Raw genomic sequence first — 121,227 nt, forward strand, 5'->3', positions numbered from 1 at the left:
AGCAGCAGTGTTACAGCTCTTATGACAGAGGCTCTCAGATGATGGACTAATTCCTGCACAACCTTTAATTCTGAACACCGCACATAAATACAGTTTTTTGGATGGCCAGTGTCTGACAGCAGCTACTTCCTATACACCTGTTTCTGTGACTGATCTGTCTTGAGTCTACATGACCTGTGGTCCCGTCTTCACCTGTGGAGGAGGAGTTTGGGGCATTGTCCTCTGTGACTGATCTGTCCTGAGCCTATGTAACCTGTGGTCATGTCCTCACCTGTGGAGAAGGGGCTTGGGGCACTGCTCTACGTGGCTGGTCTGTCTCAAACCTCTCTACAGGGGTTTGTGGGGGGCCGCAGCTAGTGAGGCCCTGATCTGGGAAGCTGGGAATGCTCCTGCCATCCCTTTAAGGGTCTCCCGAGGATTCGACCTGTCTCGACCAGGAATCGAAGCCTTTCACTGCCCGCCACCCCACAACCCACATGGTGGAAAGACAATTTCCACAAGCTGCCCTTTGGGTGAGCATTCCTCGAAAGAAATGATTTCCTTTGACACTGGACATTCTGGTTTCATTTCTGTTGCTGCTACAGAGTGCTCTGTCGAATAAGAACTTGAGGAGAAAGGTTTGTTTTAGTTCACAATTCAGGGTTACAGTCCATCACTGCAGAGGAGTGGGGCGGCGGGAAAGTCTTATCACATCACACCACAGTCAAGAGCAGAGACAGTGAATGCAATACGGAGTCCATTCAGCTGAATAATAGCAGGGCCTGTGGCCCATCTACCCGCTAGACACAGCATCAACCTGACTCCCAGTGACTTGTCCTTATTCCCATAGATTAATGCGTCTCTCAGCTGTCATCAGAGGCATTTGTATTGGCAGTGATTGGCAGGGGTACAGACAGCTATGTACAGAGGGACACTTTATGGACACCGGGACTTTATGAGGAAGGAGCTGGAAAGACAAACATCCTAACTCCATGCTCTTCCCACCCTTTGGTCACCGGCCAGTGCTTGCCACTACCAAACCTATGGACGAAGAACTCAGTAATGGGCCAGTGACATGGTTCAGTGAGCAAAGATGTTTGCTATTGAACCTGATGGCCTGGGTTTGATCCCCAGAACCAACTCTGGACCTCTGACCTCCACGTGTCTGCTGGGGCATGCATGCCCTACCTCCCAGGCTTAACAAATAAATGTAATTTGTAAAAGAACCTAAAAATAAAAAGAATTCCTTAGTATCATCCACTGCGGTCCACCTCGAAGTACCCAGGGGAGCCTGAGAGAGAGCTGAGGGTACGGAAGAAGCAGGGTCTCCTGTCCCAAATACGGGAAGTAATAGGTGAGAACCCTCCCAGCGCAGACCATAAAGGAGAAGATGGCCTCACTCAACACCACTACTACTGCAGAGCTACTGCAAAGCTAGGGAAAATTTTAGAGACCATGGACACATTTCCAGAAAGCATCACAAAGTTCTCTTAATTAATCAGAAAAAGATAAATAACCCACTCAAGAAGAAAAGAGAAAAAGAAGGTGAAAGACATGAATCAGCGTTACCCAGAACAGGAAATGCAAATGGCCAATAAACACAGGAAGAGATGCGCACCCAGTTAGTTACCAGGGAAATGAAAAACGTAAACCACAGGGAGATAACACTTCCCACCTACCCCACTGGCAGAAATCAAAAGTCAGATATTACATCTCAGTCCAGGATGTGAAGTAAAAGGAATTCTGATGCATCACCCGAGGGAATAAACTGGTAGTTTTGAAATGCAGGTCCTGGTAACACGCGTTTCGGGTACACACACCCAGAGGTTCAACCCAGTATACGCTTTGAAGGCCCACTGACCAGTTATGTCCTTGCCTTAAACAACTTCTTTTTTCTAACCATCTCTCCCCTCCATCCTCCTCCATGAGACAGTCACGTATCTGTCACGTAACTCATGCTGGCTTTGAACTTACTGCGTTATGTTAAATACTTGACACCTCCTCCTTCCATCTCCTAAATGTTGGGATTACAGGTATACACCATTATATCCCACTTAAAAATTAAATTTGTTATTTTATGTATATGAATATTTTTTTTGCCTGCATGTATGTCCATGCACCACATGTGTGTCTGGTAACTAAGAAGACCAGAAGAGAACATTGGAGTCCCAGACAGCCATGAGCCAACATGTGGGTGCTGGGAATTGAACCAGGGTCCTGTAGAAGAGCAGCCAGTGCTTCTCTTCTCAACCATCTCTTCGGCCACAAATAAAGTTTTTTTTTTAAATTTTATGGATGATTTTAGATTTAAACAGAATTATTCAAATAGAGTAGGATCCCCGCCTTTGTGACCTTCCCTCCCTGTGTGGTTTGTAGATACTGATTTTTTTTTTATACTTAACTAAAAGCCACACCTTAACCAGATTTCCTAAATCTATCTAATATTCTATTTGTACCAATCTTTTTGGATGCTGGGGATTACGTGCTTCTTGCACGTATATCATGGGCCACACACTCACAAACCTGCAACATTACACCTAATTACAGTGCATCGGAGAAGGTACGTTGGGGGCGGGGCTGCAGGGGAGGTTGAGCTTTCGAAGGTGTCAGTTCAGTTGATTAAAACAATTTATGTTGTTAAACAGCTGGGCCTCTCGGAATCGCTGGTTTATTGCATGAGAATGTTCTACTCATCTGGATATACTTAGTAGGGGCTAAGGAGCAGTTTGGTGAAGCTAGGACACAAATGGAGTCACTTTGGCCTGTCAACTGACAGACCACGAAGCCTGTCGACACCAAATGAGGTGATATGTGTCCTTCCTCATCCCAATGTGTCCATTGTGGATCTGACCTGCTGCCCGGAGAGAGCTGCCAAGTGTGATGACATCAAGGAGGCGGTGAAGCAGGCGTGTGGTGGGCCCGGAAGGGGATCCTGAACTATACTGAGGACCAGGCTGTCTCCCGTAACTTTAACAGAGGCACTCTTCTCTTCGTCCTTTCGTGATGGAACATTATCAAGCCCATTTCCTGATAGGGAATCCAGGGTTATGGACCTCATGCCTCCTTCAAGAAATAAGGAGCCATGGACCACCCACACCAGGAAGAGAGGGGCCCTCGGCTGCCGAGGAGTCCTTGCCTGGATTCAGCCTCCATCACACTGAGCATCCCCTCACAGTTCCATTCCAGATCCGCAGACAAGTTAGGAAGTCCCCTTGTCTCCAATGCCATCAGTCATGTTCACCGCCAGGAGCTGAAGAGATGGCTCAGCAGGTGAGAGCACCGGATGCTCATCCAGAAGACTCCGGTCCCACTTCCGGCATCCACATGGCATTTCACAGCAGTCCGTAGTCCAGGGGATCTGGTGCCCCCTTCTGGACTCTGTAGACACCTGGCATGCATGTCGCGCCCAGACATACAGGCGGACAACACATACAGATAAAAGAAAAAAAAATAGGCAAAATAAAATAATATGTAATATCAGAACATTTACATCTGTGACAAAACTTTAAAGAATAACAAAGAAACCATTTACTAGAAGGAGGGACTGGGATGTGGCTCCCTTGGTAGAATGCTTGTCTGGGGTGTACAAAGCTCTAGGCTGGATCCCCAGAACTGCATAAAACCACTGCAGTCCTGGCACATCAGAAGTAGGCGCAGAGGACCAGAAGCACAAAGTACTCCTCAACCACATTTTGAAATTGAATCCAGCCTCAAGACAGTGTCAAGACAGAGAGGTTCAGGGGCCAGGGGAGAAGAAAGGGATGGAAGGGAAAACACCAGTATCATGTCTCCTCTGGTAGGAGGGAATATGGTCACTGCGGTGAGGCAGGGAGTGCCCTCTGAGTTGAGGGATGGACACAGGGTTTTGCTGTTTTAGGTCATTGCCGTGAGCGCCGTTTTCCCTTGTACATGTGACTGGTTTCATAATGATCAGGTTGAAAATGCCCACGCCTGCTCTTTTCTATCCCTGGAAGGGTACTTTCCACCTAGTCCTCACCCCCACGCTGCTGGATTGAGGTGGGAGAAACCCGGAGCTGAAGCAAACAGGAACTTTTGTCTTGGAAGAAATTGGGTTTTGTCTCTTACCATCCTATTCAAAAACCCACCATACATCACGATGCTTCCCGTTTCTCAGATGTCTAGAAAGATGCTCGCACACCGTAAAGAGTGGAATCAGGGCAGCTTACAGGGTCCCCTAGAGCCCTCAGCATCTTTTGAATGGTAGGCTGGACTCTTAGCGGTGGTCTGGAATGAAGGCCAAATCTATGCTTCTAGGTGAGGAATGATCCCAAATGTGAAGACCCGTGAGCAGGGCGACTCTCCCTGCAAGAAGTGTCCCAGCTAGAAGCAGACCCAGGCTACTGGGCTCTGGGCACTGATGTTCTGCATCCACTTGTCACTGAAGAGCAGCTATTGCGGTACTAGCGGTGCACCTGTCCTGAGCGTTAGCCATGCCCCAGGGAGAAACACAGCTCTGCGATAGCTCATTGTCTCCAGTAGAGGGAGACAGTGAACACACATACGGAGCGGCTCTACAGCTTGGTAGAGTGAGTGCTGTGAAGGAGAGGCCGGTGGATGTAAAACAGCGAGTTCAGCGGGTGTTTCCCAAGGCTGGACAAACAGGATCATATTCTCTCTTGCTGAGGTCCAAGTCCAAAGCCTTTGCCAAGACGCCGATAATTTCCCGGGTCCTATGCTGCCAAGCTGATCACTAGGTCTCTCTCGATGCTGCTGCGTGCCTTGCTTTGTGGACCTCGTTAGCTGTTCAGGAGCTCTGGCTGTGTTCTGCGACCTAACAAAACGCAGACCTGTGTACCACGCTCATCAGCCGTCTCTTGGTCGTCTTTGAATTCAACCTGAGCACAAATACGCCTGTTCTTTTTATTTTACTTTGTTTGAGATTCATTATTTTTCTTTTACGTGTATAAGTGCCCGGCGCCCATGAAGGTCAGAAAGGATGCCCTGGAACCAGAGTTAGAGGTAGCTGTGAGCCAACATATGGGTGCTGGGAATCGAACCCAGGTACTCTACAAGAGCAACAAGACCTCTTTTTTTTTTTTTTTTTTTTTTTTCGGAGCTGGGGACCGAACCCAGGGCCTTGCGCTTCCTAGGTAAGCGCTCTACCACTGAGCTAAATCCCCAGCCCCGCAACAAGACCTCTTAACTGCTAAGGCATCTCTCCAGCCCCCTGTTCTTTTTTTTTTTTTTTTTTTTTTTTTTAAGTTTTTACATTTTTTTTGAGGCAGGATTTCCCTGTATAGTCCCAGCTGTCCTGGAACTCACGATGTATATCAGACTGGCCTCAAACCCAAAGATCTGCCTGCCTCTGCCTCCTGAGTGGTAGAATTAAAGGCGTGCACCACTGTGCCCAGCTTATTTAAAAAATATTTTATTGCTGGTCAATGGTGGCACATTTTTAATCCCAGTACTAGAGAGGCAGAGGCAGTCAAATCTGAGTTTGAGGTCAGCCTGGTTTACAGAGTGAGTTCAAGACAGTCAGACTTACAATGAGAATCCTTGTATTGAAAACAAAACAAAAAATTATATGTGTATATGTGTGTGCATGCATGTGTGAGTGTGTGCGCATATGTGCGTGCATGTGCATGTGCGTGTGTGCGTGTGCGTGTATGTTCATGTGGCTATGTGCCATGTGAGTGTATGTGCCCATGGTGGTCAGAAGAGGGCATGGAATCCCCTGGAACTGGAGTTTCAGGTGGTTGTGAGCAGAGTGTTGGGAACAGATCTCAGGTCCTCTGCAGTATAGTGAGTTATCTCTCTTTATATAAAATAAAGCTCCTGCACTTTATTTTATTTTACAGTCAGATTCTCACTATGTAACCTGTTCTATTTTGAGTCAAGGTGCCATTGGCCCCTAGACTGAGTGATCTTCCTGCCTTTGTCTCTCGAGCACCGGGGTTTCCAGGCATGTATCCCCAAGGTCACCTTTTGAAGTCTTAGAAAATTTTTCATCCTTAGAACTAAGAGCTCAGCTCACTATCTCCCTCTTGTGGCCGATCTGGGTATTTCTTCCCAAATTCCCACCAGTCGGGGAGCAAAAACTGGCTGCAAGCTGCTCAATGCTGTTCCTTCGCACTGTGGCTCAAGACGCTGAGGTGCTTCTGCTATCTTAGAAAAGAAGCCTGGGCTGAGGGAAGCCAAGTTCTGTGCTCTTTCCTGCAGCGCAGGCCAACTTATCGGAGTCGTTGGTGAGATCCAACACCGCCCCCTAGAGGCTGCTATGTTAATTTTCACCCCACCCCCACCCCCGTCGTTCCCACTTTAAATACCTTCAAATAGCTGGACTCCAGCCTTCCTTATCACCTCCCCAGAGTTCTGGGATCTACATCTGCCTTCTACAGAAGAGACCTTCTGCCAGTTTACATCAGCCCATGCCTAGCATCAGCGTGATCCAGATGCAGAAAGAAGGCAGGCACACACTCCTATCCATCAAAGAAATAATATTTTAAAGTGGGCAGAGAGTGGGGCAGGCGTGGTAGCACACATCTTTAATCTCAGCATTCAAAGAGACAGAGAAGGGTAGATCTCTGCGAGTTTGAGGGCAGCATGGTCTATACAGTGAGTTGCAAGTCAGCCAGGGTTACACAATGAGAGCCTGTCTCGATAAACAAACACAAGTAAATCACTTGCCATCGTCCTAATCCTCCAGCAGGAAGCAGTGGGAGTTCTGTGGAGAAGAGGTCGTCCTCTTCGGCCGTCTATCATCTTACACTGAAGACAGTCAAAGGCATTCTCCACCACTAGAGGGGGGACGGCGGAGACCGGGTGGCTCTTTCCAACCTGCCACTAGAGGGCAGCATGTCGGGACTTTAAGAACAACAGTAACAACACAGCACCAGGCTACTCTCCCTACTCCCAGCCCCCCTTTGTTCGAATCTCCCGTGCCTTTCACCTCCCAAACTTGTGAGGACACTGAACTCAGAGTTCCAAATACCAGATTTGTAGACAAGGAGTTGTTCATGGTGCCTCGGTTTAAAAAAGGGGGTTCTCTTGGCTCTTGGACACACATAAGGTAGGCACGTGCTAAACCTACTTAATAAAACGGGTGTCAATATCCTGGCTGGGCTTGGTGGCACATGCCTTTAGTCCCAGCATTCAGGAGGTGGAGGCAGGTGGATGTCTAACTTTGAGGCCAGTCTGGTAACAGAGTAAGTTCCGGGAGGGCCAGGGCTACACGGAGACACCCTGTCTCTAAAAATAAATAAATAAATAAATAAATAAATAAATAAATAAATAAATAAATAAATAAATGGTGGCGGTGTCCTAATGGAGGCAATACTTTTACAATATTAGTATCACGTGACCATATAAAATATGTATTTATGAGCCGGGAAGATGGTTCAGTCTATCAAGTGCATACATCACAATCATGGGACCTGAATAGAACACAAAACCTATTTGTAAAGCCGGTACGTACCTGTAATCCCAGTGTTGGATTGACAAAGACAGGTGGGTTCCTGGAGTGAGTTAGCTGGCCTCTAGCCCATCTGTGAGCTCTAAATACAGTGAAGAACCTTGTCTCAAAATATACGGTGTCCAGGAGGCTGGAGAAACGGTTCAGCTGTTAAGAGCACTGGCTGCTCTTCCAGAGGTCCTGAGTTCAATTCCCAGAAACCACATGGTGGCTCACAACCATCTGTAATGAGATCTGATGCCCTCTTCTGGTGTGTCTGAAGATAGAGACAGTGTACTCAAACACATAAAATAAAAATAAGTAAATCTAAAAGAAAAAAGTGTATTAAAAATATAGATATACGGTGTCAGACCAGAGGAATGGCTCAGTTGATAAAGGTGCTGCCAAGTTTGACAACCTGAGTTCAATTCCCTGTTTCCTTATGTGGAAGAGGAGAACCAATTCCAGCAAGCTGTTCTCTGACACACTCTCTCTCTCTCTCTCTCTCTCTCTCTCTCTCTCTCTCTCTCTCTCTCACACACACACACACACACACACACACACACACACACACACACGGGCAAACACGCACATAAGTAAATGAATTGTTATTTTGTTCTTCAAGACCAGGTTTCTTTGTGTAGCCCTGACTGTCTTGGAACTCACTCTGTAGACCAGGATGGTCTCAAGCTCAGAGATCCTCCTGCTTCAGCCCCCCAAGTGCTGAGATTAAAGGCATATATCACCATCACCTGGCTTTTTTTTTTTTTAAAGAAAATAATTTTTTTCACAAGATTTATTTATGCTCTATCTGCCTTTACACTTGCAGGCCAGAAGAGGGCATCAGATCACATTACAGATGATTGTGACCCACCACGTAGTTACTGGGAATTGAACTCAGGACCTCTGAAAGAGCAGGACCTTTTAACTGATGAACCATCTCTCCAACCCCTGGAAATAAATGCAATTTTTAAAATTAAAAAAAAATAAGGTAGAGATTAAGGAAGATGTTTTAACATCTGGTATCTGCACCTGTGTGTATATGTATTTGAACACACGCACACACACACACACACACACACACACACACACACACACACACCAGGCATGACGTTATACACACCTGTAATACCATCACTGGGAAACAGAGGCAGTTGGACCTGTGTGCCAGCCTGGTCTACAGACTGACATTAAGGCCAGCCAGTGCTACCCAGACATACTGTGTCAAAAGCACTTTTTTTTTTTTTTTTTTTTTTTTTTTTTTTGGAGCTGAGGACCGAACCAAGGGCCTTGCGCTTACTAGGCAAGCGCTCTACCACTGAGCTAAATCCCCAACCCCAAAAGCACTTTTTAAAATAAAGAGCTTGTGTATACCACTCATAGAGGTATACCTCAGTCCTTCCAGAAGTATCCATTAGCTGGGGTTCTGTGTGCTCTAGTCCTCCTGAGTGCTGAGTGCCTACTGTTTTGTTTGTTTCCTTGGAGGTTGCTTATTCGCTGCTAGCTGTTGTTACCTCTCTATTTTCTTCGCCCTGCCTATATTGGCATTATTTGAGAACTCTTGGTGTCCTATATAAATATCAATATTGCTCTCGGACAATATATACTTCCAGTATAGGTGACTACCGGTGTCCTTGGCTCTAGAAGGTAAGGCCCTCTACTGAAGACATCCTATACTTTGAACACCAGGCTCCAAGTCTTGGCGGTAGATATTATCTAAAAGCCTCTTCCCTGAGGTCTAGCCTTCATAGTACCAGAAGGCACCATGCAAACTTGCAACATTCCTACCCAGCTATGATGCCTATTGACCCCAATAACAGCCAGCACAGCATGGGACCCTCAGTGTGCAGTAGTAGCACACACACCTGTCTGTAACCAGCGGCTCTCCCGTCAGACTTAAGGCTTGATGCTAACTAAGCAAGAGGAAAATCATTCCCAGTACTGGTAACCTAGCAACTACCCTGGGCTAGTGTGGTCGTGGATCTTGGAAAGGAAGCCACAACCACCACTTTACTATACCAACATGACTCCTAACTATATCCTAAATATTTATCCTTACACCCACAGATAAGTGTAATCCTCATCCCTCGCCAAGGAAACTGTCTTTGCAGTAGATGGAGACCACTACAGATCAAATTTCGGAGTTGAAGAATGAAAGTCCCAACTGCCACCCCTGTAGCACAACTCCTCACCCAAGGCTCCGGATCATTGTGGAAGTGGGGGGTGGGGCGGGGGGTCTGTAAGAGCCAGAGAACAGGGAGTTTGCTGGTAGATTGTGTCCTAGAAATGCCAGAGATTCTGCACACATGAAGCCTTATCAATCGTTACCTAAACAAGACCGGAATAGGAAGATACCAAATAGACATGCCAATGTGGAACAGAGACGTATGAGGCCTCAATCCTAGACAAAGAGCTACAGGGGACTTAGGAGTGCAAGGTCAGCCCTGAAAACACCTACATAGAAATAACATTATGAGGGTTGGGGGTGGGTGGGTAGAGAGATGGCTCAGAGGTTAAGAGTACTGACTGCTCTTCCAGAGGTCCTAGTTCAATTCCCAGCAGCCACATGGTGGCTTCACAACCATCTGTGATGGGATCGGATGCCCTCTTCTGGTGTGTGTGAAGACAGTGACAGTGCACTCACATGAAATAAATGAATAAATTTTAAAAATAAAACAAAACAAAGGGCATTATATAAACTAAACAGGCTAGATTTATATATTGGGAATGCACACACACACACACACACACACATGCACGCACAAATGTAGCAACAATTAAAGAAAAAGAGGCTATGAATTTTACAAGAGAGTGGGGCTGTTGCCTGGAAGGGGTTGGGGGAAGGGAATAGGAAGAATGATGTAATTATAATCTCAAAAATATATACAATAAGAGAGAAAGCACGAGCATAATTGAGTTTTATTTTTTAAAGATTTATTTATTTATTTTGTATATGGGTACACTGTAGCTGTCTTCAGACACAGCCGTCTCTCCAGCCCCATAATTGAGTTTTGTAGGGTGGCGACACACACCTTTAACGGCAGCATATGTAGAGGCAGGGACTGGGATGCAAGTGGATCTCTGTGAGGTCCTGGTTGGCCTGGTCTATAACTATAGCAAGTTCCAGACCAATCAGAACGACATAGTGAGGTCCTGTCTCAAAAAGACAAAAAAGGGGCTGGGGATTTAGCTCAGTGGTAGAGCGCTTGCCTAGCAAGTGCAAGGCCCTGGGTTTGGTCCCCAGCTCCGAAAAAAAAAAAAAAAGACAATAAAAATAAACAAGTGGGTTTTCGTCAAGATGTCTTCCCAGCCGAGACATACTGACCGTTGTGATTTCTTCCTGTTTACCCACACACTCTCTAGTCTTTACTGCAAATCCCCATTTCCCGGCTGGTCCTTCCCTCTCTCACCACAAGCCTCCCTTCTCTCTCATGTCTTATCGTATGTTATTTATAAGTAGCCTTGGATAACTGTAAAGTTAGATCTACCGCTGAGAGAAAGTACAGCGTTTTATCTCTCCTTTCCCTTCCGTCACCATCTGTGTTTTCCTCCTTCACGTTCCTGTTCCGTGCCCGTGCCTGTGCACGTTTGAACCTGGGTTCCTCAAATGAGAGAAAGCATGCAATATTAGTCTGGGTCTGGCTTATTTTGCTCAACAAGATGATCTTCAGTTAAATCTATTTTCCTGGAAATAATGTAATTTTATTTGTTTGTTTGGTTTGGTTTTTAGGGACAGGGTTTCTCTATGTAGCTCTGGCTGTCCTGGAACTTGCTCTGTAGACCAGGCTGGCCTTGAACTCAGAGATTCGTCTGCCTCCCGACTGCTGGAAAATTTAATTCTTTATGGGGAAGCAAAACTGTTGTGTTGGGCCTGCATTCTCAGCATTTAGGAGGCCGAGGTTGGGCTAGCTTGGAGTACACAGGAAATTCCAGATCAACTAGACTACAGTGAGAAAGAGGCAGCGGCATGTTTTGTGTGTATACACAGTTTTGTTTTTTTTCTCTTTTTCCTGGTTTGTCTGTTGATGGACATCTTGCCTGGTCCCATATCTTGGCCGTCGTGAGCCATGCATCGGGGCCTGCCGAGTGCTGACTCAGGTTCCTTCCGTGTGTACAGGGCTGGTCCCACGAATCACATGGTAGTCTACTTTTAGTAATGAGGAACCTCTGTTATTTCCACAGCTGGCTGCCCCCGTTCACATTCTCACCCATAGTGATGAGGGTTCCCTTTTCCTCAGCTAGGTTTCCTCATCTCCCGCTCTTTCTACAGTAGCATTTTGTTGGATTGGGTTGGATATTTGCCTGTGGGAGTGGGGCGGAGGAGGGGGCAGCTGGGATCAGAGGCGCGTGATGCCTTGCTCTAAAAACCAACATTAAATGTATGACATAATGGGTTTTGATAGGGCACTTTCAAACATGTCTACGATGTACTTTGATGACATTGTCCCGTCTTGTCATCGCATACACTGAGAACAGCATCAAATACCTGCTGTTGTTTATTTGCAATGCTAAGGACCGGATCCAGGACCATGCGGCCAGTGGGCAACACTCCACCATCAGGCTGCGTTGCTGGCCCCCAAAATGTTAGTTTTGTTTTTCATCACGAAACATTCCTTATTTCATTTTTAACATCTATTTATTTTAAAACAAGGTCTAACATCTGCCTTCTGTGAAGAACTTTCTAGCCACACACTCAGAGATCCACCTGCCTCAGCCTCGAGAGTGCTAGGATTGAAGGCATTCACCGCCACCGCCACCGGTTAGTCACAAAGGCTCTATGTCAGCAGTTTAAAGACATGAATCGGAGAGCACTTGCTGACAAGCCTGAGTTCAAACCTCAGGATGCACACGATGGGAAGAGAGAACGTTGTGCTCTTACACACACACATGACTGCTGTGGCATGTGTGTCCACACAAACAAACAAGTGCTTTCAAAATAATGTAACTCGGAGACTGGGGAGATGGTTCCATCAGTAAAGTGCTTGCTCTATAAGCGCAAGGACCTGAGTGTGGATCCTCTCAGTGCCCAAAAAGGCCAAACAAAATGGCCGATACCTGTAAACCCAGAGCTAGTGAGGCAGGAATAACAGGGTTTCCGGGGCTTGCCAGCCAGCTCTCTCTAGCTAAAGCTCTCTCCTCTAGCCCTGGCTTCTAGGAGAGGTTCTGTCTCAAACCACCACCACCAAACCAAAATAAAATTGTGGAAACTGATACAGTAAGATACTCTGCCAACCCATGACCTCCACTCACATTGCCTATCTGTGTACCCAAACACAAATGTGCTCACACACACTAACATGGACACATGGACACAAATGTACGCACGCGCGCGCCCACACACACACACAAAATATAAAGATGTGACTCTCTTTGCTTCTAAGAGTGAGACTCACTTTCCAGATTTGACCCTTTAGTCACAAAGGGTCATTTTTTTCCAGAAGTGTTTGTGTGTTTGCAACAAAGTCTCATGTAGCCCAATCTGGCCTACAAACTTGCTTGGTGTTGTAGCAAAGGATAGCCCTTAAGTTTCTGATCTTCCTGTGATCACCTCCCAACTGCCAGGATTACAGGTGTACCACTTTGGTGGGTAGTGATTGTCAGCTTGACAGTGTGCACATACACACACACTAATGATAATAAATTACCTTACAGCAAAGTAATAGGCTTCCATATGGGATTTTCACATATGTTTCATTTGATCCTCTTCTACCCCTACATACACATACACCACCCCCCACACACGTATGTACCTATTGGCATATATACACATATAGACATATGTAACATATATATTACATGTACTCATTTAATAAATTGACTATTGTGCTTAAGAATATTTTATTGTATTTTAATTAATTAATTAAATTTTTATCTTGGAGACAGAGTCTACTATGCAGACCAGACCAGCCTCAAACCCATAAAGATCAGTCTACCTTTGCTTCCCAGGTGCTAGAATTAAAGGTGTGTGACTCATCAAATTGACTAATATCATTTTTTTTTTGAAACAAGATATCATGTAGCCCAGACTAACCTCCGACTTAACCTTGTAACGGAAATGACTTTAAAGCCCTGATCCTCCTGCCTTTACCTCCCAAGCTCTGGGATTGCCAGTGGAATCGCTGTGCCTGACTAGTTTTGCAAACATTCTTTGTGCATTCTAGACACAAATACTTTGGCAGGTATGCATTTATAAATATCTCCTCCCATTCTGTAGCCGCCTCCACAATTGAGTCAGCTGTTTGGCTTCCCTGCCACACTCTGCCCGGATTACATCCTACTGTGTGAGCTGTTGTCCCTCCACCCTGGTTCACCCCTCCTACATCCGCACCCTACTCTGATTATGGAAGAGTCCTCTCCTTCTCTCTGGTCTCATTGCAGCCCACTCTGCACGAAGCAGTCAGTGAGCTTCTTAAAGAGCACACCTCAGGCTGGAGAGATGACTCAGCAGTTAAGAGAACACGACTCTTGTAGGAGACCTGAGCTGGGATCCCAGGACCCATGAAACGCAGCCACAACCACTTGTAACTCCAGCTCCAGGAGGATCCAGTGTCTTCGGCCTCCACGGGCATTTGTGCTCATGTGTACATATTTATATACAAAACCGTGTATATGCACATAATTTTAAATAATAAAATATTAAAATAAAATATTAAAAGATAAAGGGAAAGCACATTGCAGCAATTCTCTCCTGCACACGGTATCCTTTCAAAGTCTTTGCATTCTTTTATGGTTTTGTTATTATTTTTAATTAAATTGTGTTTTTAGATTTTATTTTTATTTGTGTGTGTGTGTGTCTGTGTCTGTGCATATGAGTGCTGGTTCCAGAGGAGGCCAGAAAAGGACTTCAGATCCATCCCCTGGGGGTGGAGTTACAGGTGCTGTGACTTGAACTTCAGGCCTTTGCAAGAGCAGCCAGAATTCTTACCTATTGAACATCTCTCCATGTTGTTCTTTCAGTAAATTATCATTCATCATCATTGTCATCGTCGTCACCATCACCACACACCATCACCATCATCAATTAGTGTGTGTACATGCAATTCCTCCATATGGAGGTTGGAGGACAATTTTGTGCAGTCAGTCCTCTCCTCCCACCTTTGCATGGGTTCCTGGGATCAAACACAAGTTGCCAAGCTTGTGTGGGAAATGCCTTTACCTACTGATCCATCCATCTGATTCTACTGCTCACTTTGAGACAGGAATTTAACGAGGCTAGTTAAATGAGTCTCTAGGCTGGCCTGAGACTCATTATGTAGCCAAAGATAGACTTGAATTTCTGGGCCTCTACCTCCCAAGTACTGGGATTACAAACAGCCACCAGCATAGTAAATGTGTACAGTACTGACTAACAATCTGACAAGCCATACACAGTCCCCAGCACTCTTTGTTTTCTGAAACAGGGTCTTGCATAGCCCAGGCTAGCCTTAAACTTGCTGGGTAGCTGAAGTGGAAACTTCTAGTTCTTTGGAAAATTAGTTATGACAGATGATGCTTTGTTAGGACACCCAGGTGAAAGGACGTCTTGCTAAAGCAACCACATGAAAGACTGTTTTCCTGAAGCAGACACAGGTGAAAGGATGTTTGGATACAGCAGACACGTGAAAGGACCCTTGATAAAGGAGTATAAATACGACCCCACAGTGGGAGACTGGGCATTGGTTTGGTTTTTCTCTGTCTCACTATTCTTTGCTAAAGACACACATCTATCGTTTCACCTTACATAGCATTGTTGAGCTCACCTTGTGGTCATGCTACCACTGAGAGAAACTCGCCCAAGAACTGCTCCTGGGGTTCCTGAGTTTCCTGAGGTTCTTGCAGCAGCTTGCTGCTTCCACAGCCATGCCTCAGGCCAATTGATGAGCCTGGCAGTTTCTTCAAGATTGAACTACAGCTGCCTGGGTCTGCTTGCCTAGAGGACTGGTCTGAAGCTGCTGAATCATGTTGGTGTTTGCTATGGGATTGAACTGCTTGCTGCCCAAGAATATCGAGCTCACCCCCAAAGAACTATTGTTGAACAGGCCCACTTTCCCCCTATCCTAATAACTTTCTCTTCCACTGCCTCTCCTGGGTGGTGGACTAGAGGAGAGCTTGAACCCTTATTAAAAGTAAGTTGCAAAGAATTTATGCCTACAGGTAGCCAAGGATGATCTTACATTTCTATCAGAAATGCCTCCTGCCTCTGCTCCCTGAGTGCTGTGACTGACTATAGGTGGTGCCATCACATACAAGTAAGCCTTCCATTCCCTTGCCATAAAGCCTAGTGCTCAGGAATAGGTCCCAAGGCCCCACCTGGTCTGGGCCTGCTTACCTCGCTGGCTCGTTTTACCCATGTCCCCATGCCCTCCATGTAGCAACGGTGGTCTGGCTGTCACCCCAGGGCTTTGTACTGCCCATCCCTTCAGTTTGGAATGTTCTTCTGATGATCCTTCTGTCAGGGAGCTAAAAGGTCACCCTCCTCAGAGAGACATTCCTTAGACCCCAAATTTAAGGTGGCCTTCTTTATACTATCATATTATCTTATTGTTATAAATGTGTGACAGTTTTCTTGTCTGATAAATGACTAAACCTACCTGTGCTGGAAAATTAGTTTCAAGAACAGGGTTAAATAGATGGCCCAGTGGTAAAGAGGACTGACTGCTCTTCCAGAGGACCTGGGTTCAATTCCCAGCACCCACACAGTGGCTCACAACAGTCTACACCAGTGGTTCTCAACCTCCTGAATGCTGTGACCCCTCAATGCAGTTCCTCATGTTGACTCTTAACCATAAAGTTATTTTTGTTGCTACTTCACAACTGTAACTTTGTTACTGTTATGAATTAAAATGTCAACATCGGATATGCAGAATATTTGATACGTGACTTCTGTGAAAGGGTAGTTTGACTCCCACAGCAGTCTCTACCCACAGATTCAGAACCACTGATCTATAACTCCCATTTCTAGGAGATCCAATACCCTCTCTGATCTCCACAGATACCAGGTACACACATGGTACACAGACATACATGCAGACAAAACACATATACACATAAATTAAAGTTTTCATTGTTTTGTTTTTGGAGGCAGGGTTCCTCTGACTGTTCTGGAACTTGTTCTGTAGATCAGACCGGCCTTGAAGTCAGAGATCAGCCTGTCTCTGCCTCTGCCTCCAGCATTTAACTGTACCACCACTGCCCAGGTTAAGTCAATTTTTTAAAACACAGGCACACTGAGATCATAGCTCATTGACACCATGCCCACTTCATAAACTCTTGCTGAGCGGCTGGGCCCGTCACACACTTCTGCACCTGGCACCTGGCGGGGTAAATGTTTGTTCTCTGCGTTAATCACAGTATCCATCAGTCCCCATGCATGATCAGTAGCCTTCCCTGGGCTAGAAAAGATGAACGTGGGCTGGAGAGATGGCTCAGCGGTTAAGAGCACCCGACTACTCTTCCAGAGGTCCTGAGTTCAATTCCCAGCAACCACATGGTGGCTCACAACCATCTGTAATGGGATCTGATGCCCTATTCTGGTGTGTCTGATGACAGCTACAGTGTACTTATATATAATAAATGAATAAATCTTAAAAAAAAAAAAGAAAAGATGAACGTGCAGGAAACTAACAAGAGGAAAAAACCTGCAGGAAAGAATGAGAGGGGAGGGGCCGAGGGCACGGCTCAGTGGGCTCAAGTCCCCAGCACTAGACATAAAGAGTCAGACGTAGCTACAACTGTCTGTCACCCCAGCAGAGAGGGGCAGAAACAGTAATAGCCCAAGAGCTCCCTGGTCAGGTAGCCTAGCTGAACCGGCTGCTTTTGGTTCTTTTTTTTTTTTTTTTTCCTTCGGAGCTGGGGACCGAACCCAGGGCCTTGCACTTCCTAGGCAAGCACTCTACCACTGAGCTAAATCCCCAACCCTGCTTTTGGTTCTTATTGGAGAGAGCGACAGGGGAAAACACCAATGACCTCCTTGGGCCTCCACATGTGTACATTGCGCTCTTGTACACACACACACACACACACACACACACACACACACACACCAAATAACAAATACCATTTTTAAAAAAGAGCTAGAAGAGATCAGTTGATCCAGCGCATCCTGGAGGCTTTGTGACCCAATGACAATAACCCTGTCTTGGTGCAAGTCTGCTACCCCAGGGGTAGTCAAACATATGTTGACTGCTGGGGCTGTCAGGCCCATGTAGAATGCATGAAATCTGATGGTGAAGTTAACAACACAGCCCACAGGTTTCCTAGCCCTGTTTTTAATATTGTGGTTTATATGAGTGCATGTGTGCATCGTGCATATGTATGTATGTATGTATGCATGCATGCATGTATGTATATATGTATGTAAGTGGATATGTGCTCTTATGAGTGTGTCTAAACCTGTTTGTGCTTGTGATTTCCAGTACCACCTTCTATCTCCTCCCATCTTATTTATTTGTTTTAGAGACAGTGTATCTCACTGAACCTAGAGCTCACAGACTGGCTAGACTGGCTGGCCAGTGAGTCCCAGGTTCTACCCATCCCAGTTTCCCAGCACCAGGGCACAGGTGTGTCCAGGTTTTCTAATGGGTGCTGGGAACCTGAATCCAGTCCTTCCACTTGTACAATAGGCACGTTGCTCAATGAGCTGTCTTCCCGACTCTGTCTTCTCAGGACACTCAGGCTGGCCCAGAACTCTTAATCCTTCAGCCTCTACGTCCCAAGATAGGATGACTCTTGTCACCTTCCAAGTGCTGGGGTTACAGGTGTTCACCACATTCCTCCTCTTTCTCCTCTTCTTTTTCTTCCTCCTCCTCTTCTTCCTCCTCCACTTCTTCCTCCTATTCTTCCTCCGCCTCTACCTCCTCTTCCTTCTCCTCTTCTTGGTTTTTCAGGGCAGTATTTCTCTTTGTAGCTCTGGCTGTCCTGGGACTCGTTCTGTAGATCAGGCTGGTCTCAAACTCACAGAGATCTGTCTGCCTCTGCCTCTGCCTCTGCCTCTGCCTGCTAGGATTAAAGGTGTGCACCTCCACTACCTGGTATTCTTCTCTTTAGGCCTCCATAGGCCTAGCCCCTCAACTCGATCTGAAGCCTCTAAGTCCAGGGGGCTAGCTCAGGGGAACCACGGATGTGCTTGCATCCACTGACATGGACAAGGGCTCACCCTGTCATGCATATCTTCTTGGGGTCATGTGGACAATAAAAGGGTGGGAACCTTCATGAGAACTGTTGTTCCTTAGCAGTTACCTTAAAAAAAAAAAACCCATCTCCACCTTTGCCTGGGTCCTGGCCTTTCTGGCATCTGTTCAAAGGCCATTTAGCAGGAAGTAGATGCTGTTTACCAGGCTGCACCTGCCTATCTGCTTTAGCCAAAGTCCGCCTTCCATGCCTGCCCTTCACGCCAGCTTGGCAGCATTAGCCCCATGCCTTTTTCTCTTCTCTCACCCCCTAGACCTGCCTCCCAAAAAGGGGAAGCATAGTTCTCTAAAGTTGCCAATAGGGGGTGCTGTTGCAACAGGGGATGAAGTTCAGGGGTCTAAGGCGGGAGAGCTCAGGTAGACCTGAGGGCACTGTAGTTTTGCTGGACAACAGAGAGACTGTGGACCCATAAGCAAGCCCCACCCAGCAGCGGAGGCCACCTTCTTCTCCCTACCCTCTGCCATACCCACAGAGCCAGGGTGCAAAGGGCAAGACTGAGCAATCTTCAGGCATCACATTAGCCTCTAGCTGTGATCCCCAATTACTAGGGCATTCCTGGGACAAACTGAGACCTTTTGACCTCTTGCTCTACTCTCTAAGTCATGTCCCTGGATCCCCAGTCTTAGGCCTTGGCCAAGCTATGTCTGCCTGCACCCAGGGCAAGGTTCATGGGCTCTCTCATGGAACTTCTCCCAGAATGGGGAGGCGGTGCTCCTGCCTTTCCTACATCCCGACCACACTCAAATCCCCGTCTTCTGAATCCGATCGAGGTACCTCAAGCATTTGCAAACCCAAGACTTGCAGGGGCAGCAGATGAGATGGTCAGAAGATTAAATTGTCTTTGCCAGCCTGCCTGCCTGAGTTTGAACTCTAGCCCCGAGTGGTAGAAGGAGAGCGCCTACTCTGCTAAGTTGTCCTCTTAACTGGCACACATGCATGCAGGTGCCCTCCGCTCACCCTCAAATAAACATGTGGATGTGATTGGTTTTGGGGTTTTTTGTTTGTTTTAATAAAAAAGATAAAACAAACCAACAAACCAAGCCACATCCTTAACTCTCCAGGGAGGGTCACTTGAACTGTCTGCTGCTACCCATCCCACCTCTAGGGTGCAGTAAGGTCCTGAACTAGAGTGAGGCATCTAGAACAAACTTTTTTTTTTTTTTTTTTTATTCTTTTTTTCGGAGCTGGGGACCGAACCCAGGGCCTTGCGCTTGCTAGGCAAGCGCTCTACCACTGAGCTAAATCCCCAGCCCCTAGAACAAACTTTTAAGGAGGCACTAATTTTCAGGCACACCCAGATGCGGAGTTGGTCCCTGAGAATCGGTGCTTCCTTAAAAATGCTGATTCCCGGACTGCCTCTCCATGGAGGTCTGTTGAGCTGTGCTCTTCAGCACCCTTGGAGCATTTCCTGAGGCTCTGGTCAGGGACCCACTGGTAAGCATGACGAGCCATGCAGGAAAAGGCCTGCATTCCAGGCCTTTCTATGCTGTCCTCCCCAGGAAGGCCTCTTTTATCCCTTCGTCTGTGGACTTTGCCTCTTGCTTCAGGCCTGGTTTGACTGATACCGCCTTAGAGAAGCCATCTGTGAATACTGGCTGAGACACCTTGACCCTGTCCCCACCCCTTCTGCATCTCTCTCTCTATGCTTCATACTCCAGGTAGGGACAGCACATATACGCGTGTGCCTTCTGTGGGAGGTAGCCAAACTCCCTCTGCCTAACAGACAAGGCTAGTGATGGCTTCCTGAACAACACACCCCACGGACATCAGCCACATTAAGTCTCCAGCATCCTGGAGTCTCTGCTCTCCGAGAAGCTGCATAAGTCATTGACTGGCACCGCAGCCCACACGGCTGTGGGAGGCGTCCTGTTGTATTTCTGAGGAATCTTAAGACATGGGTTTTGTTTCCTGAGAATGATAGACAAGTCACTACAGGCCCCCTGGCTCGGAGCTGCTTCTCCCAGCATGCCATAGTTCATTCTGGCTTCACTGATAGAGCCCAGTTCTCCAGGACACTCCCTGTGCAGCACTGCCTGCTGGCTGGCTGACAAAATGACACTCACTTCACTGTGATCTGTCACTCATCCAGCTGGAGGTCAGCGGTCTTCCCGACTCTCAAGGCAGGGTGGCGGGCGGGGTCCTCTGACAGCCTCTCGCCTGCTGCCGGACAGGTGTTCTTTTTTATAAGAAGTGTATTAGAAGATTTGTAAACATGCGCACACAAACAGAAACAAGCAGCTTAAGGGACGGTGAGGAGAGTTCAGGCTCGGAAGGTAGAGTGGGAGTTCCTTCGTGTGGGTCTTAGAGAAAATGGGTAGGAGGTTTTAGAGCGGGAGCCTGGAGCAAGGCTGTCGAAGTGTCCTAGGTAGCAGGAGGCGGGGGTGGATTTCTGGGGAGGAAGCATCTCCACCAGTAGCTATCGGAAGACCCTAGGAGTCGGGCAACCTGAAAGGTGGAAAGCTTCCGAGGGGAAGTGAGAATGGCGCCTGGAGCCCCAGCCTGAGGGTGAGGGATTCTTTAACACCGGTCTGTTCGCAGTAGGGGGCTTTGTTATTTTCTTCACAGTAAACGGGCTGAGGCAGGTGGGCGTGGCCTGAGCAGCAGTCTGGTCTGCATCTTAACACTAGGGTGGGGAAAGACTGGAATCTCTCGCTTCGGTCTTAATTAGTCTTTCCTCAAGACAGTCCTTCCAGGGAAGGAAGAGAGTCACTTAGCATGAACCTAAAAGCCCTTGCCTTCTGTTCTTTCACCTTGACGGGAGTGGGGTGGGGCGGGGCGGGGCGGGTTGGGTGGCGGTGGTGGGAAAGCGAGCAGAGGTCCCGCTGGAGTGACAGCTGACTCAGGGAAGCCTCACTCTTCATTCCTTACTACTGGGGCAGTGCAAGTTTTTGTAGAGATTATTTTATTGTTAAGATTATCTCGGAAAATGTACATACTACTAAGACCAGCTGAGTTCATCATCTACTTGCGCTTGCACTGATCCGTTTATCCACCCACCATCCATCCATCCACCCACCCACTATCCATCCATCACCCACCCACCATCCATCCATCTACCTGTCTTTTCTCCTACTCATCCACCTGCCTATCGTCTACCCTCCATCCATCTTTCTGTTCATTCATCCGTCCTCTCACCCACCCTCCGTCCTACTCACCCACCCATTTACACAACGTCTACCCTATCCTTCTAAATACCCTCCCCCTCAAGCCATCCTTCACTACTTCCCTGCTTTATGCTGGCCCTTGAGGTTACAGTAGCAAGCAGGACGCACCTTCCTCTTGTCCTGTTTTTCTTCCACAAATGTGACCTCTGGTGAAACCCAGCACAGACACTTTTAGGCTCGCTCCCGGGTCTGCTTTATGAGCTAGGATCAGTGGGTTCTTTAACTCAGAAATACTGGGACTGAAGAGATGGCTCAGTGGTAAGAACACTTGCCCCTGTAGAGAATCCAGGTTAGAATCCCTGCACACAGCCTGAAACTCCACCTCCAGAGAATCTGGCACTCTCTTCTGATCTCCTTGCGCATTGTACACACATGTGCATGTGCATCTCTCTCACACACACACACACACACACACACACACACACACACACCCCAAGAGGGGAGAGAAGCAAGAAAATATATACTCATATAAAAATGGTCTTAAAAATTAAATCTGAGAAAACCAAAACTGCCAAAAGCATGCCACAAAAGGAGGTGCAATAACATATTCTCTCTGGGGCCTCTCTCAACTGCGGCCATGGCTGTCCATGGCTCATCTCCGGGGCAGGCCCTGGCATTGGGATTCCCAGGCTGAGTCACCAAGGACTGTGAACCTAGCACAAGCTCTACTCTTGCAGAATTTAGAGTTTCCCTAGCCCTCTTCCAGGCCATGGCAATCCTGAGCCTGGCTGGAAAAAGCAAGGGCCACGACTTGGCCTATCTGCCTGCCTCCCTCTTGGCAATCTGGTTGTCTTCAGGTGACCACCATTACTGCCTGCCTCGGCCCCAGCTCTTCTGCATCAGGATCGACTGAGTTTGATTCCTGTCTTTCCAAAAGCCATGGCCACAAAGAGGGAGATCCAAGAATTTAAGGAAGCATAAGCTCTGGGGTGACCCTGTCAACCTTGACCCCAGATTCTTCTTTGGACCGAAGACGCAAGGGAGGGAACTCTCCTCTGACTCCCCCAAAACACCATCCTGCCCTCTCCCTGCCAAGTTTCCTGGTTCAGATTCAAGCCCAGCCTACAGTCATCCTTGACTGCCGGGAGCTCCAGCCTCTAAGGACAGAAGGAAGTGGCCGACCTCACATTCCTCCGGGATGAGAACAGTCTGCTAGCTGCCCAAGGACCCATGGGAGGGCAGGGCTAATCACTCATGAAGGGGCTGAGGCCACTCCTGGAGAGGGACTCTTCTTTCATCTGCAGGACCTGACTGGGCTCCGGGCCAGGGGACTGAATCCAGAAGTCCCGCTCCACTCTATGCCTCCAACCCAGTCAGCCTCATGCTGTCACTGTGCCCACCTCTAAGTCTGGCTGTTCCTAGCCTTGAACTTGGCTGGACAGGACGAAGAGCTGTGTTCTTCTTGAGCATGTACAGAGAATTCTTCCCAATGATAAAGAAGAGTGGCCAGAGAGTGGATATGAACCAACACAGTTGCTGGTGCCGGTAACCCAGCTTTTAGAAGGTTGGAAGATGAGAAGATCCTGAGTTCCAGGCCAGCCTCAGCTACACAGGAACCTGAGGCCAGCCTGGGCTACTGGAAGCCCTAGCATGCATGAGCACACACGTGCAGGAGACAGATGATGGCGCTAAGTTACTAGGGTCTGCCTAGCCTGCATCAAACCCTGGGTTAGATCCCCGACACTGCAAAGACCAGGCAAAGCCACCCACATTTCAGAGGTGGAGGCAGGAGGATCAGAAGTTCAAGCTCGGGGTTGGGGATTTAGCTCAGTGGTATTGCGCTTGCCTAGGAAGCGCAAGGCCCTGGGTTCGGTCCCCAGCTCCGGAAAAAAAAGAACCAAAAAAAAAAAAAAAAAAAAAAGTTCAAGCTCATCCTCAGCTACATAGTGAGTGCAACAAGCATCCCGTATATGAGATCTTGTCTCCATGTAAAGACAAACAATAAAACTCTAAGACTCAGATGGGGACAGTCATTCCTCAGGTATCACTTGACTTTATGGTCCATCCTCAGCTGGTGAACCAACACCATTACACCCTGTTCGGTGACCGGTCTGCTGTTCTTCCCTGTGGTCCCCACCTTCTCTGGGAACAATATCCAGAAGAGAACTGGGCAGGTGTACTGAGGTGGGGCTTTTCCGGGGTTGGTTTTCCCCGGTTCCCACTGGAAGTTCCAGCGAGCTGCTGGCCAGGGACTCTGGACATGTGCCCGTCCCCACTGCCTGCCTTGGAGCAGAGCTCAGCTTGCTCTCCCTGAACGGTTCCGGGAAACTCCTCGATTTCCTCGTTGCCTCCACGTTGGCAAGAAAACGAAACCGAAGCCCCGCCCCTCCTGCCGGGCCACGGAACCCTGAGAGTGGGTGTTGGGAACTAGGGTTCCGAACCCCGGCTAGTTTACACACAGCCTACCGCTAGGGTACTGCGAGTTGTTATCTCGGCCAGGTTCTCAGGCTGCAATAGCTGGAGTGTTCTTGTGAGACATCCTTCCCCCAAACTCCCCCCCCCCCCCGCACTTCTGTGCGTCTGTCAACCCTGGGGAAAGGGAACGGAGAAGAGAGACAGGCGGAGGGGATTAAGAGCAGGAGCTCGGCAAGAGGCTTGCCAGCTTCAGCCATCCCAGGTGATTGACGGTCTGCACAGAGAAGTTTAGCACGTAGCCCCAGGCCACACAGCTTATAGATGCTGAGCTAGGTGCAAACTCCTGGCGGACGGGAAGGCTGGGTGGTGGGGAGAAAAACTGCTCTGCCTGTTGGCAGCTGACTGCCTGGCACGGGTGGGGTAGGCCTAGCGTGCAGGCGTGGGAGAATATAGGCGTAGGGTTAGACTGTAGGCAGCCACCTGGGCGGCCCAGCTGGGAGGCCCTGCGGTTCTCCGCTCGCCTGCTTCCCTCCCTTTCCAGGAAGCTAGCCAGAGCGGAGCCTGCAACTCACCCCCAAGTCGGGGCGGATCAGGAATGTGGAAGTTAGCCCAAAGGGCCCGGTTGCCCACTCTCCTCCAATCACGCACACCCGGCACCGGAGTGCATCACGTGGAGAAGAGGGGGTTCCACCTCAAGGCCAAGCTAGGCGAGGAAGCCTGGTGTAGAGTGGGGGTAGTGCCTCCACTACTCGCAGGACTCATCCTCAGGGGAGGGGAGCTGCTCCCATCTAGCCCTGCCCTGGGTCACGGCCTCTGGGCCTAGCCTCACAGTCTCCTCCGCTCGGCTCTCCAGGCCCCACAGGGCGGATGGGAACTGAGGCCTCTTTCCTTCCAACGCTGTGTTTATAAGAAATGAAACTCCGCAGCGGGCCCCAGTGGCAGCCCACACGGTCACACGGACTCTCCCGCGGGCGGGGGAGGGGCGCTGAGTTCCGGAGCGGCACTGACACCACCAGCAGCGAGCTGTGACTTAAGCGAGCTGTTGGGTCCCAGGGCAGGACCCTGTGCTTTCCCAGTCAGCTGCTGCGTCCCACTCTCCCCGTTTTGGATGTAAAACAAATACATAAATAAAAATAACGGTCCAAAGTTTATTCTGCTGTGTCATACAGTGCGAGTGCCAAAGCTGTGAGCAGGGAGGGGTTGATCTCGTGCCCGGGCAATTCCCCAGAATCAAACTTCGGACTAACTCTGAGCAGAAGCTTAATTCCCATTTATTGAATAAGTTAGGATTTCCTTTCTGCCCAGGCTCCGCAGTCACGGTGGTGGGACCTGGCCAAGCTTTAGGATGGTTTTGAATGCTTTGATGTCTTTATTTTGAGACAGGGTCTAGGTAGCCCAGGGTGACTCTGAGTGCCAATCCTTGAGCCTCTACATTTCCAGTGGTGGAATTACAAGTGGGCACGGCGTCTCCTCAGGTTTATGCTATACTGGGGATCTAACCTAGGATCATGCACGCTAGGCAAGCGCTCTACTAATTGAGATAGGTCGTCCTTGCAGTGAAAATAGAGTTTGGCTGGCTGCCAGGAGAGCCTTTGAGCATTTCAAGGAGACCTGCCTCTGGATCTGTCTGGAAGCCCTGCTGAGAGCTTGTCTGCTTTGGGGAGCAGTCAAAAACCTAATCCAAGTCTCACTGGGCCCCGTTAATACCTCGGATTTCTGAGAGCATTTCCGGTCCTACACCTGTCTATCAGCACAAACACAGGCTGCCAAGCAATGTCTGAATATAGAGAATGGTCATCAGATGAAGAAGCAGGAGGACACAGCCATCTAGCAAGGATTCGTAGTGCCTTCCAGGGACCAGGCATCTGCTGGAGAACATGAGGGCCACGGTGTGGCCTTAGTGCAGTTGTTTGTCTCCAATCTCTATAAATGGGTTGGGGTTCAAGATTGGCAGGGCTCCCACCTAGAAAATGGTTCTGAAATCATAACCAAGGAGGCAGAGAACAGGAGGGAGGTGGCAGGGGAAAAGATTGTGGTGCACCAGAAGAAAGGAAAGACGGTCCTACAGAGTATTTGTGGATAATTGTCACCAGCCCCACCTCCTGCACTCCAGGCTGGCCTGGATCTTACTATGTAGCCAAGGATGACTGTTAACTTCTGATTCTTCCGTCCTTGCTTCCACCACTGGGGGCTGGGATTAGAGGGATAAACCCACCATGCCTGGGTGGGGTTCATAGTGCTGGGATGGAACTAGAGCTTTGTGCAAGCTACCCAGGCACTCTGTCAACTGAGCTGCATCCCCAGGTCACACACCCCCCCCCCCCCCCCCCCCGCGAGCGCACATTATGATCACAAAGGTCACATTCAGGGAGAGCCTGCTAGTGCCTCTGCCAGTCCGAAGAACCTCGGGGTCCAGCACTGAGACACAGCACAGCATCTTACCCTAACTGAGCCAGGGCACTTTGGGGAGGCACCCTATGTGCTCCTGAGCAGGACGGGCAGCTATTCTCTTTAGCTGTCCAACTCCATGGGGTGTGAGGCACCTGCTAGACTCCTACAGAAAAATGCAGCCCCTGTTCACCGACTCAGGAGGCAATAGGAATAGGAGAGATAAGACACAGAGCTGAGGCCCAAGGGCAAAGGTGAAGGGGGAGGCATTCTGATTGGTTGCTTTGAAACTGGGCATTTGTTCTGAGTTTTTAAGGGGTAGAGAAGGAAGCCAAGTGTGGTGGAGCACTTCTGCAACTCCAGCACTTGGGAGGCGGAGGCTGGAAGATCAGGAATTTAACACCAGCCTAAAGGGGCTGGAAAATGCCTCAGCAGGTAAAAGCTCTTGCTCCCGACAAATCTGATCCTTGTTCTCTGGAGCCCATGTAAAAGCCACAGATGTAAGTGGAAGACCAATTCCCTGTGGCATGTACACCATCATATTTGAACACATACTACACACCCATACGTAGTAAGTTAATATATATTTTTAAAAGGACAACCTGGGTTACATGAGACCTTGTTTTTAAACAAAAAGAAGGGGCAGGTAGAAATGGAAGTTAGGGGAGAGGAAGAAGTATTCCTGAGTGTTGGGGAAATGGAGGAAAGGGGGGGGGGCAACAGAAAGAGAGAGGTGAGGAGAGGTTCAGAACACAGAAGCACAGGGAAGGACTGTCCTTACCTTTCAGTTGAGGAGTGTTTAATGGTTTGGGAAGGACTTTGATAGTCTACCTGATTTCACAGGAAAAAACTGCAAGAAATTTGATTATGAGTCTTACGGGCTATGGTTCATGAGTTAGGTATGATTCATGGATTAAAGTAAGCGCTCTTGCTGGGCAACAGCTAGATAGGTTCTGTGAGGACAGAAAGAAGGAAGCCAAACATCAGGAAAATAGCTGATTGGTTAACGCTAGGGTGGTTCAGGTGCAGAGGGGACTTCCTCACGTTAACTCATGGGGACTTAAACTCCTGTGTTTAGGAAACCTTGGTTTGGTTTAAGATCTGTGTGCTCCCTTAAAATTTCAATTAATAATGTAGCACTTGGCGTGAGTGACTCCATTTTGGTTCGGTCTGTTGGAGCCTAGTACGGGAGCTCAGTCCAAAATAGTGGCCTCTGATATTTTTTGTTTACAATTAGGAGGATACAAGTAGAGATTATGTCTGGTTTATAGCAAATTGAGGACTGGGGAGAATAATTTCTTTCCTTTAAAAAAAAAGATTTATTTTTAAGTGTGTGTGCACGAGTGAGTGTAGGTGCCCATGGAGGCCAGAAAAGGGCATCAGATTCCCAGGAGCTGAAATCACAGATGGTTTCGAGAAGCCCAATGTGGGTGCTAGAGTCCAAACTCAGGTCATCTGCAAGAGCAGCAAGATCTCTTCTCACCAGCTTTCCTCCAGCCCCAGGGGATCACCAAAAGCACAAGATTTCAGACTCAGCTCTCTCTATATTCTGTTTTCCACACTTTTCTAAGAACAACCGAAGGAGCAGGAAGTGGAGTGGGAAGACAGAGTTTGAGCTGAGGATGTAGCTCAGTTAGCATAGAGCTTGCCTGGCGTGTACAAAGCCTAGGTCCCACTCCCAGTGCCAGATAGTCTCAATGAAGTGGTGTGGACCCGCGTGCTCAGCGTTGGATAGGCTAAAAGCAAGTGCAGAATTTAAGGTCAGCCTGGGATATGGTGAGCTGTTTCAAAAAAAAAAATTTAGAAACTGACTGGGTGGTTGTGGTGGTGCATGCCTAGAATCCCAGCACTTGGGTGGTAGATACAGATAGCTCTCTATGAGTCTGAGAGTAGCCTGGTCTACAGAGGAAACTCTGTATGGCAGTCAAGGCTACATAGAGAAACCCTGCCTTGACCCTCCCCACCCCCACCCCCCAAAAATTGAAAACTCAATAAAGACTAAAACAACAACAAAACACACCCCCCCCAAAAAACACAGCCCTGCACCCAATCATAGGCAGACTCTTTATCGTTTAAAATCAAGTACCAGGCAAGCATGTCAGTATTGACTTGTAATCCCAGCACCTGGGAAAAGGAAGCAGAAAGATGAGTTGTTCAAGGCTAACCCAGGCTACAAGAGATCCTTTTCCAAAAAAATCAAAATAAATTAAAAAAAAGTCAAAGTGGGGGGAAAAGAAACCTCTCACAGAACATTTAAACGATGGAAATGCCAGTTTCACTGGTAAGTCCTAGCAGTGAGGGTGGGACCAAGGTGTCTGCTAAGGGGAAGATTGAGTGTTTGTGTGTGTGTGTGTGTGTGTGTGTGTGTGTGTGTGTGTGTGTGTGTGTGTGTAGAGACTTTGCTCACAGTGTTGTCTCTATAGAGGAAAAAGTGGAAATAACCTAAATGTCCTACAAGAGGGTATTTAGTGGGTAAATTTTTATTTATCCTTATGACAGAAAACAGGTACCCATCACTCACCAATGCTGCAGACGGACATTCCAGGACACAGGCTGACTTTCACTATGTATACCCACACAGGTATTTTAATGCAATTTGCAGTCTCCTGGTGCTTTCAATAGGGTCTCTGAGGGCTGCAAGAGTTAGTTACAAAGTTCCTCTCCCTAATCTCATTTTGAATTTTCCTTGGCTGTGTCAGAGTATCTCAACAGAGCAAGTATCCATCTGCTCTAAGGAGAGCAGGTGTCATGATTCTGAGTCATGCGTTCAGAAGTCCCCTCCCCCAACCCGGTCTCTAGCGATTCTCGTTTGCCACTTCAAAATACTCCAAATGCCACCTCCCTATTTATTCTAGAGTCTCGATACCTTCTTCCAAGATCCTCCTGCCATCTTGAATCTCTTAGCTCCCGAATCTCCTCTTCGAGGCAGTGACATTGAGATCATTCACTGATGTGTGTATTAGAGCTTGCAACATTAAACTGGGTGCTGTCCTAGACGGACAGCTAGGGCGAGGAAGGTGACACAGGAGAATGACACCATAGAGGGTTGATGTAAATGCTGTGGGGAAGTGAAGGAAGAAGCCCGAGGAGCCAGAGTTCGGCATGGAACATGTACACACTAGCCCAGCCGCTAGGAGAAAACAAACTGGCAAGGTTTACTCTTGCGCACTAGTTAACCCGCTGCCCTTGCCAACCCTCTGGGACCTGGGTCCCCGATTCTGGCCACAGTTTCCCTATGCTGCCCGGAACTTCTCCAGAGCCAGGCTTTGGGGACTCAGAAATGCCTTCAAGACTATCAGAGAGGAACTTTCTCCCAAAGGCTACAGAGAGGATGTAGAGCTGAAGCAGGAGTCCTAGAAGGAACCACAGTCACTTCTGAATTTTCTCCACTTTCAGGTAGTCCCAGAGATACAAGGGAGAAGGGTCACCTTGTTCACTGCTAGAACTTCGTGAGGCACAGGAAAGCACACACACCATCTCTCCCCATCAGGACGCGGTGTGTCTCCCTGAAACCCCCATCGCTGCAGACTAGTGAGTGGGCTATTGCCATTTTGAGGTTAAGGAAATTAAGAGTCCCTGCGTCCTTCAACAGCTGTGCCTGCAGAGTCCAGGCTGGGAGTTCCTACCGCCTTGCATTCTAAGTTAGGCCTTCTGCCTCAACTTCTCAAAGCAGCAAGTGGCCGTTAAGAGAGTTATCATCTAAAGCAGTATAGGGACCGAATCCCTCCCTTTTTGACACTTCATTACCAGACTGATTTTCAGGGTGATTCGGTCCGGGGGTCCCTTCTGGAGAAGGAAGCAGGTGTTCTGGAGACCTAGGGAGTTAGGTGTCTCCGGTGGAGGAGAAGGGGGAGACCGCCACATGAACCAGCAGGCTAGGAGCCTACAGGACGAGAGGGAGGGCCTCGGCTTTCCAAGACAGGCAAGGGGGCCGGGGGTGGAGTGGAGCACGGGGCGGGCCCGCGGGAGCCCCGGGGCGGTGGCGCGGGCCGAGGGGGTGGGGAGCGCAGCCGCCTTGTACTTCCCCTTCGCCGCTTAGCTCTACAACAGCCTGATTTCCCCGAAATGATGAGGCGAAGTGGGCCAATGGGCGCGCGCGAGCGGCCCGGCGGGGGCGTGGCCGAGTTCGGGCCGGGGAATCCCGCTAAGTGTTTAGATTTCTTCGCGGCGCCGCCGACTCGCCAGTGCGCACTACTCCTTCGTCGAGGTAGGACGAGCTCTCACTGTCTGAGCCAAACCGAACCGGGCCGAGCTGAGCCGAGGTCAGCGGTGGCCAGAGGAACCCAGCATCTCGGGCATCATTCGCTCCGTGCACGCATCGTGTACCTACACCGCAACTCCGTGCCTCATTCCCGGGTACCCTCTGTGACTCGCTCCTGCAGCAAAGGTAAGCCCGCCGGGGCTGCACGGGTACGGACGGGCGGCGTGAAACAAAAGGCGCCCGGGGCACCAGGAAGTGGGGGCCAGAGACACCCTGGGTCGGGGTGGCTCGCTGGCTGGGGAGGGCGCCGCGAGCGAGCGGCCGGGAGGCGGGCCGCGGCGTGCACCGCCCCCTGGCCGCGCTCGGCGGTCTGCGTGCGCGGAGCCGCTGCGGGGCCTCTCGGTAGCCCAGAGCGGCCATCGCGCGCACCCGCTAGCAGCGCCGGGGACTCGGATGTCCGCCCGCGCGCAGTTTTGGCGGTCGCAGCTTGACGCCTGGGCTGTAGGTTTCGAACGCGCAGTGTTCAGTGGCAGAGGTTGGCTCGCTGCCTTGACTGGCTGGACCCGGTCGTGAACTACAAGGCTTTCGGGAGGAGGTGCCACAGGTGTTGCTTGCGCCACTTCTCTTTGCAGCAGGGGAAACCAGGCCGGAAGGGGTTGTGCCCCGGGCTGTATGTTGTGGGCACTAGCTGTCAAGAGGGGATGTAGTCTGGATTGGGATGGGTGGGGGGAAGTGCCCTGGAGGGTGACTTGCTTGCCCAGCCTGGAAGGTGTAGAGCTGGGGGTGACAACAAGCAAAGCAGTCCCTTCCATCCTCCAAAGATTGAATTTTGAGAAAAAAAAGTTATGTGTCTTGCGCACCCCCACCCCCACTTTTTTTGTACATATATCCTGAAACCATTCAGACAGACTTGCTTGGTTGTTTCTTCCTGAGGCTGGCTGGGAGAGACCGAGATAATGGGCAGGTGGCTTTGCCTATGGTGCTGCCAAGTTTCATTCTACTGTAGGGTCCTTTCTCTATGACTGTGGGACCTGTTACCTGGTTGATGGCAGGAGAGTGGGGGAGGGTAACGACCTGGGTGAGGACAGGGGAAGGTAATTGAGTGATCGGCCTTGGGTGGAGCAGGGCAGTGCCCAGGATTGTTTAACAGACTCTAAACACAGGCCTTCTGTCTTCTCCCTCCAGCCACCATGCCTATCACTCGGATGCGAATGAGACCCTGGCTAGAGATGCAGATTAATTCCAACCAAATTCCAGGGCTGAGCTGGATCAATAAAGTGAGTGTTCTCCTGGGTATTTCTGCTGTTTTAACCCATGTTCTCTTGGGGGGACTCAAGCTCCATTATCGAACATGAGAGCAGGAAAATGTGTTTCCTAGTGGGTGCTGCATGCCAGAACGGCTAAGGTCTGACTTCTGCCGCTTGCTTCTTCCTTCCTGAAGCTGTGGCCAGTCCACCCTCCTAGTGGCAGGCACAGTCTCAGCACCAAGACTTCCCAGCATCTGCAGAGCCCGGGGTCTTCTCTTCCAAGAGAAATGCTGTATCCCTAACATTCCACATAGCTCCAGTTGGATAGACAGGAGACAGAAAAGCGGTCGATGCTGGTTAGGAACAGGGCTAGTTAAGTAGGAACCCAAGAAGTCACAGTTGGCACACCTGGCAGTAGAGCAGCAGTGACAGCATTGGTTATAATGATTATGTGCTTAGCACCGTTTAAATATGATACCAAGTTGCACATTTTAATTGTCATAGTAATCCTGAGAGGTGGGTCTCAGAGAAGGAAACTGAGGCACTTTAAGATAGATTACAAGGTGGTAAAAAGTGTGAAACCCAAACTTGGTTGAAAATGGATACGTTAGCCAGTAGTAACAAGAATGGTGGTAAGATCCTCATCTTAGGGCTGGCTCAGCAGATAAAGGCACCTTCCAGCAAGCCTGACAGCCTGACTTTGATCCCTAATCTCCTCATGGAAAAGGAGACTACGAACTCCTACAGGTTGTCCTTGGACCTGTACACGGGTGCCGCGGCTTGCGCGCACGTCCAACACGTACACACATAATACATGCATAAAAATTAAAAAATAAAAGCAAAACCTTATTCATTGTGGCTGTTGTCCCCACACATAGATAAACCTTTTCTCTTTGAGTTCTGTCTTATTTAAGGGGAGAGGAATAGGCCAGTACTATACAGGCAGTCCTCATCCAGGTCTGGCCCAGGGCTCCCTTGGGTGTATGAGCAGGACCCTATATAGGAGCCAATGTGCTTGGTGTCCTGAGGAGACTGCAGCTAGAAGTTTCCATGTTCCAATGCTCATTAGCCAGAGATAAACAAGCAGCCAACACCTGCCAGGCCAGGGCCGAGAGGGCACTGCTTAGGTTCTTGCTTACCCCAGGAGCTAAGGCAGGGGTGTCTTTGTTGACCTTCTAGTGCTGTGGCTCGTCAGAACCTAGACCCCCTTCCTAAAAGATGCAGAGCGCCTACCCGTTAAAGGCAGCTGGGATGGGTCAATCTAGGCCAGATGTCGGGGTGAAAAGGGGAAGTCAGCCTTTTCCCATACTTGGGGACCCGTGCATACTCAGCCGCACTCGGAGCTGACACAGTCTTCTATGTGCACTGTTCAGGAAGAGATGATCTTCCAGATCCCATGGAAGCATGCTGCCAAGCACGGTTGGGACATCAACAAGGATGCCTGTCTGTTCCGGAGCTGGGCCATTCACACAGGTGTGCAGGGTGGGGGAGGGGCAGAGGAGAGACAGAGGGGATACAGGCTACCATCCATGCTCTGGGTGGCCTCTCAGTTCCCCGACACAGCGTGCAGAATTATTGGAACCAGGGGATGAGGTGCACCTGTATTTTTAAGGCAAAAATGTTAGAAAGTATGTGTACTTTCAGGGGTCTGTCTAGACTGCAGTTGTCCCGTAGAAAAGACAGTTGTGCATCAGGGTACCCAGACACTTCTATCTTCCTTTCTCAAGGTCTTAACTAAAGGTCCTTGACCCAAGCCCCATCTGGTTGGTGGCCGGCCCCCCTTTCTTCTTTCAGGAATCAGGCACTTGATCCTATTCAGACCTGTTAGTAACTGTCCTTGTTGCCAGCTCTGTGCCCACTTGTACTTCACAAACATCAGATAAGCCTCAGTCCCAGAAGTCTCTGGCTGCTGAGAACGTAAGCAGGGAGACAGTTTCGGTCCAAGACAGTTAGCACATGTATGGGGGATAGAGACACTCAAGTGAGCCTATTTGAGCCCTTCCCATCCCTGCTGGATATCTGAGCCAACTCTGGGCATATGAGAACCCCCAGGACTTGTTGACAGTGGTTTTTGCTAGTTAACCCCTGTATGGATGTCTGGGGTGGGGTACCCTTGCCTTTCTTCTCCCAGCCCAGAGAGCGGCTGATGGATGAATTTATTCTCCTGGTCTGTAGGCCGATACAAAGCAGGGGAAAAAGAGCCAGATCCCAAGACTTGGAAGGCAAACTTCCGGTGTGCCATGAACTCCCTACCAGACATCGAGGAAGTGAAGGACCAGAGCAGGAACAAGGGCAGCTCTGCTGTACGCGTGTACCGGATGCTGCCACCCCTCACCAAGAACCAGAGGAAAGAGAGAAAGTCCAAGTCCAGCCGTGACACTAAGAGCAAAACCAAGAGGAAGGTGAGCTTGACTCTAAGCAGCCCAGCCTTAGGTAGGGGGGCAGTGGGTAAGTGCCACAGCAGGCCTAAGCTGTTTCCTCTCTGTAGCTGTGCGGAGATTCTAGCCCTGACACCTTATCTGACGGACTGAGCAGCTCTACTCTGCCTGATGACCACAGCAGTTACACAGCTCAGGGATACCTGGGTCAGGACTTGGACATGGACAGGGACATTACCCCAGGTGAGGTCGCCACTGTGGCAAGGGCGCTTTTAGGTTCCACCCAAGAGGCATCGTGGGAACAGAGAAGAGTGTGGGGCATAATCATGGGACTCTGTCAGGGAAGCGTGCAGGGTGGAGGGGCTCAGGTATTGCAAACTAAGAGAGCACGCCCGTCCTGACTTGCACCTTCTCCCAGCTCTGTCACCGTGCGTCGTCAGCAGCAGTCTCTCTGAGTGGCATATGCAGATGGACATCATGCCAGACAGCACCACTGATCTGTACAACTTGCAGGTGTCGCCCATGCCCTCCACCTCTGAAGGTTTGTACTCTTAGGGACTGGCCTGCCTCATGTGCGTCTTGAGGGGGAATAGAGTCTGCCTAGAAATCTATGTGCCAAGCTGGGCATTGGCACCCACCTTTAATTCCAGCATTAGGAGGCCAGCCTTGTCTACATAGTGAGTTCTAGAACAGCTAGGCCTTCACAGAGAAACCACTGTGGGGTGGAGGTGAAGAAACCTATGTGCCTTTGAGCCAATGGAGCCGGGCACTGCTTACCCTATCCCCATAGCAAGAAAGCAAGTTCCTGAGACACAAAACCGTTCAGAGCTTTCATGTGCTCAAGGCCAAGAGGGAGGGAATTGGGCCACATCTTGGTCAAAGGTGGCTAGTGCTCCTGGCTTCCCCGCACTCAGTTGTCTGAGGGTGAGGAAGGAAGTGAAGGGGTGGGATGCGGCCTTGCTCTGTAGTTGGGGAGGGTGAGTCATCAAGCCAGTGTCCTGTTCTGGAATCTCCAGGGCAGGCAGATGCTGGTTGGGAGGCTTGGGGAGGTGGCGGGGAGCTGCAGGGCAAACATTCATGGCCAACCTCTTGTCCCTCCTCACAGCTGCAACAGATGAGGATGAGGAAGGGAAGTTACCTGAGGACATCATGAAGGTAAATCCCTTTGCATATTGCATCCGGGAAGAGAAGGCAAGCTAGGGACAGCTTGCAAGTCACTTAGGGCAGGTGCTGTAATCTGGCTACCTATGCAGTTCCGCAAGTGCCCCTACTTCATGTGTTGGGGGAACTGTTGCCTCAGCAGGTGAGAAGCCTAGTCTCTAACAGGCCATGCTCCAGCAAGCCTCAGGGTCCCAGACAGCTCTGAGTCAGCACCCCCCTGAGCACTGTGTCCTCCGCCCCAGCATACCCAGCCCGTCAGGTTTGGGCAATGCACATCAGGTTTCAATAATCAGCTTTTGGGATCTGTACTAGGATGGCTTTAGGAAAAATAAATAAAACCCTCTGGTTTTTGTTTTTGTTTTTGTTTTTTTCTTAGCAAGTTCTAAATGGTGGTTTACTTTTTCAGCTGCAGTTTTCTAAGTGACCATTAAAGATTCTGAGGTAGTTTTAGCTCGAGTCTGGCCCTTGAGCACCGAACTTTGAGATGTGGATCCATCCAGGTCCTTGTCTCCGTCTTTCCTGGCTTGTTATGCTAACCTTTGCTTTAAGCTGCCTGCCAGTTGCCATGTCCTTCCCAGCAGAGGGAAATCATGCAGATTCTGTGCCAGAGGGTGGAGGCGAGATGAGAGGGATGGTGACACACAGGAGGGGCCAGCAGGGCCCAGGTAGCTTCGTGCTCCCTTACTCTTAGGCCTTGTCTTGACAGTTCTGCCTGTTGTTACCCATAAACAGTCAAAGTTGTGATCCTGCCTGGGAAGGGTTAGGTCCTCCGAGGGAAGGGAGGACCTCAGGGTGAGTCCACACTGGCAGGCAGCTGATGACTTCATGCTCTCTCCCTAGCTCTTTGAACAGTCTGAGTGGCAGCCGACGCACGTGGATGGCAAGGGATACTTGCTCAATGAACCAGGAGCCCAACTCTCTACTGTCTATGGAGACTTCAGCTGCAAGGAGGAACCAGAGATCGACAGCCCTGGAGGTAAGAGGCTTCCGGGTCCTTATGGGTTCTGGGAGAAGGCAGAAGCTGATGGAGGCTGGGAAATACTTGAGGCAGAGCCAGGTAAAGCATTCCTTTTAAACCAGGCCAGCAGGTACAGCATTGAGAGTTATCAGCTGTTTCTATGCTGGGGCTGGTCTGTAGATGAGTTGTGGTTGCTGCTGACTGTGGACAGCTGAGTGAGATTCACATCCCCTTCCTCATACAGCCCTTTTCTTTTGTCATCTTCTAGGGGACATCGAGATAGGCATACAGCGTGTCTTCACAGAGATGAAGAATATGGACCCCGTCATGTGGATGGACACCCTGCTGGGCAACTCTACCAGGCCGCCCTCCATTCAGGCTATTCCTTGTGCACCATAATTTGGGTCCCTGACCCGTTCTTGCCCTCCTGAGTGAGCTAGGTCCAGCATCATGGTGGCTGTGATACAACATAAAGCTAAACTTCCGTGGACCCCTTGATGTGGCAAAACATAATCCCATTGCCAAGCAGGGAAGGGACCAAACCATCCTCCTTGGGTCAGTGGACTGACTCTTCAGAGCTTAGGAGGCAGGGTCTAAGTTTTTCAAGCTGGTCCTGACTCCTAGGAAGATGGATTGGCGTTCTGAGGTTAGTGTGAGGCAGAGGACCTGGACGGAAGTTACCTTCTAGCTCTTTGAAAGCTTCATTGCTTAGAGAGGGTCTCACCACTGGGCTGGCCCTGGGGGAATAGACCAGCGCCCACAGAAGAGCATTGCACTGGCCTTAGGGCTGGCTCCACACTGGGAGACAATTGCACTAAGTCCTATTCCCAAAGAACTGCTGCCCTTCCCAACCGAGCCCTGGGATGGTTCTAGAGCCAGTGAAATGTGAAGGAAAAAATGGGGTCCTGTGAGGGTTGTCTCCCTTAGCCTCAGAGGGATTCTGCCTCACTCCCTGCTCCAGCTGTGGGGCTCAGGAAAAAAAAATGGCACTTTCTCTGTGGACTTTGCCACATTTCTGATCAGAAGTGTACACTAACATTTCTCCCCAAGTCTTGGCCTTTGCATTTATTTATATAGTGCCTTGCCCGGTGCCTGCTGTCTCTCCTCAGGCCTCAGCAGTCCTCAGCAGGCCCAGGGAGGGGGTTGTGAGCGCCTTGGCGTGACTCTGAACATTGGAAACGCCACCTAATTACTAAGTTGTGTCTGATCTCGTGTGGATCTGTGTAAATATGTATATTCATCTTTTTATAAAAACCTAAGTTGTTTACGAGGTGTGCGTGTGGCTCTTTACTTAGAAGTCGGAACTGGTTTTACTTTTTACGGAGAGCTCCCAATGGGAGTCTCTTGCTGGCTTTCTGCCTGAGCTTCAGCCCAGCACTGACATGCATCTGTCATGAATCTTTCCAGTTTTGGTCAGGAAAGAAGATGACGGGAGGAGGGGACATCACGCCACAGGGACATGCTCACTTACGTTTGCTGCGGGGGTGGGGGTGGGGTGGGATGGATGAGGTTGTTTTCATTTTATTTGTTTTTTTTGTTTTAATTTCTTTATTTCCAGTGTCTGAATGTATGTCTATGTAAGGGTGTCCGGATCTTCTAGAACTAGTTACAGACAGTTGTGAGCTGCCATGTGGTTGCTGGAAATTGAACCCGGATCCTCTGGGAGAGCAGCCAATGCTCAACTGCTGAGCATTGTTTGTTTTTTGAGACAGCATCCTCACTACCGTATCCTTGGCTTTCCTGGAACTTAACGATGTAGACCAGGCTGGCTTCAAACTCAAAGAAATCTGCCTGCCGAGTTTTTGTTTGTAGGTCAGAGGATAACACACAGAGTTTAAGTTTGTAGGTCATCAGGCTTGGGAGTTGATTTTGAAATCTTGGGGCCCAGTTATTGGTTAGTCTATGACACATTCAGAAGAATCCAAAGTCTATTGGTTCTGTTGTACAAACGGGTGCCATTTCAAACAATGAACAATTGGTATGACACTGACGATTAGAATAGACAGCAGTGCAGGCAATGTCCCCAAGACCTGCCATACCAGGTCTCACTTGATGGAAATAATTTCTACAAAATGCTGACACTAGTCAAGCCAAGGGACTAAGTACCTGAAATGTGTTCAATGATACTATCAGGAGCTTGATGTTCAGTTTTAGTTAAAATTCAGATAGCTACATATGACAGGTGACTATGGTTTGGACTCATTTGGAAACAGTTTAGGGCAGATCTGAATGAGTGAAGGACAGGAGTACTGATAGCTGGCTAGTTCAAGCCCACCTGATTATTTTAGTAGTTAACTCTGAGTGCTAAATACCAGCCGCACAGCATAACTGATCCGTTACACTTGCACATATGACCATTAGAGGGCAACTTTGGTGTCCACTCCTCAGGTACGTTATGTTTTTTGTTTGAGACAGGGTCTCTGGCCTGGACCTTCACCAAGTAGCCTGTTGTAACTGGCTGAGCTCCAGGGGTCCACTTCCCAGTCACTGGGAATTGCTGTCATCTGCACCACCACACCTGAGGTTTTATAAGGGTCCTGGAGTTTGAACTCAGGTCTGCACGCCAAAGCAAGTGCTTTACAGACAGCCAACATCCCCTCCACCCCCCTTCCCATCCCTTTGGGCTGAAGATGCTTCTTCGCTCCTGTCTTTCAGTATTGTGCGTGGGCAAATACATAGGCGTTCTCTGTGCAGGCGCTGGATTAAAAGTCTGAAAACCATAGTTAAGGAGCCATGTGTAACATAACAGCTCTTTAAGACAAAGCCTGACTCTTGTTAAGTATCTGAGGTGGAAGATCTGGAAACGGCTTTTAGTTTCCTTTTAAAAAGTATTTATTTTATGTATATGACTACACTATAGCTGTCTTCAGACACACCAGAAGAGGGAGGGCATCAGATTCCATTACAGATGGTTGTGAGTCACCACATGGTTGCCGGGAATTGAACTCAGGACCTCTGGGAGAGCAGTCAGTGCTCTTAGTCACTGAGCTATCCCTCCTGCCTCAGCTTTTAGGTTTCTTAAAAGAGCAGCAGGTGCCTCTGGCGATGCCTGAGGAACATGGTCATTGCTCTATGAAAGCTCCAGACACATCTTCCATATTTTCAGTCCCGGAAACCTCTGGGACTGGTGACTCGTCACTGGGTCCACGACTCTGGAGTGTGTACCCTGGTGAGAAGGGAAGATGAGGAGAATACTGGAAAATGGGCAAAGGTCGGCCTGGGGTCATCCTGAATTGTGAACACTGTGTAAATGGCAGATGGGTTCTTGCTGGGTGGCCATCCTGTTTGGGGATGGGGGTGAGGGTGGGGTGAGGTCCTTGACTGCTGGCCTTGCCCATCTGAAGATCCATGTGGGTTTTTCAAGAACAGCTTTACTGGGGACAAGGATGAAGAAGATGGATCTACCGCCTTCTTAGTTCTTTGAGGGCCCAGATGTTATCAAGAACTAGATTTGAGGTGGTTAAGCCTCATGTGGCATCTATGGGTGGCTTTCTAAGTAATGGTGGGTCGGAGTGCTGTGGAGCCAGCTGGTCTGGAGGAATGCGTTCTACCACAGACAGACCCACTCCTGACTTCCCTCTCCTTCAACCTGATCCCCAGTGGAGAGCAGGCAGTAGTGATAAATGAAGTCCCAAGCAGCAGGGGAGGTCTCATGCTCTAGTAAGCAAAGCTCATCACTAACACATTATCAGAAGCTCTGAGGCATTATGCTGTCAACCCCCAACCTCCAGGACCAAGATGGAGTCCACATCTCCTCCTGTAGATAGGATCAACCCCTTGGGATGTCTAGAGAGGGACCCCAAACCTCAGAGGGCAGAAAGGTCCTAGGGACCAAGCCTTGAGGACCTCCAAGATGAAGAATGGTCCTACTGTGGGCTTCAGTCCTTGCCTGGAAGACAGACACTGCTCAAATAAAGGCAGCAGCTAGTGTCTGGAATGGAGCAGCATGAGTATAAATTGAGCCCAATTTAGACCTATGATAATTCTAAGGACTTTACAGTGCTTCTCGGGGCCATTCCTAAGAGTTTCTGTCTAACCACTAATGGACACTCCTGGCTGAGCCACTGGAAGGCCATTGAAGGGCGAACTTCTTTGGGGCTATGATGAATGATATAGCTACCAAGGACCACTCTCCAAAAGGTGGGGGTTCATAGGAAAAGCCCCACTTTTGCCAGCTCAGGTGAGGCAGGTCTAGAGTCTATGCTGATTTTTTACATGGTTATGGTGGACCCTGCCCACCTTGCCATGGTGGCCTAAGTTCAGAGATATTTGGGGACATTTCTGGTGAATCACAGGGGTCTCCTCACCTTGTTCCAAAGGTGTTACTTTAATTGAGGTGGCTTGTTCATTCCCTTCTTGGAAGAAAGCCAGAGACCACAATGTATCTATCAGCTTCTAACCTCTCAGTATACAGTCTGCACCCTGGCTCAAAGGATAAGAGATTTCTCGGAATTCTGTCAAAGCCTCTGGTAAGGCCAGTAGCGTAGAGTTGAGATCCCGGGGAAAGCTTAGTAGCAGGTGGAGCCCCTTTCCTCTGGAAGCAAAGCACTCCTGTTGTTGGGGCCAGGTCCTGCCTACCACGTCGGATCCAAAACTCTATTCTTGCACAGGGAAAGGCAGTGTGCAAGGGCGTGAGTATGTCCAAACTGTTGTGTTAGAACACGCAGCAGGAAGCATTTGGCTTCTGTCAGATGCTATTTCTTATATTTTTGGTTGTGAGCCTAGCCTTTAACGGCTGAGCCATCTCTCCAGCCCCAGATGCTATTTCTTAACTCATATGAATTGGTCAGACCCCTGCCACGCTGTCCAGGAGGCAGGAGTCCTGGGTAGGAATGAGCTGGCACATACCTTTCCCAAGCGCTCTGTTGAGGGGCTGAATCTGAGGCCTCACGGGTTGGCCTTGTAGTTTCCTTAGCTCCAAAGAGCTCCCAAGAGACTCATTGCTGGTTTTACTTTATTTTAGGTTTCTCGGGTTTTTGTTTGTTTGGTTGGTTTTTTGAGACAGGGTCTCAGTTTTGGTCTGGCTATCCTAGAACTCACTATGTAGAATAGGCTGACCTCGAATGCACAGAGGTCTCTCTACCTGTCTCTGCCTCTCGAGTACTGGGATTAAAGACTGGGATTAAACTATGCCCAGCAGCTGCTGTCCATCTTGAGATTTCAGAAGCCCCTACTTCTGGGGGCTAGGCAGTGAGGTCTGTGATGTTGCCTTTCAGTTAGGGAGATGCTGGAATCATGGGGTAAAATCATGGATACCGAGTGGAAATGACAGAGGCAGACATCCACCTGCCAACCACCTCCCTGGAGAACAGGATCAGCAGCAAGGACTCAGATGGACTACACCTAGGTGGACATGACAACAGAGGCCAAGCTCCACATACATGGGCACACATGCACATACCTCCTCCCAACACCAACCTCTTGTTCACAGACCAGAAATCAACGTTCAACAAGGCTAAGTAAGGGGCTTGCCCAAGATGACTCAGCTAATCATTATGGAGGCTGGCTTCTAAGCTACATCTGTCCAGGCTCAGAACCCAGGCTGGTTCCACAATATCAAGGTTCCTGCAAGAAGGAAACTGAGAATAGCTGGGCACCCTATGCCAAGAAGGTATTTGGGACTCTGAGCTGTGCCTGCACCCTCCCGACACCTTGGAGTCTGGGGTCTAGACTGTTGGCTGTGCTTTCCTGGGGCCCCAGTAGGGTGAGCCTTGACCTTCAAGAGAAGCAATGCTCTACCTGTGCCCGGGAAGCTGCCTGATGTTTCAAGGGTTAGGGCCCCAGGGAGTTGAGACACAGACAAGGCTTGTAACTTGACCTTAGAGCAGGGAGCAGCTTGGCCATACCCGTTTGCTCCAGAGGACTCTGGCCTGCCAGAGCTTAGCTCCAGGGTTCAAAGAATACTTGTCAGCCATGTTTCTGTCTGAGCCAGGTGACCAAATCCACCTGGGAGGCAGAGGCAAGCAGATCTTTCTGAGTTCAAGGCCAGCCTGGTGTACATATTGAGTTCTAGGCCTGCCAATATGCCAGCCTGCCAGGGCTACAATAGAGAGACCATGTCTCAAAAAAAAAAAATTAAAACAACAACAAAATCTCACCATGAACGAGGCAACAGGTTCTGGCATGTTGACCGTATCAGACCAGTGTTAGGCTGTGGTTGGGAATGCAGACCCTGCCTGTTGGAGGTGAAAGGTCATTGTCATAGCTGGAGACCCAGGGTTCCCTTCCAACTGTTTTTACTAGCTTACTGGAATGCAGCGGGGAGCCACATGTTTTCGTGACAGGCAGAGCAAAGACTGGAGCCTGGCAGTTCTTTGCAGTGTGAGGAGGGCAGGAAGGAAGGCCTGAAGGGGTGGGCCAGTTTTCCATGGTCGTTCATCAGTGCTCTGGTGTTGGAGAGCAGTGAACAGCCGGACACAGATGCTGAGCCCAGGAGAGCACATGCACCCAGCTTGCAGAGTCAACCTTAGGTCACTTGGGAGGATCCCATTCCCAGTCTCTGCCCATTCTAAGAAGTGTAGTGTGGGTCCTCATAGACAAAGTGTCACCCTCTAGGTGTTAGCCCTCTCCCGTGTGCCTAGGTGGTTTGTGTATAGCTAAATTCTACTGGATTGGAAGCTCCCCAGGGGCAAATGTCTCCTCTTTGCATTCTCACAGTGTTTGGTCCCAACCTACACTTGAGTGCCCATGTCCTTGGCATGTGCTCTGCTGAGCTCACCTGGGCCCTGAGGTTCAAGAGAGCAGGCTTATGGGATCAGGGTACGTGTGAGTGACTAGGCCTGCTTCTGCAGTAGAGTCCTGACCAACCAGCAGTCAAAGGTTGGGACAAGGGCTACTGTGTGTATGACATGTAGCACAGTCTGTGTAGGACTGAAGTTGGAGAGCTGAGTCATTCATGATGTTTATTCTATTTTAAAAATAATGCAAGAACACCTGGTAGGATAGCCAAGTAGGGAAAGTCCCTTGCTGCCAAACCTGATGACCCAAATCTGATCCCCAGAACTCATGCTGTGGAAAAAAAAGAGAAGCAACTCCCATAGGTTGTCCCCTGACCTCCACACATGTGCTGTGGCATGTGTACTGAATAAATATGCATTAAAACACACATACTCAAGTGCTATCTAATTGCAAAGAAAGGGTGTGGGTGGGTGGGTGGGGAAGTGGTGAGGCTCTGTGAGAAGTTGGGGGAGAGGAAACAGTGAACAGAATATATTGTATGAAAAGAATCTATTTTCGATACGAAAATAAAAACACGGTTTAGTTGCACGAAGAGGAAGAGGTATGAGGAAATAAAAACATTTATTAAAGGCATCTGCAGAACAGCACCCGGAAGTGACCAGGGCGTTACACTTTCAGAAGTTCTGATGCAAGCACATTGTGTCATTCGCTCATGCGTGCAGCCAAGACTGCTGTGCCATTCAGGCACAGGTGGAAGATACCTCACTCCCAACCTCATCTTTCTAGCATTCTCGGCTCCAAAGGGCTGGTCATACAGGAAGCAGACGTGACTGAAGCAGACTTGGGGGTGCAAAAGAGACAGGACACTAAGGGTCTCAGTTTACTCAGAAATGGAGAGCTGGTCCCTGGGATTTGAGATTTCCAGTTCATCAGAGAAGGTCCTAGGGCCATCTCCTTACCCTCCTTGAGGGTAAGGCCTCATCTAGCCTTTCTTGCCTCTGCTCTCTCCCACTAAGGGGCCAACAGAGGCCTAGCTAGGATATCCAGCTCAGCCTATGACTCAAAGGACAGAAGAGGAAGGAATGAAGGCAAACAGGCTGTCATCCCCTGAGAAAGGGCTCAGGAGATTCTGGTTATCATGGAAGTCAGGGATATACAATGGAGCCTCTAATATCTTCCTGCTGCTCTATCAGGCCAGAGCTGCCTTCAGATTCTGCAGAACTCGGGCAAGGCACTGGCGGGCACCTCTGCAAAGTACAGGTATTTGGTAGGAAAGGCCAAGCCCTCTGGGCTCCCACAGCTGGGGTACATCTGACCCTGCCTTCCTCTCCCCAATCTGCACACTCCTTTTCCCATTGTCCAGCCCTACACTCTCCCTTCCAAGAACTGGGAACAGGAGGATGGGAGAGGAGCCCAGGACAGGCTGAGCTAAAGGAGGAGGAAGCAGGGGGGAGGGACTACACAATGACAGGCATATCCCACCTGTGGTCTGGCCTGGTCCACTGTCTGTGCTTGAGATGTTTGGAAAACCTGGAGGAGTGGCTGAATGTGGTAGGCAGAGTAACAGTCCATGGTGGAGTAAAGATACCCACATTCTAATGCACAGAACCCATGACTTCGCTATGTTCTGTGGCAACAAGGGATGGGGTTTGCTAATCAGTTTAATTTGAAATAGAGAGGCGTCTAGGTCTGGAAGTATGGGCCTGTAAACTCAATTATTCAAGAGACTAAAGGCTCAAGAGGATGTTAGAAAAAAACATTTAAATTATTTTTGTTGGGGGTGGGGTGGGGAGCTGTGCCACTGCATGTGTGTAGGCATCAAAGGACAACTTTGGTGTTGTTTCTCACCTCCCACTATGTGGGTCCTGGGGCCTAGAACTCAGGTCATCAGGCTTAAGTGCCTTTACCCATTGAAAGTCTGCATTCACCCTGCTCTGCGGTATCTTAAGGTCGAGATCTGCTAGGCTACACGGTGAGTTGAAGGCAGTGTGAGCTGACGTACAGCACCCTATCTCAAAACTTAAAGGTTTGAAGTTCCATTTATTTGTTTGTTTATCGAGACAGGGTCTCACTAGGTGGCTCTGGATGTCCTAAAACTCACTCTGTAGACAGGGCTGGCCTCGAACTTACAGAAATCCCCCTGCCTCTGACTCCTGAGTGCTGGGATTAAAGGCATACATCACTATACTCAGCTGCTTACAAGGGTTCTTCTAAGTGGGAAAGAGGAGATAAGAGTGATAGAATCAGAGACACGACATTAAGTAAAAGGACCATCTGTTGCTGGTTTTGAAGCTAGAAGACGGCACCACGGAACTAAGGAATGGAGGAAGCCTTTTAAAATTGGACCATGAAGGGGATTTAAAAAAATTTTTTTTTGAGGCAGGAACTCATTCTTCCATATATAGACCAGCCTGGCCTTCAACCTTAGAAAATCTCGCCTCAGTCTTTTGAGGGCTGGGATTACAGGTGTGTGTTGCCTTGCCCAGGGGCTGCTTCCTAGAGCCCCACGTTTGCTCTACACCCTCAGGATAGCCCTGGGAGACCTGTTTTGTACATTGGACCCTCAGAATCATAACTGTGTGCTAATCTAGGCCACGGAGTGCAAGGAGGACATCTCTTACAGTGGTAACAGGAAACTGACACTCAGAAGCTTCTAGAAGGGAGGTTGTGGCTGTACTAGGACCCAGACCTTGGCTGGAGTCAGAATCACAGGACAAACACGTTACCTCTCAAATGAACCCTGAGATGGCCAGGGAGAAGATCCTGCGTATCTCCGTACTGGGGTCCAGGGTGCTCGGGGATGCAGAGACTTAGTAAAACACCCCATCCCATCTGGGAAAATCGAAGCCTGAGATAGGCCAAGAAGGATATCATGAAACAGCACCTCTGAAGGACACGCCTATAGGAAACCACCGTCTCTTGGCCTCCCTGACCAAGCCCTCAGTGACTGGAAGTCCTGGCTCTTCATTGTCTTTGGGTGAGCACCCGTAAACTGAGGCCCTTAGGACAGACAGGCAGGCAGGCAGGCAGGCAGGCAGGCAGGCAGACAGACAGACAAACAGACAGACAGATAGACAGACAGACACACCTATAACCTGGCTAAGAACTCCCAGGATACAGCTTGTGGCCACACTTAACTGGTAATAAATTGTCTCCAGTGCTTAGCTGTCTTCCCTAGGGGGATCCATTTTGGCTCAAGGAAGGCACATAAAGGAAGTCACCTAGATACCAACCGGATCTGCATGAAGTCTTCTAACTAGCTGTGCGGCCTCACCCAGCCTACTGGCCCTGCTGGCAGCCTCAGAATCTTCATTCGTGAGGCAGAAGCGATGGTTGATCCTGGCTGTCAACCTGACACACCTAGGAAGAGAGAACGCACATTGTGATTAGTGCCATCGTCAGACTGGCCTGGGGTCAGGGCCAACAAGGAGAGCCAGGCTCAGAATGGTAGCCAATAAGCAGTGTTCCTGCCTCTGCTTCACGTCCTGGTCTGACCTCCCCTGACTGATGGCTGTAACCTGCAAGCCAAAGAGAACCTTTCCTCCCTAGGTTGTGGTCAGTGTTTTATCACAGCAGAAAGCCAACTGAACTATGTGGAGAACAGTGCCTGTCTCAGAGGCTCACAGAACTTGTGGGGTCTGTGAGAGAAACAAGGATCCGGGCAGATCCGACTGCTGATAGTCCACCTGCCTTCTGGTGTGTGTGTGTGGGGGGTGATCAGTGCATCCTGAGGGGAAGGAAGGGCAAGTGCAAAGTCATCGAAAGCTCTTCTTACCCTAGGCAGGAAGCTGTCGCCAGTCCATGAGAGTGGGACCTGGCCGAGGCACCCCACCTCTGCAGCTCACACAGGATGCGGATGCGAGAGCCACCCTTGTCCCCACAGGATGTCCTGCTGGCTAGAGCTCTGCACTATACTTGTTTATTTACCAACCTCCTAATAGGGTCTCACTATATTCCTCAGAACTGACTTTGAATTCACAGTAGTCCTCCTGCCTCCGCCTTCTGAATGATGGGATTGCTAGTGTGTGCTTCTAAGCCTGGTTCTTTTTTAGCCCCTTCCTCCTTTTAAGGAACGTTTTCTGTGCATGCATGAACTCTCCACAACATGGGTGCCTGCACAAGGCCTGCCTGCAAAGGCCACACCAGGCATCACTCACATACAGTCAGTGGAGGGGAGGGGAGTCTTTAGGAACAAGTGGTCATAAGGGGTCATACATTCACTGTATGTAGCTCGTGTATTCTGGAAGGGAGAGGGGGCTGCAAAGGAATTGGAGAGAGGCACGGAGGGTTAAAAGGATGAAGGTACAGTCAACTTGCATATAAAATTCTTAAATAAAAAAGAAAATACTGTTTTCTAGAGTTCTGCATTAAAATCAACACTTCCTGAGAAAACACATGACATTTCACAGGGTAAAGGAGGGACTTGGAACTGCTCAGTCAGCTGTAGTCTTAAGGGATACCGGATGGCCCAGGGATGGCATCAGCTATGGAAATGCAGCATGACAGTAGTGGCCATCACATCACCTCTGGGTGACGGGTTCTCTGTATTTGTTGGATTAACTTTTTCTGGAGCGATCAAAACAAATGCCTATTGACCCTGTTCCCAACATGGGGTCACAGTCAGGGCAGGAATTTCCTTCTGGGAGGTCCTAACTGGACTTGAGTTCTGTGAACTGGGTTCTGCCCTGGTATGGGCCCTAGCTCTGGCCTTGGCTTTGGTCCAGGCCTCGATAAGACGTTGGATCCTTCGAAGCTTTTTGCAGCATTTGCTTTGGTCCGTCCCAAGGCGCCCCCAGCTCAGCTTCCACCAGGGACTCATCCGAGACCAGAGAAAAGGGCAAAGCTCCTCCCTCGGGCCTTGATGCGTTTGATGTTGACGTCTGTTCCTTGGCTTGCATCTCCCAGACACAGTCTGGGAGTCTCTGCCTCTTGGCCTTGGCTTGCACTGCAGCCTGCCCTGCTCCCAGCCCTACCCTTCCTTGAAGAACAAAGCCTGGCATCGCCAAAGCTGGTGCAGCCTGCTGGCCTGCACTGACCTCTGCTTCCCCCCAAAATGTGTATAACAATAGCTGTCTCTGACTGTTCGCCTCAGGTCTGTCCACAAAGGTGCCCTCCTCCCAACTCAGTCACCAGACACTTCACAGACACAACCGTCAACAGCAGCCTACTCCCTTCAGATTCCTCAGTGAGGTGATTCTGTCCCATTTTCATATGCCTCTGAGGTGTAGACTGTTAACTTGATTTCACTGAGAACTGACACTCAGAAGTGTTAAGGAACTCACCCATGGTCACCCAGTGGGTTCGTGGCAGACTCAGGATTCCATCCCTAGAAAGCTGCTTTTATTCTCCCTCCACGGTTGCATCTAGCACCCCAAGACATGTGGGGTGCATTCAGAGGTGAACCCCCAGAGGGCACCAATGATGTCTGGCAGTTGATGTGTTCACCACAGTAGGTAAAATCAGGGATCATGGCGCCGTCGGCCAGTCTGCTTGAAGTGTCTGGGTGCTCTGGCAGGTAGGGACAAGTCTAGACCTTCACAGCTGTTTTGCGTCTAGCAGTTTTTGGCACACGGTCCATGCTCGCTGAATGGCAAAAGTGACCTATTGAAATAACAAAATACAAACTCATGCTGATGAAACGTATACATACCACTAGACAGCTGCCTTGGGGTTCTGGGATCTGTCAGGAAGGTAACCATACGGGGCTGTCCAACAAAACAGGGCCAGAAGATAACGGCCAGAAGAGCATTTAAATCACTCTTTAATGTTCTTTAATGGGGGCTGGAGAGAGGGCTTAGTTGGTAAAGTGCTTGTATCCCAAGCATGAGGTCCTGAGATTGATCCCTACAGTCAACATAAAAAAATTCAGGTGCGCCCTAGTAATCCCAACCCTAAGGCAGAGACAGGCGGATCCCTGGAGTTTGCTGAACAGCCAGCCTAGCCTAATTGGTGAGCTCCAGGTTCGGTGAGAGGCTGTCTCAAAAAACAAGGCAGATGATGCCTAATGAATAACACTCAAGAAAGAAAATGGGGTGGGGGCCAACTTTGAACCTTTCTGCAGGGCTGGAGGCCATGCCAGTAGCAGCACCATGACGATCCAAATAATCACCAAATATACCAGCAGGATTGAGAGTCAAGATTTCCCCACCCACGCCTCTGAGTCCGTACATTCAGAATCTATCTGGACACTCCTGTTGCCTCTTCAGACTGGATAACCAGTGTGCTGTGGGCCAGAGTGTAAGGAACTGTGCTCCCTGTGCTTGGGGAAGCTAACGGAACATGGGCTTCATTAACACTTGCCAGAATATCTGTGTAACGTGGGCCCTGGGGGAAAGCCCTGGGTATCACTGAGGAAGCTGGCTCCAATGGGTAGGGATATCTTACCATGGACAAGGCCTTCCGAGAGGCAGGGGCCCATTGAGTAGCCTGTGAGGCAGGGCTCTAAGGCCTCTGTGCTCTGCAGCGTATGCTACCTATGCATTCACTCGACTGAGTTAAGTGTGACACCGCAAGACTAATGCTAGCAAGTAAGGAAATGAATGAGGATGCAACCAACCAAGTCTGTGTCTTAGGCAGTATCAGGCCACTGAGGCCGACTTAGGAAGGCCTCGGGTCCCTCCCTCAGCATCCCTTAAGCTCCGCCATCCGTCACTGCTAATGCCTGTTCCTTAATTTCTTGAGCTCAAGTGTCTGTCTGATAGAGTTAAGGAGGCATCTGTGAGGGGAGACTCCTTAGGGATTCTTGGCTGAGATGGCTCTGGGTGGGGAGCATGCAGGGCTACAATCTTGGTTGGGGTATTTGCATGAGTTCCTCTGTGTCTTCAAGGCCCCTTGAAGTCCAGATAGGCCTTGGTCTGGAAGACAGTGTTTCCCAGTTGGTGGAACTGGTGGTCGGGATGAGGGGTGGAGTCTAAATGGGAGCAGGCTTTTGAAGGTTACAGGCCAGACCCTAGTTCTGACCATTCTTTGCTTCCTGCTCTGCCCCAACCACACACTCCTGTTAACAACTGTACCTTCCCTACCAAGATGGACCCGAATCCCTTGAAACAGTGAGCCGAAATGAGTCTTTCTGCCTTAAGCTGTTTTCTTCAGCTATTTTGGTCACAGCATGGCAGAAGTAACTCACAGTTTATGTCGTTATTCTGGGGGTCTGCTACACCCCCTTGTTGCCTTTGATATCTATTAGGGGTTTCTACCCCCACTTCAGACCATTTTGTTCCCAAGTAAAAGACACAGAGACCTTTAGGTTATGAAAAGCTTTAAAATACTATAGCTGGGCAGATATGGACTCATCAGCTTCCCCTGTCCCTGTCAAAATCCCCATAAATACTTGCATCCGCCCCATTTGCACTGTTTCTGCTTCATCAGGTCAACCTTGGTCATGTGCTCACTATCCATCTACCATCTACCCCATGGCAGCTTCCTTCTCCCTAGATCTTTTTTGTGTTCCCTACCTAAGACCCAAGCCCAGGATCTGAAGCTCTGCCTACTTCTCTTCTGCCCAGCGGTTGAGCCTTTTATTGACCAATCAGAGATTATAGAGGAGCAAGCTTTATACAACATCATTTGGTGTACATGAGAATGTGCTTGTGTCAAGGGGATGGGGTGGGGTGGCAACCAGATTTGAATATGTAGCATCACCTGACCAAACCCCAACATAGAACTATGGCTTCTTCCGGCCCCCATTCTCACACCACCGATGACGTAAGTTGTCACAGATTGTCCTTCCTCACTTTCTGTAGTTGTCTCTGTCTCTTATTGTTGGTCACAGCTGTGGCAGAACAAGGAGTGTGGCACTGATGGTGTCTCCACAGAGGTGCATTGTGGGGTGAGCTTGAGGTGCTGTCCACCATTGCACTGTTGAGGGCAACATGAGATTCATAAACAACCACCCCTTCCATGCACCCCCTTCCTTCCTCACCTCCTTCTGCAGGGTCTTATGTAGGCTGGCTTCCAATTTACTGTGTAGCCAAGAATGCCCTTGAACTACTGATCTTCCTGCCGCTGTGCCCCAAGAGCTGGGATTACAGGCATGGGCCATCGTGCCTGGCTTCTGTGGTGCCAGAGTTTGGACCCAGGACTTTATGCACGATAGTCAAGCACTCTATAAACTGAGCTACACCCTCAGCTAATGTGCTATTAATCTATCTGTCTATCTGCCTACCTCTTGTGTACAGGCATGGAAGAGGTCACACTTCTGCCATGGAGTACACGTGGAAGTCAGAGGACAATTGTGGGAGTTGGCTGTCTCTGTCTTCGGCATGGGTTACTGGGAACTGAACTTAGGTCATCAGGCACGGTGGCAAGCGCCATTACTTGCTAAGCCCTATTATTAGCCTTGCTTTTCGTTCCCTATGGTGAAAAGATATATACATAACAACTTACAAAACGTGAGTTCTGTTTAACAGATAGCCAGAAGGCAAATCTCTTCATAACCATCACCAAGAGTAAGAGATAGTAACCCCATGGCCAAAGTCCTCCATGTGCTCCCTGTGCAAAGTCCTCCATGTGCTCCCCGTATGACACCATGATCATATGCATCCTTTGTTTGCCTTCTGCAGCTCAGTGTTGCCAGGGACGAACTTTTTGAGAAAAACATATTTGAGTTCTTTTTTTAAATAGGTGAGATATTTTTTAAAAAAGATGTATTTATTTTTATACTTACTTTATATGAGTACACTATCGCTGTCTTCAGACACACTAGAAGGGGACATTGGATCTCATTACTGATGGCTGTGAGCCACCATGCGGTTGCTGGGAATTGAACTCAGGTCCTCTGGAAGAGCAGTCAGTGCTCTTAACCGCTGAGCCATCTCTCCAGTCCCCAACAAAAATATATTTGTATATATTTTTCCAATCATACCCTCAATAAGAGTCACTGGTCATTCCAGTATTACCAGATGGTATGGCTACTGCATATTTCTGTGGCTCCTGTCGTCACTACAAGAAAGTCTCGTGGTTTATCTGGGCTCTTTTTCTGTCCACAGATGTTTGGATTGTTTGTTGTTTGGCTGTCTTTTGAGACAGGGTCTCATGTAACCTAAAATGACCTCAAACTCACCATGTAGTCCAGTCTGACCTTTAACTCTTAATCTCCCTTGCCTCTATGAGATTACAGGTGTATGTGTCACTCTGTGAAATTCGAGATTCTTTCTCCGCTGTGTGAATGTTGGGTAACAGTGAGATTGAAACATTCCATCCTGGAGGCAGGGAAACTCCTTGAACAGGAAGGTAAACAACTTAAAATAGCTTTAGGAAGTCCCTGAAACTGACCAGATTCACTAGGCCCCCTCCCCACCAGAGTAACACTGAGAGGCTCTCTTCAGAGGAAGAAAAGCTGAGGGGCTGGGGATTTAGCTCAGTGGTAGAGCGCTTACCTAGGAAGCGCAAGGCCCTGGGTTCGGTCCCCAGCTCCGAAAAAAAGAACCAAAAAAAAAAAAAAAAGAAAGAAAAGCTGAGATACAAAGACAACTCTCAGGGGAGAAAAACTATGCCAGCCACCCCACAGCCCAACTGCCTGGAAGAGGTTTAGACCAACTGAGCCATCTGGAAGTTCTCCAACCTATTGAGCTGCCTGATGGCTGTGTAGTACACTCCAGGTTCCCAGATTTGTATGCTCTCACCCATGCTGGAGTGGGCCTTGGTGATGCAGCTGTCTTTGACTCATTCCTGCTCCTGTAAATAACCCCTCACTCATACTCCTGTAAGGAACCCCAAAACATATGTTTCACAACTTGGATACTGGTGTTATCTATACTTTGGTCTGTCTTGGGCTCCCTATATGGGGAGACCAGATGTGTGTTGCTTCTCCAAACAGGAATTTTTGTGACACAATCATGAATGTGCTAGTGTACAAGGGTCAAACCATGGCAAGAAAAGATTTGGAGGAGTGGGACTTTGAGATTATAAGGTATTTGCATTTCCATCTTAAATTTTTTCCTTGCATTTAGTTTATTTTTTTGTCAGGGGGTAGGAGATTGTGCTACAGCATACATGTGGAGATCAGACGACAGGTGGGAGTCACTTCTCTTCTCCTACCACGTAGGTATCAGCTATAGTTTATCATCAGGCTTGGTGGCAGGTGCCTTTACTCAGTGAGCTATCTCACCACCTCCCCGACATATTTTAAGTTTTTTGGTTTTTTTTTTTTTTTTTTTCGGAGCTGGGGACCGAACCCAGGGCCTTGCACTTGCTAGGCAAGTGCTCTACCATTGAGCTAAATCCCCAACCCATATTTTAAGTTTTTATTTGAATTTCTGTCTGTCCATCCGTGTCTGTCTTTGTCTCTCTGTCTCTCTGTCTTCTCTCTCTCTCTCTCTCTCTCTCTCTCTCTCTGTGTGTGTGTGTGTGTGTGTGTGTGTGTGTGTGTGTGTGTGTGTGTATCCACAGAGGCCATGAGAAAAAACAAGATGCCCTGGAGCTAGAGTTACAAGTAGTTGTGAATGTTGGGAAAGAACTCAGATCTTCTGCAAGAGCAGCAAGTACTTCTTAGCACTGAGCCGGGCCTCAGCCTCTTCCTTTTCACTTTTAGCCTACAAAGTGGTCCTTAGGGAGGTGGTGCTCTAACTCACAGTGCTGTCTGTGTAGGGGAGAGCCCTGTTTGCTCTTTTTCCTTGACTCCTTACTTTCTGAACCCTTCAGCCTGGCCTGTCAGCCCTGCTCCCCTGGCCCCCACAGTCTAGCACCTCTTTGGCAGCCGTCTCTCGGCTCCTCACCCTGGTGGTACAGTTGGGTGGGGGATGGGAAGAAATCCAGAAGAGGAGTGGAAACCAAATGCTAGGGCTACAGCGATGTCTGGCCCTCAAAGCTCAATGTTTGAGCAGTATGCTCTTTGGCGGACCATGTTGGACTCTTGGGAAGCCTGTTGGGGGAGTGCCCAAATCACCTGCTGAATATATGTGTGTGTGTGTGTGTGTGTGTGTGTGTGTGTGTTGCTGAGTCAGAGACCTTGCGGGCCGTCAGTACAGTGTAGTGGCCAACAGCATGGGATCTGGAGCTATCTAAACTGACATTAAAGTGTGACTTATTAGCGGTGTAACTTTGGGTTAGTCCTCACTTCCCTCAACCTCGGTTTCTGTATAAAAAGGGGGCTAACAGGGTTACTGAATCAAAGGAGTCACATGCAGGAGTCTAGCTGAGTGCCCAGCACAAAGAAAAGTGAGCCAACCCAATGGTCACCACTGTGGAGTCATGGTGGAAGCCCAGGGAGGCGGTAGAGGGCCTATCTTAAGCTGATCCCTGACCACAGCACAGATGGTATTGGTCAGGCTCTGTGTGAGGATTCAGGTGGTTTGGACTCTTGAGACTCACACAGCCAGGTGGAGCTCTGCCCCGCCTCCACTTGTCCACCTTTGTTCAGAACCTTGTCCCTTTCCGTGGTGCTCTGAAGGGCAATGACTTCAGCAGAGGAACCGCTCTGCATGTGGAAACATCAGCCCGCCTCTAATGGCAGCAGCGGCAGCCAATGGGCAGTGAAGACTGTTGCTAGGGGTCACTGTGAACCTTATTTGGTGACAGGGCACTGACCCTGCATTCACCTCTGAGAACCCTGAGAAACACCAACCACAGCAGAGCAATATGAACGTCTCAAAAACCACAGCTGCATTTCCTCCAAGAGAGGACTCGACTCTCCCCCTTCCTGTCTCTCCCTGGATCATCGAGACCGTGGCACACAGGCTCAAGCCGGAAGAGCCTGCTGCAGACTCTCGTCAGGCAGGCTTAATGACAAGAAGGCAGAGGCTGGTACTGGGCAGCTAACAAGTCCAGACTGCTCGAGGGCCCAGCTTCTATCCTCACCCACGGCAGCTGCGCCTTCTGCGCCCCACTCCCCCACTGCCCCCACAAACACACCCAAAACGCCCGCTCCTTGCCTCACTTCCTGCAGCCCTGGGAGGGAAGCCGGCTTGTGCGAGAAGGATGGGGAGGAGGCAGGCAGGGAGGGAGGAAGTGGGCCTGCCCCCCTGGGCTCTCACCATCTGTACTGGCTCCATCACTTCAGCGCAGGCCAGGCAGCCCACAGTTCAAACGGTTGGCAGTTTCAATTTGTCACCTTCCTCTGTTACAACTTGTAACTTAACTGCTACAAGCTATTGAAGCTATTGCCCTACCCCACAAACGTTGGAAGGAAGATGGGGCAGCAGGTCCCTCCCATTTGCCCTGCTCTGTGTTTGGGAGCTGTGCTTGTATTCATAGTAATTAATGACTACTCACAGCTAAGGTAACAACAGGGCACACACACACAATTTAATAAGAAATTATTATTTAAAAAAAAATCACTCCTGGGCTGGGAAGATGGCTCAGCAGTTAAGAGCACTGACTGTTCTTCCAGAGGACCTGAGTTCAATTCCCAGAAACCACATGGTGGCTCACAACCATCTGTAATGGGATCCGACCCTCTGGCATGTCTGGAGGTTAAGAGACAGTGTACTCACATATATAAAATAATTAATAATTTTTTTTTAAATCACTCCCGTTCCCAACCTTCAGCTCCAACTCAACACGATGACAATGGCTTTTCGTCTGGTCCTTCTGGAGCCAAGTGCCCTTGTGTATATGGAATCAGCTGTATATGTGACATCCAGCTGTATAGATAAGGGGGCAAAGACAGCGCTATGTTGCATGTGCCACAGGAGAGTTACCCCTGTGGCCATCTCCCACCCCAAACCTAGAATCCTGTGGATCCTGGAGGCAGTCCAAGTATTCCATGACCTGGGGCCAGGAACTGAAAACAGCAGACTTGGGCTGTCTGTTACCTCCACAGCATCATGGGAAGGTACTTGGAGGGCCTGGGAAGGGTTGTGGACACTGGAGCCCCTGAGGCAGTCTTGAGGGAGCATCATAAGGTCTCCAAACACAGTGTGCAAGAAGTACTTGAGGTGCGGCATCGGAGGTATAACATAAGCCACACAGACAAGGTATAAGCCTCACAGAAGTGTAGTTCAATGAAAGGCAGACACTTGGTATGTTAGCATGTGGATAGCGACCAAATACAGGGTAAAGAGAGGGTGCAGTTTCAAGGAGTTTAACCAAAGGGATGTGTAGGGCTGGTCTGTGTATGGGGGTGGGGGGTGTTGGGCAGCTCTTCCCTGAGGAGGAGATATTTCAGCTGAGGTGAGGGGCAGGGAGGAGTCAGCAGGTCAATTTATAGCTCTTTTTCAATGAATTCTCTCCTGTATCCTAGTCTCGTCTGGAAATCTGCTAACTGTATGAAGGCTGACCTGTTGGATTATCCAGACTGCCTTTGTGTGTGTACACTGGAACCCATGTGTATCTGTAGGGGTGGGGTCAGAGAAGAGAGCCCAGGATTTCTGATCTTTGACCCTTAGTTAAATTGTGTGACCGAGTGCCTCCTTCCTCATGGGGAAGTCCAGGCAGACTGTGGGAGTGGAGGCAGCACGCGCGCGCGCACACACACACACAAGCAGTGCTGGAAAATGCACATGAAGCCACATTATGGACTGACCCCTCCCACCCTCACTGAGCATGCCTCTTTCTCCCTTGGGGACTTGCCTTGTGGAAAAGAGAGCCTGAAGCGCTGGACCCTGGAGGATGTGAGGCTGTGATTTCCAGTTTCATTTTCCAGTTTCAATTTAGATACTGTTCTGCCAGCTTTCCACTTGCCCTGCTCCCCAGGGCTCTCGAGAAGCTGCCAAGAGGAAGCTGTCCAGCCAGCACCCTGCTCCTGGGGGGTTCCCTGAGGGCAGGCAGGGGCAGGACTCTGTAGGGATACTCAGAAGAAGCAGATGCAGGCTCCCTGGTTTCCGAGTCTGAGGGGGGAGGTGTCATTCAGTGATTCTTACTTGACCTATGGCAAGTCAGAGGCCATCAAGAGCCGGAGCACATCATTATGGCCTGAACTAGCTCCAAGGATCTTTGCAGTCCAAATATTTATGCAAGGGGGTCTCCCTGTTCAGCACCCCATCCTTCCCTGCCTGACCGTTGATCCTTGGCTAAACTGTGTGAGATGAAAACAACTCCTTCCTCACGGGGGTGGGGGGTGGGGGGTGGGGGTAGGGGGGTGGGGGTCCAGGCAGACCTTTACAAAATGGCCGATACAAAGCTCAGCCATTTTCAGTATTTCTAGGAAGCGTCTTTCCCCTGCCTCAGTTTCCTTTTCATCAATGCAATGGGGGAACATTAGTAACAAAACCCAAGAGCGGACGATCCTGATAAGGCTGCCAATCCCCTTTCCTCTGTCCCTTGTCGTTTCCTTGAAAATCTTAGGGTAACTCTCAACTGGCTGGAGGATACCTCTCATCCTTTCCCTCTCTGTTTGAGAACATGTGGGGCAGGTCTCCCATGCACCCTTGTCCTAGTTTGATCCTGGAGATAGCAGGTGGACCAGGCCCCCAGCCTGCCTGGCAGATGTAAGCGTCCCTAATCTCCAGGGCAAATTTGTTCTTTAGTGCTTCTAGTATCAGCCTCTGATCAATCATTAATCAAAGTTGCAATAAAACGATAATCTTCCCTGGGCTGGGCTGTAATGCCCCAGGCTACAAGACTGAATAAATCCTTCTTTGGAAGCCTCACAGTCAAAAGAAGAAGGGCCAACACGCTCCAGCGGCTACATGAGAAGGCTACGGCTAAGGCTGTTCGTCTGTCTTGGGTGCTCACACACTTCAGCGCTCTGAGTGGCCGTGACAGTTTGTCTCATCTTTCTCTCCCAATTTAAGTTGGAGATGTTGTGAATCCCAGACCAGATATTCGAGCAGAGAAAGGGGCCTAGACTTAGGTCCAAACGTGAGCTTGTAGTACTACCCCCATGGTATGTGGCAACTGCTATCTTACTGGGTCAGATCTGTGTTAGTGGAAACATAACAGTCTCTAGCGTCTACAGAGTTGTGGGGGAACACTGCGGCCCACTCACTGCAGTGTAGAAGACAGGCCTCAGGATAAGAGGTACAGAGGAAGTAGCTGCCACAGGGGTCAGAGACTCTGCAGCCTATTTCGGAGCCCTAGGCTAGCCTGGGCCTTGAGAATGGAGGTCCTGTTTCCTGACAGGCTGGGGAAGCAGGATTTAACCTGGGACAGCGTGAGGCTCCACATCATGCCCTAGAAGTTAGTGCTCCCAGGCAGGGGTTGGAGGGACCCGACCAGCAGACACTGGAGCTCCAGAGAGCTGTCATTCAGCATCTGTAAGGGCATGAAAGGCCCTCCTCTCTCTAATCCTATCCATGTCTTATTGGCCCATTCTGCAGCACTGTTTTAGACACAGCAAAGAAATGGGCATTTTCAGGGCACGACCCAGGATATGACTAGAGCAAAATCAGCCAGGATTGGCTGACATCCAGAATAACAGATGCAGTTCTGGGAGGTTCCAAGGGAGGAGGAAGCACCGTGGGACAGCTGGGAGGCAGGGTGAGGAGATTCTTCCTATAGGTTCAATAAGGCTCCTGAACGAACCAACCAACCAGGTCAGTCAGTCAGTGTCTCTGTCTCTCTCTGTCTCTCTCTCTCTCTTAACCAACCAAACCAGTCAGTCAGTCAGTCTGTCTGTCAGTCATTCTGTCAGTCTGTCTCTGAAATAGAAAGATCCTGAAAAATTAACTGTGGCTCTATTTAGTGCTTGAGAATGATTTTAAGTCCCGTCCCATGCTGCCCCACCCCTGCCCCCACCCCCACCCCAGCCACCGTGTTTACTAATAGTTTCTAAAATCTCTGTAACATATCCACATTCATCTCTGTAGTATAGTATGTATCATTACTTGCTGTGACAAAATGTCAGACAAAAGAAACAAAGGGAAAAAAGCTAATTTTGGCTCACAGTTGGAGGGCACAGCCCATCGTGTTGTAGAAGTCATAGGAATAAGCAGCTGCTCACTTTGCATCCACAGCCGGGAAGGGGAGGGGAGGGGAGGGGAAGGTGGAGGGGAGGGAAAAGGAGAGGGAGAGGGAGAGGGGGTGCAGCCTGGTGTTCACTTCACTCTCTTATTGTTCAGTCAAGCATCATCACCAGGGAATTAAGCTACTCATGTTTAGGGTGGGTCTTCCTACCTTTTTTTTTTTTTTTTTTGGTTCTTTTTTTCGGAGCTGGGGCCAGGGCCTTGCGCTTCCTAGGTAAGTGCTCTACCACTGAGCTAAATCCCCAGCCCCAGGTCTTCCTACCTTAACGAAGACAAGCCCAGAGGGTGGTTTTCCTCATTATTCTAAATCCTGTCAAGTTGACAACCAAAGTAACCATCACAATAGTTGTGAGAATAATCTAACTAGCTCAGGCTAGTCTTAAACTCCTAGATTGCTCAGGATTCTCCTTCTGCCCCTTAGGGGCCGGTATCATAGGCATGGGCCTCCATGCTTGGTCATTCTGTTAGCATGTTGTTTAAGCTCCGCCCCACAGTTACCTGGCTACTGTCAGGTAAGCCTGACTCACTATAAAAGGGGCTGCTTGTCCCCCTCCTCTCTCTTGCTCTTGCCTTCCTGCTCCCACTCTCTCCCCAATCTCTTCCTCCCTCTCTCTCCAAGTGCTCATGGCCTGCCTCTACTTCTCTTCTCCCCCGTCTGTCTGTCTGTCTGTCTCTCTCTCTCTCTCTCTCTGCCTTTCCCTGTTTCTATTACCCTCTCAACTCCCCCTCTCCATGCCCTGAATAAACTCTATTCTATACTATACCATCTTGTGGCTGGTCTCTCAGGGGGAAGGGATGTCTCAGCATGGGCCCACTGAGGCACCCTCTTCCCCACACCTCACCACACATCCATAAAACATATTGCCCACTCTCTTTATCTTTTTATAAACACATCACTAACCATTTGAAGTGTATGGTTCTGAGGCCTTATGTAACCATCTTCAGGTCCATCCCAACTGGAATCCCTATACCTGTAAAACACTGCATGATACAAAATGTGTCCTTCAGAGGCTGGCTTGTTTTACTAAGGTGTTTTACAATATTCCCATTCAGACTTTCAACCAGAGCCCTAAGGGACTTCAGAGAGGGAAGGGCTTTCCTTCCTATCACCTACAGACCAGATCCAGCAAAGGACACATCAGCCTTTTCACTGACTTTTCACCAACTGAAAAAAGATTAAGTTCATACAGGAAGAGATTGAAAATCAAATGCTACGCTTAGAGCCCAGCAGGACTTAGTCACAGCCCACATCTGTTTCCAGGGCTCCTGAAAACAATCTGAGGTACCCTACTAAACTGCTTGTAATCACTGCTTCCGTTGCCCCTGCAAACTTCTGAGGCTGGGGTGTGGCTCTGTGGTAGAATGCAGTCTTTCTGATACCTTGGGCTAGATCCTCTGCACCAAACACTAAAACTACAGAGAACAGTGGGTGTTGGGTGCAAAAAGTCCCTGCCTCTGTTCTATTAGAGGACCCACTCCTCAGGCTAGTCCTTTGTGTTTATGAGTGCAGTTGACTTTGTAAGCCTTTTGTCTTGTTAACTCCTGGCTTGTTTCGGGAGAGTCAAGTACTGAGCCTTCAAAAGATCCGTTCTCTCTTCCTCTTCCTTGTAGCAGCAGGTGTCAGGAGTTATTTGGTCCATCCACTTCTGTCAATGGGCGATGCAATGCCCTTTGGCGGTTGCAAGCCCTGGTGAATAGACATTGTATTGGGACCTTCAAGGTCCTCCAAAGGCCCTAGTTCTGAAAGCCTGGCCTAAGGCACCAGTGAGGTGGGGACTAGTAGAAGAAAGGTCACTAAGGTGCCAGGAAGGAGGCTTTGGGACTTCAGCCACAGCTTCCTCTTCCATGCGCCTTCTGGTCTACTTCAGCAGAGGCCGGAAGACAATGGTGCTGGAGGAGCATGTTTTGAAGCCTTTAAAACCATGAGCCAAATGGCTTCCCTTGGACTGCTTACCTCAGTGATGGAAATTTGACCAAAGACAAAAACCTCTTCATTCCTGCTTTCATTTCTTTTGACGATGCTGACAGAAGCAAGAGAGCTGGACGCTACGGTAGGCTGTCGTTTTTTTATTAGAGTATAGGGTATCAGATGCTGTGCCAGTTTGAATGAGATGAGCCCTAGGGGCTCATATATTTGAATGTTTGGTTCCAAGCTGGTGGAGAAGGACCAGGAGGTGTGTGGCCTTCTCACTGGGATGAGGCTTAGGTTTCAAAAGGGCCCAGTCTCTGTCTGTCTGTCTCTGTGTGTCCCTTGTCTCACCCTCCCTCCAGCTTGTGGATAAGACATAACCTGTCAGCTACTGCCCCAGTGCCACACCTGTATGCTTGCCAGCCTGTTCCTTATCATGGTGTCCATGGACTGACCCGCTGAAACTGCGGGTAAGCTCTCAATCACATGATTTCTTTTAGAAGCACCTTGGTCATGGTGTCCCTTTACAGCAACAGAGCAGCAACAAAGACAGACACCAGCAAAGGGTTTTAGATTCTCCACTCTCATGAACTCCCACCCCCACTCCCTGGCAGCCTCCCGGCTCAGAGTCTCTTTCATGTTCCATGTATCTTCTCGCCACATCCCATCCTTCCTCGTCAGCTACTGTTGCCCTCTCTTGGCCTCTCTAAGTCCTTCCACTGGTTTTCCACACTGGCCATACTCTCCATTCCCATTAGCCGTACAGACTCCCAATTACCCACACTTGCCTGTTTTGTTTGTTTACTTGTGAAAACAACCGGTCTGAAACTTGTGAAGTAGCCTCTCATCGTGGGCTCGATTCGCACGTCTCAAGTCAAATTACTTTTTGACTGGATGTCCCATCTAAATTACCTTGGCACTAATCCTAAACTATCAGAACTAAACCTTTTCCCTTCCTAATGACCAACACCATCTATGTGATGGGGAGGGTAGAGCACCATGCAGACCGTGGAGACAGTGCACCATGGTCCACAGGTCAAGAGCCAATGAATGGGTAGGAGCCTCTGTAGGCCTGGTCTGAGAGGATAGAAGGGTGTGATTGCTATGGGTATATGGACTCCTGAAGTGAAGTTTGCTCAGTGGACCGGTGCTCTCTTATGAAGTTCAGGTGGTGAGTATGGAGAGAAGAAGACGCTGATGGCTGCTGAGACCGTAAAGCAGCTATAAGCTTCCTACATGAGTGGAGGAGGGTTCCAGCCTCTAACATGTCAATGGCATGAAGCTAGCAGGGCTTCAAGGAAGAGAAGGCAGCCCTTGTCCGTCTCCAAGAGTACACGGAACAGACACTGAGTTCTAGGCACAGTGGTGAACTCCAAAGTGGTGTGTGGAGCCTACTGCCCCAAGGGGCCTTTGTGCACAACTCATCCAGGCACCAGCATTCCAGCCTTAGTTCTGGGGACTGAGAATTCCTGACTCAGTAGAAGGGCTCCTCACTAACCAGGACGGCATAATGCTACCACAGAATCCACACATGGCAGTCAGCTTGTCTGACTAGCTCTTGTCTATGTATGGACCAGGTTTTCTCATGTTGGAAGATGCTCTCTCCAAGTTATCAGGAGGAGTAGGAAGGGAGTGCCCTGCAGTCTCTAGGATGAAGTTACAGCCCACAGGCCATGGGAGGTGAGCATAGATGACAGTGATGACCCAATCAAGGTAGCATGACATCAGAAGCCACAATGTATGCCCTCACTTTAAGGGCTGCAGAAGTCAGAGGACTGTGGGTTAAGGAAAGGTTGAGAAAACCCTAGAACCAGAGAATGGAAGAGGATATTCCAGATGAGGGAAGCAACTGGTACTCATGTGGGAGAGGCCCACCAGCTGCTCTGGCACCCAGCACAAACGCCACAGACAGCAAGCCTTCCTCAGTCTCTGGAACACATGCTCTACTGTCCCAGCCTAACCATAACCTCAGACAAGAGCTGGGACCCATTCATGCTAGCACAGAAACTGGGAAGTACCTGGCATGGAGCCCTTTACTTCCTCTACATGATTGCCTGAGGCTCCATAAGGACCAGTGTGGGGCCATTTTTGTGGTCAGGAAATGTCTGTGGTAGCTGTGGCTGCTTCAAGCCCCACCACCCCAGACCCTTCTGAACTGGAGGTCACATTCCTGAAGATCCTCAACTGTCAGCTTCAAGCTCTTGGTGCTCTTTTGAGGGTGCAGCTAGTGATCTCAACTCCAGGAGGTCTTCTGCAATTCAGGAGGAAATCCACGTGGGGGAAGGGGGACAAGCACTTCTGGTTTACCTTGGTTGCACACTAACGTTATCCAAGGGCTTTTAGATATATGCTGGGATCAGGGCTGGGGATGTAGCTCAGCTGGTGAATGATGGATTGCTGGGTTAGCACAAAGCCTTGCCTTTGACTCAGCACTGCAGAAAACTGGGTGTGGTGGCTCACACCTGTGATACCAGCACTTAAAAAGTGACTTCAGTTTTAAGTCAATCTTGGCTATGCGGTGTGTTTGAAGGCCAGCCTGGGCTATATTTAAGACCATGTCTAAAAACAAACAAAACAGAGAGATGGGCTCATACCCAGATAATTCCAGAGTCCTAACTGGCTAATAAACATATGAGAATGTATTCATTCGACTACATTAGTCACCAGGCCTATGCAAATTAAAACCACATTGTGATTACCATACCAGACCAGGAAACTCGAAAAAGAAAATCAGAAAACACCAACTGTTGGCAAAGATGTGAGGAAGTCTCCTCGTGCACAGCTCGGGGGAGTGTATTTCCACCTTCAAGCGTACGCCTGACAGAAACATACACGATCCCAAAGACCACACCAGAATGTCCACCCATTGACACCTCCCAGCTGCAGAAGGATCAGTAAACTGCAGGAATCCACTCAGGGCAGCTCGGTGTGGTTTAAGCGCCTACTCAGCGGGGGGGTGGGGGGAGCATGGTGATGCAAGCCTTTGAATCCCAGCACTCTGGAGGCAGAGGCAGAGAGGTCTCTGTGAGTTCATATCCGGTCTGGTCTACATAGTGAGTTCCAGGCCAGACAGCTCCACAGTTAAGACTCTGTCCAAAAATCTTTTTAAAAAAAATCTTGTAAAAATAAACAACAATTATAGGCGACAAGTTGGATGAGTCATCTCACAAACTCATCGTCGTGTAGAAGAAACAGAGACAAAAGAATAAACGCTGTGTGAGTCACTTCACTATCTATTTTGTCCCTTTGAGGCAAGTCTAATGTAGCCGGGCAGACCTCTCCCTGTTTTGAAATATCCTGACTAAAGCCACCAGGAGGTGAAGGGCTGATTTGAAACTCGGTTGTAGGGCACAGTTCACCCATCAGAGTGGGTAAGGGGTGGTGGGAGCGGGAGCCCAGTGGTCACACTACAACAGCGGACAGGAAGCAAGATGCCTGCTGTGCTCTGGCAGCTCCCTCCTTTTCTGGCAGTCTAGGAACCTACCACCCTCCTTTGGAGTGGGTCTTTTTACCTCAGTGAACCTAATCAAGATAATTCCTCACAGGCCTGCGCAGAGGCTTTCCTGAGGTTTGTACTCTGGGTCATTCCACACCTACCTGACAATTAACACATCACAATGACCGCACCCCCAACCCCATCTTCTGGCTCCTAGCTCCCAAATGCTGGGATTCCGAGGTGGAGGTGGGGCCTGGTGAGGTATCCAGCTGCAACAGGGTATGCCCCCTGTATCCAGCAGTGATCTCATCATATGCCTCAAGTTTTCATGCAGATCACAGTTAAAGTGTCAGATAGGCAGATAGGTGATCTCCATCCCAGTGCTGGTTACTATGGCGACGAAACTATTTATTTAAATTCACACCAATTTCTTTGGGAATCTTTGGGGCCAGGGTGAGTGAGATCTAGGCACTAGGAGTTTCAGACACACTGGAAATGCAGGCCCACGAGAGAGGCCTCAAGTTGGAGCCGGAGAGGTGGTAGAGAGGTAACAGCACTTCCTGGTCTTGCAGAGGGCCCCGTTTTGACTGCTTATAACTGCTTTTGACTCCAGTTCCAGGGGATCTGAGGCACTTTAGAGTCCACGGGCACTGTACACGTGTGGTACACATAAACACACGCAGGCGTAAATAACAAACATTTTTATTTTGCATTTAGTTTTACAAGGGGGATGCACACTACTGCACATATTTGGATGTCATAGGCTAATCTGAGGTAATAGCTTTTCCCTTCTGCCACGTAAGTCCTGGGGGACTGAACTGAAGCAGTCAGGCTTGATGGCAAATGCCTTCACCTGTTGAGCCACCCCAATTGGCCTTGGCAAATACAAAAACATGTCAAGGCCTCCAGTGGCCCCAATGAAAGCCACTCCCAGCAGAGTGTAGTGGATGCCCACGTAAGGTCTCCCACACAGGCAGAAGAGACATTACAGCAGGCTGTTGCAATGCGTTTCTTCTGTGGCAGGTCTCTTGAAAGCACTTGTGTCAGGTGAAATGGTGTGTAATGGGAACACGGTAGGCCCCGCCCACTCTGCCCAGGGAAATGGATCACTCACTCTGCACAGTTATTAATAAGTCACTCTTGGAGAGGTGGTAACTCAACTTCCCTAGGGCAGAACTGCAGCTGAGGCTCTGAGATTAGTGGAGGAGGGAGGAAGGCTGACTCAGGGTGTCTATGTTTATGGGGAACAGCCAGCTTTTACTTCACGCCTCTTGGCCTCTGTGTCCAGATTAGAAAACTTGCAACATCTTGCTGAGGACCACGTTGGGCTCAGTTTTAAGAGCATAGCTCAGAACTTCCTGAATATTTCCCGAGGTTGGTGGCAGTCTCCCTAGATATGGCTGACTTCCGACATATTCTGGTCAAACTACAGGCAGCTTAGACAAGGTGAGACAAGATACAGGCTCACACACATGGTATTGTACCCACCAGAGTCCTATCTGTCCCTCCAGGAACATGGACCATGAACGTCCTGCTGTTGAAGGGGATATGTAGACTGGCTGTGCTACTAGGGTTCCAAGCCTTGGGGTCTCTGCCATCCACAGTACGACGGCTGAACTAGAAGCTGGAGTAGTGGCCCTGATCTGCCTTGCAGGGTTGAGTTTACAGTGATCTCAGAGGGGCCTGAGGATTCCTTGCTTCTGCTAGACAGGGATGCTGGGGCTCAGGGGGTCTCGGATGGATTCACCTGACCAAAGGACTCAGAGTGGCGTAGGATGCAAGAGGATAAATTAATCTGATAGAAGCCATGTCACTCAAGGGTAAATTAATCTGATAGAAGCCATATCACTCAAGGGTTTCAAGGCCCCTCCCTGGAGGTGAGAGAAGTGTGGCTATAGCAGGAGGGGTGGACTGGATCTCCTAGGAGCAGCTTCCCACCTTCCTGGTTCTGGTCCCTGCCCTTCGAGATGGGAACGATGGTCCAGTAGGGGGGAGGGCCATAGCTCTGTGAGGGCGGCCTAGGAGAAGGCCCGAGCCTTAATGTTGTGCCTTCAATGCCCTTGGCTGGACTCTCTGTTACCCATGGGCTATCTCATCCCCAGTCTATGAAAGACCACAGTGGCAACTGTGCCATCCAGTACATTCCTGCTGCTGTCCATCTCCCCCTTACTTGGGAGTTCTGAGGGATTTTGTAACAAACATTGGTGCCCATATACACAGACTTACTTAAACCATGTGGTTGCTGGGAATTGAACTTAGACTAAGTCAGTGCTCTTTCTTAATCACTGAGCCATCTCTCCAGCCCCCGACACACAAATCTTTCAAAGCACAACAGTGGGATTCAACCCCCATAGCAATGTGGTAGGTCCAACTGCTACCACAGAATTGGTCATGGCTCAGCCCCAGCTTTCCCAAGGCATGGGTCAGCCATCCCATCTCAGAGTCACCAGCACGCATCTGTACTGGAAAGCAACCTGGGTATAAGCCTGGCACCAGGCCCTCCTGTTGTCCTAAGAAGCATCTGTGAGGGCTGGAGAGAGAGATGGTTCTGCAGTGATCCTCTGATCCCCAAAGGCACTGCATGGAATGGCGGTATCCCCAAAACTAAATAATGTAATAATAATTTAAAAAGCACTCCTTGTGATACAGCCACCAAACTAGATAAGATGGATGAAGCAAAGAAGTGCAGGCATTTACCGGATGTAGATCTCTCCTGAGAGACACAGCCAGACACAAGGCAGACAGTTACCGGATGTAGATCTCTCCTGAGAGACACAACCAGAATACAGCCAATACATAGGCGAATACCAGCAGCAAACCACTGAACTGAGAACAGGGCCCCTGTTGAAGGAATCTTAGAAAGGACTGAAAGAGCTTGAAGGGGCTCGAGACCCCATATGAACAACAATGCCAACCAACCAGAGCTTCCAGGGACTAAGCCACTACCCAAAGACTATACATGAACTGACCCTGGACTCTGACCTCATAGGTAGCAATGAATAGCCTAGTAAGATCACCAGTGGAAGGGGAAGCCCTTGGTCCTGCCAAGACTGAACCCCCAGTGAATGTGATTGTTGGGGGGAGGGTGGTAATGGGGGGAGGATGGGGAGGGGAAGCCCAAAAAGAAGGGGAGGGGGAGGGGTTAGGGGGATGTTGGCCCAGAAACCGGGAAGGGGAATAACAATTGAAATGTAAATAAATACTCAAGTTAATAAAAATTAAAAAAAAAAAAAAACAAAACAGGGAACCCAGTGCACTTAGAAAAAAAGAAGATTCCTTTTTGTGCTTTAGAAACTGAGCAGCAAGAAGCTCTTGATTATATTTTGTTTTTTCCTTTTCTAGTGATATATGTGATTCAAAGGGTTATGCAAATTAAAGAAAATAGTAAGGGCAGACTGGAGGGAGTGACAAGGTCCTGAGAGGATCCAGGGAAGGTCAGTGTAGAGAACCAGAACCGGTAGTCTGGACTTGGAGGTAGGAAGAGGGGAACTGGGTGGTTCCTCCATAGTCAGCTGTGCTGGTGGGTAAGGCCTATGCTTCCCTGGCCTCTAGCATGTCCTCCCACCAGCGACATGCAAGCACATGACAGACAGGCACACCACTCTCTTCAGAATAGAACTGAGCCAGCATCACACAGGCTGGGTGGGTCCACCTGAGGGACTCTTCACAGGAGGCCTGGGGGAATCCCACTGGACAGTGACTGGATGTCCCCCAAGACATCCAACTTCACCTTATAAACCCAGAAGGGATTTGCTCTCCAGGAAGTTCTGCTTTTCCAGCCTGTCTCACAAATTCTGAAAGTCACTGTCTAGGTTTTCTCCGGGTCTCTCTTCGTTTACACGTTTATATCTTTTTCCTCCAAATTCCTAGATGAGAGGTCACTAACCAGGTGCCTTCCACTGTCTGTCGTATAGATAAAAGCAAGGAGGGGAAGAGCGGCCGTATGGCTTGGGTATGTTATAAAGATCAGAACCAGGGCTCCTATGAGGATCTCACGAGGCTCAGCTGGAGAACGGTTTATTCTTATGGTAGATACATATCAGAAAATGTTTTCTGCATGGGTCAGAGTCTCAGCAGGAAGCGGATACACCCCTTCCCGCCTCCCAAAGGGACAGAAGAGTTTAAGGAAGGGCCTGTTTATAAAGAGGGGAAGGGAGGCAGCATTAAGAGAAATATAGAGGGAAGGGGAAAACCGCCAGCAGGAACCGACACTGAAGCTGTGGCCAGGGACCCTGTGCTCCCCTGGAGCCTAAGAGCTGCAGGAGAGTAAACTGGAGCAAACTGGCACTGCTGAGCGGGCACAGGAGGAGAAAGCACCAGGGTCACTCTACTCCTCTCTATCCTCAGCCGGGGCCTTCAACTGGCAGACACAACTGGAAACATGAAGACACAAGAGGGAGGCTGACCGTTTCCCCTGGCTCAATCTTGGGCAGTGTAGAGAAGGACAGAGAACCAACCAATAGGAGCCTGGCTGGTGGGGAAGCAACCAAAGACACCCAGCACTGGCATCCATGGTAGTCATCTTAATAATGGAAGCTGTGAGCTGTTCTTTCTGCTCTTTTCTTCAGCATCCTAGCTATATAGGTCCACAGGACCACGGCCACAAGGACAGGAAGCCGCACAAAGGTGCCGCACAGCAACGGTACGGCTCTCTGAGTAAAGCGCTTGTTACCCAAGACTGGAGAACCTGACCTCAATCCCTGGGACTCACATAAACACGGAAGGGGAAAACTGACTCCATAGTTTTCCATTGACTTTTACACGTGTTACGACATGGATACCCACAAACACATACATATATAGCATGTACTCATACGCAATGATATGATAAAGGATTCTAGCACAGGGATGGGGTTCACATCATGGAGAGACAACTACCTCTACTTAGCTTAGTAATTAGAAGGTTAACATGCGTGTCCATGAAAGTCGCTCAATTACCAACAAAAGGCTCATGGAGCAACAGAATGGGAGACAGAATGACTTCTCAAGATTCCTTAGGATTCCTGCTTTTCCTGCTCTGGATTCGGACAAAATGGTGCTAAAGATGGGCAAGGAGCCAGGCCCTGGAGCTACGTGGCTTCTCTCTGCTAGGCCAGAGCCAGTCTGTCTCGGCTGTTGCAGAGGGCGCACACTTATCACCTGGCTGGGACAGACTGGCCTTAGGTCAATAGCTGTTCTATCAGGAGCTGATGGTGGGCGTGGAGAAGGGCAGGCAGCTGAGGCTGTGTCTTTCCCTCACTGCTGGCCTTTCAGCACCTCTCCCAGCCTGGAGCTCCAGGGGTTGACTCTTCAGCTGCCTTGCATGTCAGTGCACTACAGCTTTAAAAAAGCTTTTAACGTTTTTTATTTAATGTGTGTGAAGGGACGTAGGAGCGTCACACGTAGAGGTCAGAGAACAATTTTGTAGACTTGGCTCTCTCCCTCCACCTTTATGAAGGTTCAGGGCATTGAACTCTGATTTCTAGGCTTGCATTAACAGGTGATAAGCACATTTACCCACTGAGCCATCTCACCATCCCCACCCGCTCCTACCTCTTCAATGGCTGCACTAAGAAAAAAACAAAAAACAAACCAAAAAGAAGAAAAAAATCAACCAACAAAGAAAAAAAAAAACCCATACATTTAAAAAAAAGTATGTTATCATCATTGTAGAAAACAAGGAAATAGTGAAATGACTCATGATTCTGTTACCTTTCCTCCAAAACAAAACAGAAGATCAAGGCTTCTGCAGAGTCCTCAGGTCCACGCGCTCTGGGCACGCATTGGCTGAGTGCTCAGCACACGAGAGTCCGGCACAGCCTTGAGGGGTCATTTCCATCGGGTGTGGGAGGAAGGCAGAGGCAGATCGCAGTGGTCATTTTCAACTTCCCAGGATGCAAAATTAAGGTCTTTCTATTTTCCTTTGTTCAAAACCAATATTTCCAAATACACTGCCCAGGTAGTGAGTGGTACACACCTGTGATCCCAGCACTTGAGGGGCAGAGGCAGGAAGGTCAAGACTTCCAGGTCAGCCTTGGCTATTCCGTGAGCCCAAAGCCAGTCTGGGCTACACGACATCCTGTCTCAAAAGCAAACAAGCAGCTGGAAATCCTGGCATCAGGAGACAGAGGCAGGAGGATCTCTGTGAGTTCCAAGCTAGGTTGGTCTACATAGTGAGTTCCCAGCCATCCAGGGCAACACAGTGAGACCCAGTCTCAAGAGACAAACATGAAGCTGAGTGGCAGAGGCAGAGGCAGAGGCAGAGGCAGAGGCAGAGGCAGAAGCAGAGGCAGAGGCAGGTGAGTCTTTGAGTTAGAGGCTAGCCTGGTCTACAGAGGGAGTTCCTGAATGGCCAAGGCTACACAGAGAAACCCTGTTTTGAAGAAAGAAAAGGAAAGAGAGAGAGAGAGAGAGAGAGAGAGAGAGAGAGAGAGAGGGAGGGAGGAAGGAAGAAAGGAAGAAAGGAAGAAGAAAACAGAACTCACAAACAACAAAGTAATAGATACGTCGTTCTCAGGAAATATGTGTGCATGCCACTCTGATGCTTGGCATACTCTTGGATAGATGTGCAAGTTGTGAATGATTTCTTTTGTTTTAAAATTACACGTACTCATTTAGTGTGTACTTGAGTGGAAGGAGACACTGAGACAACTGAGCGTATGGAAGTCAGAAGGCAACTAGTGGACGTGGGCATCAAACTCCGGTGTTCAGGCTTGGTGGCGAGCACCTTTACTAAGCCATCTAAATGGCTCCGGAACAATTTCCTTTTGATGTCTCCTGAGGCTTCCTTTACAAACGCTGCACCTTTGTGCAGCCACCTTTGCTAGATGTGATTACTCCTTAGTTCTGGAGAGCAAATTGCTTGGTCCGAGGCTGGACACAGTTTTAAAGCTGCCTTTTTCCAATCACAGCAGTAGTGCCCCATGTCAGCATTATCTTACATTAGGAGTACCCCACAACAACATTGGTCTACATCATCACTCCCATACCCACACTACAGCCCCCAACAGTCCCCCATTCAGCAGCCCCCCACATCAGCAGCCCCTACATCAGCAGCAACAGCTCTTCTAGTAACCCCCAACACCAGCAGTATATTCTGGTATAGACATGCTGCCTTACATCAAGAAGCCCCTGGGGGAAATTTTTTTTTTTTTTTTGTCATTTAGACTGCAATTCAGGGGAGGCATTTTAGTAAACTCTTGGTCTAGAACTAAACCGTTCAAGGCCTTCCTTGACTTTGGAGCACCATGAAGGAGCTCTGGAGACAGCTAGAAAGGGAAGGCCTTTGGGTGGTGGAACAGGAAGGCCATCCTGTGGGCCCACAGCCAGGCATTTTCCCCACAGAAGCACTGTTGTGTCTTGAACAAGGTCTGTCGCTCTGAGATCACTGGCTCTGTGGAATCTTCGGCGAGTCCTGTCCTGTTGACTGCTCTCTTTCATGTTACTGCATGAGACCCATGTGAGGTAGGGACATCTGATCTTGGGCTTCCTGCCTCTGGGAAAAAGGAGTCTAAATGAACTGTTTTCCTTTATAAATTATCCAGTTTCAGATGTTCCGTTGTACCAACAGAAAACAGGCTAACTGGCTCTAAAGACCTCATGCCACCTCTGGCATTACTGAACTGTCCCCTAGTCCCAGGGTTCACTCTCTGTCCATGAAATCAGCACCAGTCCCCTGGGGTTTCCTGGGCTACTTTCCATAACCTTTAAGATGGGAAATCCCGAACCAGCCACAGCTCATTGCTCTCCTACCTCCTAGCTGTTCTCATCTGAGGCGCACCTGAAAGAAGAAAGGAAGTGAGTATCGGGATTGGGGATAGTCGGCGAGTAATGCAGGCTCATCTGTGACAAGTTCTCCGAGAGCCACTGAGATGTGGGCTAGCGGCACTCAAGCTGAGACAGGCACAGTGGCATGGCTTCCACCCAAGGACCTTTCTACTGAGACTGGCTTCTCACTCAGCCTCGAGTGCGTGAGCACTGGGAGAAACCCCAGCACTCCTCCGTCTCAAGCCTCAGTGAATAGAAGAAACCTCTTTATTCATCTTCACCGGCAGACACCACGCATCGGCTATTTACTGAACACTCCATGGCCATATCACCCTGAAGGTGCTGATCTCAGCAGTTACTGACACGACCATGCATGCCAGACGCTGTCCTGGGACTCTGAGCATGCAGCAGTGGACAGAAGTACTTGCCCTTAGGGAGTTTGTGGTGTTCTTGGGAATACTAAAGGCTGAATAAATAAATAAAAATATAGTAGTCACAGGAAATAAAATGCTATGAAGGGGGAAAAAAAAAGAAAATCAAGAAAGAGAAGTTTCAAAACTCTGAACAGTAGGGCTGGGATGTAGGTCAGTTGGTAGAATGTTTGCCTGGAATGTACGAAGCTCTAGGTTTGGTCTCCAGCACCACATAAAACTAGGTGTGGTAGGGGTTGGGGATTTAGCTCAGTGGTAGAGCGCTTGCCTAGTAAGCGCAAGGTCCTGGGTTCAGTCCCCAGCTCCGGAAAAAAAAAAGAAAAGAAAAAAAAAAAAAACCTAGGTGTGGTAGCATACACCTGTGATCATTCTACTTGGGAGGCAGAGGCAGGAGAACTGGAAGGTCAAAGTCATACTTGGATATACAGTAAGTTCAAGGGCAGGCTAGGATACAAGAGATCCAAAAATGTATGGAATGATCGGATATCCAAGTGTGAAAAAATAACCCAAGATCTGGAGGTGACAGCTTGCCTGGCATGACCAGAGAGGACAGTTGTGTGACCAGAGTATTAGAAGGAGGAGGAAGGGGGATCAAGAAGTAGAGAGAAGGTCCTGCTCATGCAGGCCATTAGAGGAAAGCCAGCATGCAAACCTGGGCTTTGCCCCAAAAGCGGAGGCACTAAAGGGGTTTATACCGAGACATGACATCATCCTAGAAGCACTGTTGAGAATAAACTTAGCAAAGGTAAAACCAATTCAGCCAGAGAGCCAGCTACTGCGGAAACCCCAGGGACGATGGTGGCTTAAGACAGAGACGTCGCATGGAGGTCCTGGGGTGTGGTCAAATTCTAGAACATGGAGCTAACAGGCTTTGCCGACAGATTACAGTTCAGATTCTTTTTTGGAAAGATGAGGGAGGACTGAAGATCGGAGGTTATTTTAGTTTGATTTCTGATGCTGCAATAAAACGCTGTGAGCAAAAGCACCCTGAGGGAGAAAGGGTTTACTTCATTTTACACCTCCAGGTTGTAATCCATCCTTAAGAGAAATCACAGCAGGAACCTGGAGCAGAAACCACGGAGGAATGCTGCTTCCTGGCTTCTCTGGCTCATGTCTGCTAAGTCTCTGAGGTAGTCCAGCTCCATTTGCTTAGGGATGGTGTCACCCGCAGTGGGCTGGGCACTCCTGCCTTAATCACTACAATTCCTCACAGACATGGCCACAGGACAAGATGATTTCTTTGATTAGGGTTCCTTCTTCCCAGGTGACTCTAGGTTGTGTCAAGTTGACAACAGAAACTAGTCAGAACAGGATCTGAGGGTGCGAGGTACAGACGCCTGCAACGGCACAGGCTTGGTAATGGGACAAGGCGACTGTGCGGACATGTTAAACACGGATGCCTTTTAGGCATGTGAATCTGGAGAGGCTGGGGATGAAGGTTGGGAGTTCCTAGCATGGAGCTCTTTAGTGTCATGGTGTAAGATAAGATTACCAAGAGGGTGGATGTCAGGGAGAAGCTGTCGACAACAGAAGCCCATTCAACGGCTTAGCAAAGGCACCTGAGGGCTCTATGTAGGAGAACCAACAGGACGGTGCCAGGGAGGATGGGCAGCACACGGAGATGGGAGCAGCACACGGTAACAGGTCACATAATGTGAAGACTAAAAACCAGATGTAGCATCTTGCAGCGACGGCAGGACCAGCAGATCAACCGGTCCTTCGTGGGATGAAGACCGGAGGGCTAGAGGCAATGGGGCTGCCGAAGAGAAATCGGCTCTCTCTTCACTCTCCTCAAATGCAGACGGCAAAGCTGGTCCACCCACAACACCCGCAACTGGAACTACAGATAGTGCCAGGTTCCCCCAGTTGTCGAGCTCCATCCATTTCAGGGCTCATAAGCCTGCTCTCTCTGCGTCTCCATTCCTACGAAGTCAGTCCCATCTCACACTGCCATGTGTAGCCTCCCAGGATAGATGTCCACAGTCCAGGGCTGCTGAGAAAGTCCCCGTGCTCTTGTACACCACAATCTCCGATCTTCCATGATGGGAGGCTCACGGGCTCCTGTTCTCTTCCACGGGGGTAGAGCTCATCAGACATGCCATTAGCAGAGAGGTGACTTCAGAAGCCAATGAGTCCATCAACACAGTAACATGGAGAAAGGGACAGAAGGCATGGAGGAGCCTCCTGCCACAGCCGGTATTGTCATTCGGGTTCTCTGCTGATGCCTGGACAGCCATACTGGGCTAATTCCCTTCTGATGCTTCCTTCCTTCTGTCTGCACTCCTGCGCCTTGCCTGGGGACTGAGCTGAGCAGCTACAGAGCCGGAAGGAGAACTCCCTCACTCCTGATATTGTGGGCTTTCTCCTTCCTTCGCAACTACAAGGACATAAAAGACCGTGCCTTTTCACTGATGGAGCTTTGGGAAATACTGAAGACATTGATAACCCCACTTCTCAGCAGTAACTACAGCTAGTATTCGCTATTAACTGGGGTGGTGGACATGCCTGTGATCCCAGCACTGGGGAGGCAGAGGCTAGAGGATCAAGTTTAAGCCCAGCCTGCTCTACACAGAAAGCTCCAGGCTGACAAAATGAGGCTTAGTCTCATAACACAAGAACAGTACAAAACAACCAACCAAAGCATTTCATTGACAGACTAGCAGACATTTTTTTTCTTATATATTTTTAGACAGGGTCTCGTGCTGTTCAGCTTGGCTTTGAACTCCTGACCCCAGTGACTCCATTTCTCAAATTCTGGTATCACAGGTATACCTGACTGTGTCTGGCTTGCACCGTAAAACTGGGAGGAGGGAAAAGAAAGCAAGCTGTATGTGGTGGCACATGCCTGTAATCCCAACGCTCAGAGGCTGAGGCAAGAGGACTGCAGGGAGTTTGAAGTCAGTCTGGAATGCACAGCAAGGTCCTGTCTCAATAATGGGCTGGAGGTCTCAATGGTCAGAGCGCTGGCTGCTCTTTCAGAGAACCAGTACACATATGGTGGCTTACAACGGTCCCTCATTCTAGTTCCAGGGGATATGAGGTCCTCTTCTGGCCTCCATGGACACCAGACATACATATGGAACACATACGTACAGGCAGGCAAAACAGCCATACACATAAAGAAAATTTAGTTACAAAACCAACAGAACCAAAAAGAGAAATCATGAACACTGTTTCGTGACTTGAATTTTCATTAAATCTTTGACGAAATCCTCCTGTCATTTAAGTTTCCTCTTCGGGATAATTTTTCTTAGTGCGTGTTCATGTGTCTTCTCACAATATATTATCTAGTCCTTAAACATGGGCCTTGTTTCTAGTGAATGCCATAAAAAGTCAGTGTTTTAATGAACAATCTGGTGTCTTTTACTTTTCCTCAGAAGTGGGTGGAGGCTATGAATCTTAGACTGTTTGTTTCCTTCTGTTATTAAATACAAGTGTCATTGCCTGGTTTCATGACAGCAAGTGGGGGGTAGTGGGGGGTGGGGGAGGGTGGGAAGATGGAGCTCCAGACACCAAGAAACTTGGCTAAGAGGCTAATTCGGGACAGGCCCTAGTCTCTCTTCTCCAGTAAGTACCTGTGTTTAAGGAAAACAATAGGCTCCTCCCACTGTCACCATGAAATCCATGGGGGATTCCCCACCTCAGCTGAAGTACAGTGTCCTTCTCTGACCCCAGGAAAAAGGCCACTCCAGTCCCTTAGGGAAACCCCTGTGGGTAAGCTCCTCCCACCCCCCTCCCAGTGGGGGAAAAATCCTGGCTTGGGGTCAGAGATGTAGGGACACTCCCAGGTTTGCTCCCCATCTCTCATGGGACTGCTAGGGACAGTCTGTGCCCTTGAAGGCAATGCCTAGACAGCAAGAGAGTTCCAGACCTGAAGGCCACCTGGAAATGCATCCAGAATCCCCAGAAGGTCACCACCTCTGGAAGGCATGTGCCGCAGGGGTGGTACTCTGCTGACCGTGTGTGCTACTGTCTACAGCTTGTAACACTGAACTCACTATGGTGGCACTCACACATGCTACTCCAGAGGCTTTAGCCAGCTCATCTGCAAGATGGGTGCAGTAACATCAACCTCACTGGCTTGTCGTGCGGACTAAACATAACACTGGTAAAACAAACAGGTATCCGGTGTTCCACAAACCCAAAGGCCTGGAGGGCTGCCCCCACCATGCCCCATGACACAGACAGGAAGCTTGGGTCCTCTACCCATTCACTACACCACCCGGATACTCCTGTCATTAAAATCGTCATCATTCATGGACTGGTCCCAAATCCACATGCCCATTCCTAGCTCCAGGACACTTTAAGGAGGAGAAGTGACATCCTGAAGAGACCAGGAGCAGTCATCATCTTCTCTCCACTAATAAGGAAACTAGCTTAGGAAGTTAGGGACCTTGCCAGAGTCACAGCAGGAAGAGAGAGGGTGGGGAAGGTCAGAGCTGGGCTCTAATCCCTGGGAACTCATTTTGATGGGAGCAGTGGGCTTGCAGAGCAGTGTAGGTATAAAAATGGAGCAGCCAATTCCAGGTCCTTAAGAGAGACAGTATGTCCTTAGGAGGGGCAGCACCCCACCAGCTCCCTGCCCCTGCCACACTCACCTGAGCCCCCACCCCATCTTCCTGGGGTCTTCCTGCAGATGCCCAGGGTCAATGAAAAGGGGTTGGGGTGTCCTGCCAGCAAGGAGCTTGAGACTTGGGCCCCTGCCTTGGAGCTGGCTGACCTTGCTCTGAGCCAGAAAGGACTCCCTCCCACCAGACCATAGTACCAGGTGCAGTGAAGGAGAAGCAGCCAGACTTAAGCCAGGGATAAGAAGGAAGCAACGGAGGATTCAGGGCTCAGATGACCAAGAATAGCCTTTCCCCTACTAAGTGTAACACCTGTGGAGAAGCAGACCTGTGGCTGATTCATCTGCATGGCCCCACCACACCCAAAAGGTTACTCCTCGGAGAACTGAAACCCAGTCACCGTAACTGATTGGCAGTGTCAGTATGCAGAATGACAGCTGGCATCTGCTTTGCATGCCTGAGCCATCAGGGCAAGGGGCCTGTCCTCTCCACTCAATGTGTCCTGGCCAAGATGGCTCTGGACAGGACAGCAATCCTTCCTCTCTGGCATCTGTAGAGAGTGTCTCCTCCCTCCCCAGATCAAGAACACATGGCTAACTTTCCCTTCCGTAGTCAAAGGGAGAACATTTGGAGGAAATGGTGCTAGGTGCTTCCCTGGTGAGGGCAATGGGCTGGCAATATGGTGGAGTGTCTGCTCCCCAGCATCCAGGGAGCTCCCTAGGTCACAGGAAAGAAAAACACAGATTCATCATCTCCTTGCGCCCAACTGAAACTATGTTCAGACTAGCTGATACTTTTCAACCTGTCAGCCTCACTGTGCCACAGGCTGCATGGCTGCCGATAACCTGGATGCCTCTCACCTCACCTCAGTGCATAGGCCTGTCATCCCAGCTATTTGGGGTGACAAGGTCAAGGCCTTTACAGTGAATCTAAAGTCAGTCTGGGCAGCTTAGTGAGACGCTGCCTGGAAGTAACACACATACACACACACCCACGCACACACAAAGAGTCCAGAGAACCCATCAGTAAGAACAAAACGGAGAGTTCTAAACACCACAGTGAAGCAAGGGGGAGATCGGGAGGTTGGAGAACATCTGACCCAAGGGTGGATCCATTTGAGAGTGAAGCCTGGGCTATGCCATGTGGCATGGATGGGAGTGGAGATGCAGATGTCTGCTTTGGATCAGATGTGGAGCCAGTGCTGGGAATGCTGTGAGGCTGGGGCCGGGGTTAGGGTTGGTTGGCTGTGGGGAAACCCTGGCTGATCAGCTTTGGAGAAGCAGGCACTTTCACACGTGCGTGCCATGCGTGTTAAATCAGGTTCCCTCCCCTCCCACCCACCTTGCACCCTCCCCTTGGTCAGACCCTGCTCTTCTGTGCTGGGGCCTGCACAGAGAACAGTGTAGACTTGTCCAGCTGGCTGGCCCAAGGGAAATTCTACCCTTCTTGAGTCACCACCCAGCAGGAGCTTTGCACAAGCTCTGGACAACAATCACTGTGCTGGCTTCACCCGCCATGCTGCCTGCCCTGCTTCCAAAATCCCCTGGGATGTGCTGGGATGGAATCTGGATCCCAAAACTTCCCCACTCCCCCCTCCCCGCCCACCCAGTTTGCACAGAGTGATACCTTAGCAGTCACATGCTACTCAGGAGATCGACTACCCCTCAGAAAAGACGAGATCTTAGACTCAAGTGTTTATCGTCAGGTCCAAAAGAAACCCAGGACAAATGCCTATCAGCATACCAAAGCGCATACTGGTCTCCAGGATCGTTCAGGACCTGCGGCCCTTTGCAGCTCTTCATCCTAAACCTCCAGCTCATGGGCTTTGCTTTCCTCTTCCCATTTCCTGATTCCTATAAATCCCCGCCATTTGCTCTCCGCCCTTGGTCTGCCTCTCCTCCCATCTCCTCTTTCTTCTCTTCTCTCACTCCTCCCCTTCACTCTCTCGTGGCCCAGTTGAGTCTGCTGGCCATGTCCAAAGCACTGCATTCTATTCTTGCTCTAGACTCTTCCATGTGCCTTGGCTGGACTTTGCCTTGCATCTTCAAGGAGAAGCTCAACTATACCTGGAAGCGATCATGCATTCCCTTCATTTACTTATGCTCTGGAGTGACCAAGCCCCTCCCTACCTTGTCGGCTGGGAGCCCACTGGAGCCCACGTCAACTGCCTGAGAGGACCCCAACCTACCAGAGGGACATAAGCACCCCTTGCCTCCTCTAGGAAAGTGACTCTAGGGCCAGTTTCCTTCAACTCTAAGCTTTATCCTCAATATACAAAGGAACGGTGCACAAGTCCCAACACATGGCCGTGGATCCCTGCTGTGGCCCAGCACAGTTACTGACTGAAAAAAAACCAATCATGGTTGAGGAGAAGGTTTAGTGTAGGTGATGAGGGAGAAAACAGCCAGAGGCACCTGGAAGAATCCAGACTGAACATGGCTGGCAGAATGAACGGGGTAATGAAACAGGGGCGTCGAGTAGGGGGAGGAGGTCAGGAGAGTGCACAGGAACTAAGAGGACCAAGAGACTGAGTAGCCAAAATGGCTGAGGTGATAAAGGAATCAGAGAAGCTGGGAGAATGGAGGAGAAGTCCAGGGGCTGGAGAGGTTGAGGACGGGGAGTGGGAGAGGCCAGCCTGGATGACTGACTCTGTATCAGGTAGTGGTTGAGTAGGGACTGAGGGGGCCGGGAGCCAGAGTCTGCTTTGGTAGTTAAAACAGGCATCTCAGCTAGCTGTCTGAGTTTGACCTGACCCTGCCGTGGGCTAGCAACACTCCCTGGTGACCCTGTGAGTAGTCTTAGGTAAGACTACCAGTCATGACTCCCTACCTCTGTCTCTTTCTGTCTCCTGCCCTTGACATCATCTTCTCCTGCTTCCTCTCGCTCTGCTAAGAGCTCAGAACCCCAGGCTGGGGCAATGGTCCTTGAATGCTGCAAACTGCACACAGTTCTAGCTGCCTGTGAATTCTTCCAGAGAGAGGGTCCACTTGTTCCATGAGATCCTGGAAAGGAGTGAGATCTCAAACACGCCAAGAACTACTAGACAAAGCTCTCCTTACATTTATATTTTTGTTTATTTGTTTTTTACTTGCATGTTCTGTATGTGTTCTTGTTGGTCTCTAAATACGCCATGTGCAGGCAGGTGCTCGAGGAGGCCAGAGATCAACTTCAGGTATTGTTTCTCAGGTGACACCCACCTTGTTTTGTGACCCAGGGTCTCTTCAATCAACTGAAGCTTTCCGGTGACTCAGTGAGTCCAGGGTTCTACCTTTCCCTGCTCCCGAGAGCTGGGATTACAGGCGTGTGCCATCATGCCTGGCTTTCCTGTGAGTTCTGAGGATCAAACTAGGGTCTCACATTTGTGCGGTAAGCAAGTGGTTTGCGGACTGAACTGTTTTCCTGACTCTGTAAGTCTGTTGAAACAAGGTTTCATTACGCAGGCAAGGATGGCCTAGAACTCACCATGTAGCCCAGGCTGGCCTTGAAGTTGTAGCTTTCCTTGTTTATTTCCTGATGCTGGAATTACAGACATCCGTCACCTCACACAGATGACCCCCTAAAACACACACACACTCACTCACAGACACACACACACACTCACACACACATACACACACTCACACACACTCACACACATAGAGAGAGAGAGAGAGAGAGAGAGAGAGAGAGAGAGAGAGGAGGTACAATATAAATCTGAGCAGAGAAGGATGACATTAAACACTTGCTCATATCTAAGAACATGGAATCGGGCTAGAGATGGTAAGCAGGGAAGTGTGGAGAGACACAGCAATGCTTTGAAGACTCTAAGCTCCCCTGGTTGGGGAAAGCCTGCGCCTACCAAGACTCCAGAGAGAAGAGAACATTCTTGCTATGACTCAGGCCTAGCAGCCCTGCCTATTTCCTTCATGTCCAACTGTTAAATGAGAAGAATGAGCCTGGAACGAAGGGCCCCTCCCCAGGGGGACAAAAGTAACCAGGACCTTGGGCTACATCCTGGGTCCCTGCTCTCACCCCAGGACAAGACAGATAGATGCCTATAGGAATGGAAGGCTGGGGACAGATACCCCTCCCTCCAGCACCTCCAGAAGCCAGAGCCCTGCTCCCAGCCCCATTTAGAAGGAGGTGAATCTGGAGGGCTTCAGGCTTCTCCTGGACTCTTAGGCTGTCTCAAGATGAATAACTGAGATTTTCAGAAACTGTTGTTTAAAAAAGGACAGAACCAGCCCGACTGTTTACAGGACCCTTGGGAAATCTCTGCAGACAAGTGTTCTTGGTTCGCAATTGTAGCCAGGACTAAAAAAGTTATGCTTGTGCCTTGCATAATGGAGCTGTTTATTTTACTCTAATTTGTTTTATTTGTTTCTCCTGGTGTCTGGTGCTGCACTTCATACACAGCAGGCTCTGGGTTCCTGGACAATCTGCCCATAACTCAGGTCTGAGGCTGTGATCTTTAGAATGACTGAATAATAGCAGTTATCAGTCAGTTACCAGTACAGCAGGAGTCTGCTCTTACGGACGCTGGCTTCTAAGTGTGTGGGTCTGTTGTCCTGTCCTCTCAGCACACATGGTCTGACTTTTAGGGTTAACTCTAGGTTGTGGCCTCAGAGTCCATAAGGTCCCTGTTTCCAGTTACTTGGGGAAGGCAAGTTCCTGGGGACAATCTTGGAGCAAATGTGAGGTCTGGGCTTCTTTCTTGAACTGTCTTTGGTGTCTCTTTCACTCAGCACTGGGACTAAAACCCAGGGAATCAGTCTTCTGTGTTAGAGAGGCTGCTGCTCTCTACACTGGCATAGTGGTTTGGTTCACTGACCTTTCTAGTGCAAAGGATGAAAGATTTGATAACACCTTGGTGTAGCCACAGAGATTATTCTGGAGTTCTAACTCAATTACAGTTTTTTTTTAAAGATTTATTTATTTATTATATATAAGTACACTATACTTCAGCCACACCAGAAGAGGGCATCAGATCTCATTACAGATGGTTGTGAGCCACCATGTGGTTGCTGGGAATTGAACTCAGGACCTCTGGAAGAGCAGTCAGTGCTCTTAACCTCTGAGCCATCTCTCCAGCCCTATTCTGGAGTTCTAGAGATGGGCTTCTTCATGCTACGAAGCCTCCAAGAACTCCCAATAAAGGGCTGAGGAAATGGTTAAGAGCATTGGCTGTTCTTGCAGAGAACCCAGGTTCTGTTTCTAGTACCTAGCAGGGAGGCTCACAACTGTCCCTAACTCCAGTCAGAGGTGATCTGGTGTCCTCTTCTGGCTTCCACAGGCACTCATATCGTGCACTACATGCATGTTCAAAAAACATTCCTACATATAAAATACAAATAAGTCACACACACACACACACACACACACACACACACACACACACACATTTTTAAAGAATTTCTAACAACAGTTAGGGCAGTGCCAACATCTAAGCCAAACAGAGCCTCCTGACTTCCACCTGCGCAGAACACCCTGCTAGAGAATGAAGGTATGCAGGGGTGGGATGGGAGGTGGAGCAGCCTCACATCTGGGAAAAAGCGAAGAGACAGGGCTGGAGGGAAGGCTCAGAGGTTATGAGCACTCACTACTCTTGAAGACAACCTGAGCTCAGTTCCCAGCACCCATATATCGCAACTACCTGCAACTCTAGTCCTAGGGATCCAGTAACCTCTTCTGGCCTCTGCAAATGTGTAGGCTCATGTGCACTAGTGTGCACACACATCACGGACACTCGCTGATATATACAGATAGCCAAAAAGACTCCTGAAGGCATCTGTTTGACCAGCGCCAATGTAATGCATGCATCTGTAATCTTCATACTCTATAAGCTGGGGCAGGAGGATTTTAAGTCCGAGGCAGGCCTGGGCTACACAACAAACAGTGCCTCATAACAAACAAATGTGGCTAAGACACTCCAGTCTGGAGACAACTGACCTAAAAATAGGAATAGGGAGGGACAAATTTTGCAGAGTGGCATCAGGAAATTGCAATCAAGCCAGATGCTGCAAACATCAAGGTTTCTGTTGGAAGGAGCATCAGAGGCAGAGAGCACGGAGTAAGCAAAGGCTGGGATTTAGGTAGACAAAGAAGACTGTTGTGGCCACTGGCATGTGGTCAGGCCGGTGGCGCCAGTGCATAGGGTCTCGGAGAACGGAAAGGGACATAATAAAATCAGGCTTTGATTATGGTGGCTGTGGTACTTGCAGGCAGCTCTCAAGTCAAGGCCTGTCAAAGTATTTTTTTTTATTCTCCTGATGTAATTGTCGTCTCCGAGGCTTACTGCTTCAGTCTGCTAACCCGGGCCTAGTCCTGGAAGTTTCTAACCTCCATACGATCTAATCTAGGCCTAGAATGTTTTCGGCCTCAGAGACTTACTGCTGAAAAAGCTCGCCCTTTCTAGTTCTTTCTGAGCTCTGGCTGGCTGGTCGGAGCAGCTGTTCTAGCTCAAAGTCCTCTACGAGCTGACTGGTTCAATCTAGCGTCTCTCAGTTTCTTAACCGAATTGCTCTGCTAGGCCTCGTATTAAGTTTGGCAATCTCCTCTAATCTTCTGGCTCCTTCTCATTCTCTGGCTTGTCTGTTTTCACCTGCATCTAGACTGTTCTCTCTCTGCAACCCATTTCTCTGTAACTGTCCCAGTAAAACTGCCTCCTCCTCTCTTTTTCTCCTTCTCTGCCCTGCTCCTTAAGTAGTTTCCCTACTCTGTCAAATCTTCCTCTGATTTGTCACTTTGTCTGCCAATCAATTAGATATCACCTTCAAACACTGGTGCTTCCTCCTACAAACTAATCTTTCTTTCATTGTTTGGGATTAAAGGCGTATGCTAAGAGTCTGTCTGTATGCCAGCCAGAAGCATTAAAGGTACGTGCTAAGGGCTGAGTCACACCACAACCTGAAACGGGTATTTTTAGTAAATAACACAGATCTCTGGGTTCACGGTGTGACTTAATATCCGGCAACAAAGGTAACTCTTTAGGGCAGCTCCTTGACAATGGCTGGATGCCCTGGTGTAGGGAGGAGACAAAGTCCCAAGTGGATGATGTCCTGAGTGATGTTGTTGATGTGAGCAGGCCACGCCAAGCACACTAGCCTCAGACCCACAAGGAAACAGCAAAACCTTCCTGACCCCCACCGTGTGAGGCTCAGAAAGATGCCAAAGCCGTCTTCTGGTCCAAGTGAGGGTGTTGATAGAGTGTGCAGAAAATGTCCACCATAGCTAACTCCCCCCAACACCTCTACCCACACACATTTACAGCCCAAAGATTGCCTAAGAGACTACTCCTACAGAAACCAGCTAAACCTGACTCCTTGTTCAGCTGTATATAACGACCTGCCTCCCTGGGGTATCTGTAGCTGATAGATAACCCCGCCACCTTGGTCAGCTCTTTGTAATAACCCTGCCTCAGAGTTTGGACCAGCTGATCCCAACTTTTCTGTGTGTGTGTGTGTGTGTGTGTGTGTGTGTGTGTGTGTGTGTGTGTGTGAGAGAGAGGGGGGGGGGGGAAGAGATAGTCATTTCTTCATCCCCTAGCTGCCTCCAAATCAGGTCAATTCCTGGAAGCCACGAAAATGATGTGCACTCTGTCCACTTCTACCCAGAGAGAGAACTTCAGGGGTTCAGTCCTTACCAGGCTGGTTGGGACATTTCTCATGGTCAGTCTGAGGTGTCTCCTAAGAGATCTTCCTTTCCTTTCCCTTCCTTCCCAGGAACTAGGCAGTAACCACTCTCCCCAGGCTAACTTTTCCTGTCCATTTCTTCCTCTTTAGCTTTCAGTAAATCTGCATTTCCTGGTCCTGCCTGGGGTCTGCCTCCCAGAGGACCTAGAACAGCTGAGGTGCTGGTAAGATGGCTTAGGTGGATAAAGGTGCTTACTGTGTACGCCTGATGACCCGAGTTTGATGCTTTGATCCCACCTGGAGGTGGGCCGAGCAAACCGATGCTGCCAAAGATGTCCTGTGTCTTCTGCATCAGCCATCATACAAAATAGCATCAAATGTAAACGTGACTGACGAGGAGTTGGGGGTGAAAGCTCAGTACTTGCTGGTAGTGAGAAGCTGTCCCAATATTTTAAACAGAGAAAGCCACAACTAGATGTGAGTTTTGCGGAAAAAAAAATATCCAAAATGGGGCAATGGGGCATGCCGGGGGTGACAAAGGCACCTGCTACCTTCTTGTCTTGTTGCTTCAGCATCTCTCCATACTTCTAAGTCATCTGCTCCCCTCTCACTGGCCCCCCAGCTACCTTGCTTCTCTGTGTCGATGTCACGCCTGTATACGTGAGGTCACAGTTAAATCTCAAGCGTGCACAAATGGGAACATGCCATCTGCTGTCTCTCTTCCCGCCCTGCAGTCCTCCTGCTGTATCTTTCCCCTGCACTCACACTGTCTCTTCTACTGTCTACAGAGTACACACCATTTACTTATAGGTTTATTCCTTAACTCTATGATCCCAGTATTAGGAATCTATCTTACAGAAATGCTACCACAAACGTGTAAGAGAACAAGAACGAGGATGTTTACAGTCCTCGTAGCCATGGAGAGGACACTGCACAGTCTACTAGGAAGAACAAGAAACACTGGCATGTTAACACAGTGGAATATGTACCACAGGGGGCTTAAGTAGAATGTAGTGGCTGAGCATGGTGGTGCACACCTTGAATGCCAGCACTTGACAGGGAGAGGCAGGAGGATCTCTGTGAGTTCAAGGCCATCCAGGGCTGTAGAGTGGGACCCTGTCTCAAAATAAATAATTAAATAAAATAACATGGGGACTGGGGAGATGGCCCAGGTGGTAGAAACACTTGCTGTACATACAAGAAGGAGAACCAGAGGTCAGATCTCCAGAAACACATGTAAATGACAAGTGAACATGGTGCTTCTCTGAATTCTAGCCTTGGAAGGTGTCAGCAGAGATAGGAGAGACCAGAACAAGCTAGCTAGAAAAACTAGCCATACTGGGGAGCTCTGGATTTGGTTGAGACGCCCTGACACAATGGGTAAAGTAGAAAAGAGATTGATGTTTCCTCCACATGCAAGAAAATACATGAGTATATGCACCCCACACACATGCAAAAAGAGGTGTACATACATACATGCATACCCCCCCACAGGTTAAAAAAATAAAAGAGGTCTCTATGTATTGTCTTAAAGGACGCACACAAATGAACTGCTATTGGCAAAACTCCAGTTGCTGGACAAAGAATACAATGATTTCATGAACAAGCTTCTAAGTCAGGCACGGTGGGACGCACCTGCAATCACGGTATTCAGGAAGCAGAGGATCACGAACTGAGGCTAGCCTGTGCTACACTGAGAGAGCTCTTGTCTCAAAAAGAACAAGGGCAGAGGATGTGGTTCAGTGGGAGAACATTTGCCTAACATGCCCGAGGTCAAGGCTTGGGTCCCTCCACCCCCCACATCCTCCAAAGTCTCTTTGGTAGTTTGAATGAGAATGGCCCCCATAGGCTCATATATTTGAATGCTTAGTTCCCAGTTGGTGAAAGGTTTAGGAAGGGTTAGGAGGTGTGGCCTTGTTGGAGTAGCTGCGGTCTTGTTGGCATGGGTGTGGTCTTGTTAGAGTGGGTGTGGTCTTGTTGGAGGGGGTGTGGTCTTGTTAGAGTGGGTGTGGTCTTGTTGGAGGAGGTGTGGTCTTGTTGGAGGTGGTGTGGTCTTGTTGGAGGGGGTGTGGCCTTGTTGGAGGGGGTGTGGTCTTGTTGGAGGAGGTGTTTCACTGGGGGAGGGCTTTGAGATTTGAAAAGCCCATACTTGGCACAGTGTCTGTCTCTCTGTCTGATGCCTGTAAATCAGGACATGAATTTCCCGGCTACTGCTCCAGCACATGTCTGCTTCCCACAAGGATGATCATAGACTAACTTCTGAAAGTGTAAGCAAGCTCCCAACTGAATGATTTCTTTTATGAGTTGCTTTGGTCATGGTGCTTCTTCACAGCAATAGAACATTAACTAGCATAGCCCCCAACATATAGTTGTTTACACAAGTAAGGTTGGGGGAGGTGTGTCAACTATTTATAGCGTTCACCCTGTGGTGTTGGGTAGGTCTTTCACTTTTTGAGATAGGGCTTCTCTGTGTAGCCTTAGCGCTCCAAGAATTCACTCTGTAGACTAGGCTGGCCTCAAACTCATGAGATCTGCCTGCCTCTGCCTCTGCCTCTGCCTCTGCCTCTGCCTCTGCCTCTGCCTCTGCCTCTGCCTCTGCCTCCTGAGTCCTGAGATCAAAGCCACCGCCTGGTGGCTTTTCAGTTTTTACTTTATTTGCCTTTTAAAAGTGTAATCATGAATTCTGGGGGACTTTTCTTTGATTTGGTGTTTTCTGTATTTTTCAACTTTTGTTCATTTGATTTTTGTTTTGAGACAGGGTTTCTTTGTATAGCCCTGGCTGTCTTGGAACTCTCTTTGTAGACCAGGCTAGCCCTTGAACTTACAGAGATCTGTCTACTTCTGCCTCCTGAGTGCTGGAACTAAAGGCTGGTGCCACCATGCCCGTCCTGTTTTTGAACTTTTAAAATGATGAGTATAGTTCATTTCTCTCATGGAAACACACAATTTTAATTGAAAAAGCTCCCTACTGGTCTGGAGATGTGGCTTAGACGGTAGAATCCTCAGTTAGCATGCATGAAGCCCTAGGTTTGATTCCTAGCATTTCATAAACTTGGGGTAGCAGTGGGTGCCTGTAATCCTAGCTCTAGGAAGTTCAAGGTCATCTTTTACTACATAGCAACTTTGAGGCCAGTCGTGTCAAACCAACCAACACTGCCAAATCAAACAAACAAAACCCCAAAGCTCCACAATTAATCAGAAAAAAAAATGTTCTTCACATTGCCTTTCCAGAGAAGAAATAATCAATAAAAGGCTCTTGGGAGCTATCATGGTTTGTATAGCTAAACAGAAATTAGAGACCAGATGGAGAAGTGCTGGACACAGTGGTGGGATTATAGAAGAGCGGGGTCTCAGCCTTTGGGTCATATATCAGATGTTTACATCATGTGTCACAACAGAAGCAGAATTATAGTTCTGAGGTAGTAATGACATAATTTTATGGTTGAGGTCACCATAGCAGGAGGAACTGTATTAAAGGGTTGCAGCATTAGGATGATTGGTAACCACCCACAGCTCTAGAAGAGGCCCAGTGCTTCCTTGGGTAGCAGGCAGATGAGCACAGAGGCCGGCTGTGGGGAGGTGGGAGGAAGAGGCTGTGTGCTGGGTGTGCTCATCTCCAGGGTGCTCACTCGGCTCAGGAAAGGCAGTGCGAACAGAGGGGTGCTGGTCTCTATGAACAGAGAATGCTGGCTCTGTGAACAAGGGGGATGCTGGCTTCTATGTCAGAGTTTAGGAGAGTAGTGGGGGGTAGAAACTCACAGCCTTCACTAGGCTAAGAATGAACTGGGCATAGCAGGGTTGGCACTCAGGTGGCAGAAGCAGGTGGGTCTCTGAGTCAGAAGCCAGCCTGATCTGAAAAGCGAATTCTAGGACAGCAAGGAGGACACAGAGAAATCCTGTCTGGAAAAATAAAAAATGAAATTAAAAAAAAAAAGAAGAAAAGAAAAGAGAATGAACCGGCACACAGACTCTTGTAATCCCAGCACTGGGGTGTGTGTGTGTGTGTGTGTGTGTGTGTGTGTGTGTGTGTGTGTGTGTGTGTAGGCAGGGGCTTCCTGAAGTTAGCCTGGATTACACAAGAACAACAAAAAATTAAAAACTGACAAATAGCATTCAACGTCTGTCTGTGTTAAAATGTCAACAGTAGAATCAGTTGAGACGCTAAGAGAATACAGTGACTACTCACCTGATACAAGTGGCAGAGTTTAAACAAAAGTGCACTCTAAGAGTCTGGAATTTTTTTTTTTTTTTTTTTTTTTGGTTCTTTTTTTCGGAGCTGGGGACCGAACCCAGGGCCTTGCACTTCCTAGGCAAGCGCTCTACCACTGAGCTAAATCCCCAGCCCCGAGTCTGGAAATTTTGAGCCACGTGTTGGTACATGCCAAATTCCAGAACTATTGGGAGGAGGCAGGAGATGCCACAGGTGCCAGACTAGCTCAGATACAGTATAAGATCTTGGCAACCTTGGCTCAAAAAAAAATTATTAATTATAATTTATAATAATTATTACTATTTTGTAAAAAACCCTCACTTGGGAGGCAGAGGCGGGCAGGCATCTGAGTTCCAAGCCAGTCTCGTATGCCGAGTGAATTCTAGGACAGCCTGGGCTACAAAGAGAAACCTTGTCTTGAAAAACAAAACAAACAAACAAACAAACAAAACAACAACAACAAAACAATGAAACCCTGCAAACTTTGTCTACATGAAAAATAAACACCAATGCTTTAAAAGTTAACGCAGACACAATCCAAACCCAAGCAAAACCAGCATCATCCACAGTGACAGGGAGCAGAGTTAGCCTATAGGGAAATCCGAAGACCAATAGTGAACAAAAGGACTCCACGTGACGACTGGAAGGTGATGACTGTTTAGAACCCGGCTCAGCTCTATGGGACAGAAGACAACAGTGGCTCAGTGGAGAGAGATTCTCCTTTAGTATAAAAGTAAAGCATAGAACAGGCTGGACGATGGCAATCCACGACTGCTATGCTGGCCCCAGAGGTCATTATTAGGGCTATCGGCTCCTTCTAGCTCATCCTCCACCTATCTCTAATGTAAAGTCTCGTTTTCATTGTGGTGACTGCCAGCATGCTGGCCATCGCACCCTTATTTTGAAAAGCAGGATATGTCCCTGAGATGGCTCAGAAGGCAGCTGTGGCTAATGGGATCCCTAACTTAACACACGGTTCTGGCAAGTTCTCCACACCCTAGATGTAACATCTGTACACACCGCAATAAAAATTAATTTTGTTTTTTTAAAAAAAAAACTTTAAAATGAAACAATTGTTTTTTCTTTTTCTTTTTCTTTTTTTTTTTTCCCAGAGCTGGGGACCGAACCCAGGGCCTTGCGCTTCCTAGGTAAGCGCTCTACCACTGAGCTAAATCCCCAGCCCTTGTTTTGGTTTCTTGAGACAAGGTTTCTCTGTGTAGCCTTCTGGACCTCACAGAGATCTTTGTCTTTGTCGCCTAAGTGTTGGGACTAAAGGTGTGCACCACCACTGCCAAGCAAAGGGAAAGATTTGGAAAGGGTCAGCCTTTCACGGTCTCCTCCAGAAGGGCTGGTGAGATAAGACAGGGCACAGCTGCTCACAGTAGAGTCTGCATTTTAAAACTTTAAAAGGTCTCTACGCCTACTAGGTAGCTCAGAGGCCCAATCCCAAGTGACATCAAAGTGCTAGGGAACTTCGCACCCAAGGATTCTCCAGGGCTAACTTGCGTGTACAATTAAATTTTAGGTGTTTTTGAAAGTTCCGTAAAATAAAAAGTAATATCCTCCTGCAAACTGAGTCAGCAGTTTCAGGCACTCAAGTTCACACCAGCCTAGCGTCACAGGCTTTGGCGCCCTTTCTCCACCGAACCCAGCTGCCACCAGTCACTTCTCACTAGTTACCAGGAGACCTTCTTCTAGCACCGACCTACAATTCTCATTATTAAATGGCTGTGGACTGAGAAACGAAAGACCGGAGCAAACAGATAAACGGAGTCTGGGGAGGTGAATTCTAATGTATGGGAAGTAATCTAACCTAATGATCACACACACACACACACACACACACACACACACACACACACACACACACACACACACACACACACACACACTTTGGGACAGCCGGAATTGAGACCCGCTCTGCCGTTTGCCAGCCATGTGTCTTCCCTCCCCTCAGTTTTGCTGTCTTCAGATGAGGATGATAGGGCCCTCACCTCATCAAAGTCAGGTGGTAGGAACTAGGTAGCATACCCATGTGGGGCTCTTCTATGGGAGTGAGGGAGGGGCTGATGGCAGCCCTGGAGAGTGATGCTCCCAGTGTTTATCAACAGTGGGGAGCAGTTATGACCTGTAGCTCCACGATGGTGGGAGGGAAGAGAGGGGTGAGGGAGCTGCTGGAAGGGGCACCTGGCAGGAGCTATGGGCTCCAAGGGGAAGGATGTAGTAACTAGGTGGCGACCAAGGGGAATAAACACTTTTTAAAAAAAAAAATTACATTTATTACTGGGTAATAATGGCCCACACCTTTAATCCCAGCACCTGGGCAAGCAGATCTTTGAGTTCAAGGCCAGCCTGGTCTATAGATCGAGTTCCAGGACAGCCAGGGATACACAGAGAAACCCTGTGTCAAAAAGCCAAAAAAAAAAAATGTTTACATTTCCTATGTACATATATTGGGTTGGAGGGAATATATGCCACAGAACACACGTGGAGGTCAGAGGACAGCTTGTAGGAGTCTGCGCTCTTTCTACCGTGTGGATCTTGGGAATCAAACTTAGATCCTCGGGTATGTGGTGGCACAGCACCTTTACTCATTGAACAATCCCACCCGCCCCACGGGGGAAGAAACTTTTGTTGTAATCTTTGATCTCTCGATAGTGCCCTCCACTGAGTAAACCTGGGCAGATGGCAGGGCAAGGGTTTTAGGTGGGAGAGTCCGTTAGCTGGCTCCCAGGACTGGGTATGTGATAAGGGCAGAGAAAGGACCTTTAGGGACGCATGGCCACTTAAGCAGAAGAAAGAAATGTGATGAGGTTACTGATGCCTGGAGCAGTTGAGGCCACGGAGTCCTCTGGTCGGTCTGTCTGTCTGTCTCTCCCCCACCCCCTATTTCTGTGTTTATTTTTTGGTTGTCAACAGATTAGCTGTACTTAAAGTAACTGGTGTCTGTCATCACTCATACTGGAATGTGGTAAGGAGCTGTGTGTGTGTGTCTGTGTGTGTGTGAGTGTGTGTGTCTGTGTATATGAGTGTGTGAGTGTGTGAGTATGTGTGTATGTGTCTGTGTATATGAGTGTGTGTGAGTGTGTGAGTATGTGTGTATGTGTCTGTGTATATGAGTGTGTGTGTGTGTGTGTGTGTGTGTGTGTGTGTGTGTGTGTGTGTGTGGTGTGTGTTAAGATAACCAGAGGCTTGGACTGGGGCTGAGACAGAGGAACACAAACTGGGTGTTGAGTGAGAAGAAAGGGTGGAGAGCACCAGTGTTCCCAGCAGGCTGAGGTAACACACACAATTATCTTGTTAAATCCAAATACACATTTACTGGGATATGGTGACAGGCCCTTTGTCATTTCACAACCCAGTGACATGCCTGAAAGGGACTTGGTGAAAAAAGTCTTCTTGACCTAAACGCAAAGCCTAGTATTTGCCTCACTGATTGGAACTGTGCAGCTCTGTCCACTAAAAACTAAGCGGCTGACTGCGTGTTTGAGCACTTGCTGACTTGCTTCCTGGTGCCTGGCTGAGGTCCATCTCTATCCTGATCTGACCAAGAGAGGCTACTGGCATGGATCCGTCATGCTATGGCCGGCTCTCAGGAAGGAAGCCATCCCCAGAGAGTAGTCTGAGGCAGCGTTCATAAGTAGCATCTCGTTTTGCTGCTTGCTGCCGATGTCGCCCCTCAGTAATCTGTCTAACTCTATTCTTGAGTGTCTGGCTGAGGCTCCAGAGCACTTGAGGCCTCTGTGACTGCTTCCAGCAGCTGTCTATCGCGAGACCTCCCAGACCCGTTTACCCCAGCCTCCAGCTTCTCCTTGCCTGGAACAGACTTGCTCTTTCTGCAGACTAACCACATCCTACCCCTCAACATGGCTCAGGCTCCTCCTCCTCTCACTGAATCTTTTTTTTTTTTTTTTAAATCTTTCCCTCAGAGCCCCCAGTGGACCAGAAAACCATTCTGACCTCTGTTAGCCTCTGCATCCTCCACCCACAGAACTCACCATGCTGCCTTCTGTGGGGTTCTGGGTAATTCTCCAACACCCTGAACGACTCTTGCGAAGGGAACTTGATAGATTTGTCCTGGTTTCAGCCCTGCCCAGCAGAGTGCCTGGCACGGAGGATACCCAATGAAAGTTTATACCAAATGGATATTTGGGTAATAATCCGGAAGACAGGAAAAGAAGGGTCACATACCCCAACCAAGTACCTTTCTTCTCATCACACTGGTTTTCCTGTCCTTACATGAGCTGGGAGGAGATGGGACTGCATTGGTCACTACGTACCTGCTCCCTGACTCTGCTTCTCTTTCAGGTATCCTTCTGAGAGCCTGTCCCTGGCCACGCCGTCAGTTCCTCAGCCCCTTGACAACAGTATCAGTGTTTCAACCTTCAAACAGCACGTACTACTAGCACTCCCAGGATCCTAAATTTTTTTTTTTTTTTAGAATGGAATCTAAAGCTTGGCCTCGAGCTCACTCCATAGCCTAGGATGACCTTGGGATTATGATTCTCCTGCCTCCACCTCCCCTCTACCAGTCATCTGTATCTCCAACTTGAGCAAAGACCTACCCAGTGCCTTAGCATAGGTGAGGCATATGGGGCAGTGTTCATAACACACTAAGTAGATAGATGTGCTACTGGTAACAGCTACGGGTAGCTGCAGGCTAATTTCATTTGATACACATTTTCTATGTTTGCTGCTCAAGAACCCCCAAAGGACCCAGAGAGCCGCCTCCATCTTGGCATCAGAGGGTAGGCAGAACCTTAGATCCCTTCCCAGGGGGGAATATACTGGCCTGCCTACAGTTTCCCTGTGGTCTGGGCTTCCCCACAGTGGCTTAGATGCAGAGGAACCCAGCACAGCTGAGCTGCTGTTACTCAGAATGGCAAACAAATGTGCCTAGAGCGCTGGGCTGCCCTGGCAGCCGTCAGTAAGCACAGAAAACCTGAAACGTAAGACTGACTGCTTCCTTCTCTGGCCTTCCCACCTGAGAGTGCACATAAGCTGCCTTGCTGGGGTCAGGAACTGCCTGTCCCTCCAAAGCTGTCCAGACAGGCTGGCTCTCAGCCACGTCCGTCCCGAGAGGACTAATCTTTTCTGCTAGGATCTGTGGCCTTGCTCTTGCCTCGTTGGCCTCTGCAGAAACTGCTTTGCCAGCTCAGCGGAGGGCCTGGAACCTCTCACTGGCCCTGGCCCTTCCTTGAAGTGCTCTGGTTTACTGGAAATCATAAACGGGAGGCAGACAGCCTTTATCACACCCTGAACAGAGTACTCTTAATAGTTAACAAGCAGAGCTCAAAGATTGGCCTCCCAGTGACTCCCAGTGACTGATATTTGCACCTGGTAACTGAGGTCAGGTTACTTCTTTTAAGTCACATGGTTTGCTTTAGGGCAGGAAGGTGTTGGAGCCACTTGTTGCAAAGGGACCCGGAGGTGATCACAGCCTTGCTGCAAACCAGGGCTGGCCTAGCAGCTCCTGAATACCCCTCCCATCAGAATCCACCCCAGCATTTCACCCAGAGAAAAGCTCAAGGCACCTGCTTCCCTCTAAGGCACCTGCCCCGGAGGGAGCTACTTTTGAGTTCCTGCTACATTATCTGGCTAACAAACAAATTATACCGATGGAATAGCCCCATAAAAAAATACAGGTCATTTAAGGGTGTCTGAATCACAGTCCAGGCCCCACCCTGCCAGACACCTAATCTCCTTCCAGCCTTTGCTTGATCACAGGTGTTTATCTCCTGTTGTCATGGAAGTTGCTAGTATTAACAGCAGCAGAGCCAGCTTGTCGCTGCTGGCAACCTTAGAGCCTTCTGAGTCCTGGGGCACTCTGCTGGAAGCTAGCCAGCCGTGTTCCAGATTGCCCAACAGCAGCTTGCATGGGCAATCATCTGAGGCACACAGTAGGAACTTGCTATGAGGGGTATGTCCACTTTCAGGTGTCAAGGGTTCTAAGTACATCAGATCTGCATTTCCAGCCCTCTGGGTCTGTAGACTAGGGTGACAACTGCTTCTGATTCACCTTGTTGGGGGATTGGCTGGCCCATGGATCACTTGTTAAGCTCTCTGAAGACAGACAGACGTTTGTGAGACTTGTGAGGAAGGGACCAGCTGCAGTCAGGCCACACAGGTGGAGGGGCAGGTGGGCACGGTGCCTGGCTCCTGCTCTAGCTAACATCACACACACAGTTAGGATAGCTTCCAGCTGGGCCGCCTGCGTGCAGGTAAAACATCACCTCACCTTCTGTCCAGCCCACACTTCTACTGGGAGACTGAGCAAGCTCTCAGTGTGGATCACTTACTCTCAAGAGTGGGGAGCCGGCCTCAGGAGGATATTGCAAAAGGGACTCAAGGAAGAAGCCACTGCCCTCTAGACCTAAAGTGTCCACTAAAGGAAAAGCCAGCAGTGTCCCTTGGAATATTCTAGAACAGGGCAGACTTCTGAAGTTGTGATGTTGGGGAGGGAACCAATTGTGAAGTGACCGTCACAAGTCACTTCAACCACAGCCATGTTCAGGGGACAGTGCCGAGGCCAAGGTAGGCACTCTGTTCTGCAGCACATGAACTCAGGTTCGCTGCACACCAACAGGGCTGCCTTGGGGATCACTGCAGTCTGGTTGTTGTTTTTTGTTTTGTTTTGTTTTTTTTTTTTATACCTAGACCTTATATGAACCAAAAGGGTTCATTAGACAAAGCCTTCGGTATTATAAACCTTTAATTTATTTATTTACTTTTGTGTGTGAAAATGGTTTGTGTGCCTATGGTGTGTGGTGCACGCAAAGAGGCCAGAGGAAGAACATCGGATGTCCGTCACTCTCTACCTTATTCCTTTGAGACAGGCTCTCTTAATGAACATGGAGTGGGCTGGCCGCCGTCAAGCTCCAATGATCCTCTTGGCTTCATCTCCCACAGCACTGAGCTTACCAGGGCAGGTTGGGCCAGACCTGACCTTTCATGTGGGTGCTAGGGATCTGAACTCAGGTTTTCGTGTGTGTGTGTGTGTGTGTGTGTGTGTGTGTGTGTGTGTGTGTCACCCTTACCTGCTGAGCTGCCTCGACAGCCCCACTCTGTCAGTCTAGTTGCATAACTATGTTTCCTTTCAAGGGCGATGAACTTACACGGAAGAGATGCTGGGAAATGAATGATGTGGTGTCACACTTTGGTCGGCTCCATTACCTGCTCTAGGCAACAAGAATCACTGAAAATAGCACAGTGGCAGAGAGCAGGCAAGATGGCTCAGTGGGTAAAGGAGTCAGGCCAACCCCAAGGGCCCAAGTTCAATCCCCAGGACCCACCCAGTGGAATGGAAGAACCAACTTATGAAAGCAGGGCCTCTCCTCTCCACACGCACGCACATGCAAGGAGCACACGCACAAATACAGCTAGTAAAAATTAAAAAGCCAACAGTGTGGCAGAGAGATCTTTGAGATCCTTGGTTCTTTCAATATGGAAGCTGAGTTAGGTTAGATGTGCAGTCTTCAGGAAGCTGGGCTTGGTCACACCTACTGGCTGTTTCTATTGAGACACTGCTAGAGTTTTTGTTTGGTTGCTTTGTTTTCGTTTTTTTAAAACAGCTCCCCCACACAGGTTCGTGCTCTGTAGTTTGCACTAGTCTCTTCTGTCCAAACCATACCACACAAAGTATGTGGGTATTTCTGCTCCCGTTTTACCTAGATAGAAACTTGAGAGTTAAAAGGCTGAATTACTTTCCAAACATACCACATGCACTTAGGGGCAGACCCCAGTCGCAAGCACAGGCTTTACTGTGTGTGGGTTTTCTTGCTGTGTGACACAGTCCGGCACAAGACACACAGTACAGCTGACTCCTGGGCAAACCCTCCTGGGTAGTTCTGACCTCTATTCTATGAGCTGCAAAAGTCATCACTGTTCTGTGGCTAAGACCAGTGGGAAGGGTCCTCAGGCAAGCAGGTGACCAGAGTGGCTGGAGAGAGTATCTGCTAGTCCCATTCCATAGAGCAAAGATCTGTGGGGCCACGGGCTGAGGAGCCCATGACTCCGCCCCAACCTGAGCACAGGTGACAGGGCCTGCCCACTCAGCTAGTCTCCTTCTAGGCTACAGGAGGATTCTGTGGTGCCCGAGGTTGGCAGGACATGGCTACAGCAGGCAAGGGATAGGATACACCAGGAACATGCCTTCCCCCAACCTCTGCCATTGCCACCCACAGAACCAAAAGGGTTGTGCACACCCTGTCCTTTGCTCCCATTTGCCTGGCCCAGAGGGGCTCTGCATACCTAGAATTGAGGCTCCTGTGTGCTAAGGAAGGTTTCCCCTGCATGAGCTAGAAATGGCAGGTAATGGGCTAGCCTCAGATCTGTTTAATATTACCATTTTCCCTAGAAGCCAGAATAAACAAACCCTGGAGGGAGGGCATTAGCCAGACTCTAGCTTTTGGATTTGCCCAGACCTCACCAGGGCCTGGCTGAGTGACTTGACCTTCAGGCTTACACTTTCCTTCCGGTATCACAAGCATCCTAGCCAGTGGTCTGTGAGGCTTTACCCTAAGCCACACACTATGCTCGTTGTGCAGTCACAGCCAGCCTTGCTGCACCCTTACCATAAATTATTTCATTCCTACGTGTAGATGAGGAAACCATGAAGACAGGTCTCTTAAAAGACAGTTCAGAGGCACAGCAAAGGTGATCTAGCTGCTGTCAGTATCATGTCTGTCTGTCCTTCCATGCCCTCAAACCCAGACATACAGACGGAGGACAGATGTGTGATTGTTTTGAAAGCAAAAGAAAAGGGTTGGGGGCTGCATGGAATGAATAACAATCACAAACCCCTGGATACAGCTCCAGGGCTGTTCTTAATCCTTGTAAGTTTTGGGGCTGGGGGAAGTGGTCTGGGGTGCTTGTCTTGTGAGCAGGAGGACAAGAGTTCAGATGTCCCAGCACCCAGGTAAAAAGCTGGGTGCACTGCTGGCATGTCTGTGATCCTCGAGCTAGGCAGATGGAGACGGGGGGGGGGGGGGTGGGGGGGGGGCCGAGGGCGGGGGGATAGGGGGTGGAGGAAGGGGGGGTGTTGTGCATGACCCTGGAGCTTGCAGGCCAGCCAGCCTATCTCAGTGAGCTCCAAGTTCAGAGAGATGCTGCCTCAGAAAACAAGACAAAGAGCATCCGAGGAAGACTCCAGACACCATCCCTGGCCTCTACACACATGTACCCCCTTCACACCCTCCTCACACCAATCCTTCCCCAGCCTCTACTTGCATGCACCACATGACCCCCTCCCCACCCTCGCCATGCCAATCTTTTGGGAGGGTTTTTTTTTTTTTTTTTTTTTCCGGAGCTGGGGACCGAACCCAGGGCCTTGCGCTTCCTAGGCAAGCGCTCTACCACTGAGCTAAATCCCCAACCCCAGGGTTTTTATTTTTTAAACAGAACCAGATCCCTCTAGAATGGGAATGCTCCTCAAGAAGTTACTTTTCTCTTCCCCTCAGACAGGAAGAATCTAATTAACCAAATTTTACACTGGAGACTAGAAAGGTCAAGAAAAGGGTGACTTAGGTCTCCAGGATCTTGGGGGAGAACAGAGTGAGGTAAAAGGGCCCTTCGGGTCAAGGTGGAGTCTCTCCAAACAAAACTGAACCGACGGAAGCGGAGTTTGTATACTTTGTTTCTTCTTTCCTTTATTCCATTTTGTTTGTTTCAGGCTTTTCTTTTAGGTGGGGTCTCAGGAGCCTAGGCAGGCCTGGAACTCTATGCATACTAGAGGTGACCTTTAAGTTTTGATTCTCTTAGCTCCACCTTGGCAGTGTTGGGATTCTAGGTGCACTACTCTACTGGATTTCTGCAATGCTAAGGCAAAAGCCAAAGCTTCACATGTGCTAGGTTAGAACCCCCCCCCCCGACCCCCGCAAGTGTATCTTTTCTAACCATAAAGGCAGATTGTATCTCACTACAGAATTGGTCAGTAGGTTCTCCTTCCTCGAGGATCTGTCATGGCATCTTCCTACTGTAAGTCTGTGCCCACAGCTCAACCCGGTACATTCCAGATGCTTAGGTGGCTACTGAACACCCAAGGAATAACAAAGGCACACACACGACGCCTGGGTGCGAACCAAAGTGGGCAGGGAGTCGACAGGCATCCGTTAGCTCATGCAGCCCGGCTGGACCCTCACCGGCAACCTCTCCAGAGGCTTAGCAGCTCTCTGCAGCTCCGTCATGTCCTCTATTCAGAGTGAGGAGACTTGGCTGGCTTCCTGCCCCAGCTTTCCCAGTGCCAACAACAGGCTGGTAAGTAACTTACCTAAAGTCCCCTTTTACCCTGTGACAGATCGGTTTAGGGAGTAATGGTCATAGGCAAATGCAGCCATATATAGACTAAAGATACACAAGGTCATGGCTGGGTGGGGACCTGGTCATAGGCAAAGTCACCTGTATCTGCAGATATACAAAAGCAGCTTATGTGACTCTGAGGTGTGCTGGACCCAATCCTAGCTGGCCACGTGACTTTGGAAAGTTGTTCGAAAAGAAAGCGTTGCTTTTCTAGGTGTAAAATGGAAATACAGGTTTCCTATTCATTCTCTTAGCATCCCCCCCTCCCTGTTTCAGAATGTATTACGTTTTCTCCCTTTCTCTTTTTTGGCATCAAATTCAAACTCACAAACTCCACCAAAATCTGTCCAACCCAACTGATCTAGTATAATGGCTTTAGATATCCACTCTGTCTTCATACCTAAGTGTCTAAGACAGACAGCTGCCTTCTTTCCTCTAGCTGAAACTTGCTCCTAGGGCAAGCCTTCTTCTTTTATTTTTAAATAAATTTTATTTATTATATGTAAGTACACTGTAGCTGTTTTCAGACACACCAGAAGAGGGCATCAGATCCCATTACAGATGGTTGTGAGCCACCATGTGGTTGCTGGGAATCGAACTCAGGACCTCTGGAAGAGCAGTCGATGCTCTTAACCACTGAGCCCTCTTTCCAGCCCTGAAGCCTTCTTTACTTGGGCTTCTTAGGGTATTTTCAGTGTCTGTGTAGATGACCTTGAAGTCCTGATCCTCCTGCCCCCAGCTCCCCAGTGCTGGAGTTACTGTGAACAGCACCACACTTTGTTTTATGTAGGGCTGAGGTTGGAGCCCAGGGCCTCATGCATGCTAGGCAAGCAGTCCATGGAGGACTATAAGATCCTTGGGCAACTGCCCTTTCTCTCAGGCATTTAAAATGCCATGTGTGAGTCAGGCTACTTGGTGGCAGAGCACTTTCTAAACATGCACGAGGTTCTGGGTTTAGTTTCCAGCACCACAATACATATATACATACATACATACACACACATACATACACACACACACATATATATATACACACATACACACACATATACATACATAAACACACATACATACACACATACACATGTATATATACACGCACATACATACACACATATACATACATACACACACATACATATACACACACACATACATACACACACACACACACAGACATACTCATCAGTGAGATGGTTCAGAGGGCAAATACGTAACAAAAAAATTTTTACAAATAAAAATCCTGACTCATTTGAAGTTACAAGTTATCATTTGTTTAAGAGTGACCCCTGACACTCCCTCTAGGAATCGAAGGAAATGAAACCTAGAAATCAACTTGGAGACAAACTTAAGCCACACACCTTTCTACATGTTTGGTCTGCACGGGAAAAATTTTTTTTTCTTTTCTATTTCAACGCAGGCTATACCAGTTGGGGGAGCTCCCTAGAAGCAGAGCACAGAGAAGTCACTGGTACTGTAGTCTCGGTTAAGGACTGCAGGAAGGAAGGCACACCGAAAACGGGTAAGTGGTGACTTAAAAACAACCCAGCCGGAAATGCTGTGACTATGTCCCCGCCAGCCCGCTGAGTCCTTCACCACCGAGGTGGTTACACCCCATTTTACTCAAAAGCACCAGCCCAGCCCCAGGGCTTTCAAAGGTCAGGTGGGCAAGAAGCTGAACACCGGCACACAGGGGTGACAGGGAGACTCTCAGCCATAGACACAGTAGGCTCAGGGTACAAGGTCTGGTAGCCACCAGCAGCACCTCCCTCTGGTCCAGGCCTCGACTGCTCCTACTCACCTGGCCAGTACACCTCAGAAAAGTCCTTGCAAGAGTCCCCGCTCACAACAACTGCCCATTCTATCCAGAACAACCTCAAGACCCATACTTTTATTTCTTGCTTGTTTTTTTTTTTAAAGTACATTTATGTATGTGGGCTTGTTTGTTTGTTTGTTAGTGTGGGAAGATTAAAACAAAACACTCCCCAAATCCCAAGTTCATGGTTGGGGTACCTACTGACTTAGTCTGCCAGCATGAAATGCCCAGTGTGTTCTGGAGGTTGCTGGTCCATAGCAGTCAGTCAGACATGTATGAGAATCTCAACTATCAGTGACCAGAGCTTAACAAACCTAGATAACACCCATGCAGACATCTGCAAGTGCTTAAAAGATGAACGACTGCTCCCAGAGTCACTGACTGGGATAACAGCTGAGATGTAGACGTGGCAAGAATTTGGTTCTTCAGTATCAGTTCCTAGAATGAAGCAGTGACAGCTGTGCCCCGGGGAGTTCAGTGTCCCTCAAATGTGTCCCTAAACCTGGGTACAGAGGAGAGCTTTTCAAGATTTAAAAAAAAAAAAAATACTTTTCCAGGCAGGGAGGTGGTAGGGCAGGTCTTTGATCCCAGCATGGGAGGCAGAGGCAGGTGGATCTCTGTGAATTCCATGCCATTCTGGTCCACAAAAGCAGCTTCAGAATAGCCAGGATACACCTGGCTCCAAAACAAAACAACGAAACCTCTAGGCTTTTGTGGGATTGTAAGTTTTTCAAATGAATTACAGTGAAGCAATGATGCGTTAATCAGTTAAAAGGAGTTTTGCTGGTGCTTGGGTGGGTGTGTGCCCAGGTGCAGGACGGACTCAGTTACATGTTACCACCTAGCTGTGCCATCTGCCCTCTAACTGGGAATTTGTTTATGTTTGCTAACTCTGTGGTGCTGAGGCCGGAGCATGGGGACTTGAACATCCTAGGCAAGCATTCTGGCACTTGTGCTGCGACTTCAGCCCTTAACAGTAAAAATTGAATCCCGTAGGATCAGGCAAGTTTGGCCAATGTGGTTCAACAATTTGGGTGAAAGGAAATAGGGCAGGCAATTGTATAAAGGACAGTAAGTTTAAAGTTAGGTATTGTTGGAAGATTATATGTTTGTTTCTCATTACTTTCACTTCGTGTGTTAGGTCAATATGAAGACAAATGTGGTTCTATCTTCCACCCGCTGAAGGCCAAAGGGGGAAGAAACCAGGAGCCTTCCTAGGGATGTCCTGACCTCCTTTGTCAGTCACAGTTCTCTGTTGTCCTTGTTGTTTTTAGGTACTGGGGATGGATCCCAGGGTAGGCCAGTTCTCTGGGTGACACCCCTAGCCTTGTCTTCCTTATTTCTTTTGGTTCTCCCCCCCCCCCCCCCCCCCGGAGCTGGGGACTGAACCCAGGGCCTTGCGCTTCCTAGGCAAGCGCTCTACCACTGAGCTAAATCCCCAACCCTGTCTTCCTTATTTCTAACTAAAGAATAACATCATCTATCTCTCCAGAGGTGTCAGCTCTGCAGTTTTCTGAGAGCTTCAAGTAGAACAGACACTCCTCCTCCTCCTTCTCCCCTTCCACCTCCTCCTCCTCCACTTCCTCCTCCTCCTCATCATCATTTTTTTACAGTGCTGGGGATGGGACCCAAGGCCTTGCACATGCTAGGCAAGTACTCCACCGCCGAGCTACATCTCCAGCCCTAATATTAGCTATTTAAAAACATGTTTGAAGTTACATTTTATTTTGTGTACCTGTCTGTGTGCACTTGCAAACACCATGATGGACATCCGAGAACAACTTGTGGGAGTTGGTCCTCTCTCTCTGCCATGTAGGTCTTGTGGACTGAACTCAGGTCACTGGGCTTGGTGGCAAGCACCTTTGCCTGCTGAGTCACCCCACAATCACCCCCCCCCTTCCTGGTAGTATTTTTCTTCTCTGGGCTATTGACTGTGCTTAAGATTAAATCCACTGCCACAGATAACCAACATGAAACACCAAACAAACAAATGAAAACAATTTAAGAGAGATAAAAGAAAGGAACTAAATGCATGGCACACATCTTTAGGCCCAGCACTCAGGAGGCAGAGGCAGGCAGATCACTTAAGTTGGAGGCCAGCCTGGTCTATAGAGTAAGTTCTCAGATAGCCAGGGCTACTGTTGAAACTCTGTTTCAAAAAAAACAAAGAGAGAGAAAGAGGAAGGGAGGGAGGAGGGAGGAATCTGAGGGGTCAGGATAGGTCCCCAGTGGACCCTGAAGCACTAACAGAGCCGCTGCAGGAGCCACCAAAGAACCCTGCAGCAGATACCTCACGTTCCAACATACCACATACCTGCTGAGCCACTGGGGTGCACTTCCCCATCCTGGCTGGCAAAAATGCTGAAGGTACCCCCTCATCCCTCATTCCCTGCAACATTATGAGGATAGCTGTTTTCACAGATTATGGTTTTATTAGATAAATTGTGAATATCAACAAACAACCCGAACATTGAACACGTGTGGTTCGTATCAACACCTAACATCTACTGCAGGAGCCTGCAAAAGCTCACACTCACTGGCAGCTGGCGAGTCTTCAGAAGGAGGGAGTCCATTTTCTTCCTTCTTGGCTGTCCAGCCTCCTGACATCAGCAGGAGGGCCGGGGCATGCTGCCACCTGCAGGACAGACATAAAAACACCTAAGACTGACTGACCCAGAGCACCCAGCTGAAGCCACCCACCAAAGCAAGTTCTTCTTGCCCTCCCTCCCTCTCTCCCTGCCCTTTTTATTCTATTATATATTTTTTTTAATTTTATTTTGAGACAGGGCTTGGCTTGGAACTTGCTTTGTTGGCCAAGCTGGCCTCACACCCACAGAGGTCTGGATGTCTCTGCCTCCTGAGATTAGAAGGCACAGGCCACCACACCCAGCTGCTGTTTAAATTTTAATTTTTAGACCTCGACATGCAATCAAAGCTGGCCTGAAACCTGTGATCCCCCTGCCTCATCCTACCAAGTGCTGGGACTGGAGGTTAAGTGTTGCCACACCTGGCAAGTATAAACATTAAAAAAAAATATTACATGTATGTATTCGTTGACTTGTGTGTATATGTGTGCACGTGTGAGTGTGCCTGTGTGCATATATGTTCTACAGCATGTGTGTGGAAGTCAGAGGACAACTTTCAGGAACCTTTTCCTTCCTTCTACTCTGTGGGTTTTGGGGATTGGACACAGATCATCAGGGTAGGAGAGAAGTACCTTTACCCGACAAATTTTTCTTTCTTTCTTTTACTTTTCTTTTCTCCGCCCCCCATCCCCCAAATTAGTCTTTCTACATAGCCTGGGCTATCACAGAACTCACTGTATAGACTAGGCTGGTCTCCAACTATGGAGATCTACCTGCTTTTGCCCTCCGAGAGCTGGAATTAACACACTCAACCCCACAAACATTTCTTTTTACGATCCAGAACTCTCTCTCTCTCTTTTTTTTTCTTTTTTTTTTTTCTTTTTTTCGGAGCTGGGGACCGAACCCAGGGCCTTGCGCTTGCTAGGCAAGCGCTCTACCACTGAGCTAAATCCCCAACCCCCCACAAACATTTCTTAATGACAGCAGCTAACCCTCACACAGGGCTGTAGTCCATAGGCTTGGTTTTTATTCATTAATCTAATCCTCATAGCAACAGGTGGATGTTTTTTAAAGGTTTCTGCCAATCAGCCTGGTGTCACGAAATTAGGCTGGGCTTTAAAATGAAGAACTGGGGGTATCACCTGATTTCAAAGAGGTTGGTAAAAAATGAAAACCCGGAGTTGCTAAGCATCCTGGAGGTCGTTCCCACATCTTCATGAATACAGCACTGCCCTGGTGTTTGGGGCGGGAACTGCATAGACACAGGACAAACTCCTCCTCTCTGGGCTTCCACTCTACTACGGGGGGGGTTGGGGGGGGTGACCCAGGAAAGATGATAAACACTGAGCAGGAGCTGCGGAATGGCTCAGTGGGTGAGTACCTGCACACAAGCAAGCAGCAAGACCTGAGTTCAACTCCCCAGAACCCATGGAAAGCCGCGTGCGGTAGTGCATGCACCTATACTCCAAACACTCCTGTGGGGAAGCAGGAGATGGAGACGGGAGAATCATCAGAAGCTCACAGGCCACCTAGCCGGGACGCACAGCACAGAGACAGACAACACAGACCCCGCTTCCAGCAAAGTGGAAGGTGAGGACCATCGACTGGGCTGTATCCTCTGACTTCACACAGTCACCATGCCTTGTATATGCACACACACACACACACACACACACACACACACACACGCACACACACACACACACACACACACACGCACACACACGCACGCACGCACACATGCTGGGCAAAAGCCAAATATAGGAGGTAGAAAATGAAGACGACAAACAAATATCCACTTGTGTATTCCTCTGTCTTCAAGAGCTCCCTGACCATGTCAGGTTTTGCTTGTAACTGCACGTCAGGCACGTTGCTAGCGATACAATCGCGGGCAAGAACTAGACATGGTCTCAGCCTCTATGGAATCTTTACATAGGAGAACGTGTAATTAATCAAGTAATTGTGGTCTTTACTGCCTACAGTATTAGCACAGGCATATTTGCTACTCTCCTAATTATCATCTAAATATGCCCCCCCGCTGTGGAGTGAGAGCATCCTGGGGAGGAGATGGAGGACCCTGCAGCATGAAGCAGCAGCCCTTAGGAAACATGCTTTGTGTACAGGATAGGTCACAGACAGGAAGCGGTGTGGAGGCAGGGTGAGACTAAGAAGGGGTGTGGCCAGCCTTTCGGTGCACTTGGTGCCAAACAGCCTTATGCTCTGTGAACTGCAGCAACTCTCAGGGTCCTGGGCAGAGGAGTAATGTGCTCAGATATATTTGTTTTCAAAAGATAACCTTAGGTGGTGAGTTGAAAAGGCAATCCCTCCAAAGAGGTGGATGTCTGAATCCCTGGGGCTGTGCACAAGCTCCTGCACACAGGCAAGGAGGTGCTGCAGATACAAGTGAGAGTCTTGGGAAGGAGAAAGCATCCAGGTGAGCGTACTAATCACAGTTCTTCTTTAGAGCTTCCCGAAAGAATGTGATCTGCCAAACTCTCCATTTTAGGGACTTCTGACTTCCAGAACCCTTAAATAATAAATGTGTTATTTTAAGCCATTGAGCTGTGTGTTGTGTGTGTGTGTGTGTGTGTGTGTGTGTGTGTGTGTGTGTGTGTGTGTGTATTTATGCATGAGCAGATGACAGAGGATAACTTGTGGGGTTTGCTTCTCTCTGTCATATGGGATTGAACAACTCAGGTCCTAAGACTTGGATGAAGGCAGTAGGGTATTACGAGACTGTGTGTTAGAGAGCAGGCTTAGCTTCAGTGAAAAGCCAGATCCAGTGCCCTGAAAGTGCTGGGAGATGATTAGGAAGACTGTGTCCCTGCAGTGCGCCCTCTGCTCCAGCTTCCTTGCTGCATGCAAGGTCACAGGAGCCTAACTGGGTTCTAAGAGCACAAAAAGATCTAGGCCTGCCTGCAGATAGCAGATCTGGCAGACTGAGGGCAGGGGGAGAGTTAACTCTGTGTGTGTGTGTGTGTGTGTGTGTGTGTGTGTGTGTGTGTGTGTGTATACATACAAATGGTTTGTTTACATTTATGTGTATGCCTGATGCCTGATGTGGAGGCCAGTAAACAAAGCTAGAGTCCCTGGAACTGGGGTTATAGAATCGTGAGCTACCATGTGGTACTGGGAATTGAGTCAGGGTCCTCTGAAGAGCAACCAGCATTCTTTTTTTTTTTTTTTTTCAATTTAGACATAGTTTTTTGTTTTTTGTTTTTTTTTATCTTTATTAACTTGAGTATTTCTTATTTACATTTCGATTGTTACTCTCTTTCCCGGCCAACATCCCCCTAGCCCCTCCCCTACTATATTGGTGTTCCCCTCCCCATCCTCCCCCCATTACCGCCCTCCCCCCAACAATCACGTTCACTGGGGGTTCAGTCTTGGCAGGACCAAGGGCTTCCCCTTCCACTGGTGCTCTTTTTTTTTTTTTTTGGTTCTTTTTTTCGGAGCTGGGGACCGAACCCAGGGCCTTGTGCTTTCTAGGCAAGCGCTCTACCGCTGAGCTAAATCCCCAACCCCTGTCTTATTGTTTTTAAATTTTATGTGTGTGTCTGCCTACGTGTAGGTCTGCAGCGCACACATGTACCGTGCCCTTGGGGGCCAGCAGAGGTCACTGATCCCCTGGAACTAGAGCTACAGACAGTTGTTACCCTGTGGTTGCTGGGAATTGAACCTGGGACCTCTGGAAGAGCAGTCATTGTCCTTAACTCCTGAGCTGTATCTGCAGCTCATTAGCTTTTGAAACAAGGTCTCCTGTTTCTCAGGTTGTCTTCAAACTCAAGTAACTCAGGATGACCTTGGATTTCTGATCTGCTTCTACCTCCCCAGTTTGGGGATTACAGAGGTTTGCTACCACACTTCTCTTTAAAGATCTGTCTATCTCTGCATGTGCATATTCATGTGGTGGGGTGCATCCAGAGGTCAGAAGAGGATATTAAGGGTCCCCCTTTATCACTTTCTGTCTGTTACTTCAAGGCAGGGTATCTGCCTGAACCTGGGGCTGGTGGTTTCTCTCAGGCTAGAAGGCAGCAAACCTCAGGGATCCTTCTGTCTCCAGTACCCTCAAAGCTAAGTTTCAAATAGGTGTGGGGCACCTCGAATGTTGTGTGGGTGCTGGGATTTATATTTGGTTGTGAGCCTAGCCTTTAACGGCTGAGCCATCTCTCCAGCCCGTGGGTGCTGGGATTTAAACTCCAATGCTCATAATTGCACAGCTTGTACTCTTACTGGTGAAGCCATGGCTCCAGCACCCCTCCCCCAACCCCTGGGGTTTGTGCAGTGGAAGGGCTGGAATGCCAGGGTTCTTGTGCAGGCTGGGTAAGCATTCTGCCAGCTGAGCTACATCACGGGTCCTCAGAAGCTCAATTTCAGTTTTCATGTTCCTCCAGCCAGTCTCTGACTCTAGGACAGGGTTATTACAGGGACCTTCAGTTACCAGGAAGTTTACACAGAGGACAGAGCATTTGGTTAAACTGAGCTAAAGTAAACTCTGCAAAAAACACGAGGAAGTGATTTCAGCATTTGCAAATATTCCAGAAGGTCTTTGTGCCAGGAAAGGTCAGCTGAGGATCGGAAGGGCACGGATTCCAAAGTAAGACTTTGGAGAAATGTGAGACTCTGGGAAGCATTACCCTGCAGATATACTTCAACTGTGCCTTTTCAGAGAGCCAGGGAAAACTCTGCAAGAAACATGTTTGAGCCCTCTTCCTCCACTTCAGTGTACAGTTTCATGACTAGGTCACAATGAATATTGCAATGGTTAAAAATCTCTAAAGTAGAAAAAAAAATAAATGTGGATTTTAAAACAAAGCAAGAAGAATTTAATAGCATGGGGAGCTTCCAGAAGATTCTTCTGGGCAGATACTATCTGTAGGAATGTTGGAGAAAGTTGGACAAGAACAATAAAAACATGCTCTGAAGGTACTAGGGGGGCCAGCCAGATGACTCAGGTCAGTAAAAGTACCAGCCGCCAAGCCTGTGGACTTGACTTCAATTCCAGGGACACACATGGTGGAAGGAGAGAAACTGGCTTCCCCATGTTATACTGTGATCTTCACACATAGGTGCACATACACACATGCACACACACAAGCAAATGTTTGACAATTAAAACACGGTAAAAGGTTTCGTGTCTAAAGGAAAGTAATAGATTCTTCTTAATTTCTGAAGGACAGGGGCTAGAGAGATGATGGCTCAATGGTTAAGAGTGCTGCTGTTCTTGCAAAAGACTTTGGGGTGAGGCCCAGTACCCACATGGCAGCTCATGGCCATCTATAACTCCAGTTCTTGGGGATCTGATACCCTCCTCTGACCTCCATGTGGTTTCTGCATGGTGGACATACACTCAGGCACACACACTCAGGCACACACACACACACACACACACACACACACACACACCCATTAAAATGAAATATATATATAAAAAATACATATATATTATATATTAAAGAACTGAATGATGGCCCATGTAAATCTTGGCACTTTCTAATCTCTAATTAAAAAAAAAAAAAGATTAGGAAAGGGTTAGAGAGAAATGGCTCAGCGGTTAAGTGCACTGACTGCTCTTCCAGAGCTCCTGAGTTCAATTCCCAGCAACCACATGATGGCTCACAACCATCTGTAATGGGATCCGATGCCCTCTTCTGGTGCGTCTGAAAACAGCTACAGCATACTCATATCCATAAAATAAATAAATCTTAAAAAATAAAAAGGTGGGGTTGGGGATTTAGCTCAGCGGTAGAGCGCTTGCCTAGCGAGCGCAAGGCCCTGGGTTCGGTCCCCAGCTCCGAAAAAAAAAGAAAAAAGAAAAAAGAAAAAAAAAAAAAGGTTAGGAAAGCCAGACATGGCGGTAGTGTAGCCTGCAGTCCTAGCTACTGGAGACCACAGACTAAGGCAGAAGGTTGAGAGGACAGCCTGAGTAAGGCCCCCTTTTATTCAAGAAAATCAAAAGCAGGAGGGGCTGGAGAGAAGGCTCAGTGTTAAGGTCACTTGTTGCTGCTCTTGATGACAGACGTTCCATTCCCCGCACCACATCAGCTGGCTCACAGTGACCCAAAGGCACTCATGCATACACAAGCATACACATATACATACATGTGTACATACATGTACAAATACACACATCAGTAAAAATAAATCCTTTCTAAATAGAAAAAAAAATGAGGTTCTATCTGAAACCCTAGCTCTTAAGAGGTAGAGATAAAGGAGCATGAATTCAAGAACAATTTTAGCTACACCTAGAGTTAAAGGCCAGCCTGGGCTATATGAGACCCAGCCTCAAAAAGAACAGGGGGTGGGAGGGGAATAACTCACAATAAATATATGGCAAAGTGACAGAACTAAGACCCACATCTACACTGAACCAAGTAACTACAGACCAGCTAGATCCTACTCCTCAAAGACAGGCTTTCAACATAATTTTCATGGTTAGAAACTGGATAAGTTAGGGCAATCCATTTAAACAGAGGTGTGTGCATGGCTGTGCAATACAGAGGCCCATGACTTACATGATTTGGAAAGTTGTAGAAATATGCTTGTAAGAGATAGGAAATGGTCCAGAAAAAAAAGAGTCAACATTATAATCTTGTTTGCCTCCAGAAAGTGGTTCACAGGAGCCAGCGTGAACGTTCCTGTCTCACAAACATATACACTGTTTAAATCTCTAACAAAGTGCATGTAACCAACAAAATGTAGAGAAATGAATACTAAGTATAAAATGTGGGGTTGGGGATTTAGCTCAGTGGTAGAGCGCTTGCCTCAAGGCCCTGGGTTCAGTCCCCAGCTCTGGAAAAAAAAAAAAAAAGGAAAAAAAAAGAAAAAAAAAAAAAGAAAGAAAAACATGAGTCAGTGCAATAGAAGCTATGGAGGACAAAGCTGAGGGATGGAGAATAACCAAGAGAGGGATTCCTTTTCCAAGGAGGCTTACAGGCCAGGTATGTTATGCTCACCTTTAATCCCAGCACTTACTCCCAAGTGCTGGACCACAGGCAGGCAGATTTCTGTGAGTTCGAGGCCAGCCTGATCTACATAGTGAGTTCTAGGGCGGCTAGAGCTACATAGTGAGATCCTGTTTCAGAAAACTAAAAAACAAAGCCAAACCCCGATAAATAAATGAAAGAGGTTTAGCAGGGCAGAGAGAAGGTTCATCAGGTACTTGCCAGCCAGCTGCTGACACGGGTTCGGTCCCAGGTCCCATGACAGAAGGAGAATATCAACTGTTAAGTTTTTTCTTACCTTCATATGTGTGCCAAGTCATGCACATGCACCCGCCCCCAAATACACATACAAAATTAATTTAAAAACAAGGGGGTCTAAACAGAAAAGGATGACATGAAAAAATACAACTGACATTTTCAAAGTGATAAAATTGTTGCCTAAATGATCGATGGCTCATCAATTCAAAGCACATTGATCCAGGGCCGATCTTGGTTGTTACCTTGACCAAATCTGGAATCCACTAACACCCAAGCAGCTGGGCACACCTGTGAGGATTTCCTTGACTGTCCTATTTGAGGTGGGGAGACTCGCCCTAAATCTGGGCCACACCTTCTGGTGAGAGCCCATATAAAAGGACGAGGAAGAAGGGAGCTTTGCTCTCTGCCTGCTTGCCCTCACTTCCCCTGGGAAGCTCACCAGTTTGGTTACTGAGGCATTTCTTCCCTGCTGTTAGAATCCACTTCTTCAGGATCCCAACATAGACTGCACACTCACAGCCCTCTAGGCATCCTCTGGGATCTCACTACTAGATTGGGACAGCAAAGACATCCAGTCTCATGGACAGGACAGCTACTGCATTCTTGGCCTTCCATTCAGGAGACAGCCATTGTTGGATTACCTAGACCACAAGCTAAGCCACTCTAGTAAATCTCCTTTTTTTTTTTTTTTTTTTTTTTGGTTCTTTTTTTCGGAGCTGGGGACCGAACCCAGGGCCTTGCGCTTCCTAGGTAAGCGCTCTACCACTGAGCTAAATCCCCAGCCCCGTAAATCTCCTTTTAACGTAGACATGAATTTATATGATTTTAAAATATCTTTCCCATATTCTTGGGCCCATAAGAGTGTTCTACCAACTACCAATGAATGAGCAGATCTCTATCCTAGACCAGCTGTGTCTGAAAGAGAAAACAGAAAGGAGGAAACGCTGCTCAATTTGATGTCATTGTAAATTGGCAGGAGGAGGTGATCACAAGATCACCTTGCCAAATACAGAATGAGCATTTGATAAGGTTTCGTCCACAACCAAAAGCAAAAGCAAAAGTGTTTAGAGACAGTTGGGGGGGGGGGCTCTTTGCCCCACCCCCATCCCCGCAGTCCAAGCCCAGATGGTGTAGACACTGTGATACACTTTACTTATCTTTATTAGAAAGCAATATTGGGGAATTTATCTGCTTTCCACAGTTACTGCTTCAGTTTGGCTCAGAGGGAAAGAAAGGAGCCCTAGAGAACAGGAATCGCTTGTGAAAGCAAGCCACAGAATGAGAGACAAAAACCTAATTTTTCTGGCATATTAAGCAGGAAGTGCTAAAAGCAATGTTGCCTCCCCATACTATCCTAGGACAACGGGCAGGGAAGACCCAGAGTTCTGTAAACTTAGGACATGTGGTAGACATCTTTCTCAAATTCAGACTCTGTGTTTAAAGTGCAGATCAAGTTTTGTTTCAGCTGTGGACCTAGGATCAGATCCCTGAGGTTAGGTGAAAATAACTTTTATGGGGACACAAGTTGAGGACAAGGGTTGTTCTTGCTTACCACACGCAGGCCAGGCCAAAAGCTGTCACTCAGATGTAAGCATCGGAAGACTTGCTCACTTTGCTCTTAGCTGTCACCTGGGCCATGTGCTTCATCTCTACTGTACAACATAGCCTCACTAAGGAGCCCTTGGCTGAGGCCCGGAACTTGCTGTATAGACCAGGATGGCCTGGAATGCAGACATCCCTCTGCCTGTGCCCACAGAGTGCTAGGGTTGTAGGTGTTCTCTATTGAAGCACATCTGTATGACTTTTCTTGCCAGGGAAGGTGGATGCCCCAAGGGCAGGGGCTGTCTCCAGAGCTTGGGATGGAGTTCAGTGTTCACACCTAAGCGTGTATATATCCTCCATATTTTACTCTTTTGCTGGCAGGCAGGAATTGATCTGTGGTCTGGGAAGGGCCCTGTCCATCTTGGCATGGGCTTGTGGCCCCTTCATAAGGAACCTCAGATATCATGTAGGGGAAGGACACTGGAAGAGGTCTTGGTTTTGGCCTAGGCTTAATGCCTATGTATCAAGAAAGGTAAGCTACGGGCTGGAGAGATGGCTCAGTGGTTAAGAGCACTGACTGCTCCCAGAGGTCCTGAGTTCAATTCCTAGCAACCACATGGTGGCTCACAACCATCTGTAATGGGTTCTGACGCCCTCTTCTGGGTGTTTTCAGACAATGACAGTGTACTCATATGCAATAAAAAAAGAAAGAAAGGTAAGCTGTGTTTGCTGGGTCTTGTAACACTCAGAAGGTAAGACAGCTTAGCAGCTGAGTGGCTACGACTGGGGTAAGTGGTAAGGTTGAGAGGGTAGGTTATGAGTTCCTTGTGAGTTCAAGTTGGGTAATGGGTTCTGCAGTCAGATGCATCCTCCTATGAAGGGAGAGGGAGAGACGAAGGGAGGGGGTGCGTGTGTGTGTGTGTGTGTGGGGGGACTGCAAAAGACAACATGGGTTCAGACAGCCAAAGCACTACCGAGGTTTTAAAGAAATGGGGTTGGGGGAGAGAGGATAGGAGAGGGACAGAGGGAGGTAGGTGAGTTTGGGGATGTGTGGTGGAGAGAGAGAGAGAGAGAGAGGGAGAGAGGGAGGGAGGGAGGGGGGGAGGGAGAGAACGATATATAAAGAAAACATGGGCTCAGGCGGTCAAAGCACCACCGGACTCCGGACTACAATATCCCTAGCGCTCTGGTCCGAGGCTTCCCAGATCCTCCAACCTGGCCTGGTGGTTCTGGACCACGAGGACCCCAGACAAGCCTCGCTTACGGCCCTCCCCGCCCCGCGCCAGGCGTCCCTGTGACCCGTGTGGACCCGGAGCTTGGGGCCAGCTCCGCAAGGAGGAGCCCTCGAGCGTCCGGGGTTGCGCTTACCTCTCCTGTGGGCCTGGGGTCCAGGCTGCGGAGTTCCCCTGTCCTTCCCTCCAACACCATTACCGGTCGTGGCCGTCGTAGCCGCCGCTTTGTTTCTCTTCAGAGAAGCTATAAAAAGCGAAAGCGAAAACTAGGAGAGGCGGGACTGGCCCGAGCGCACCCTGAGCGAACGCGGCCCACGGGCGGGCGCTGTGGGCTGGTGGGGCAGTGCGCGCTCACGAGCCCGCATTCACAGCGCCGGGCCAGCAGTGCTGCGGTGAAGCTCCGGGAACACAGGCCCGCGCAGGAGCCAAGGTCATCTGACTGACCACCGGTGACTCAAGGGTCTGTGCTGGACTGAACTTGACCAGTGGCAGCGGTTTGGGCTGGGTATTAGCCTGGGTGACTGGAACAGAGTTGCCCTTGGTGGAGAGACCTCAACCTTGAGGTACCAGTGTTAATGCTGCGACTCTTTAATATAAAGAGTTCATGTTGTGGTGACCCCCAACCATAAGAAACTACAGTATCTAACTACTCTTAGACTCTTTTCCAGTAGGATGAGGCTAAGGAAAGACAACCGTCAATGAAGAAAATACTTGGCAGACTTTTGTCTGTGAACCTTTAGGTGGGAGCCTTAAGAACAATGGCCAAGTCATTGTGGACAGACAATAGTTGGCAAGATTGGAGGTGTCTTCATGATGACAAGATAGTTTAACGTTTGCACTTCACACAGACCACTAGGGACCTAGAGGGCCTGTGTGTGTGTGTGTGTGTGTGTGTGTGTGTGTGTGTGTGTGAGAGAGAGAGAGAGAGAGAGACAGAGAGACAGAGAGAGACAGAGAGAGAGACAGAGAGACAGAGAGACAGACACACACACACACACAGAGAGAGAGAGAGAGAGAGAGAGAGAGAGAGAGAGAGAGAGAACAAATATAAACCATTTTATTACAGAGCCCAGAGAGAGCAGTCGTAAATCTGGAGTGAGAACCCAAATGAACCATGTAACGACTGAGTCACTTGCTTTCTGTTTCTGTACCTTGCATGTGTCCTGCAGGATGAGGCCTCTGTCTATACGCTATGCAGGAGATTTCAGTGTTTGCTGGGGAGCTCGAGGGAAAGCACGACAGCCCCAGGGGTGTTGTTAAGGAAACAGCAGCTCACATCTCTCCTGCAGAAGTTGTTTTCTGTCTGCAGCATGGGGAAATGGGAAGCATTAGAAATCCAGGGCAAGCCCTGCAGGCCTCTTCCTCCTGTAGGGCAGTTCTGACTCAAGGGAGCAGAGTGGAGCTCTGGCCACTTTTGTATAAACAAAGTCTGGGGAGGTTTAGTCAGAAAGCTGCTCAGGTCTCAACTAAACAGAAGCTAGAGTTCCCTGGCAAGAGGACTCTCAATTGAAGAGTTTCCTTCATCAGATTGACCTGTAGATCTGTTTGGGGAGAGGGCCATCTTCTTGACTGAAGGCTGATGTGGGAGGGACCAGCTCACTGGGGGAGGTGACAGTCCTGGTTAGGTGGTTCTGGGTTCTATAAAACAGCAAACTGAGCAAGCCATGGGGTAGCAAGCGAGCATCCTCCATGCCCTGCAGGTCAGTTTCTGACTCCAGGTTCCTCCTCAACATCCTCAGTGATGGGCTGTGAGCTGTAATAAACTCTTCCCTGGTTGATTTTGACCAGCGTTTCATTACAGCAAGAGAAACTAGGCTAGCACAGTCATGGAGAGAGAGGGAAGGATTCCCAAGGGCAAAGCCAAAGTCTGGTTTCATGGATGTGTGTGCATTTGAGTGTGGAGGTCAGAGGTTATCATCAGATGTCTTCCTCAATCACCCTGTACTTTCATTTTTGAGACAGGGTCTCTCCATGAACCTGTAGCCTGCAGGGGTAGCTAGACTGGCTGTCCAGCAAGCCCTGGGAATCCTCCTGTCTCTGCCTCCCCAGTGCTGGCTTTTGGATGACTGCTGGGGATGGAAGTCAGGTCCCCATGCTTATGTAGTAAGCAGTTGGCATTGGGATCACCCACTTAGCCCCCGGTTTCTTTTTTGTATACACTACACCTGACCAGGAAGCAAAGTCAGCCTGGAGCCTTAGCTATGTCTTTTTTTTTTTTTTTTTTTTTTTTTGGTTCTTTTTTTCGGAGCTAGGGACCGAACCCAGGGCCTTGTGCTTCCTAGGTAAGCGCTCTACCACTGAGCTAAATCCCCAGCCCTGCCTTAGCTATCTCTTAAGGTCTATATTTGGTTCTTAGCTCGTAGAGCCAAAACATTCACCAGATTTTCAGTGTTTCAGCATTGATAGCTGTTATATAAAAGGAGAATGCCAAGCTTACAACTTTCATACATTTCATTCAATACATAATAGGTAGCAGGCTGGTGGGGTGGCAGCAGTTCAATCTCTGGGACCCATGTGTTACAAGGAGAGGATAACATGACTCCTGAACGTCATCCTCAGACCTCCACAAGTGTGCCTTCAGTGTTCCTCTGAATAAGTAAGTGTAATAATTAAAGAAAATACAAAACCAAACCAAACCAAAAACTCTAAACACTAGGTAGCAATAACAACACCAACAACAATAACAAAACGCAGCCATTTTGCCAACGTTGGTGATTGAACAACAAACAGAAATAAATGTGTTTTTAGCCTTCAGGAAACACACTTAAACGAGGAAATAAGACCAGTCAGTCAAATGTGAAATGGACATCCTAAATGCTGTGAGTCCAGTGAGATGGCTCAGTAGGTAGGGCAGGGCCCTTGTTGTCACGCCTGATGACATTAGTTTGATCCCCAAGACCCACATAATGGAAGGAAGAGAAATGACTCCTGTCTTCTTGCTTGTGGAGCCACCAGATTGGCAAAAAACCACCATGTCTCAATGTCTCTACTTCTGTGATGAAGTTGTGCTCAATGCCAAGTAATTAGTCATGTCTTCTCGTGGGTGTCTGCTCTATAAAGCCTTGCTCCAGGGATTTGCACCCCTACCCCCCACCCCATCCTCTGAGTAAAGTTCAGTGCTGGAGTTTTTTTCTCTAAGAAACAACTGGCTCTGAAAAGGTCTCAACAAAAGTAAAATCATCCTAAAGATATAAATTGTAAATTATACTGGAATTGTCAAGTGGGAATAAAATAATGTCACTCTTTAAAGGTGGTGTCTGGTAGATGGTCTTACCTTCGCTTCAGTCACAAAGAAAAGAATTGGGTACCATTTTGGAATGAAAACTACCTTGAGCACCAAAGGCATTCTCATCCCGTCTCATCCAGCCTTCTGAGCAAGGTGTCTTTGGAGAGCAGGAGGGTGACCCTGACACTGAGCTTCATCACCAGCAGCTTGACTGAGTGACAGGACCACCTGTATAGACAGAGCTCATGAGCACGCATGAACCCTGACTACTTGAGCAGAAACACTAGCTCACTGGGATGTCACGTGTTCAGGGACTCTAGGTCCTATTAGGAATCTTGGACTGAAAAGTCAAAGGAATAGATTTGGGCTATATAAAGAATTAAAATATTTTAAAGGGGTTGGGGATTTAGCTCAGTGGTAGAGCGCTTGCTTAGCGAGCGCAAGGCCCTGGGTTCGGTCCCCAGCTCCGAAAAAAAGAAAAAAGGAGAAAAAAATATTTTTAAAATATATATTTTAATATAAAGTATGTATGTATGTATGTATGTATGTATGTATGTATGTATGCATGTGTCTATTTTATTGGAGTTGGGGCACAGTCCCAGGCTCAGCATACTCAAGGTCTTGGCTTAAATCCCAAGAACACACAAGCATTTTTTTTTTGAGAGTTTTCTCATTAAGGACTAAATTATTAAAATTCTTGCCAAGGGCCAATGAGGCAGCTCTGTGGGTAAAGGTGCTTGCTTGTGAAAGCCTGGGTACCTGAAATTGATCCCTAGAACCTATATAGAAGTCCGAGAAGAGAACTGCTCACTATGGTGGACTAATTACATTGGAGTCTGCTGTTATGTTGAGAGAGATCATGAGGGAAAAGAGTAGTGTTACTATCAACAAAAATTTGTTATTGCCAAGCATTTTAAGATTTATTAATTTATTTTATATACATTATACACTGTAGCTATCTTCAGACACACCAGAAGAGGGCACCAGATCCCATTAGAAATTGTTGTGAGGGGTTGGGGATTTAGCTCAGTGGTAGAGCGCTTGCTTAGCGAGCGCAAGGCCCTGGGTTCGGTCCCCAGCTCCGAAAAAAAGAAAAAAAAAAAAAAGAAATTGTTGTGAAAGGAGCCAAAACCATCCAATGGAAAAAAGATAGCATTTTCAGCAAATGGTGCTGGTTCAACTCGAGGTCAACATGTAGAAGAATGCAGATCGATCCATGCTTATCACCCTGTACAAAGCTTAAGTCCAAGTGGATCAAGGACCTCCACATCAAACCAGATACACTCAAACTAATAGAAGAAAAACTAGGGAAGCATCTGGAACACATGGGCACTGGAAAAAATTTCCTGAACAAAACACCAATGGCTTATTGTCTAAGATCAAGAATCGACAAATGGGATCTCATAAAACTGCAAAGCTTCTGTAAGGCAAAGGACACTGTGGTTAGGACAAAACTGCAACCAACAGATCGGGAAAAGATCTTTATCAATCCTACAACAGACAGAGGGCTTATATCCAAAATATACAAAGAACTCAAGAAGGTAGACTGCAGGGAGACAAATAACTCTATTAAAAAATGGGGTTCAGAACTAAACAAAGAATTCACAGCTGAGGAATGCCGAATGGCTGAGAAACACCTAAAGAAATGTTCAACATCTTTAGTCATAAGGGAAATGCAAATCAAAACAACCCTGAGATTTCACCTCACACCAGTGAGAATGGCTAAGATCAAAAACTCAGGTGACAACAAATGCTGGCGAGGATGTGGAGAAAGAGGAACACTCCTCCATTGTTGGTGGGATTGCAGACTGGTACAACCATTCTGGAAATCAGTCTGGAGGTTCCTCAGAAAATTGGACATTGAACTACCTGAGGATCCAGCTATACCTCTCTTGGGCATATACCCAAAAGATGCCCCAACATATAAAAAAGACACGTGCTCCACTATGTTCATCGCAGCCTTATTTATAATAGCCAGAAGCTGGAAAGAACCCAGATGGCCTTCAACAGAGGAATGGATACAGAAAATGTGGTACATCTACACAGTGGAATATTACTCAGCTATCAAAAACAATGCCTTTATGAAATTCATAGGCAAATGGTTGGAACTGGAGTGAGGTAACCCAATCACAGAAGAACACACATGGTATGCACTCATTGATAAGTGGCTATTAGCCCAAATGCTTGAATTACCCTAGATGCACAGAACACATAAAACTCAAGACGGATGATCAAAATGTGAATGCTTCACTCCTTCTTTAAAAGGGGAACAAGAATAGCCTTGGCAGGGAATAGAGAGGCAAAGATTAAAACAGACACAGAAGGAACACCCATTCAGAGCCTGCCCCACATGTGGCCCATACATATACAGCCACCCAATTAGACAAGATGGATGAAGCAAAGAAGTGCAGGCCGACAAGAGCCGGATGTAGATCGCTCCTGAGAGACACAGCCAGAATACAGCAAATACAGAGGCGAATGCCAGCAGCAAACCACTGAACTGAGAATAGGACCCCTGTTGAAGGAATCAGAGAAAGAACTGGAAGAGCTTGAAGGGGCTCGAGACCCCTTATGAACAACAACGCCAAGCAACCAGAGCTTCCAGGGACTAAGCCACTACCTAAAGACTATACATGGACTGACCCTGGACTCTGACCTCATAGGTAGCAATGAATATCCTAGTAAGAGCACCAGTGGAAGGGGAAGCCCTTGGTCCTGCTAAGACTGAACCCCCAGTGAACGTGATTGTTGGGGGGAGGGCGGCAATGGGGGGAGGATGGGGAGGGGAACACCCATAAAGAAGGGGAGGAGCGGGGTTAGGGAGATGTTTGCCCGGAAACCAGGAAAGGGAATAATATTTGAAGTGTAAATAAGAAATACTCAAGTTAATAAAAAAAAAAAAGAACCAATATAATATCTATGTAATGTTAAGAGGAAATAGGTTAGACTGGATTACCTGTCAAAATTTAGTCTCATATGGTCCTCAATAAACTGGAAAGCCACAAAAATGAAAAAAAAAATTGTTGTGAGCCACCATGTGGTTACTGGGAATTGAACTCAGAACCTCTACAAGAATAGTCAGTCAGTGCTCTTTTTTTTTTTTTTTTTTTTGTTCTTTTTTTTTTCCGGAGCTGGGGACCGAACCCAGGGCCTTGCGCTTCCTAGGTAAGCACTCTACCACTGAGCTAAATCCCCAGCCCCTCAGTCAGTGCTCTTAACTGCTAAGTCATCTCTTCAGCCCCGCCAAGCATTTTAGATGTATAATTTATGTTTTAAATGTTGCATTGAGGGCTGGAGAGATGGCTCAGTGGTTAAGAGCACCGACTGTTCTTCCTGAGGTCCTGAGTTCAAATCCCAGCAACCACATGGTGGCTCACAACCATCTGTAATGAGATTCGATGCCCTCTTCTGGTGTGTCTGAAGACAGCTACAGTGTATTCATATACAATAAATAAATCTTTAAAAAAATGTTGCATTGATAAATAATACTTTTTGTTTGGGCATGGTGGTTAACACCTTTAATCCCAGCACTAGGGAGGCAGACACAGGTGGATCTCTGTGAGTTCAAGACCAGCATGGCCTACAGAATAAGTTCCAAGACATCCAGGACACTCTCTGAAACAAACAAAAAAAAAAAAACTGTGTGTATGTGTGTGTGTGTGTGTGTATGTGCACACACACACACACACACACACACACACACACACACACACGGTTGTCTGCATGGATGCATGTGCACCACATATATGCATGTTTCCTGTGGAGACGAGAAGAAAGCATGAGATTAACCTATCTTGTCTTAGCATCCTAAATATTGGGATAGCAGAAGTGCACCACTATACTGTGATTCTTGCCTTCCCTTACCTGTGTGAGATTTTGGTTTTTCAAGATTTCTTTCCCCATCATTTTTTGTTCCTCCTGTCTATGTGTTTGCCAGCTTCAGTGACCACAGGCATTTAGATCCTCATGGCTCACATGCCTCTGTCTCTCTCCTAATGTCATGGCTGCAGTGGAAACAGGTTATATATATAGAGCAGGCCTGTGCAGAGGTGAGAGGTCTCAGGAGAAGGGACTTGGGCTGTTGCCCCCTCTCTACAGAGAGAGCACGACATTCACACAGTAGTGCTTGCCTTAGATCATAAATGACTGGAACCAGACACCAAGAATAAAGACAGTGCAGGAACTGTTCCCCCACAGCAGAAATGGTGGACAGGACTGCAGTCCACAATCTGGGGCTCCTGAGAAGGCAGGCCGTCAGGAACCCAGCTCAGGACCTGGTTTGAGGGGACTGGAAACCGAATGAATCTTCTAGATGTGCTTCTCTGTATTACTTCTGAGCCAGAGGCCCGTTTGTCATGTGCCACATTGTCAGTAACAGCTGATCCATTCATACTGGAAGCATAGATGACTTTGTGACAAACTCTTCACCAACACTGTATGTGTCTTGTACACCCCCAGCCCAATGCTACCCTACCACTTACTCAGTAGCT

The 121,227-nt window shown here is 48.6% G+C and overlaps 1 protein-coding gene and 2 long non-coding RNA genes across 16 annotated transcripts; 1 reads left to right on the forward strand and 2 right to left on the reverse strand.

Moving 5' to 3' along the window:
• Nucleotides 1–1,446: 1,446 nt before the first annotated feature.
• Nucleotides 1,447–6,783, reverse strand: LOC148002868 (uncharacterized). The gene is made up of 4 exons (XR_015631612.1): nt 6,628–6,783; nt 6,267–6,419; nt 4,086–4,941; nt 1,447–3,367 (listed from the first exon to the last, which is right to left on the reverse strand). It is a non-coding gene; the product is annotated as an uncharacterized LOC148002868 (long non-coding RNA).
• A 23,866-nt stretch (nt 6,784–30,649) lies between these two features.
• Nucleotides 30,650–37,681, forward strand: Irf1 (interferon regulatory factor 1). Of its 4 annotated transcripts, none has more exon segments than NM_012591.2 (9): nt 30,665–30,853; nt 31,853–31,944; nt 33,288–33,387; nt 34,090–34,316; nt 34,403–34,535; nt 34,711–34,833; nt 35,398–35,447; nt 36,294–36,429; nt 36,680–37,678. In NM_012591.2, coding segments are annotated over 8 exon segments (987 nt in total). In that variant the 5' UTR covers nt 30,665–30,853; nt 31,853–31,857; the 3' UTR covers nt 36,811–37,678.
• On the reverse strand, nt 32,356–114,896 carry LOC102550895 (uncharacterized). Of its 11 annotated transcripts, XR_015631623.1 has the most exons (7): nt 113,648–113,766; nt 103,488–103,585; nt 50,823–50,946; nt 48,372–48,690; nt 46,323–46,449; nt 42,510–42,587; nt 39,232–39,577 (listed from the first exon to the last, which is right to left on the reverse strand). It is a non-coding gene; the product is annotated as an uncharacterized LOC102550895 (long non-coding RNA). The 11 variants fall into 11 exon arrangements; XR_015631622.1 differs by lacking the exons at nt 39,232–39,577; nt 42,510–42,587 and adding an exon at nt 32,356–33,513 and having other exon boundaries at nt 50,731–50,946; XR_015631617.1 differs by lacking the exons at nt 39,232–39,577; nt 50,823–50,946 and adding an exon at nt 32,382–33,513.
• Nucleotides 114,897–121,227: the final 6,331 nt, after the last annotated feature.

Source organism: Rattus norvegicus, chromosome 10 (assembly GCF_021556685.1).
Source record: "Rattus norvegicus strain SHRSP/BbbUtx chromosome 10, alternate assembly SHRSP_T2T, whole genome shotgun sequence".
In the NCBI taxonomy this organism is placed as follows: domain Eukaryota; kingdom Metazoa; phylum Chordata; class Mammalia; order Rodentia; family Muridae; genus Rattus; species Rattus norvegicus.

What these genes read in the sequence shown, in the direction of transcription:
- Irf1 (XM_087569712.1), top strand. Translation starts at nt 31,858, where the DNA reads ATGCCTATCACTCGGATGCGAATGAGACCCTGGCTAGAGATGCAGATT. An exon ending in AGAGCAAAACCAAGAGGAAG is followed by an intron (nt 34,317 to 34,402) that starts GTGAGCTTGACT and finishes TCCTCTCTGTAG; the next exon opens with CTGTGCGGAGATTCTAGCCC. An exon ending in AGAGATCGACAGCCCTGGAG is followed by an intron (nt 36,430 to 36,679) that starts GTAAGAGGCTTC and finishes GTCATCTTCTAG; the next exon opens with GGGACATCGAGATAGGCATA.